The following is a 111,589-nucleotide window of genomic DNA, read 5'->3' as shown; positions in this document are numbered from 1 at the left end:
AGCAGCCCCAAAGAAAGGGGAAAGCAAAGGGGAAAGCGGCAGAGATGGCTGCTGAGCAAGGGCACCTTGCTTTATGAGGGCACACAGTGCAGCTTTGCAGGGCTGGCCAGGGGCTGCTGCTGCTGCTGCTGAGGGGAGAGCCCTGGGGCGGCTGGCACACAGGGAGATTTAACATGCAAGGTGGAAGAGGAATAACCCAGCTGATAGCAGCAACAGGCTGCAGTCAATCCACTGGGGAAACCAGGAAATCTGGTGAGTATATTGGAATTTTTATGTTTATTTCCAATGGGGGCTCGTCAGGTCAATGCCAACCAGTTTTGTTTACTGTAGTTTCAGTTTTATTTAACTTTCTGCCCAGAGAAGCTGTGGCTGCCCCGTCCCTGGCAGTGCTCAAGGCCAGGTGGGACACAGGGGCTTGGAGCAACCTGCTCTAGTGGAAGGTGTCCCTGCCCATGGCAGGGGGTTGGAACTGGATGAGCTTTAAGATCCCTTCCAACCCAAACCATTCTATGAGTCTGTAAGTGATAACCAGCTGATAGTCCTTTTTCTATGTGCTGCTGCTTGTTCCATTGCTGAACAGCGAAGCTGCCTCAAGCAGCATTTAAAGGGGAAGCAAAGAGCACATGCACCAAACTATATATGTCTTACAAAAGGTTTGCTCCCTGCAATGGTGCTTTGCATGATCTGCACCCACCCAGCGCATGGGGTGACATGTTGGTTGTGTAAGTAACCTGGATGTTTAATTTGCCACAACTTTGCTGAGATCCTGAGTCCCCTCTCACTTTTTATTGGTTTATATTTGTATTTACATAGTTCTAGAAATATTATATGCTCATATAAACAGATTTCTGTGTATGTTTATTATACAACTGTATGTTTGTTATACATTTAAAAACCAAACAACTTTGTGTACTTCATGAGAAACACATGCACGGTGGGCCAGGTTTTGTGTTCAGGAGGACTTAACGCACACAAAATCCTTCAGTCTGTGCTGGTGTGGGCTCCATCTGTGTCTAAACCAAGGGCAAAGTGACTCTGACAGCCTGCTGCTCACAGTCTGTCATGCTCTCGACTAACTATGTCAGGAAGACTTCTACCCTGCTTCCTGGTTGTTTGGATTCAGCTTGTCCCACAGACCCGGCTAAGCCATGTATCTTGCAGCCTGCGATGTGTTCTTGCTTTCGTCTGTGAATCAAAGGGGTTACTTATGCCTTGAGATTGCTAAACTGAACCAATAAATGGCACATTTGGACCCTGGATCCATCAAAAATGCAAACGCCACCAAGATACAAGGCAACATGAAAGACAATCAACCTTCTGCGGGCTAGTTGGTGTGGAGGTCCCAGGCTTACTCCTGATCATCTGGGATGGGTACTCTCTTCTTGGTAGGATACAATCAAGGAGATTTAGACAGGACACAGATGTTCTAAGCTCACAACCATATGAAACAAGGTTGAGTGTTTAATGGCCTTCAAAAAAATATATCTTTCACTAGTCAATGTAATACAAATTACATTTTAGAACAATGTCCTTTCACCCCAGCTGAGTTTTAGGGGCTGGCAAACCCAGCTTTGCATTTTATAGCAAAGAGACAACGCTAAATGTGCTACCATTACCTGGGTCAGAATGGCTCTCCTGGCCTCTCCTTTCCCTGCTTTGGCAGCAGGAGCAGTGCTAACCCAGTTCACCCCCAGGCCTTTCTCCTGGGGCGGCATCCCTGCGTTCAGACAAATGTTATCACAGCAGTCGTTCCTTCTTGCAGCCTGTGAAACTGAAGGCACAGAGGGCAAGGAGAGGATTTTCTTGGCTGTGCTCACTCAGGAAACCTGCAAATATTTCTAACAAGCCTCTCCTTGTAAAAGCAGTTTCAGGTCAGGAACTGCAGGGTGAATGGAGGGTGATGGTGAGCGATAACCAGTGTGGGTCTCCCCAGCTACAACAGCTCTGTTTTCCTGCAAGGTATCAAGATAAGTGTGTGTCAGGAGTGACTGTAGCTGCCCAGTGTTGCCTTCAGGGGCAGAATATTTGCATGAGGAGGGTTCATCCAGCCTTCTTCAGTCACTCAGTAATAAAAAGGTTTTCTCACTCTGCTCAGGGAGCTGTAATTAAATAGGCAGAACTGGCTTATCCCTGTTGTGAAACCGAGTAAGTCCAAGAGAGTCTGAATGACTTGTGTAATGTCACATAGTCATCTATGGTACAGTCTGGCCTGGAGTATCCTGAGCACAAGTCCACCACTATCTTCATCCAAAGGTCATCTCTCCGGTCACTCTGCTGCTTAACTGGGAGTTTTGGGCTTCTACGAGAGCCTCGCTGCGTGGAGCACAAACCAAACCAACAGGCCCAGTCAGCAAGGAATGTGTAAATCTCCTTTCTCTGCTAATTCCACTTAGAAATGCAAATTGGAAGTAGCTGTCAGGATGCCTGGAAACAAGAGGTATCACTGCATGTATTCCCAATGCTTATCACAGGCAGAACTTGGCTTCTTGTACAGACCAAATGCGGCCTTTTTCACAAATCATTTGGGAGCGTGCTTGCAGCACTAGCAACAGGAAATGCTTTCGTTTCTTCACCACATGATGCTAGGTGACTTAACATCCTCCTAACGCCTTGTCCTTTTCCAGGATATTCAGCCTTCTGCTATTTTCTTAACATTTTGAATTAGGCAATTAAATTCCTTAGTATCTTGGTGGCATTCGTGGAAATAAATAGAAAAAAGCTTGGCTTCCGCCCAGAGACAAGATATTTGAATGATGGAAAGTATGTGTGTATTTTTGGGGTGGCGTACTTAGATCTCCACAAATTTTTTTAGTTGCTTCCCTGCACTCCTGCACAACCATCCCGTGCCATTCATCTCATTCCCCCATTCCCCACTTGTAAATTCATTTGGGAAGAGTTGACAGCCTTTGGTTTGGCTCCTGCTAGATTTCAAGCTTGCTGCCTAATGTTGTGTGAGACAGGATCTCACAGCAGCACTCTGGGCGGTTGTAAAGAGAAAGGTTTCTGAGGACTGTAGCACACCCCATCTCTCTGCATGAGCAATCACAGCTCCATGCACTGATGTGTGCTCTGAGGTGGCAGGGAAAGTACAAAGTCATTTCCAGACCTCATACAATTCATGTAATGACCTAAGGAGTCACCGATGTAAAGAATACGTATCATTGCATGGGGAGCTAGAATTAATGCATGCTTAGCAATGGCTAAGACATTACCAAGTCATACACAGCCTTGAACTTAATTCTTATCTAGAATATTTAATTATTCTTAATTATATAGAGAGTGTAATGTGAACTGACGTTTCTTTTTCTGCATGTTCTAAGGTTATGTCACAATGAGCTGCAGAATTGGCCAACATCTGTTTTAAAGGAACTGACAGGACTACTATCGGGCTTACCACTTTGAGTAAGCATTTTTCTGATTTTCACACTCTTATTTCCTCTGTTTCAGTGCTGTGCCAATGTTAACTTAGTATCTGCTTAAGCTCTTGATGTGAGATTTCAGCATTATGAAAAAAGAACAGGGATGGGGAACTTGTCAGTGCAAACAGCTAGATCTTTAATGTTGAAATATCTAGTCTGATATGTTCCCAAATGTACTCTATCTTCTAATCTGGGATTTCCGGTAGTCACATTATGTTTAGCTCCAACCTGATTCAGAAACTAAAAGCTCAGACACTGCTGAAATTCTAAGCATTAACATCCTTGTGCCCTGGAGGGCCATTTCCAAGCTTAAAAGCCCAATTCCAGATCTACTGAACTCAAGTGATTTCACTTTAAAAGTGCTTACTCTTTACAACTTCCTGAGAACAATGATAAAAGCCAGGTTAGAAAGTATAACTTTCAACCACATTTGCAAAAGTGCTGGCCACAACTTAAAACAGAGAGCATTTTGATGTGCACAGCCAAAAGCAGCAGCACTCTGCTGGTTTTGTTCCTGAGTCTAAACATTGCAAAATGCAAATCCCAGCAAATGTGTTTCACAAAACTCTGAGCAGCTAAAAACGACAGAGTAGAAGCTAGGGCTGAATGCAGATGCAGGGTATATGGTTCACCCCAGATATGAAACATCAGTAGAAATGCACTTATTTTTCTTCGTTTTTGATTGGGGTTTTTTTTGGGGGGTGCCTAAAATGAAGGTCCCAGTGTCACAGTAATGTATTGGTACAGGGCCTGATGTTCAAGCTAAAGTACCCCCAGCAATTTCTGTGTATTCCAGCTGGGAAGGGCAGATGTGCCTCTGAGTGTTCAGACCATCACTGCGGCTCAGGCTGCCAAGCAGGAAATGTGTATATGCACACATACGTGTGTGTGTGTGCACATGCGTATCCTTTTGGAGCAAAAACCTGAAATTGCCAACACGAGCTAAAACCCCAAGTGATAGTTACCCTTTAAATAAATAAATAACAGGTAAAACTCCAGCTGAGTGGCTGACCCTGGTGGCTTGGCAACAATGAATGGGGTTTTCTGTGCACTGGCCCCAAGTGTTGGGTATCGCTGCAGGATTTCTCTGTTCACTCAGTGATTAGACCTCAATGAATGTCCTCATCATGGGGAATACCCCAGAACCCCATTAAGCGGTTGAGCCAGCCACAGGAAGGGAAGGCTTCCAAAGGAGAAAGTGAAGCAATAGGATGAAGCAGAGTATTCTGCTCAGAGGAGTTATCTGCTTTGCTATGACTTGAGGGTCACATGCTGAGTGGTGAGTGGCTCTGTTTCTCTGGGGCCAGTGAGAGGGCTGTGGGGAAACCATGGGCATTTTGGTGAGCAGGAAAGACTGTGCATTCATTTATCTGCCTGAAATGGAGGAGTTTGGTGCAAACCATTTGGCCAGAGCAACACAGCGTTTGCAGTGGTGCTAGCACCACAGTTTAGATATGGTTTGTACCATCTGCCACAGGGCTGACACATAGTTGTACTTCCACGTGCAGCCAGAAGTGCCACAGGCCTAGAGCAAGCTGCTGGGTGAGATGAGTCCTCACACTTAACCCCTGTCTTTGCAGAGCGATTTGAAGGGCTGTAAAGTGTCAGAGAGGAAGCAAGAAATACCACATACATTTCATTTCAAAACTCTAGCACCCATCACAGATGCAATGCTATTGGCTGCATTTGTGCTTCCTTAGACTTAAAACAAATGGACTCCTTCCAGCATCAGGCAGGAGAAGACTAGAGAAGAAAAGAACATTTGATGGCAGGAGACTGCATTCCCCAGTTCTCTGACTCCATTTAAGTCAGTGGCAAAAATCCCATACACTTAAGTGAAGCCAGGATTTGTCTCCCAGGATTTGAAGGATTTGGATGCCAGTATATCAAGATTTGACACAAAGAGCACCTCTTCCACTAGCAGCTCCCTGAGGTCAACTTGCCATGATCTTCTCCCTTCCCCACTCTCCTAAGGGACGCTAGGTACAATGACAGCCTAAGTCCATAAAAAGGGATTTCTTATCCTATACAGTGCACCAGCTCTACAATTCTGTCTTTAAGGGGCTGTGTTTAAAGTGGGAGCCACTTTCTGCTCCTGCAGAGTTGCAAGTGGGTAAGTGAGGAGCGAGAGCATCCTGCTGACAGCCCAGGAAGGGCTTTTGGGACCCCAGGATCACTGGTTTTAACCTTAGCGCCTTTGCTCATCACCTTCTTTCCTGTGCCCAACTGCCAGGTCATTTCATTCACTCTGACCTTCAAAAATAGCAGATGGAAAAGTAAAAGATATATCTAGGAGGAATAAGCAGTTTTTACTTAAAAAGTGACAAATAGGCAGGGATGTTCCCTCAGCCACCTTGCACTCATTTTTGACAGCTTACAGGGTTTTGATTCTTTCCAATATTAGGTTGAATTTCCACTCAAAGATTAAAAGGCTGAAAGGGCGCCTGTGTACTAACATACATGAGAAAAAGGCCCTGTAACAAAGAAGCACCCCTGAAAGGACTCTGTTTTCAAACCCACTCACATACATAACGTTTTAAGAGCTGTCACCATCAGAGCACATTTTATGGCCAGTTCCTGAAGGAAGTGGTTGTAAAGATGTGGCACGAAGAGCAGAAAATCCAGGTGCTGAGCAGAGAGCTTTTGAACTTACAGCAAATGTGTGTTAGTTTTTTCTAAGCAGAACAACTGCTGTTTGTGACCATCTGAACTTTGAGCTACAAGAAAATGTCTTTGGGGTTCATCAGGCTGATATCCTGTCTCTAACCACAGCCTGTACCAGATACTTCAAAGGCAGAGAATACAAGAAACTCTGTATTGGAATCATCTGCTAGCAGAGGAAATTTCTTCCCAACATCAGACAGTTTGTCACTGATTTATCCCCTCTGACAGGAAAGTTTATGTGCCTCTTAAAAAACAACCCAATTGAATGTAACAGGGATGTAAGTTTATTCGTTAAGCCTAACAATTTTTTGTTTGAAAGATGTTTGATTTCTCTGACCTACCATAATAACCCTTCTACCATTTTCTCGGGAGATTTTTCTAGTGCTGAAGTTAAGAGTTTGATTCTTTTTCCAGCCAGTTTTTATATAGATAACACTGCAAAGTTAATGATGCTCAAGAGCTGAGGCCCTATAGCAGCCATTTTGCAAATGCCAGTGTCATCTTCTCCAAATCCTTCTCCTGGCAAGTGTTTTTAATCCCCGTTTATGGATTCCTTAACCTTCATTTCCTTATTGTTGGGATGATACTGTGTTCTTATTGTTGTACAGTTTCTCTGAAGCCTCTTATGTGTCAAAAGACACAAAACAGATTGAGGATATGAGGCGGGTAGTGAAAAGACAGCAATTTTATTGGTTTGTTTATGTGTCAGATTGCTGACATTGAGCTGGGTTTGTAATAGTTGCTTTCTGGGGCTCGGATACTTTCAAAGACGTCTGTGCTGTGGCTCTGAATATAAACTAGGATGCACTGGGTGTCTGAAATGAAGGTGTAAAGTCCATATTTAGGCTTTATAGTACAAGTAGCATTGCTATGAGAGGTGCTGAATGTCTTTATTTCTTCCTGAAACCCACAATATTTCCTAGCTGGGTAGGTGTAAAACACTGGCCCCACTGAGGTCAATGGCAAACTTCCCACTGTCTTCAGTAATGTATAATCACCCCCAAAATACAGAGTTAGGAGACTAGTTATTGGCAGCTATTTCTCTAAAAGAGCCCTGTTAATACATAGGCCATTATCCAAAATGCCTCTTCGTGTTTATTTCTTTGTGCAAAGCTCCTCTATGCATTTTCCCAACTCCTATAAAGAAACACACAAAAATTCGGCAGCTTGAGTTGCCATCACGGTCTATTTAAAGGTCATCTATTCAGCCTTAGTCACAAACAACACAAGTGAAAGGCCTGCTTTGCTTAAAACAAGGCCTGGCCAGGTGAGCAATTCAGCCAAATAGTAGAAACTTCGTGGTTCTGATGTAGAAACTCATTGGTTGATGTTTGGATCCCAATTTGAGACTTCTAATTTGATTGTTTAGCAGTTGTTGATTGCTTCAACATGTACTACAGGTGATCAGCAATTCTGGAAATCAGGCCATAGATTGCTGAAAATAGTAGGTATGGGGGGTTTTAAGCTGTGGGTCCTAAGGCTCTGCGCCTCATTGAATTTAATCACACCTTGCAGTAAAAAGATACACACAGATTCAACTTTGGCTTGGTTTCTAACAGCTTTGAATTTGCACCATTAATCTTCTGCTTGCCCTTACTCCCATAATGGTTCTTGATCCACATGGTCAGTGAAAACCAAACTGAGGTCTTGCAGCAATTCATTTCCAGTGAAAAATGGAAATGAATTACCCAGGCAGCTGGGTAAAAGAGCGAGCTGTTAGTGTGCTTGCTGAGCCCATCCCTGACCAGACACTGGGAAAACAATGTCAGAACGGCCCTGTTATGAATGCCCTACCTGTGGATAAACTCAGCTGGCAGTCATGCCCTGCTGGACACTAAACAGCCACCCCACAAGAACAACTTCACTTTCACACCATACCTCTCTGAAACAGCCAGTCATGCTCAGACACATCCTTTGGAAAGCAAGCGCTGTTGTTTTCATCGCTTGTGGAATACTTGTTTTAACATATACCAGTGATATCTAGGAGGGAAGTGACATGTTTTCCCAATCAGGGCAAAGAAATGTGTCAAGTAATGCCCTGGGTTTTTTCAGTCTGGCTCTAGCTGCTAAAGGGTCTGCTTCACAATTTGTTAATTCAGCTGAGAGTGTTGGCTGTATCTTTGAAGGGCTGTAGGTGGATGAATTGCTTTTTTTTGCTGTTGCCAGATTAAAGTCTGCTTTCACCTTTTTCCTTGCTTGCGCATAAACACGAGTATCTTTCCATCTATGAAACTGAATTACTGTAGCTGGAAAGTCAATGATTCCAAGAGATTTCCTTAGGCTTCTAATTGCATGAATAAAGAGATTCCTGGGCTCCAAAAGGCTTAAAATGTCTGGATCCTGCTAATAATAACAACCCAAAGGGAATAGTCCAGCTGACTGTATGTAGGCCAGACTTAATCAATTAACACACTGAGATAATGACATACCAGCTTATGAAGCCTCCTAAATGTGCTCACGTGTGAAGACAGCCACTGGCTACAGGAGGTCTGATGGCTTCACAAATGAAATAGCACAGAACTGCCAATATTTAGCTCTGGGATTTCCAGAGAGCCACACGGAGATAGAGAGCAACAGCGGTTTCTGAAGAAACATCTAGCTTTCCATGCTAATACCTGAACCAAAACCATGGCTCAGGGGACATTGATACCAGAAATAAATGGCTTTCAGATGTGGTCCTTTATGGCTCGTGGTTGCAAACTGATGCCTGTTGGAGCTGTTCAGCCAGAGTCAATAGGACCTTTCCTGCACATGTCTCTGCAGAACGGGGTTCTGCGTGCGGAAATGTTGCTTACTTTGGAAGTTTGGGTTGTACACATCTCCACATTGTTCAAGCTCATGTGAGCCAAAGTTTGCATAACAGCTCTTGAAAAAGTGGGCCTCAAAATGTCAAAGGGAGCCCCCTTTCATGTAAAAGATGAAAGCCATGTTGTCTTGGCTGAATTCCAGCATCTATCCTTGTGTGTTCAAGCGGATGATGGAGGTTTTCTTGTGGTGGCTCCTGAACTGGGTGCCCTTTTACAGCCGATAAAGCTCAGTCGATTTGCCTTGATTTTGCTGTGGGCGAAATTGTGTACAAAGGAGTTACAGTAAACTCTTAACTGGTGGCTGCTTGAATGTGTGTGTGAGCCCGTAGTTCACCCATCTGGATGAGGAGGGCAAAAGAGGGGTCCCTTCCTTTTTGACCCTTTTGTCTGATCTGGTTTGATTGCAAGATCTTCCAGGCAGAGATTGTTACCACATGGTTGCACATTGTCTACTGGGATGAGGGACCCTGGTCCCAGTAGTAAATAAAAGCCTTCAACAGTTACTCACACGTGAATAAAATACGACCGGCAGAGTGATCCAAGTCATTTATCAAATAACCCACAGCTCCACCCGCGTACAGCTCCTCCATATGAATCCTGAGGTTAATTAAAAGAATCTAAAGAATGATGGGGTTAGGGTGATTTTGGTTGAGCACTGAAGATTGATGTATCCTCACAAGGTCCCCGTGCTGTTCCTCCAGGCTGGGGGTTTTGCCAGGCCCCGAAAGACCACAGCTAGGTTTCTAGCTCCTCTATGCAGGCTATGCCAAACTACAGGTTTAAATATTCATTGCATTCCTCACATGCCAAGTCATCTAAGTTGGAAAGCAGGAGCCTAAGATTTTGCAAAGCTGCTTTTGCACATAAAGACCATTAAAAATTCATCATGACAGGGAAAAAACAACAACATTGCCAGTAGTAGGGAACTTCGTCTTGACTTGGCTAATGCTTTGTGGGGCTAAGTTAGAGCTAACCCACATTAATCCACTTAAATGGATGGGTGAGCCTGATCCAGTAAAAGCAATAAATCCTCTTTAGAGCTGACCAGACTCCGGTTGCACTATAGGAGAACAGGGCTGAATGGCAAACACTTGGCAGGAGGTAACTGGATGGGGCCTGACTTTCCAATGTGCCAGGTAATCTAACCCACAGCATCCCCTTTCCCCCATATGCGCAGACCGGTTGTGGGTAGGACCACATCCCAAAGCTCTTGGCACCAGAGGTGGAATGATAGACTGCGGGGTGGGGAAACTCCTTGCCAATACAGAGCTGGAAAGGTTGAAGCAGCTCTCCGTCATCGCAGGGAGTGGGTACCCTGTGTTGGCAGTTACTATCCCAGGCAGCTCGAGGTGCAGGGAGCAGAGATGGACGGACAAATGCCTGACCTGCAGTTGGTGAGGCTCTGCCTTGCCTTGGAGGCAGCCTGCAGATGTCAGGAGAGAAGGGCCAGCTGCTGCTGCCTTGCTGCGCATGAGGGACAAACTGGATTGCTGTTAAACTCCACAGAATCCCATCTGAAGCTGAGCTGGCTCTGAAGCAAGCGGATCCACACGCCTGGGAAGTGACTGTTCCTGTCAGAGAGCAATTTTCTCAAGGCTGACCCAAGGCATGGAACAAACTCCAGACTGGGTGAATATCTCTGTTTCCTTATTCCTCTGAGAAACTGGGCCTGAATTTAAAAGCCCGTTTAACACTTTGAAGCCACCCACAGTTCTGTCTTTGCCTCCCACACAAGCTCCAAGGAACTGACTCATTCCCACCGTATTTTCAGCTGCGTGTAGATCCTGCTCGCAGCCCAGGAGGATCCCCGTTCAGCCAAGCGAATCAAGCACACATTGTGACTTGAGTTAGTGGGTCTTGAAAGGGTTTTGCCACACCGACTAACAGTCGACTGTATCTGAAGACATCTGGCCTGCCTTTTAAAGTAGAGTAGGAACCATATTCTTTAGTTAGCTGTATAATTTATGCCTTGTCTGCTGTTCTCTATTCATGATGCTTCCTTATGTTAAATAGCTGTCTGTGAAAATACGTGACGCTGTCATCTGCTGTTAAATGAAAAGAGGTCTGCTCTAGGAGCAGGCATTCACCTCTCCTCTCCCCTTCTCCGTGGCAAACTCATGTTGCTCATCTCCCCATGGGACGCACCTTTGGGTTTCGCAGCGCTTTAGAGAGTGTGAGTGATATGTACAGCTCTCAAGGGTTCATAACTCAGGAAAATCAACAAGCCTTTCTGCAAGGGGAGTCATAGGGTTGTCCCTCTGTCCCCTGCCAATCTGATTAAGTTCAGATGCTCTCTCCAATTTGGACTAAAGTCCTGACATCCCTGGATTTCTAGCTCACTAATTCTTCCACTGCTGAGGAAAACAACTCACTTCTTGCTGACATCATGCTGTCCTCCTGCTATGCCGTATCCACTGTGAGTCTTTAAAGCTTCATGCTATGCCTGAACAATTACACCCACGTTTTGGCTGGGAAACAGAGACAAGTGAAGGCAGTTAGAAGCAGGACATGGGAGCCCTGCCTTCCATTTTCCCATTCTTCACACTGGGCTCATTACTGCTGTCTTTCCCCCTGCCTGGTAGCAAATCCCCAGCAAATACCTGTTGGGGTCACTGCTCTGTGCCTTTTCCCTGCTTCTCTGCAGATGTAACCCAGGTCTGTTAGGGCTCTGCACACTTCTGCATGCTGTGACACCACAGCAATCTCTACAGATAAACATTTGCAGGTTTTTGAGCATAATCCTGCTCACTGTATTGTTACAGAAAAGAGGGGGAGGAAACATCCTTTGCAATACAAAGGAATTGTCAACAACTCAGAGAAGAAGGGGAGAAATGTCCAAAGACATGCTCTGGTTTTGGTTTGTTGCATTTGGTTTCCTTCATGCAACTCACGGGATGTTTGCTCCCCTGTGCACAAATCTGGGGCAAAGGCCTGGCTCTTGTCTGCACTATTAGCTAACGAAGTCAGGAATTTACCTCTGTCACCACCTGGGAATTGAATAATGTAAAACCCAGCTCCTCCATCCTACTGGCACTGGGCTGAGTTCCATCAGCTTCTGAGGAGCTTTTTGGAGTGCAGAGTCCTGACCTGCTCACAGCGGCTAGTATTAGCTGAGACATGAATAAACAATAAAGGAGATAAAGGAGAGGCTGGGTTGAAAGCAACAGCTGTTTCCTATGGACTCCTGAATAAATTCAGGCTCCTCTTGCTGAGGGGCTGGGCTTTTGTCCTTGTGCGAAGGAATGAACAGCTCTGGGAACTGAATTCTGATACAAGAGCAGAGTGGTATTTGTTAGTCACTAAATATAAAGGGTCAGTTCAAAATGTTTCAAGAAGAAAAAAACATCTATTTTAAAATGTATTCATTTCAGGTAGTTCCAAAACTTTAAGCTGCATTAGCTCGCTTCAGCTGGGACTCTAGGAGCAGAATTACAACCCAGGCTTGCATCTGTAGATCATATATGGCAAAGAGCAAAGTCCTTGGCCCGAGATAGCCTTTTGCTGACTCCAGATGTGCTCTCCTGCCATAAAACACTTTGGAGGCCCGATGCTACATTACATAAGCCACACAGTGGTTTTAACATTGATTTCAACAGAAGGAGCGATCCCTTCTCTGTGTAACTAAGCAAAAGGTTTGGCTTGAGCCTGTTGCTAGAATGAATTTCTAAAGCTGGGCTTGTGGGAATGACTCCATTAGCAAAGCACGAGCCTCTGCTCTACCCCCGGGAGCCTCGGAGCTTTAGGCATTTACTCCTGATTTCCACCAGTGGAGCAGAGAGAAGAGCTTGGCCCGCAGAGGTGGATTTTCCTGGTACTTCTCTTGTGTAAGCTCATTCCATTTGTGTGGAAATCTAGCATTTTTCTTTTATAGGGAGACAGAGCCTTCAGTTATCTCAGCAGTACAGCAAGAGGAAATTCGAACATCATGATCCAGGCACCAGATAAATGCAATCTGTCTTAATGCAACAATCTCCTTTTCAGTTCCTACCACCAAGTTCCTATATCTGAAAACCCTTTGCAAACTCTGTTCACTCAGGTTATCTCTTAATTTGCTGGGGGCCTGCCCGCTTTCATTTCCATGTGTAAAACCTGCAACAAATTTGGATTCCGGATTAGCTGATCCCTATCCTCCCCCTCTGCTGCCCAGCTGCAGATGGGTGGCTGCAAACTGCAGCAGTTTGCTTTTGGCAGCGCTGGCACTGTCACCGCAGAGACCTTCCCCACAGAAACAGAGTGTGGAGGTTTTGTAGGGAGCCAGAGCTTGACCAAGCCCCATATTGAATTTTTTCTCCTTTTTTTAAGCAGGGGGTACAATTTGTTTGAACATATAAATCAGCAGATCCTGGTGTATCTCCCTTTCTGTTGTGAGGCTGCAGTGGGAATTGAGGGCAGCTGGGCTAGCGGGCTGTGCTGTGGGCCAGGGCAGCCACAACTGCAATGACTTTGTGGCTTTCTGGGCTTTGCAGGCTACTGGCAAACTGGTCACTCTGGGAGAACAGATCATACCAGCTCTATCTCCTTGGTGAGTCTAGTATTGAATGGTGAAATGGAGCTGCGATTTTATCTGCTACATCCAAGTTGTCTGTATCTTCCTTCTTTTTTAGGGGGAAGGGGTGTCAAATCCCTGGAAAAGTAAAACCTAAGGGCAATCGAGCCTGAAAAATTCTGCTATTTGTATATTTGAAATGAGTAAAACCTTACCTTAGAACAAACCTAAACATACTGAAATCTGAACCTGCTGAATTTCTAATGCTGTTTTAGAAGAGGGCATCTTTGTTTTAAAGTTTAATGTTAGCTGGAACTCAACTAGATCCCTTTAGCATTTCCTTTTTTCTTTCTCTTTTCTATTTTTCACCAAGTCTTGCCCATCTCGACTGCTTTCCTGAGGCTCTTTTTTGTTTATCCTACACAATTTCCTTCCTTCCTTCAAGTCCAGACCCGTTTGCTCCCCTGGGGCTTCCTATGATAGCTAGGCACTAATCATGTACTTCTGCCCCAGAAGCACAGATAGAGGCTTCCTCCCCCCTGCTTCCAGTCAAAGGAGGATGTAAGGCATAATGGTAATCTTAAACAACACTGCTATTCATTGTTTGGGAGATCTGGGAAATATCCTTGAATTCAGCTTGCTAAATTAGCTGCTTCTTGAGTAACCCACAGCTGCTGCGTATCTGTCCCATTACATTTTGCAAAAATGCAGCAGTTCTCATTACATGGGATATTCTCCCAACATATGGACCTTCCATTAGTTTATGTCTCTGTGTAGCTCTGTTGCCATGAATGTATACACAGAAACATTTTCTTTTGTACTTAAAGAAAAAAAAAAAGAAGAAAAAGCAAACCAACAATTCTCGAGACTAGATTAAACACAGGCATTTGCAATTATTCAGATGGAGCAAAGATGTTGGAGTGCCTCAGAATACAGCCTCTGTCAGGAGCCAATACTTAGATTAAAATGTTGCTTCTGGCAGTAAAAGTGTAACTACTAGTGGTTTTAAGGCTTCACCCAGCCTGTTGTGCACATGAGTATCTCCCCTGAAGTTGGCAGGCATTGTCTTGTGCGTTCAGATACTGGAAGTCAGATGGATCCTCGGTGTAAGGTGATGCTTAACCATCTATCTGAGGCTCCTAAGGAGGCAGAGACGTGGGGTTTGGGTTTAGTCTTGTGTGTTTGCTCCTTCGCAGTGATTCACAGAGGAATTTGGTTTGAAAGAAAATGGATTCCTGGTGTTAGTGGATTTACACTCCCTACCCTTTTAATAACTTCTCCACATGAGCGGGGAACTTGAGCAAACCTTGGGGAGAAAGGTTTCTCCCTCTCTTCCCTCTTGTGCACTTTTCTAGGCTTTGCCCCTCAAAGTGGAGCTGTGTCCTTGAGGAAAACCCAAACTTCCATCTTTTCTGTGCTCCTTGTGAAATAGCTGGTTCCAGCAGCGTGTAATCTTTGATGCATCACGTACTTTAAATAAAAATGCAGTGCTAGAACAAGTGAAAATTTTCTTTGGACTGCTTAGAGCACTGTTCAATACCTCTCGTATCCCATCTAGGGCTTATTTCATGGACTTCAAAAGGAGTCCGGCCAGGGGTGAGCACCGGCTCTACTCCACACATTGGGAAAAGTGCCGCAGGTTTGCATGCTGACCGTTGTCACCCCTCACAAAATGAGGGGGGACAGACCACGTCCTCTGAAGGGCAGCTCTGGACTATGCTTGGCTGCATGGTCACCAGCAAGGGCCAGAAAATACGTCTGTGACAGTGGGCTTGACTGTGGCTGTGGTTAGTAAGCTCGCGGTATCCATCTCATCGTCTTCTTTCCTTCCTTCCAACTATCCTGGTCCTCTTTGTTGTCCCTTCTTTTCCTCTCCTATTCAACTTGGTTTTCTTTTCTTGAGTTATATTTTCCTTACTCCATTTCTGTCTTGCTGGAAGTTTGGAGCACTACATCTCTGCCACTCCTTGGGATGTTGCCATGCTTAATCCTGCCTGCTTCAGGGATGTGATTTTGGGGCTTCTGATTAACCACATTCAATTAAAAATATGCAATTCTGTTTTACACCTCTTTCCTGCTTTTATAACTAAACCACAAGCATGCCCCCTCAGACTTACCCATCTAACTACAGATACAGCCTGCTTTACACCTCTATCTGAGCAATGTCCTTAGTGTTCCTGTGCTGCAGGAGGGGAGGATCATCTCCCATAGGAGCTAGAGAGCAATTGGAGACCTGAAACTGTGCAAGGATGTGGCTCTCCTGCAGCCTGCTGCCAGTGCTGAGGGCTGTCATGTACCCCATTTCATGCTGGTGCATGGATCCCAGAGTGTGCAGAGGATCCCCAGGAGTCGGTCAGATGTGTGCAAGGAGCTGTCAAAACCTGGCAAATAGGAGAGGCTGAGGACAGTGCTGTGGCCCCCACAAAGCCATTCAGGTGCTGAATCCTGTGTTATAAGATGTCTCCTCCTCATCAGGATGCACAGGCGGGAACTCTTTGCAAGAGAGGCCCTTCTCATGAAACAGAGGAAGAGGGTTTGGGTTTCCTTTCAGTGGCCTCTAAATCATTTGTCCAGAGCACAGAACTATCTCTTCCTGGAGGTATTTAGACCCATTCCTTTAGAAGTCATCTATGATTGTGTTAGTATTTGTGCATAAATGAATATTAATGGTGAATGTGGTCTGACTACTGGGCCCATTTCCTCCCACAGCTGTTTTTGTGCGAGCCCTGATCCAAAAACATCTTGCACACACATCTTCCAGCCTGGCTCCGCAGGCGAGCTTGATGGAGAACGCTTTGCTGGTGAAGCCTGTTGTGGTTTAGGCATAGACACAGCACATAGCTGCTCAGTGCTGTCAGGGTCTCAGCAGGTCTGCATTCGCCTCACAGCAGGCATTTAGGTACCCAGGGAACTTGTGTTTTAACTGGAAAAAAGCTCATGTGCCAAAGGCCTCCCGTTGCAAAGGGAAGTTGCAGCTGAGCTGAGGTTTGGAGGGGCTGAAAGCTGGAGTTCACTGCTCCAGATGGCAGGGAAGGCCCACCCACAGCTTAGGTGGTGTTTAGGCCTCCAGACTTCAACCTGAGTACCAGCACCCCAAATCAAGTATTGAAACACCTGCAGGACAGCACTTTGATTTGGTTTGGATGTGGTTCTGTGCATTTCTACGTGGATCTCTTTGTGGATTTATCCCAAAGAGATTGCTGGGACTGAGCCTGGGACTCCTGCAGGAAAAGACAGCCCCAGAGACAACAGGTTCTGAGAGCGAATACTTCCAACACCCTATTTTTTAATCATTAAATGAGCATATTCTTACAGATTTCAGTGTATTTAAGCAAGGAAAGGGATTCATTGCATGACTCACATGTCTGAACGAATTGCTGCTCGTATACTTTCTGATGCAAAACCCTCACAACTGGTTGCAAACCATGTGCAATGGGTATGTGTGCTCGGAAACTCTTGTGCAAGTCACTTTGGACTTGGGCACTTGAAAAGGTTGCTTGCACACAATGCACATCCTGATCACTTCTGTTGAGAAGGAGCCTGACTCAAGGGTACGGCAGGCAGCAGAAGGGTTCCCATTCCCCAAAATTAGTCACAAATAATTTGCCCTGTTCTTGGCTTTAATCACATGATCCAATTACAACTTAATCCCCTCAATATGAAATAAATGTTCCCACCTTTGGTAACTTTCTTGGTGTGAAAGCTGCTCACAGCCTCCTGCCTGGCAATTAGTCTGTGTGTTCTGTTCCTGGTGCAGAAGGGGAAGGGGGCTGGAGGAAGGATGTTTGGTGAAACACACACCTTGAAACCCCTTCTTTCGGCCCAAAGTGGGAGCGGAGCAGCCCATAGAGGTGCTGTCACGGATCCAAGCAGGCTGGGGTTAAATGGTTTCCTCAGCTTTTCTTCCTAAATCAATTTGAATATTCTTGGCAAGCTCTGTTACTATGCATGGTGGGCAGCTGTGATTCAAGCAGGGAGTTTTTTTTCCCCTTTCTACTGTCCCAGTCTTCCTGTCTTGTGCAGATGTGATCCTTTCCCTCTGTCTGCCTAACAGCTAATTATTTTACCAGACGAGCCAATAGTCTGAACAAAACAGACCATGCATATTCTTGAAAGCAACAACTGTGTTACAATGTCAGGGGGGATGGGGAATTAAAATCAAAAAAAAGAGAAAAAGGAGTCACTTCCTTCTGACCCACCCCACTCCTTAAGCAAACCTCCAGAAACAGCAAGTGTTCTGATTTATAAGGAACCAACCTACCTCCCAAGTTAGTACCCCCTTTTAACAGCAAGAAACTTGCACCGTGGATTTGGGAAAAGTGGGGAAAAGCCAGCTTGAATATAAAAGACATCCAGCTAACAGCTCTGTAATCAACAGCAACCCAAAAACGTACACACACCCCTCTTACTGCAAGAATGCGAACAAGAGTGCATCCATCAGCTGCTCCCCAGAAACTGCCTGGCTGCGGCTGCCCTCACTGAAATCTCATTCCCAGTCACAATTATGCCTTTCTGATTAAAATCATTAGTCCCTGGGTCTGGAAAGGGCACGAATTCTGGTGTCTGTGTTTGGTGGTTCTGTTTGAGGGGGCTTTTCTGGTGGGGTGGATCTCTGGGCTTTGCAGCCTGCTCCAAAGCCAACAACAGCTCTAAATCGTTGTCTGCCATGCCCCAGGTGTGAGCTGTGAGCTACCAGGGAGCACCACAACTGTGTAATTGTGTTTTATAGCCTACAGGCTCTGTTTTGAGAATGCCTCCAGGATTGGGTTTCATAGGCAGGACAGGCAGAGGAACACTTCCTTTCCAAACCCCACGGAAGCTCAGCACCAGTTGCTTGCTGGAACACCGCTGTGACACAGGGAGAAGCGTGTTGTCCTGCTGATAGCCACTGAGCCACACTTCCTGCCTGTCTTCATCCCACAACAGTGAAGAAGAGCAGGTCAGGGGTGTTTGCTCTGCTCTGAAAAGGCTGGCACATGCCTTGTATTTAAGGGGCCCCGGTTTAAGCAGTGAGGTGCTTGGTGTTTTTATAAGTGGGACAATAGCATACGAATGCTGGGAGGCAGGAGGAGGGCTCTGAAGGAAGGCATGTGCCTCGGGGTGAGGTAGAAGCTGTCTTGTACGTTTTGGAAAGTTAAATTAGAGCCTGGGGGTGCTAATCACTTGGTGGATTCAGCACTTTTAGAATGAGAGTTTTAGAGAGATCTACTACTGCTGGTGCAGAAGCTGCAGGGTCTTTAATCACACTGAGAAATGCCGCTGCTTTTTTGTGACAGGCAGCTCTTTTCCTAGGAGGTAACAGCATGCCCCAACATGGGTAAACCCAAGTGCTCCAAATATATTCTCCTTATTATTCTGCACAAGCAAATCCTTGAATACAAAAAGTGACCCATGCTGCTCTGAAGGCCAGCATCAGGTGCCTTCCTGCATAACCTGGGCCTGCGAATCCTCCTTCATTTTCAGTTGCAGCTCAAAAGTTAAGTTGCTTTTGAGCAACTAAAAACCCTAAAATCAATCTACTCTCCCAAAAGCCTCAACAACCCATACAGCATTCGGAGCATCCATCAGGATGGGGACAGCCCTGTCCATCCCGCACTGCCTCACTCACCTTTCGAGGAACACGTGACTTTGCTGACAGTACTGGAACAAGAGCCAAAAGGATGAATGTACCTCATTCCTCTGTTGCCATTTTAAGCCCGGATAACCATTTCATTAGTTGTTCACCCTCCGGGGCTGTAAATTCTTGTATAATTAGATAATGAGCAATTATCATCGCAGCGTTTTGTTCTCACGTGGTACTAGATGTGGATTCCAGCACTGCCCGTGGTTCAAAGGCTCGTGTTCCAGGTTATTACCCAGTAATGCTACGGGAAGCACTAGCACCCCCTAGACAAGACTTGCTTAGAGGGGACAAAGGACCAGTATTACAGGTGCCAATACAAATCCCACCTGCTCTTAACTTGCCCATGGTAGTTTGAAGTAGTGTGGATACTCACTACAATGGGAAAACCCTAAAATATTCCAAGGAGATTATGTGGTTGAGTGCTTCCCGAAATACTGCCTTTCATGTCCTTAATGCCACCCTTGCCTTGCCTGCTTTGGCAGGGAAAGCCAACATCAGGGCTACACGGAGTGGTTTAGAATAGAAAGTTACTGGACGATATAAAGGTTCAGAGTTGGAGTAGCCCCCAGCAGGGCTGCTGTGCTAAGAAAAGCGCCTGATGCAAGTCAGGACTTACAGGATGTGCTTGTGTTGAGGTCAGCAACTGGCAATTAATTAATTCGTTAAAATACCTGGAGAGGTTTAAAATGGGCACATGGTGAGAACATGCGTGCAAGAGGAGGATCTTGAAACCACTTCAGCTTTAGGGCAAACAAAAAACAGATGGGAGATGGGCGCGGTGATGAAAAGGTGTAGGCATGGGGCCCATATCTGTCATTATTCCTGCAGCTACAATTTAATTACCATTCCCAGGCTTTGGGGAACAGAGATTTAGAGGAAAAAAAAAGAGGTATGGGAAGGAACATAAGTTCTGCGGTTGGAAGATGCCCCTTAGCATCATCCCAAGCCTCTGCTAAGACTTTTAATATGCTTTACTCATCACCCAGAATAGAAACTGTTTCCCTGATCTTCAACGTTAAGGAATTGCTTTCAAAGGAGGGGGGATGTGGAAATTTAATAAAATAAAAATTGAGAAGCAAATCTCCCCTCCCTGAACTTCTGCTCCTTTCAGCAGCACCAGAGCAGAACTCAGCACGAGGCAGGAGAGAAGCCCTTCTCCAGCTGTGAGGGCAATAAGCAGATGTGCACTGCAGTCTTGCTCTGTGCAGTTGTTAGTTGGGACAATGCCCTGCAACAGCAGGTTACAGAAAGGTAAGCTGTGTACCTGGAGGATGTTACTTAAAGCTGATCTTAACGCTGTAAGGCAGTGAAGGTAAGAGGCAAAATTAGCAGCCTGCTCTGAATGGAGCATTTTTTTTCTTGAGGCCTATAAAAGTGGCAGTGACTGGTACCACCAGGACAACAAACCAACCCATTAGAGAAGAACAAGTATCACATGGCAGGGCTCAAATAAAGCAAAATTTTAGTTTAGATTTTAATACTTGCTGAAAAGGTCCAAACTATTCTTTTCCTAACACCGTTCTCCTTGCTAGAACACAGGAAGAGATCTATTTGGATTAAAAAAACAACCCCAACCAACCCAACAACAAAACCCCCAGAACTTGATTTTTTACAGTATTCAAACAGCTAATGAAGCTTGTTTGTGGAAAACAGATGAAGTGCTCACAGGGAAGAATTCACTATTGAAAAAGTTGACTAGCAAACATCGACTGAGCTGGTTTTAGTCCTTTCCACACAAAAGCAAATCAAAGAGGGAGGAGTGAGGAACATGAACTATTACTGAGCAGAGGTAAAGCCCAATTTATTTACCTGTTTTCCCCAAGAATGCACAATGATGGAATAAAGATTTTAGGTTTGGGCTTATATTGTTTTGCTGTCTACCTGTACCCTAAGATGACACATGCTTGACCTAGCCACTGAGACATGCACCCAGAGCCAAACTGCACATACTGATTCACTCCAAGAAAACCAAAACCATTTTCCTACTGGGGCCACGATGCCTGGGGAACACACATACAGAACAGCACATACAGTGAACTGGGGTGAAGACGCTGGGTGAGCTTGTTTCAAAAGCCAGATAAATGCGTCGTGATGAGTGGGCCAGCCACCAATCCCCACAGCAAGTTGAGAATTACATTTCAGGTGCAAGAGCTGCTTCAAACCACTGCATCTTTCTAAATGCTACACATGAACCCCTCATGTAGTTCTTCTATCAGTTAAACTGAAGGAAGCAGGTGAAGCAGCACATGAGGTCACACCACCAAGGAGATTTTTCCTAAATGGAAGATCATTATGTGGCTTCTGAGCTTATCCAGGGATGCTGAAGTCAATGCAAGTTGAGGGCTCTTCCCATTTTGCAGTACTGAGCATAGAGCTTGAACTAGAAAAGATTCTTGTCCAAGGATAAGGATTTTATTTTCTTTTTAAAGAAACCAGGATGGAGGGAGTGGAATCTTGGCAAGAGAATGGAGTAGGGGTGCTTTTCTCACTCTACAACAGCAATCAATAGGGAATGTGTTATTTTGTCATGTCAGATTTCCTCAGCATAAGCAGCCGATGATAGTTTTGTGATGGAAGTTAAGTTAGAGAAAAACTGACAGAACTGTGATTTCCCAAAGGAAACAAAAGCAAACATAATCTACTTTGAAAAAATCTGATTTTATTTTTGTATTGAAAAGACCTGTCAATTTAAATAGATGTTTATTTCCATTCATGGTCTCAACCAGTGTTGTGTGTTAACATTATTCAGAACTGTATAAAAAGCCATTTGTGTTACATCGGTTAACATCCTAGAACACTGGGGGGAGGGAGGGGTTTGAAGCAGCTTAACATTAAAAATAGGATGTTCCCAAAAAACTTACAACTGATGCGGCATCTTCTAGTCTAATTTTATAGGAGCTGAAGCATATTGCAAATACAACTCAAGTTATTTGGTCTTCAAAAACAACTTTAAAACCAGATTGCTTTCATAGCAGTATCGAAGCTGTCAGCTGAGAGAACACACACATACACTCTCGTGTGTGCAAACACACACATGGAGAACCACACTGAGCACAACTGGAACACCCCATTCAGTATCTGAATTACGTGTATGTGTTCTGAATCCATGAGAGCTGCAATTTAAAATGCTAGTTGCCTTTTTTTTTTAATATATACACCGTTTCCATGGAAACCCAAGATTCTGCACAATCAACTGACATTTATTACTCATGGTGCTGTGAAGTTCTCTAGTGAAAGGGCCAAATTCCAAAACCTTTACTCAAACATCCCTAACCAAAGCCAATGAACAGGGGAGAAGATGGTTTAGAAAAGGGGTTTTGCAGGGTCAAGGTCTAGTTTTGAAAAACCACATGACAGATTGTCATTCAAAAGAAGGTTTTGAAGTCATTCTTTGGTTTATTTCCATGATTCTCAACACTGTCCGAAAAGCCCAGAGACAGCCACATGAGAAACCATTGCTCTAAAGCAAAGCCCACAGCATTTGAAAATCATCTTGTGTATTAAATGTTCAGAAGACTACAGGAATTCCGAGTACCCCTTACATTCATGTCCCCGAAAATCTAGTAACCGCTTAAGTGCATGCACTGAGGCACGACCGGCATGCCTATAAATCCATATTGTTCAAGTTAAGAGTAAATATAGCTGCAAAAAACCCCACCCACCTATAATTAAATGGTCGTTACTAGCAATACTATAGCGACTGTCTTGTTATTAAAGACATGCAGACATGGTTTCGGCCCGTTTGGCTCGCTCGGCCAAAGGGAAGCTGTCTGCTCGATTTAGAAAGAAAGCAAATTTTAAGAATCCAAGGGAGTTTAATATTTCCATGTTCCTGGGGTCAAATATTAATGTAAAGACGTAGACAAATGGCAAGGATATGAAAGCATCTCTCGTACATTCCAAGGTTTGGAAGTCAAAAGCAGATCTTAACTTCCTTACGCTTAAGTGTTATGGTAGGCTTGGAAAACCAGTAAGGAGTGATATAACATTTCCATGAAAAGCAAAGTAGAACTAAGTCTAACTGGCATTTGTATGCAAGTATTTTTTGCTATGCTTTATGTAAGGCAGATTTTGTTGCAAAGATAGTTACCAGTCCGCTAGAAGGAAGAAAATACAGGCCCCTATACTCAGAGAAGATGGCTGATAATTACTAGTGACAACTTCTATTTTTCAGAACAACTCAGCTTTAATGTACTTTCTGGAAACAGCATTTTCATCACTGGTTTTCACTTCCTTCCCCATCCCACGTTATGTATCAAAAATCAAGAGCGGACAAAACGAATTGTGGATATTTACCAACCAGCAACATCTCATATCCCAGTGTTATTTTTAACTGGAACAAATATAGGTCATTCTTTATAACCTACTGCCAGTGGTTGTTTATAAATATCTGCTTGCTGCAATAAACACTGGTCATTGAAATATTCATTTGCAGTAACTACTTGGCACTAGGTTAATATACTTGTAAAGTTTAATGGAAGTGCTTCTGATGTACATACAAGCACTTAAAAACAACAGACTTTGAAAACTTAGTTTTGGGGGTTTTTAATATCTATAATTATAATTTTCATAAGCATTTCTGAAAGTATTAGATCACTTCAGAAGTTTAGAGGCTCCTGTCTCAGCATATCTAAGTTTCTCAACAATTACAGAATAGCTAATTTAACATTCTTGCTCCCTATGCTGAGACAACATGGTACCAAAATTTCACTATAAAAAGAGGCATTTTTGGTCAGACTGACCCCCTAGCTGTCCCTTAACAGAAAAGCAACACAGCTCAAACCTGTCTCCTCCCTCCAGAAGACGACATCTAAGGCCACAAATTCACATTTGCCAGAATATCAGGTGTTTCTCTGTTTGTGGCAACTGTGTACATGCCCACTTAGAGAAATACAGTATGAAAGCCCCACCACCACCTTTAAGGACAAACCACCTCAGAAGCCAGTGTAGGCAGCAGTGCGTATGGAACCACATTACATCGAAACAGTGTGTTAAAGCCATTCCATCTAGTTAAAACTAGTTTTTAACAATGTTTCATCAAAATTCCTAATTGCAGGAAAGAAAAAAAAAACCCCAAAAAACCCATGATCTTACTGTAGAGAGAGGCAAAAAGACGCAAAGATAATCACCACAATGATCCAATAGCAAAAAACTCCTGTTTAAAGGTTTTCTTATGCTAAAAAAGGCACACAACCCCTTGTGAACTAGAGACAAAAGCTAGCAGTATTACAGCAATAAACCCAGAAGAAAAAGCCTACCAGAATTACCCAATTGCCTACTGGGAAGGAACAATGAAGTAGACAGGCTGCTCTTGCTCTGTTTTGTTTGCAGGGAAGTGGTCAAATTTAATAGTCAAATTTAGCCACATTAAGAAACATTTAACAAAAGCTACCCCAAGAAACCAGAACAAAACCTGACCTTTGGGTCAAAAGGCCACAGACAGGCCTTTTCCATAGCATGTAGCTGAGTGAGTTCAGAGATTGGCAATGAAAGAAAAAAAACAAAGCTTTAGACATGTGATGGGAACAAGCTTTGGGATCTATCGAACAGTCACACCAAGCTTCTCCAGCACACGCACTCCCTTTTCTTGGTATTCTTGTCGGGTCATCCAGAAGTTGTCTTTGTCTTTCATGATGTCCGCTAGAACCGCACCGCCCAGAAACACCATGTGCTTTCGGCGAGGGGGATCTTCGATCCGGATCTTAAATTTCTAAGAAAAAGAGAAGAAACTGTTGGTAGGATTCCTGAAACAAAGCCTGGCAAAATAGAATCCTGCTTCCCACCAGAACAATGACATGGAAACCGTTTAGTGAGAAAAAGGCAACCAAAAAACTGAAATGCCAGAACAGGCAACGCCGTGTGAGCTTCCTGCTTGTGCAACCCAAGTAAAATAACTACTTTGCACTGGAAACTAGAGACAGCTATTGACACTTTCCCCAAAATGATACTTTCAGTGTATCCACAAAAAGCCCAGGAGTCAGGATACGAAATTAAAGACCGTATTTTTGCATTTCCTGAACCCAGTAAAGATTGAAATGCTTCCTGAGCTTCAGTGGCTACAATTATCATAAGTTACCAGATCAAATCACAGAACATTTTAGGATTACACCAAGTTTTACAAGGGCAGATGGAACAGATTTTAAATTTACAGAATCTACACGAGCCTCACTAATTAATATTCCTTTAAATTCTTTGATGCTAAAGCTGTAACTTCAAGAGCAACAATGAGCACAGTCAAAGCTATGTGTGAAATATTGTCTCAGACTTAAAACATTCTGTACAATTGCGACATTCTGTATAGCTGCAAAGAATCTTTAAAGAACACTGTATTAAGAACCAGGGAAGTTCAATTCGGCTCAACATTATAAACTCCACTCAAAGGAATTTTCTTTGCAAATATCTCCTCCTTGAAAAGCAGACAGCATAACAGTGCAGTGTACGTGTGTGGGGCTGTTGTTTCGGAGAGGAACTCTTCATCAGGGACTGTAGCGATAGGACAAAGGGTAATGGATTTAAACTTAAACCAGGGAGATTCACGTTAGATATAAGGAAGAAGTTCTTTACTGTGAGGGTGGTGAGGCACTGGAACAGGCTGCCCAGAGAAGCTGTGGCTGCCCCATCCCTGGCAGTGTTCACGGTTAGGTTGGACAGAGCCTTGGGTGACATGGTCTAGGGCAAGGCATCCCTGCCCATGGCAGGGGGGTTGGAACTAGACTATTTTAAGGTCCTATCCAACCCAAACCATTCTATGATTTTGTGGTTGTCTCCTTGTCACATTAACCAATAAACAAGGAAAATTTATTCCTCTTGAAGGTGAGAACTCTAGACTCATACTTTTAAGTATTTCACTTATTGCATGAAACTCAAAACTTTCCCAGCCACAAAAAATCATTTTTGCTCAACAATGACTTCAAGGCACAATAATTCATTAGCCCTGTTTAACCTATACTACAAGTTGTGCCCTAGCATTTATCAGCCCGTTTTACATTCAAACTAACCCAAGACTTCAGGAATTACTTGCTACTACCCGGACTAGAAGGTGGCTTTATTGCAAGTATATACACACAAGCCACCCATACGAAACACAGGGGTGTGAAGAACCGAGAGGCAGCAATTTTGCACGGTGCATGGAGTGCCACCCGCAGCTTCTGTCATTTCTGACTGCTTGGTTCCCTCTAGTGGGGACTCGGGATAAGCCTCTGCCCCACACAAAGACAGCAGCGACTCGGTACCTACCGAGAGTTTTTCCACATCTCCTTTCAGCACTCGTTCCAGGTAGAGCTGTTTAAGTTCCCGCTCCAGTCGCGAAGGCAGCCCGGGGTACATGGTGGACCCTCCAGACAGCACAATGTGCTTGTAGAATTCAGACCTGGCCGAAAAAACAGGCATTCTGATGTCTTACAGGACACTCTGTAGTACAAGTAGGTACCTGTACGTACAGGGGAATAAATACAAATCTAGAAAGTGGTCACTACATGAAGACAAACTCTGCATGTTTGGCAGACTTGCTCATGCTTTTCCAGGCATCCCAGAATGCAGCAGTACAAAACATTGTGCTTTCAAGGTATTAACCTTGCTCATTCATACCAAAATAGCCAAGCTTCCAGACAACCCATTAAGCTCCAAGATCCCATCCTGAGCCCCCCTCCCAGTATACACCCTCCCCCAGCAGTTCACATGTTAGTGTCCAAAGCAAAAGATGTTATTTTGTTTGAATGCAGTTCTCTCTTCACACCTGCACCCTGACAGAAGATCTAAGTGTTCTGCTCTTACCTGGTATCAATGTCAGCAGCCTGGATGGTGTTAAACAGCAATTCAGCCACACCAACCCCTTCTACATTGATTAAGTGAGGCTGGAAGAGCGCCTCTGGTGCTTCAAACCGTTCTCCACCGACTTTGATAATCCTGCCATCTGGGAGCTAGTGAAAAGAAAACCAAACACCATTTAGGAGACTACTTTCAGCCACTTGGATGCTAAACAAACCAAGAGGAAATGACCTACATTGTTCCCTAATGTTTTAAAACAGGAAATTGTTGATAATTGTCACCATTGCAAGAAGTCATTCAGTACTACTGAAAGGAGATACAAACTCTTCAATCGTTATGCAATTCACTTAGAGACATCAGAGACCAGATACATTGATACTGAGGTACAAAGCATTTCCTTGCAACGCAGCTCCTAATATTGACTGAAAAGATGATCTTACAGAAGGAGTAATGCTTTCCTGCAAGTTCTTTCTTTCCATGTGTGATCACAGGAAGTTTCCACTAAGAGCAAGTCTATCATTCTTGTCACCAGGTATCATCAGTCTCACATGTGTCACTGCTAGATGGATGAAGCTGAAACAATCTGACATGCTACAGTAAGTCCACTTTCTCTACAAGTTCCTGGACTATAATATTCAAATTTCAAGGATCTAAAATGACAAAAATGAGTACAAAGCCTTAAGGATAATCGGAAAAGAATAAAAGAAGAAACAAAGCTTTTAAAAGTTTTCCCAGAACCAAGTAACCTGATTGTACAGGCTCCTACACCTGGAAAGTGAGCTACTGCCAAGAAAAAGTTAGAAGGAATCAAAACTAAATGCGACCTGAATTTAAACCTATGAAGTTTAGCACAAGAAAAGCTGTCTCAAAATACTCACCGTGTAGGATTCAACTAGTACTGTGGTCTCTAATGCCAGTTTCTGCTCCTGTTCGATGTTGTATCCCACATAACACAGCTTCTCCTTGATCATGCGAACAGTCTCAAAATCAGCAGAATGGTTGAAAGCATACCCTCGCAGCAGGAGGAGCTACAGGGAACAGAACATCAGGTTAGCAGGAAATGAGAGGAAGAGTCCAGACCTCTCCATCAATAGATGGGTACGTTCAAACACCTATCTTTAAAAGTTTACCTCCCCTTTTTAACTGTAAAATTAGTATGAAATCGAATCTGCCAAAGTATATCCATTATTAGCAGCATTACTCCAAGTGGGAAATTTTCTTTGACATTACAACATTCAGTATAACTGCTACAAAGTGAAAGATAACCAAAATAATTCTTAGAGTTAGGGCTTCACTTCAGAACATTCCAATATTCCAGTTTAATCATAACATTTGTCAATCCAGAATGTTGCTTATATTAAAAAGCAAACAAATAGACTATAAACCAGACTGTCTTATTGAGTAATCAGGGAAGAATCACTAAATCATTTTCCACACTATAAGAAAAATTACTTCTGAAAATAGATGTGTAGAACTGATTGAACACAATTTTGTTTTCATTTTATGTATCAAAAGCCAACTTTTGAGTTTTTCCTTCCCAAATATGGTATAAAATCCCTTCCTACAAGACTGACACTAAGAAAATGTGAAGTCTCTGAATGCTATCAATAATATCACGTGATTTAGATGAGGAAATCTAACAGACTGAAGCAATACAGAGAATAAAAGAGTTCTTTATGTAATTAACATTTAAATAAAGGGAGAATGTATAGTGGTTTCTTGGTATCAAGGATTTTAACTTGAACCCATGTACCACAGACACCAGCTTCAACCTTAAACTTTCTTTCCAGCTTACCTTAATGAGGTACCTAGTGATATCCCTCCCAGCGATATCTAACCGTCTGGTGAGATGAGGCAAAGAGAAACCTTCATAAACTGGGCAAATATGAGTTACACCATCTCCAGAGTCCACCACGACACCAGTCAACAAACCTAACAGAACGGGAGGGTAAAGAAAGGTAAAAACTTTCATTAACACCTTCACAAATAGAGCAGGGAGTTTAAGATAGGATTGTTCACTGTCATCTTCACACAACTTCCATTCCCCCAGTCATCATTTTGGCAAAAGTAGTCACAATTTAAAATTCAGTTATTTCCATTCAGCTGGCTTTTAAACTCCAGGTTTTCAGAGTAATAAATGCTTTCATTTAAGTTTTCTAAAAGTATTACCTCTACTTTTTCCTACGTTCTTGTGACTCTACCATTCACAATTGTATCTGCTGTTTGGACATCTTAAATTGCACTCTAATTTAAGAGAATATCTAAGATCATTAAATGCTTGTTGGGGACACAAATTCCTCCTCAGATTCAGCTGTGTATGTGCAACTTTACATTAATTCCTCAAATATGAAGAAACCTAGAGGTATTCAGGGCACAAGCTCACCTTGTTACAATTATTAGGACTTACTGATATTGACTGGTATTCAAAAACCGAAGCAATGCTTTCATAAGCTGGACAATACTTGGACTATACAGCACACACCTAATTTATCTTCCCCACAGAAATAGCATTAGGCTGAATCAGATCCACTTTCATAGACTAAAGAAATTAACTCTGGTGAAAAAAACTTTACCATAAAATCATTTAATTCTAAGGTGTACCAAACTGAGGTATCATATAGAACATATAGAAACAGAAGTTTCTATACTTCACTAACAAAATAAGAAGCAGAATTAAGGGTGAAAGTTGATTAGAAAACAGTTTTATAGTTTCTCACAAGCTGTCTAAAGCAAGAAAATCTGTTTTATGGGGAGAGCTTAAAATAAGAAAGGAACATTTATGGCAAGGTGCATTGGTTTGGCTACTGTACTTTGCTCAAGCTTTGTAAAATAGAAGGCAATCAAATTGGTTATTTGCCTCAAATGAACTGAAGAACACACCTTGGTTCAGGCGTGTGATCAGATCTTCAGGTTTATTGGTGAACAGGAATAACCACTATGCTAACACAAGGTGTCTTGTGATGGGACACATGCAGTAACGTGTCACAAGGGACTATACCTAACTCCAAAAGACTGTTGTGAGGAACTGCTAAAGAATTTCCTAATTAGAACTAGGTTTGGATATATACACCTTTTGCCTTGAAATGGCACATGAGTACAAAGAATTCCAGGTAAAAGCAACAATTAGTTTTAACAGCAGCAACAAAATGTGGTGCACTGAAATGAGGCACATCTCTCGATAATTTTAACCACTACTTTAATCCTTAATGTAATTTAAATTAAGTAGGATGTTTTAAAGGGCTTTTTTATTTTCACAAGCAAATACTCTATTTAGATGCCACTTGTTTTTTATATCTTAGAAGGTCTTCCAACTTTGTTCTAGATTATCATATGTAGGAACACTGTGGACTGCTCTAAGTTGTTTCACATTTTGTTATTCACAAGTAATTAAGCACTATTTGCTAAAATACATGTGCAATTACAGCAGAATTTGAGACCATGTATGTTAGTCAATTAAATACTTCTAAGAAATCAAACCAAAGAAAAACCAAGGAGGGAGCAGGGGGAAGAGGAACAGTAATAGCACAGATCACAGCAAATAAAACTAATATCTAGGTCTGCAAAAGTGGGTTTGATTCAACTAGTTTTAGTGACTTGCATAACAGTACATAACTTGCATAACATCACAGTACCCCATCACTTTTGCTCTTGGGCATAGAAACTATGGTGACATGTTAACTGACAAGGATATTTATGTCCTGCTGTCTCTGCAGTTGGTTTATGAAAACACCACCACCAGAGGTATCTATCAATAGTTCTTCAAAACAAAAAGCAAGCCCCTAAGTCAGAGCTGAGCTTACTTACACCACCATTAAATTAAGCCCAAGACCCATTAATACTGTATTAGCAGTTTGGCTCCACAGCACATTTATAAACCAAACAGATTTTAAGTTATCTTTGCCTACCTTGAGCATACAAAGTAAGAACGGCCTGAATGGCTACATACACCCCAGAAAACTGGTATGTCTCAAACATCACCTGTAACATGAAGGCAAAAATTAATGTCTAAAACAGGCCAAATACTTGAAAGAAATTTCAGAGTTCATACATGTTTGAAAACTGTATTTCTAGAATTCTGTCTTTTTGCTCATCAGAAACACTTTCCAAAGCAGAATCACACAGATTCTATACAAACATCAGAAACCTACTTGCTTTATGGTAGCAAGTAGCACATCCAGTTCTGTATCTTACCTGTTCACACAAGATAAGCCATACGAAACATTCCACATCCCTTTAGCAACGAAAAGTGAATACTTACAAGAAACCCACACACCAATTCCTGCAGCTTTACTAACCCGTTCTCCACAGTGCTTAATGAGCAGGAGGCAGCACTTGTAGACCAGCCAAGTACTTCATTACTGAAGTGTGAGTTGGAAATGAAATGTTTGTTAAAGGCGTAGGCTCTAAATCTAATGAAGTTCAGAGTTCTGTTTTATTTATTCTTCCTATCAAGCCCTACAGGCTTTGAAAAACTGCAGACACTGTCAAGATCAGGCTCCTATCACAGGGGTCTAGAATAAGCCCAGTGTCACAGGTTGTTCTCTGGATTTGGGCCGCCTTCTTCCCTTCTTTAAAGCACGACTGATGACAACTTTCAGGAATCAGGGCAAAATTCACAGCGACTGAAATAGTACAGGTAGGGCTAACGCTGTCACTACATACAGAAAGCCACAGGTTTGCAGGACTCTTCCCGAAACATGAAAAGTAACAGCCTGTCTTGTAGCCTAGGTTCCCCTAACCGCTAAACCAGTTTCAGTGAAGAAACAAGAGTCCAAGATTAAAGGATGTAGAGTTTATAGGATCTTGTCTTCTTTATAAACACAAAAAAGGCCAAGTAAACAAATCAGACTGTACAGCAGTTTTCTCCTCAAAATGCTTTACCAGGAAAAACGGATGAACTCTGATGACTCCAGCACACACTGAAGTTTTGCTTTTGCTATCCTGCAGCCTCCTGAGCACTTCTGCAACTTCTAGGATTAGAAACTGATTAACTCCAAAGTACTCCCACAGCTCAAGAAAAAGATATCTAAACATTTTTAAACAAAAAAGGCTGATGCCTGACAATTTTAGAATTCTGAGCTATTTAAAGAACCTCCTCTGTTAGAACAGTGTGATTGTAAAAGGCTGACCCCTACCAAAAACCTGATCCTTGCAAAGACAAGTTAATTATTTCATAGCTGTATCGAGCACACTGCAAACGCCCTGGGAAGACTGATGCTGCCTGTCTCAGGATATGTGCTGTGAGCACACAGCATGACAGAAGTCCAGCAGAAAGGAACAGAGGGGGCGAGCTGCAGAGCACTCTGCCATGAGAACACCACACTGGGGGGTTTTATAAACCCCCAATGTGAGCTGGGTAATATAAAAGGAAATTCAATACAGTAGTTGAGTGCATGGGCTAAGAACAAGCAAGACATTACAAGACTGGCTGCTGGTTAGTAACTTCCGTGCTGGCCACAGTTTAGCACGCACGCAGTACCTTCAGAAACAAGAAGCAGAAGTGTCTGCCAGAAAACGAACAGTTGAAAGAGCAGCAGCTCACAAAGAGATTCCCTTTGAGTAGTCACTGCCTAAAACCAGCACTATTCCGATGGATGGTGCCTTCAAACAACCAGAGTGCTTACAAAATGAAAAGCTAATTTAAGAAAAATCTAAAATATCATCTTCATACAGCAAAATGAATATTGAAATGGCATTATTTCAATCAAGTTATTGCCTTGATGTGTTCCACTGAACTCTAGAAGCCACTGCAAAACCCTTTATGTAGGCCTTTGCGGGGCTGTTGCTCTTTCTTTCAAGACATCTCTAGATCTGTTCTATTTGACATGAAAAATGCTTTGACATGGGACATATGTTAAAAAGAAATCCTAAGATGTAAACACTGAGCAGGATGTCTCCTGCAAAGATTCTTCTTCTTGTGACGGCAGCTTTTGGATTGCCTACAAAGTGCTGTTCTAATTGGGCACAGAAAGGAAGAACTAAAAATCGGGAAAAAAGATAAGGAATGCTAGGTTGGGATTAGGAGAAGTGACTGTGCCAGAGTATCTCCACAGCTACATGATATACCATCACAGTCTGGCTGCTCCTGAGGGTAATGCAGAATGAGAATGCAGCAGATGGACAGCAAACAGTTAAGATGAGGAGCAACCAGTGTCTTGTACACACCACGAAAGAAACTGCACTTTAAAAATATATATTTTATAACACAGCTGTCATGTGAACACTTGCTGCTGTTACTGTGCAGCTGAGTTTGATGGAGCGATGGGGTGAGAGAGAGAATTACTGGAAGCAGAATGAAGTACAAGCGTATATAATTATGTATCATCTTGATATGGTCCAGATGACTAAGCTTTTCTTTCAAAATGCTACTGCACTGTATCACAAACTGCAGAGATATTATTATATTTACTGCAGGCTTTAGGAAAAAATCTTAATTCAGCCCTCTGCTCCATACTGGGCTAACCTCCCTGAAAAGGAGGAGTCCGTGTCAAAAATGGAAGCGGTATAAATATGTTGCAGTTAAAAACCTAAATATTGCTAGTCCTCATAACGCTGTGATCCATTAAAAATATTAATAGAAGCAACGAGCTTCTGTTAACTCAAATTTGAATTCACAAAAATAGATTCTAGTTCTTCTTAATCCTCTGGATTATGATTAAATATCTACGATCTCTGGAGTGTTTAAAAAGAGCAAATGGAGCAATACAAATGTTTTATCAGAGTTCAGAAGCCATGCAAGATTTTTCAGTTTATGGTATAAAATTACTCAGCACCAGAATAACTAAAATCCAGCCTTTTGTGTTTAGCAGGAAAACAGAAACAAGAAGACTATTGTAGACAGCTGAAAAGCAAAGAAGCCTGGACAGGAAATTCAACCATTCCTGCTACACAGAGGCCAACCAGAATAATCTGCTATGTCTATCACACCACAGCTGACTGACACACAGTAGAAGGTATTACCAACATTGCATTATATATTACCTAAGTATTAGGTCCCTAACATCCACAATTGCTAAGAAATTATGAATTAAGATTGTATGGTTGGATTTCTTCAGGTTTTCCAACTTTGCTTCACTTCACTTGCTCAAGCCATTGAAAGGAAAGATTAGCACAAATACCTCCACTGCTACGCTGCAGAAAGCACTACTGTAGCTATGATGACAAAAGGATTTTAAAAGAAAGGTCAGCAGGTAATGCTAAAGGTAAATTCTTACTAGACTAAGCAACAGATTTGGGAAAAAATATATGTATACACACAAGCTTTCATATTCAAAGTTCCGATGAATGGATCAGGTTTCAGACTTAAGAACCCATTTTTCCTGCAACACATTTTTTAAATTACATTTTTGTTACAATGAATACTTAGATTAACTGAAAATACCTATGATGCTTGAGAAAACAAACAAAAAAATCCCCCAAATCCAGGAAACTAAACTTTTTGACTTTCTATTCTCATCAAACACTACTGCTCTCCAAAACTGAGTCTTTGTTACATGGTCCTAGAGCTAAACAATATACATCTCAACAAGGTTGAGATGGAGCTCAGGTCACCCTGAGGTGACTCAGGGCAGCACTCTGAGATCAAGGATCCAAGAACCAGGCTTTCCTTCTTAGAAGGCTTTCAGTGATAATTCACTGACCTGTGACTAATGCTAGGTATCGGCTGCCATCACACCTTTGTCTCAACTACCTCTAACAACAGTGCTCCACCTGGTAAGCATCATCTTGCTCAAGCCTCAATCTCCTCTGAAGCATTACTGGTTAACAGAAGTCCAAGTTAATTTAAATCAGTCCAGGTTCATTTAAATCAGCTAGTAATCAATGTATCTTGGATACACGGAGATAAAGATGTATTTCCAATTCTGTGTTTTAATGGTGATATAGCTTGAGACAAGAAGCTTGCTTATAGCTTTTGAGTAAGATCAGCTTGTTTGAATTTAATGACAGCAGCCTTCGTGACTACAGCTGAGGCCAAGTTCTGGTTAGGAAACAGAACTGCTTTGCCTCAGATAGTTACGAGGTGTTCCAAGAAGTCAGAATCTCCTAGTGCTGCTTCAATGACAGTGCATACCAGTTTCTACTAGACAGACATACCTCCACGATCTTCTCCCTGTTTTTAGTTGGATTCATGGGAGGTTCTGTGAGTAGTATTTTACAATTTTTTGTGTCAATATTAAGTTTTTCTGGTCCAAACGTGTAATCCCAGAGATGTTTCATATCATCCCAGTTCCGAACTATGCCATTCTCCATCGGATAATTCACTTCCAGCATTGAGCGTAATTCACTTGCTTCATCACCAACCATGAGATCCTGTAAAATTTCAATACAGAAACATGTCAGTGCTTGCAAAGTGCTCTAAACACCAAAGTCCTCAAGAATGACATGAACTGCTCCAGCCTGTGTCCAAGTGTGTTCTTAAAGAATGCCCACATTTTAGAACCATTTTCAGGTAATCTGGAGAGAAGCAGAATATATTTCGTGTAGTATTTAAATTTGGTTGTTACCCATCCCAAACCTTTTCCAAACTAAACTTTATTAATTCCATTTCCCAATTAACCTTAAACATGCCAATAAACCCTGTCACAGCCAGATGCCACAAAGACCTTTATAAGCACAGATCTTTCTCCAAACCTCTTTTACCAAATACTAATTTCTAAGGGCTGAGATGCAAAATAGCACATAAGGGCAGTAGGTGGGATTGGCAGAGTATTTTTCCATGCATGTTGCAAATTTCTGTGCACAATACCAAAAAAGGAATAATGAGTGGTGAATAAGCATACCGAACAGTAGCAAAAGCAAATAAGAGATTAGAAGTTCCACACCAGACATTAAAAGAAACAATGGTTTACATATTGCCTATGTCAGTAGGGTGTGAAGAGACACATCTAAATATAAAATATATCCTCGTCTGTTCCATGCCAAGAGTCCCAAGCCAAAACCCCCAGTAATGCATTCTTACACCAATACAACCAACTAATGCATAGTTTGTATAGTCATTTCACACTGATTAAGCAATCTGTTTATTAGTTATGCAAACCTTGCACATTCAAATTAGTAGCATCATATCATCTCCTTTCCCACGTATTTCCCAGAGGAAGTATGCACAGTAACATCTTCTTTTTGCTCCCTATTATACCGCAGACTTTTCTAAAGAAGCCTTAACTGACTCGCTTGTATTTAGCCCTTAAGAACATACTTCCAGGTACCAATAGCACTGTTTCCATACTAATACTCTATTAATTTAATAGAAAAAACCCCATCTGCTTCACACAAAAATATGCCCCGCAGTTTGCAGTTGCTGTGGCACAGGAAACTTTGAAGTGAGGGTTACTCAACCTGCTGTTCAATGCTAGGGAAAAAAAGATGCACAATGAAAAATCTGGTGCCCGGTTTATAAAGCCTTTTCTTGAAGTAACCTGAACAGTTACTGTTGACTATATAAAAAGTGAATTGAAAATCAAACCATCCCTCTTCCACCCCCTCTCACTGACAATGTGCTTTCTTTGTTTTCCCTTGCAGAGCAAATCACACTTCAGTTCTCGACTGTACAGGAGACAAAAGTCAAGACTCCAACATTTTAAATCAAATGTACTCTAGTGAAACTGTACTATGAAAACTCTACCACGCAGCCACATCACTCCCGAGAATTTAAGATGACAACTCCACCAGTCAGAAGAATCAGAAGCCTTTTTATGCATTGTTCTTTGAGACTTCATGCTGCTGAACAGGACATAGCCCAGGAAAAGCCACTACTCAAACGTGCAATGAAAGCTGCACAAAACTTTCACATCCTTTCAAAACAAAGCTGAAGGCCAGAACAATTGTTCTCAAGAGCATGCTAACAAATACAAGCACTTGGTAGGTGAAAAGGAAGAAAGACAACACAACTGAATTTGCAGAGAGGAACCAGTATCATGACATCCAATGTTTCTGCAACTTTGGTACTCAGTAACATTTGTCTGACTGATATCTGAAGGTTTATTCAAACTCTTGGTTTGTAATGTTAAACAGAGCAATTCCTACTGTTAATGAGGTTGAGCTCCTGTTGATCTTTAAGTGTTATTCTTACATCTTGCAAAACTACAGGTTATGTAGCATTTATAAGCAATACATACAATATTCTCATGAATTAGTTGCTAGTAAACCAAAGCAATGATCAACGTCCAAAATAAGTATGTATTCAAATGTAAAATGTAGGACAAGACAAAACAATGAATAGCATCAAAAAATAACATAACAGCTACCAGGTCCCATCAAGCAAAAATGGTAAACAAACAGCACAGGGGCACCTCACTTACCATCTTTTTGTTATTCTACTTCAACAGGTCAAGAAAGGTGAAGAAAGAAGGTAGAAGCAAGAAAGTCAGAAAAGGCCTAAATGAAATTCTCAAATTATTTTAAGTACACAGTAGAAATAGGCTGAAAAGAGATGCATGTACAGCAGGAAATGATCTGAGTTAGTTTAGTTAGGGCCGGACTAACATTCTCAGGATCTCAGATTAAAACATCTCTTTAAAGGAAGCTACTGCTACAGGTCAATGCCATGTCATGTTTATGCATCTTACATTGTCTACTTCTCATAAATAGGATTCTGTGCATAAATACTCTGTAACGCTGGAGTTTTACCCTGGGCAAGGAGTTTATCTGAACTAGACAAGACTCTGCATGAGGCACTTGACCATAACTAGCTTTGACATGCTAAATTTCAAGTTTGGTTTTAAAAATTCTACTTTAATTACCCAAGAACTGAAAACTGTAACACAAAAGCATTCCCCGATAAGCAGGCTAATCTGTTCATGTATCACGGAGCAAACACCCAAAAAGAATCAAATAAGACATATTTACTTTAATTATGGCATCTTCTCTCAGAATGGAAATAAGCAATCACGAAGCGCAGTAGTAAGAGCAGCGCCTCAAAGCTCTTTTCCTATAGCAAGCTACGGAGGTAGGAAGATAATTAAAGCAGCCAGGAAGCACTATGAGATATTCGAAGTGTATGTGCATAAACATTGTCCAAAATTATACTAAAGCCATTTCCATGATTATTGAGACGTTTTCCTCCTTTCATTAAATTCACTTTGAGTCACCTAAGCTGCCAAAAGCAACAGGATAACTATCAGCACCATTAGGGCAAATCTACTTATTCTGTATGTCAAAAAGAAAGGTCATATTGTTTCTGGCAGCTGCCTTGGGACAAGCAGTCCCAAAGAGGCTGGTCAGAGCCACCTCTTCCTCACTTCAAAACCAGGGAACAACCCTGGGTTTCTGCCTTTGGCAGAAACTGATCAGAACTGCAGGACACAGACCATGGCTCAGGTCTGATCTGTCCCAAACCTAAAAAGGTTATCAACTCTGAAACCAGCTGCAAAGAGTATTAAGTCAGTAAAAGCTAGGAGCAGCATCTATGCTTCTGGTTTTAGAGTTTTCAAGGTTGCAATTTGAAGCAAAATAATCCCACTAATAACTGAACTTTTGAGTTTATGTCCAGAACTGGGGACTCCAAGTAAGAGAAAAAGCTGTATCCCTGCTGCTAGCTGAAACAAGAATCTAGAAGGAAAACATGGACAAAGCAACTTGAAATCAGTTAACTCAATAGATGGCTGATAACCACTGTTTTGATCAGCTTCCAGGATCTTCTCGCAGAGTTTCTGAATTTCACAGGAATGACAGCTTTTCTGTACAGTTTTTAAAAGTCAAACTGACACTCTTCTTGCCAGCTTCAGTTTTAAACTAATCCCGTAAGAACTTGCAGTGAATGGCTAGAATTAAATTTTGGCATAAAACTCACCTGCTAAAATAGATCTATTTATTTATTTTAGGAAATCTGCACAAATCTCAAAGAAAAACAGTACACATGCTTAACAACTCTTCCTACTGCATTATCCTACTGCGATACTACCCAAAGTATCTGCGGCAGGGATTTCTTCTCTTGATACACTACTGCCTTACAAAAGGGTGACAAGCTATTATAGGCAGATGCTATAAAACTTCTAGGAAGAACCTTGACACCATTTATACTTCCTAAACTACACCCATGTGATCCATCCTCAAGCAGAAGACAGGCAAAGCATGAGAAAATACAGTTTACTGGTTCTTTTGCACTGATCTCATAGCAATTACCCACTTCTACTTCCTGTCTTTCCAATGTCACGTGTAATGATATTAAACTATGTTATCAGACAATCAGAAGATAGCAAGACTAGCAGGACAGGCTGTTATCATAACACCTGGAAAGAAAACATAACTTCAACAACCAGATTTCATGCAAGAGAATTTTTCTTGGACTTTAGACTTGTAAATCAGTGCATAACTTCCATAAAACTTTACCAGGACCTCCTTGAAGAAACTGTCGCATGAAGTAGATATCCAAAGAAACACCTCTCCTCAAGTCTTTCGAGAGAAAGGAAGATGTTTTCCCTCTCCTTACAAAAATTCCTATCTACTGTCAAAGGGAAAGTTCTCCATCCTTCAAACAAATTGTCCTGGCTGATACAAGGTAAGTGGCACTGCAATATTAAAAATCAAACCACACAACAAAATAATCCAGTGCAATTTGGAAAGGTCCGATATCTTTTATCCCCTTGACTTCCTCCTATAGCCTTCTGCTGAAACTACTAACGTTACAGGCAGCAGCAGCAACCAGAAAACTGAAGTTCTCCTCATCAGCCAGAGGGTTCTGAAACTAAGGAACAAGACTGGGCAGATTTTATCTTTTTTCCTTTACTAAGCTGCTTCTCAGAAGCAACAAGGAAAGCAAAATTGAAAGCCTGTACATGGTTCTACTTGACCTTCCCTGGCCTAATTGAGGCCGCCTGCAGTTCTGTGTTGCCTCCTGCTTCGCCCTTGCTCTTGAACTGGAGCTTGCACAATTCTTTAGTGAGGCAGTCAAAACTACACCTGACAAAGAAATCACTCTTTTTCAGCTGGATCAGCTCGGTCAAGTGGCCCACCACATGACTGCACAAGGTGAGAACATGGGGCAAGAAGCAAGAAGAAAGGATGCGACCAAAGTAGGGTCAAGACATGTACTGAAGGCTGTTATTGCAGAAGCAACTACTAACATTTGAAGGGTTCCTCTGTAATTACAATATAAAGTGAGAAACAATAGCTCCCCAGACTTCAGAAAAAGATTCTCAAACAGTGGTGCCCTCCCATTCCAATTTGGAATAACATCCCAAGATGAAGTAGCATGAACACAGCCTCTCCATCTCTAACTGTTATAGAGTACCTACATCTATCAACAGCAGAAAGAAAACAAAAACAATAGAAACAATGAAATGCAAACACAACCAAGGTTAAACATCTCATACAAGATCACAGATGATCAACTGCAAGTAGAAAGCAAACAGCATAGAAAAACCTGGAAGCTCCAGCAGCTCTTCAGCATTGTCTCAGAATCCCACAGTACAGCTCAGTGACAAACATCAACCACTTCTGCCTGATTTCTGCCTCTAATCTTGACATCATTTACATATTGGCATTTGAAGCCCCTTTTTGCCCATAGTACCTGCTGCCTCCTCAGCTGAACTATCTGAAAGTCTCCAGTGCTTTAGATTACCCCCCTAATAACTCTGTAGTTCGACAGTAGAGCCCAGTACAGAAATGAATCAAGAGATACTGAAACGGCATAAAGGGGAATTAAGAAAAACACATTTGCAAACACTGCATCAGTCAAAAGCTGCCCCTAAATATTTGTATCTGTCAGAAAGCAATAATGATGAAAAAAAAACATACCTTGATTTCAATGTTTCCCACTTTAGCAGTTGATCTTATAATGGGTCTTCCAACCAAAGCTGGAAAAATGTGCTCCGGAAAATTTGAGCCTGCATAGCCACACTTCACAAACTGAAAAGGAATAAATAGTTTTATTAGCATAAGCATTGCTTTTGTTTACCAACAGAAACCTGGTTTGGGGAAAAAGATTAGAAGTCCAAATTTAGGAGCATGTGTCCAACTGGAAACCAATTGGATTTATACTTTCAAATTGATTTTACACATTTCAGATGAAGGGTACATGTGAAAAAGTGAATTAAAGCATTTTCCAGAATGTTTTCAGACTGTCAGATTTTTGGGAAACAGTATCGAAATGACTACGCTGAGAGGTGTGAAAGAGGTATTTGAATCTGGATTTCCTGCCGCTCCTTAAAAAAGTTCTCTAGCAACCTAAAATCCATCATTTTGTAATGGATCGCCTTGTAATGAGTACCCAATGAGACCAAATTCAATCACCTTTCCAATTAGAGCACACAGTAGCATTAATGAGTTACACATCAGAAAAAACCAAACCCTTGTGAATTCAGGTGTTATGCTGTTACAGGAAGTGTGTAACACTGAGATAGTGTGCAATTCAGATGCATTTCTCTGGAGTTTCATGATTTTCAGGGTTTCTTTTAAGGATAAAGAGTTTGCAGTAAGCACTTTAAAAACCAGTAGCACAACCCAAACCTCAGTTGATGGTAGTTCACACCAAACAGGATACTCTGAAAAAGCGTTTGTTACCCAAATATGTACAAAAGGAAGCTTTGTATCACTGGGTCTCAAGATATACACTGTATATACACTAAGAAAATAGCGAGGATTAACTGAGCATGAATAAAATGTAGTCATTAGAGGAAGATCAGCTGTAAAACAAGAACTTCTTTAGCAGGAAGCACAATTTGAGCTCATGGGGATCTTAGGCTCTTTGGCTCTTGTGCTCTGATGTTCATCTATCACACTCTGATGTTGTGCCTGCAGTTCATACAGAGCAGGCTTCTGTTTTTCTGATGCATATTTTGCATGCTGAGCTGTACCAGCATGCCAGAACAAAATCCTGCAGTCCCAAACTAAACACTGCACGTTTTCAACTGCACAATTACTCAACCATGTAGGTGTAACAGCAGTGGCACGACATCGCGGGGTCGCTCGGGTTGGAGAGAACCTCAGGAGCCATCTCATCCAACCTTGGGCTCAAAGCAGTCAACACTGAATTCAGACCAGCTTGCTTTGGGCTTTGACCAGTTGGATGTTGGAAGCCTCCAAGGGCAGGCAATTCACAGCCTCTTGGGGCCCAGTCCCAAAGCTTAATTATCCACTTCAGGTTGTGTTAAAAGCTACCTGCAAGAATTTCCAAAACCTGAAGACTGCCACTGAAACAATTATCACAGCAAAGAGAACAGCTAATTGCAGCTGAAGGAAACTCTGTCATTACACTGACGCAAACATGGAAAGTCACTTTCTATTGCTCTCAATTATTCGCCTTTACTGCAGTAAAAAGGGCACCTGCTGTGGAAAAGAATTCATAAAGCCAGTTATAGAAAGAGCCAAGAGATATTTTAATTAAAGTTGGGCTAATACAAGAAGAAAGAGATTTTTTTTGCCTTTTGTGACCTTAATTTCCTTCATCCCATCTCCAAAGGCAGAGCTGTTTGGAATACCTGAAGAATGACACTGTGTATACAACTCAATTTGTTCATTCTACTTCAATCCCAGTTCTCCAAAAAGGCAAGTACTTATCAACTCTTTTGCCTATATTAAGGCCAGAAGTATCCAGGAGTTACACAGATCTTATCTGTGGATCCAAGAATGCAGCGCTGCTACAAGAAAGCAGAGTAGCCACAAGCATTTCTGGATTCCACTACCTGAATCCACCAGACGACTTTACCAGAAGTTTTATACCAAAGGGAACATGAGACATTTTGAAGGACTGAGCTGAGTCCAAGTTTTAATATAAATAAAAATAAGCTCCCTTCAAGACTTAGCAAATTCCTGCATTCAGGGCAATCACACGATTTTTGTTGCTACTGTAATATTTAAGTATGCTTGTTATAAATTTCATTGTGCAGGGCCTGGTCAAGCTAGAAAGAAGTTCTATAAAACAGCCCATACAATCTCATCCTCTAACCAAGGGTCAAGTACAACCTGGGCACCTCCAGGTAGCCCATACACCTTCACACCCCTCTATTTGCTTACAGCTTTTCCTCCTTTTCTTCCCCCAGAATGAAGCAACTTCCCTACCAGTCATCACCAACAGTGTTGGTCAACAGAAGATCAGTTACATCTAAATGAATCTTTCCAACTCAAGCTCCTGGAGCACCCATCAAGAAGTTCTGCTACCCACACTGTTAAATCCTGGACCGAGCAAATAATCCCTGAGATTCACATAGCAACCACTGAGATATGCGACCCAAACTACTACTGCACAAAGTCAGTAAGTGTCTCTTGGCCAACCTTAAAAATACCTCTCAAAATCACATACAACTGTGCTGACCTACAAAAATACTATTCTGTGTTCTTACTATTTGAACTGTAATAGTAACTTCCAGCCCCTTTCCGTGTTAAGACCTTGACACACCTTCCTGCAAAGTTAACAATGTTGGCAATTACCAAATCCTGGATTTTAAAAACAGATTGTCATTCCTCCAACCAGCCTCAAACACAATCAGAACCAGATTTAATCTCTGTGAACTACAATGAGCAAGATTAAGCTGGGACATTCACAGTCTGTCCCTACCTCTTTCACCCAGAACAGAGAGCCTAAAAAAAAAAAGGCATTTTTACAAAGCTGGGTAAACTCAGCAGTTGGCAGATGGGGCAGAATTTTAACTCTGTCTCCTCCCCTTCAGGTGTGAAATTTCCACTCCTGGCTACCTGAAAATTTGGTGAAGATAGGAACAAGTCAGCCTTGTACATCAGTTTCCCCACCAACAAGAGCATCCCCACTGCAGTATTCTCTCTGACATCGTATCAAATGTACAGCTGCTGGTTCAGTGGGTCTGTGACGACCTGACATTGGATATTATGGCTCAAGAACCAGACTTGGCCAAACTACCAACAGGTAAATGCACCAAAGAAACACAGATGTATATAATAATAGATGCTGGACAGTGTTAGATTTTTGAAGTGGTACAAGAAACATGAGATATTTCTCCCTCCTGTTCCTTACAGGAGATCCCTCAAAATCTTCTGTTAAACGTTATTAACTGCAGTAGTCTGGAATATAATCAGCTTCTCTTTTCTTGTGTCAGACATTAAATACTGTTCCTGCCATTCTCTATTTGAAACTCGAGTACAATTTATACACCATGCACTTGTTTCTCTTCCATCTCTTATTGTACACAACCCTTGGAACAACTATCATATTCCGTACAATGCTCAGTACACACCATGTCTTGAACAGTACAACCAACACTCAATGAATTTATGCATCTAAGGAAGCCAAGAGTTCATCATCATTCATTTCTGCATGCATTTGCTGTATGTTCAGAATGTGTTAAGAAGAGCTACTCAGCTTGCCTGTGTGCAAGACCACGTATGTAAGAAGTTTTACCATATATAGTTTCTTCTCTATTTCACTGTGGTTTATACTGACTCTTTCACTTCCTACTGAGTCATCAAACAGCAAGAACTTGTATGTATAAGTACTCTTTCAAATTAAAAGAATGAGGAAGCTCACAAACAGGTCACGTGACAAGTTTTAAGATGAATACTAATATTCTTATCAGGTCTCTGAGCTTGATTCTTTCCATTGAACAACACAAACAAAAACCCTAAATACAATTACAGCAATTTTACAGGCCACCAAGTAACTTAACTGCTTGTCCTACACCACGAACAACATCCATCTCTAATGCTTTAGACCTTTGAGGTGCCACTGCCCGCCTCTCTCCTACCCCACGTGTTGCAAGAACTTCCTTCTAGGCACCCCTTCCTCAAAGACTGATTGCAGTCAGAAGTCCTCTTGCAGCAGAACAAGAACAGTAAATTTCAAAGCCAAGCCTAAAGTTAAAATTGCATGTGATTTTTCTAAAGATAGCCTCCATTTTTATGTACTATTCCTGGCACCTGGCAAGAGATTTCATTTCAATCGTGGTTTTAAATCTGACATATCAGAGTGTATCAGAAATCACTGACATAAAGTGTCTCTTCCTTGTCATACAGAAAAAATGATAATAAAAATACTCGTTTGGCAATATAGGACTATTTGATAATCTCAATATGCAGTTGAGGCTCAAAAGATTTACCAGATGAAATTTTCTTCCAGATTAATTATCCCATTCTAGTTTAACTGTCTAAATTCAACCAAATATTTTGAGTTCACCAATTTAACGATTATTTCTTGATGCTTTGCTCTCCCACATAACGAACCCTGTGGCCAGGGTACTTCCATACGCATTGTCCTGCTGAGAGGCCAAACACAAACTGAAGCGGCACAGGCCCCTCCTCTCAGCGCTGCAACAGCACTACAAAGACACCTTCCACTGTTATAGCTATTTATATCCTGCTGGTACAACTCACAGAGAAAATAAAATGTCTCATTCCAATATGAGCCTTCATTCCAAAGCACACACAGATGTGTCACATTGTACAAAATCTGTGCTGCAAACCCAGCTTGGGAAATTGGGGAACAGTTTCCTACCCCATGCCTCGCACCTTCCCAAGACCGGCCATAGCACAACACTGCTGTCACTACTGACACACTAAACATTAACTCAGTGATTTACTGCTGTGTAAAGAACCACACTAAAGGATGAAGCTCTACATTATTTTTCAGACCTGGGCCTGACCATAAGGGTATTAAACAATGAAGAAAAAAAAAAAAAGAAAATCAAACCCAGAAAAAAAACCCAAAACTAATAAACCCCCCACACACCAAAACAGCTTCCACATCACTTTGTAAGAAGAAAACAGTGAATGCCTCCTTTTTCCCTTACATTTTTCTAAATGACAGTGTAAAAAGTGCCCAAAGATTCCAGACCCCAACCCTATTATTTGTTGCTCTAGGAGGAAAAACAAGCCATCAGAACTGCCAAACCCCAGACCTGTCAGACACAATGTTTTTCCTGACTCGTTTCAATCATTTCAGATGCTAACTGAAAAACCCTCTAATTCAGGATGCTGAATCTCCAGCAACAACATCCTTTGTCTCAACTATTCCCTCTTGGGCTTTAAAAAAATATATATCTTTATACCGTTTAGATATAAAAACAAAAATCACTTCCTTTTTTCCCCACCATTCAAGAGATGTTCACATGCTGTCAGCTGTGCTAACTCTCCGTATTTCTTTACCAGGGAAAACCCTAGATTGCTAAACAAAATCACCGAGGGGAAATATCCACCTATAGCATCCTGCACCTTTTTGCTTTGAAATGGGATCTTTATCACTTCCTGTGTGGTGCCTCGAAGCCCGTGTATCACTGACAAAAGGGTGAGTTTCCAGTGGGTGCCTGCATGCTCACGGAGGGCGGAAAAGGTGAAAGGATGGGGAGAAAACCTCTGCGTTTCTCTGGATTAAAAATGCCAATTTTGAGTACGTTACAGATCAGGAAGGTATTAACGACAGGATGACGCTCCATTTTGACCAGTAGCTGCAAAAAAACCCAACCCTAAACCCAAGCATTTCCCTAAGAGCAATAACCCTGCACCCAGAGGACACATCCCATAATGCTCTCATTCAGAATTTCAAGAAAATCGGTATTTTTGGTTAAACGCTCGTGGCTGCAGACACTTGCTCAGGCCACCATGCACAGAAACACCACATTCACGATAAACCAGCAAAATGCCGGGGGGCGGCACAGCGCAACATCCGCGCACCGGGCACGGCACCGAAGCCCCCCGCGGGCGGGTTCCGCTCAGCCGGTTTATAACCGACCGGCACACCGCCCTTCTTCCGCGCCAAGCTCCCCACGCCCATTCATTCCCCGGGCCCGCGCCGACCTCCCGGGCCGGGGCTGGCGGAGAGCGGCGGGCGCGGCCCTCGCCGGCCCCGGGCAGCGCCTTGGCACGGCGTGGTGCGGGGAGAAGCCGGGCGGGCCCGGTAGCGGCAGCAAGGCCGGGCGCGGCCCGCGGGCGTGCCGGCAGGAAGCCGGGCCGGGCCGGGGGGGAGTCGCCCTGCTTCCCCTTTCCCCCGCCGCCACCACCACCACCCCCCCGCCGCGGCGGCAGGGCGGGTCCCGGGTCCGGAGCGACTCACCCCGGTGCCGTTGTCGCACACCACCACCTTCCTGCCCAGCGTGTCCATCCCTGCGCGCCGCCGCCCCGCACCGACACCGACACACGCACACCCGGCCGCTGCCGCCGCCGCCTCCACAACCGCCGGGCCCCCCCCCAGCCCGCGCACCCGCCGGAAGCCGTCAGCGCCCGCCGCCGCCCAATCACCGCCGAGACATCCCCACCCCGCGCCGCCGCCGCCGCCCGCCTCTTCCCGCCCCGCCCGCCCTTGCCATGGCGGCAGCGGCGGCCCCGCGGCCTGTCCCCGGCCGCGCAGGCCGCGGCGTTCCCGGGCCGGAGGTGCAGCGGAATGACCGGGGTTAGCTTGCCGCTTTCCACCGGCACCGGGGCGGTGCCTCGGCGCGGGAGAGGGGGTCACCCAGCTCCGCTCGGCTGCTTGTGACAGGCTGACGGACAGCGCGACGCTTCCTCTGCCGCCGCGGGAGCGCTTGCACCAGGTGTCCGGGGCAGCCGTGGCCGGGAGCCGGGCAAGGGCAGTGTCTGCCCGCCTGCCCCCGCGGTGGGGAGCTGCCCACCCGCGTCTCTCACACCTTCCCCTCCCCAGCAGCCTGCGCCCCAGTGGGCTTTTCTACCAGCTCCCCTTGCACGGAGGGAAATCAGGCAGCTGTTAAAGAACTATTTATCATGAATATTGTGTTACTTCATCGCTCAACATCCCAGAAGAGCTTTTACTCGCCCCAAGAGGTTTTTCCCCAGGTCTGCTTGGCAAACAGTTTGCATTTGTTTGGTGGGTGCCAAATAAAGAATAAGCATCATCTCCTGGCTTGTCTTTGACAGCCCTGTATGGGGTTTGTTGCTTGCCTTGCCCAAATTCCACTGACTTCCACAAGATTCGAGAGCAAACCCCCATTTTTACTTCTGTGCCATGAACTACATCAGTCCAGTGTGAACAATGGCCTGCCACAACTAGGAATAGCAGGAGTGACAGCAGCGTAAGAGTTTTGTACAGTTATATGAGTTACATGTGTATATATGTATCTAGTTATGGTTGTAATGTTTTGTTCTGCCTTGAATTTTACAGACTGCGAGAACAATCAGAAATTTTAAAAATAACAGAATAGGCCATTATATTTGACCTCTTTTTTTTTAAACTTTAATCACATCCAGATCTTGAGAATGAGGAGAAGACGGGGCATTACCTAGAAAGATGAAGAAACTATGCAAACATGCACTAATTCAGTGCCACACAGCTGTAATGGAAGGACATCCTGGTCACTCTGGAGCAGTAGCAGCTTTACCTAGGTATGAATTGCTTTTTAATGCAGATATCTTTAACATTCATATTTTAATCTGTTTTTCAGGACATGATATTTTGATGTTTATACAAGTAAAGGGTTTACATTGTTGGTTGAAGCCAGATGCATAAAGCCTTAAAAGCCTACTCTTTGTCCAGAAAAGAAATAATTAATCTGTCTATCTGAATCACTCAGCTTGTTGAACCCAGGGCACAGGGCTCAGACAGGGGAAATACACCCTCTTTACTGCTCTGCTGTTAGTCTTGCTGGGCAATTCTGATACATCACTTAACCTGCCTGTGTCTTAGCTTCAATAAGCTGGGTATGGTACCATGCCGTATCAGAGAATCATAGAATAGTTAGGGTTGGAAAGGACCTTAAGATCATCTAGTTCCAACCCCCTGCCATGGGCAAGGACACCTCGCACTAAACCATGTCGCCCAAGACTCTGTCCAACCTGGCCTTGAACACAGCCAGCGATGGAGCATTTACCACTTCCTTGGGCAACCCATTCCAGTGCCTCACCACCCTCACTGTAAAGAACTTGTTCCTTATATCTAACCTAAACTTCCCCTGTTTAAGTTTGAACCCATTACCCCTTTTCCTATTGCTACAGTTCCTAATGAAGAGCCCCTCCCCAGCATCCTTATAGACCCGCTTCAGATACTGGAAGGCTGCTATGAGGTCTCCACGCGGCTTTCTCTTCTGCAGGCTGAACAGCCCCATTTTTCTCAGCTTGTCTTCATAATGGAGGTGCTCCAGCCCTCTTATCATCCTTGTGGCCCTTCTTTGGACTCGCTCCAACAGCTCCATGTCCTTTTTATGTTGAGGACACCAGAACTGTACGCAGTACTCCAAGTGAGGTCTCACAAGAGCAGAGTAGAGGGGCAGGATCACCTCGTTTGACCTGCTGGTCACGCTTCTTTTGATGCAGCCCAGGATACGGTTGGCTTTCTGGGCCATATTAATGCTCATGAATAAAGCATCTGTAATCTCTGAATGAGAAAAGTTTCATTTTTGGTTCAAATCATCTCTTGATTTGTCAGCCAGAATGCTTCAGCTATGCCTCCTCATGTACAGTGATGGCAAAATTTAATCTGCTCTGAGCAAACTAGGTTTTAATTTGGCAGACCTGAAGAAAAAAAAAGCAATCTAAAGAGCAAACTGCCTTCACTAGCTTTTCTAGGATTAGATATTCGCTAGATCCTTAGATATGTTTATGATTTTAATTTTACTACATTCATCTACATCTCCTGTAGCTTTTATCACATAGGCCTTTTCCTACCAGAGATTTTGACTATTAAAGAAAACGCTGTATGACTAAGGGTTAGTTGAGAACTGCAGGCAGAAATTACAGTGTAATTAAAGTCACTCAGGACATAGGGAGACTGAGGTCTGCGAAATAAATGGTTAACTTGCTGCTTCTAGCACAGCATATGAGATTACATATGAAAGGGATGCAAGTTCTGTATCGGAAGGAGGCCTTTTAAGGAGGAACTTACATACTGCATAGTATAGTCAGTAAATCCATCGCTGTCCTTGCTAGCAGCTATTGTTGCCAGTTGTTGGATACCCTTAAAAGATTTTGGTGTTTTATCAAAGGTCATGTACAATGTGAGAGAGGAAATACATTGAGGTTTAGATGGAAGTCTATTTTAAGACTTTTTTTACTAGTTTAGTTGAACTGAGATCTTTTTTCTTGTTCTGAAGGAAAGAGCAGTGTCTGTAGGAAGAAGGTTGCAGAGCATGGTAGCAGCATTGTTAGTAACAGGGAGAGAAGTTTTGACATGGTCTGTACATGTCAGTGTCATTTGCTGTGAGCAGGATAACAGGGAATGTCTTCTCCATGCCAGTGTATCCACTGGTGTGTCGGTGGAGAAGCAGACTCTTGTCTGAATGAGTGGTGTTGAGGAACAGCGTTAACACCCCCGAGATCCTGTTGAGTGTCGGTGTTTATGAAGTACCTGAACTGTGCTAATAGTACAGTGTACTTATAAATAAACCATAGCTGCAGATTTAGTTTAACTACACCCAAAGTACAGAGGAATTGGTATTTCTTTTGTACATCAGTGATATGATGCAAAGATATCTTGAAGTGGAAAAGCTTAAAAATCAGTGAATTGGTGGGTGATAACATAGGGTACCATATGCATTTGAATTATCTTCTTTGTGTATCTATTGCACATATTCCATCCTCTGTATATTCTAGTTAGTGCAACTTGCTTAGAAGGTTGTAAAGAAATAAGCAAATAGAGGAAATTTTTTTTTTTTTCTATTTTCAGAGTTATTTTGTATATATACTTCAAAACTTAGTTTTTCTACAGTCAGTTGAAAAGTAACCTTTGCATAATATTGTGTAAATAGAAGATTTCTGTAGTGTCCACTCACTGCTGCTTGTAAAGCCATGGAGGGAACTCCCCACAGTTTCCGAGTAGGAGAAGGTGTGGTGACTTGCTGTGACTTTTGCAAGAAAGCAAGTCTTTGTGGTAGAAGATAATAAAAGTATTATGACTGAGCAGAGTGCTGCAGCTTATCAGATAAAGTACTACAACTGTCTTCTACTGAGTTGAATAGATTTTTATGCACTTGCCAGTTGAGTGCTCCGTGCTTATTGTAATGTGCAGGCACAGAGAAACCGCACGAGCAGGGGCAGGAAATACTCAAGAACAAAAAGGGAAAATGAGTTATTGGGGCAGGTGTACCACAGCTCTGCTCACTACAGCAGAGAAAGGAAGGTCCAGGAGGAGCAGACACACAGCGCAGCAAACAGTGTGTTTCTTTGTCCTGCTTTCACTTCCTACAGGTATATAAGCTTTGCACATGGCAGCCCAGTGCTGGCTGGGGAAACTTTAGTTCCTGTGTTGATGAGGCTGGTTGTTTTGGCAGAGCAGGGGAAAGACATTCTACCTAAGTGTTAGTATTACTCTCTTCATTAATCTGTTTTGTTTCTTATTGAGGCATTTTACCTTTGTCTCAGGATTCTTTCATTATTTTGCGAAAAATAGAAGATTAGAAATATTCACAGAAAGCACCCCTTAGAATTGCCTAAACACTGGGTATCATTTGCTGGGTTTATGAAACAGTGGATACAATAAGGTAGTCCTTCAGGAAGTCCTAATTCTTATAAACAGATCACGGTTTAAAGGACAGATAAGCCCTCATCAGACACACCTCCAACATTGTATGACTACTTCATTAGCATTAAGGGACTCTGACCTTCACTGAATCTTGAATATCTAATTTTCCTGGTTATCAAAATCAACCTCGCTCAGGTGCCAGGAGCAGTGTGGACATGGTAGTCTATGCAGGGTAGTTTTCCTGCTAAGAAAAGGCAAATCTGGTGTCAAACTATCAGATGAGGGTGCTCAGCAGGCCTGGATTCCTGTGAAGGACAAAAGGGTCTGGATCTCCTCCCTATAAGCACCACCCATTCTGAGTCATCCGAGCTGGAAGTACTGGCATCATTGCAAAACATCTTCACACAGATGGAATGATCCAGTGTAGGTTACACCAGGATTCTTGAGTGAGCTATTTGGCTGTTTAATTAAAATATGATGAGGACAGGTTTTTACTGTTGGGGATTTTTCACCATCATGTCTTCACGAGTTGGAGAAAATGTTTACCCTCTTTAGTGTCACAGGGTTACAGAGTATGAACTTGTTTTTGTTGACTCATTTCCAGGTAAACATAAGAACACATTGTAAAGGTCACTTTGGTTTTCTAAATTCAACTCAAATTCGGTTCCCTGTAGCATCATCTATTTATGTTGGCTATAAATAGTTTTATGGCAAAGAAAATCTGCCTTTTCAGCTATGGCTTCTTATTTGAAACACTTTATTTTCCAATGACCCAAGCTGAAGCATTAAATTGTACAGATGAGGTGTGTTGGACATTGGGCACCTCACTCATGGCAACCTCTGGATGCATTGGACCCTGCTCTCCATCCCCCTAAATGTTTTGTCATTGTTTAGGCAAGTGCAGTGGATGCGAAGTATTAGTAAATCTGAATTCTCCAGTTACATCACTGGCAACATTTTGTGGACGCTTTGCAGAGATATAAATGGCAACCAATGGAAATTCAGTTTTAGGAATCTGATTTCCAGAGATTTGGAGTTCTTTTTATACCAGCTGAAGTCAATGAAACCAGTTTCTGAAAACTGGGTTCCAGATATTAAAGCCTGGCAGGCAAAGCTGGGTTATCCAAAATTAGATACCACCTCTGAAAAGACAATTGTGATTACCTCATAGGGGAACTCTGAGACAGAGCCCAGACTAGAATCTAAGTCAGCTGATACCCAGCCTTGTGCATTAACCACAACACTGATTCTTTAATGCTGTGAGCTTGAATACTGACTTGTTAAAAAATAAATGCAGTTTTCAAAACCCATCCACAGCATATGCCAAATAGTGTTTTGATTTCACTCGCTGATGGTAGAATTCTGAGAGTTGAAGTCTATATGCACCTCAAATTATCAAAGAATGTGGCTTCAAATCAGTTCATTCTTTGTTGCTGTGAGGTCAAGCCCCTTCGCTTTTAACGGATTTATTCCTAATACCTGGAAAAGAAAAAGTTCCAGAGAACATGACTCGTGAGTTAACAGTAATTTATGTGTATTCTTTAACTAGTCTGTATTTACTTGCAGCGATGACTTTGTGATAAAGTGTGATCTGAACAAAATGAAGTCACTGGTAATCGAGCTGGCTTGCATTTGTCTACATGTATATGTGACAGTAAGGACAGTGAATTTATGATCAAATGTTATTATCAGCACCCCACTGTGATAGATTGATCTGTAACAGTTATTAGGTACTTAGCAGCTCATGTCTACCTTTCATGGAGATGACATCCTGCAATGTTTCACAGGTGTAAGTGATTCAAGACCCAGAGTACATTTTAGGACGTATGCAGGACTATATGGAGTCTAATTCCACACGAGGATGAGTTATGAGGAGAGCAAATGAAAGGTAGCAGTGAAGTGTGTTGTTTTAATTCATTTGAGGGGAAAAAATATGTTCCGTACATACTAGAAACTAGTAAGCAGTGATTTATCCCATTTCTTCTATGAAGACAGGCTGAGACATCTGGAGTTCTTCAGCCTGGAGAAGAGGAGGCTTCAGGGAGACCTTAAAGCAGCCTTCCAGTTCCTAAAGGGGCTGTCAAGAAAGCTTTTTACTTTTTACTGAGGGACTTTTTACTGAGGCCTGTGGTGACGGACAAAGGGCAATGGTTTTAAACTGGAAAAGGGTAGGTTTAGATTGGACATAAGAAAGATACTACTACTACTGGTGGTGAGACACTGGCACAGGTTGCCCAGAGCAGCTGTGGCTGCCCCATCCCTGGCAGTGTTCAAGGCCAGGTTGGACACAGGGGCTTGGAGCAACCTGCTCTAGTGGAAGGTGTCCCTGCCCATGGCAGGGGGTTGGAACTGGATCATCTTTAAGGTCCTTTCCAACCCAAACCATTCTGTGGTTCTATGATTTTACGTGTTGCGGTGACTGAAGCAAGATGAGGTGCGACCAGAAATTTCAGAGCAGTACAGGCCATAGAAGAAGGACATGTGGGCTTAGTAAATAGGCCATGTGTAAGGATATTGGAGAGATTCAGTCTCCATTGATTCAATCCTGCAAGCATGCAACATGCAAGAGGTGAGGAGATGAAAACATCTGTACCTTGCCTTCCTGCTCTATGGGATGCAGGAAACCTACTCTGCTGCTGTGCTGCAGGGTTTTCCAAGCTCTCCTGTCCGACAACACTGGTCCTGCAACGCTCAGTTTGCTCTGTATAACGCTTTGAAGACCAGGAAGGTTTGACTAAATGAGAAGACATTTCAGAATGAAGTGCAATGTGTTCCATTAAGGAGTTTTTCCAGAAGGCATAAGAATTGTCAATATATATTTCTGTATGGTTTGAATGCGCCTCTCACTTTTCTTTCAAAAAGTTTTCTTTTTTTAACACAGACCAAATGGATCTCTCAGAAATGCTGGACATTTGCAATATCAACTGATTTATGTGCAGAGCAGATGCTCAGCACAATTACTTTTTTACCATGCTCCATTTAGTGGTAACAATTATATGAAAGCAACCCAAGACCTGCTTGACATCATCAAAAATAATGTGCTTTCTTTCTCTTTTTTTTTCTTCCTACTACCATGGCACAAGAGAAGTAGTATGTTCTGTGTTGAATTGAGAAGTAGCGAGTACTGCCCTTGAAATTACCAAGTGCAGGCTTCTGGAAGCTACCCTGGTTAAATGAAGGCTGAGAACTTACTAAGATTGAGAATGAAAATGGGGAAATAGCTCAAATAAGTGGTGCACCACTAGCTTCATATAAGCAAAACCTCTCTTCTTTTGTTATGCTGAAAAATAGCTGAAACTTTCAGTTAGCAGTTTTGCAGAGATGATTATTTGCCCAAATTAAATAAGGCAAAACAAAAGGAAAAGGAAAGGAAATAAAGTTTTGGGGGTTGGTTTTTTTTAATTGCAGGTGAAGATTGGGTGTAGTCAAAGTTTTCTATGAGAATTTTTATGTTTCCTTACAAGGAGGATATTGAGGTCTCAAACTAGATCATAACAAAGGAAAAAGCATTTACTTGGATTCCAGTAGCCAGACTTAAGAAGAGAAAGTCTCAGATGTGAATAAAAGACTGCAACGTTGTAGCCTAATTGATTAGAAGCAAAGAACTGTCAGGCATCAGAAGTGTGCACAGCGTAAGACTGTCCTCTAATTTCTCAATTTTTGGCACTTTTTGGTGCCACTTGTACTTAAAGTTAGTATTAATCTTTGTGGAAAAACATGCAACCTTTCTCCCTTTAATCTTTTTCCCTTTAAGCAACAGTTTACAAATGCAGTAGCACATTTCAGATGTCAGTAATGTATTTTTATCTGGCAGTTGATTAATGTGCATAATAAAATGGATAGGCCTGTCTGTTGAAACACGGAACAGTGAGACACAGCACAGTGCTACTTGAGAAGGAAATGATCTATTTTTTGGATTTTCGTTAGGTCTAATAGCTTTGGATATCCATGGATATATAACTGTTGGTAAGATAGATACAACATAGCACACAGCTTCTCTACTCCCTGTAACTTAGGTTAATATTTGTGTCTGATTATTTTTGAAGAAACATCCTTCCTACATGGAATTAGCTTTACAAGCAAAGGGAGTATTAGAAGCACGCTGCATGCTGGTAATCAGCCACTGAGTGACTAGGGATTTAAGACAGGAGGTGGCAGTCTTGAGTAGCAACTCACTGCTATGTCTGTTCAGTTAAGGTCAGATCCGAACGGGAGACAAGCAGCTGAGATATTGAAGATGGCAACAACTAACTTTGTCCTTTGTGCCAGATAATTAAAAACATAGCTTAGTTATTTGATAATTTTAATGCAGGGTTTATGAGTTTTCCTAGGTTATTTAGTATTTGAATCAATAGGCCTAGAGGGAAAGACTGCAGTACAGTGAGAGAATTTAATCTATCTTATTCTCATCTGGGTTTGTTTCTTCTAACTGGGAATTTCATATTGCAAACAAGAATATCTCTCAATAAAATATTGCACGGGTTTATTCAAATAAGACGTGTGTCTAATTCTGGTCCTCTTTTAAGTATCCTGGAAAGGTGGGTGATCCTTCATCCCCTGACTGTGGTCTACAAGCAGATCATGAGGTACTTCTATCTCCCTCACAAACTACCACAAAATAATGGCAAGGGAACTTACTTTTATTAATAACATCAGATGGAAATGTTCTAATGAACAAATCAGCACAAAACCTTGCAGTTACAGTCTCAGCAGAGAAGGGAACTTGATGACATCATTGTTTTTCCCCTGTGAAAATGCTTAGCTGGAAAAAGACAAAAAAAGACTAAATGAATCACAGCAGCTACATGCGACATCCCACTAATCATTCCGAAGAATGTGAACAGTGCCATTCACTGGGACAATCAAAATGTAACCAAGAGAGCTCTGCAGCATTGCTTATTTCTGTTGGATATTCATAGCAGGAATTTTACTTGTAAATGTTATTGAAAAAGTTGCATATCTATGGATTGTTTTTCCCTACACCCTGCATTTTTAAAATATGTATTCTGGACCAAATCTCACTTTACATATTTTTTTCATTCAGATGCACATGAAAAGTCTTCCTTGAAAAGTTTGCAAAGCAACTGATTCTTCAAATAGAGTAAGTTGCAACTCTGCTTTACGTAGAAAGTATACATGCATGTAAGCCTTGATCCAAAACAGAACTGATTTTCTAAGCTTGTTTTTTGTCACAGCCTATAGTCAAAAAATACAGTCTTTTTTTTTCCCTGTGGCTTGAATCCTTCAGTTAGCCTGGGCATGCACAAATCTGTCTGCTCCACACAGACACAATAGTCTACCTGGATGGATCTGAATGCAAGATCAGGTTTTCTGTAACAGTCCGGTTCTGTTAGGCACAGCAGACATTGTCGTGAACCCTTCTGTTTAATCTTTTTATTAAGCAAACATTTCCCTAAGTTTGCATAAGCAGTCGCCCAGCCGTGGCTTCCACACAGTCCTTTAATAACTAGCAGGGTGTGGTGATTAAATTTCCTCAGAGGCTTTTCTTCCATCTGACTACCAAAGCCTAATTTATTCCTCAGTTAACATCATCTCTTACTTGCTTTGTTTTTTTCACCTCCTTCGTCTGTCGGAGATGATAGATCAGTGAGTTAATAGCTGTCTTTTTAGTGCAAAAAGGGGGTGGAGGATGATTCTTTGAGCCTGATTCCCTAATGAAATTAGGCTTATGTGATCACAGCCTGTCTATTCCGACATTCAGCACTAAGAACATGGAACCCCGTTGGCCATTTCACTTCATATGGAAGAGAGACAGAGGACTGCAGTCTTCCAGCTTCCTAGTAATTTTATGAAAATGGATGGCTGGGAGGAGGAAAGAGATCCAACTAGTACCTTCTAGTAAGGGAAGGCTTGCACTGTGAACTCTTATTAGACAACTGAAAATTCATTCAAGCTCTCCTTTGAGGCACAGATGACTGAGATGCTAGTCTTCACCAGTTGCATTGCTGAGAATTTATTCACATGGGGATAGCTCTCACTTCAGTGGACACTAGTGAAGACAAGGCACAGGCAGTGTTTGTAATTTGGGTTTAAAGAAGTTCTATAGTGAGGCGATAGCGCAGTGTGAACACATAGCGAATATGAGGCTGTGCCTCTTATGTGTAGAAGGGGTACCTGGGTATGGTTGTCATGGTGCTCTGTAAACACCACTGTCTTTAAACATTTCTGTATCCTTCTGAAGGTGGAATGTACTGTACTTGATGCTAAAGAGGTATGAAACACACAATTTTTGAGTGTCTGCGACAGAACAAGGTATTGGTTAATTTTGCGACATTTCAAATGTCAAAATGATGCAATTTAGTGTCGAGATGAGCACCTGTCTTTCTGTGTGTGTTTGTTTTTTAAGTAAGGGCACTGAAACTGTGAAAGAATGTAAAACTTGCTTCATACAGCTGATCAGTATGATCAGTACTCTTGGGTTGAAGGCTGTCTTAACAGTTTTTCTGTGTATTAGTTTAATTTTTACTCTTTCACAGTCATATTTATGGGATTGGAGAATGTATCAAAAGGTATTTTGCTCTATGAAAAAGTGCAATAAACTTGGGCCTTATAATGTCTGTGTTGTTGGAGGAATACAGTTTCCTTTTTTTAAATAGGTGGTTTTGGAGTCTTAAAGACTCTATTTCTGCTTTTTGGTTTTCTTAAGACAACAGTAGCTGCAGCCTTGCCTGGTTTAGAACATGGATAGATGTTTTGTTCCAGATCCAGATGTGCAGAGGAAAGAAACTTTCCATCCACAGCTACATGGGTCCTTCTAGCTGCTCATCCTGGCCTGTCGCAGAGCAGGTTTTGTGAGTTCTTCCTAATTCATATTAAGCACAATTAGGTTGTTAGTTTAAAATCCCAGTCTGAGATATGGCAGCTGCCTTTCCTCACCTGAGTTAGCAATCCTCCCGTAAACTCTTATCTTAGCACATCTGAAGAGTGGCGAGGGACTTCTGTGGTTGTTAATCCTATCCACTGGCATTACTAGATGTAGACGAAATCATCTGCACATAACCCGAAGCCCTGTTGATAATGCACAAGCATATGGCATCACGGGCAAGATTTCTGCCTGCACAAAAGATACATGAATACCACTTGGGGACTTGAGTATCTAAGCTCAGCAAGCAGAAAGAAAACAACTGACTCATATACAAACTCATGCCAGTGAGCAGAATCATATTTTAAATAAGGCCACATGTGAAAATAGCTTCTTACACTGAGAAAAAATGTAGATAGGTGGAAACAGAATATTTGAAGAACTATTTAGTGGTTTGGGGCACAAAGGAGATCTATTCTGAGTGTGGAAAAAAGTCCTCATGAAAGATACACTGGAGTTTTCAGGAAGAAGATGTAGTTGAAGTGTAACTTGGATTGTGAATGGCATGAACAGATATTTAGGGAACCCTACTAACTCTCTGTGTGGTAGGAAGATCTAAGAGAAATGAGCAAGCAGGTTCATGAGCAATGGAACAGTGAAGCCTGGTTTCCAGTGGATTTGTGTCTCATGCAAGTTTTTCCCCTGGTCTGGATGTTTTTTGTGTCTGTCCTAGGTGTCTGTCTGATGTCTGATAAGAATGGGGCTTTTGCTACATCCTTTTCCATGGCCATCCTTTTTCAATGGCACCATTTGGATCTCCTTCCTACCTGGCTGCCTACTTCCACTAAACTTTGTAGTTTGAAACCTGTGATTCACTTTCAAATTCAGTTGAAAAGCAGACACTGGATTCAAAGTTTACTCAAAGAGGAAGTGAAGACAGCAGTTTAGGCACTCATACACAAAATATGATGACAAAGGCCTTTTTTCCTTAGGAAATTGGAACAGTTGGAGAAGGCACTTCCTCTAGATGTGGTGATTTCCAGCACTGGCAAAATCATCTCAAATTAGGGCATGGAAGGGGTAAATGCAAGCAGAACTAAAACCTGCTTTCATGTTGCTGTCTTTGAAGAGGTTTTGTACAGAGCTAGGGTGCAGGTTTACAATATCGTACTCTTGTGATGGATGTTTGGCGTTTATTTGGATCTTGGTTATTCATTAGGTGAAGATATGTATAGTTAGAATCATAGAATCATAGAATAGTTAGGGTTGGAAAGGACCTTAAGATCATCTAGTTCCATCCCCCCTGCCACGGGCAGGGACACCTTGCACTAAACCACGTCACCCAAGACTCCATCCAACCTGGCCTTTAAAACTGCCAGGGATGGAGCATTCACAACTTCCTTGGGCAACCCACTCCAGTGCCTCAGCACCCTCACAGGAAAGAACTTCTTCCTTATAGCTAACCTAAACTTCCCCTGTTTAAGTTTGAACCCATTACCCCTTGTCCTATCACTACAGTCCCTGAGGAAGAGTCCCTCCCCAGCATCCTTATAGGCCCAAAACGATCTTACTCAGTTATGATTGTTCCTGTCCCTGAATATATAATTGGAATTGATATTTTAAAGGGACTGACTTTAAATATTCCTAATGGTTTATACCAATTTGGAATGAAAAATTATATTAGTGCCCGGACAATTATAGTAGCAAAGGTAAAAATGCCTCCTGTGCAGATTCCTGCCACAACTAACTTGGTGACAATGAAACAATAGAAGATTCTGGGAGGGCACGAAGAGATTTCACAGACCATTAAGGATTTATTAGGTGCAGGAGTGTTAAAATCAACTACCACAGCTTGGAATAATCTGGTCTGGCCTGTCAAAAAGAGTGATGGATCATGGAGAATGACCGTAGATTTTAGAGAATTAAATAAACACACCCCACGTCTCACAGCAGCTGTACCAGAATTCCAGATGTTGGTGTAAATCTAGATGTCAGTTGCTTTTTTAAATTATTATTAGTATTTGTTAGGCAGGTGTTACTGATAGGATTCATTTTGTTTAACCTGTTACTCATTCCAAAGCAATGTATTTATATTTTTCTAGAGGGGAGCTACAATGGGTATGAATGAGAAAACAAAATGCACTAACAGGTGCATAAACCAATCTACCTGAACACGTATCTAGATCACTTTTAATAGGCACATTTTGTGAACCAGAACAATTTTCTGTGGTTCTTATCACCATTTCAATCACATTTTCATCCCAGTCGGTCAGAACTCCATTGTTTTGCTAATGCTTTGGTTGACTTAAAAAATAACCCTCCTTTGAGTATTTGAGAACCTGTAGCTGAAATCCATGGTAGTGGCAGGCTGCGCTTTTGTCCTAGGAAAAAAAAAATGCTTAAATGGAAAATGACAGAGGAAACGATCAGAAGAGCTCTTCAGAATAAACAGCTGCATGTTTTTCCCCTCTGCCTCTGAAAACTTCATTTCGCTCCAGGCATGATTTTGAATGAGCTACCTCACTTTTGCTAACGCCAGCTAAAAATGTATTCTATGCACAGTAATGTATACCTTGTATGAGACTTGGAAAGAAAAAAAAGTAGGTTTCATGTAGATTATGTCATAGTATGTAACAAAATACATCTTGACTGCACAAAACAAAATGCTTTATCTAGGTGCTTATCCAAGTGCAAAAGGTTTTCTACCAAATATAAAACAGCTGCTGAGGTAACTAGGGTGGGAGAATCTGCGTAGGTAGGTGTGATAACTGATAACAAGACTTCTTTGCCTCAACTAAATTCTCAGTAAGAACGTACTGGTCACTAGGGCTTGTGTCAGAATAATATTTCAGTTAAACAAGCTATAACTTATGCTCCTAAAAAGTAGTAATGCTTCTACAAGAACTATATGTAGATTAGACTCCAGGATGTGTTGTCTAATAACAGCTCTTATCCAGGGATAAGTTCTTTTTAAATCTGAGGAATTCATTTCTATTCCCTGCTTTTATATCACTTCATATATTACTCTGAGGTAGCAGATTTCTGTATTCAGTTCCTGCCTTCCAAGCCTTACTTTTTCAATTCTAACAAACAGTCAGCTTGAGAGCATGAACCCCACTTTCAACAGTTCTAGTTTATGATACTAAACAACACTGAGGTAGTTAGATTAGGATTTCCCTCTTTAAGGAATTCAGGGTGGTGTCAAACCTGCCAGATGTCTCTTTCACAACATTGTGATACAGGTGCTGTGACTGGTGTGGTCAAATGACTCCTGCCTGCGCCGCACTGGGGTTGTTGTAAACCAGCAGAAGTATCTTGACCATTCACATGGGTGCTTGCGTAAGCTTAGCCAACATCAGAATCAACTCCAGGGACAAGACAAGTAGTCATGGTGGGGTTTCAGGCTCCTTACCATTTTCCTGCATTGAACATAATATCTGCCAGCAGGTTAGAACTGAGCCTTGGGTGTCATCTATGCATTTTCTGGGTACAAGAGTCGTCTTCCAATTTGAGGCCTCCTTTACGTATCATGAAGGTTAAGTGTCCTCTTTAATGTTTATATCAACGCTTTATCTAGTATGTGAATCGAAATGAGTAGTTTGGGGACCTCTTTGTACCTGGCACCATATGCGAACAAAATGGTTCTCATGATTCTGTGAGTGGAAGAGGTCTTTTTATGTGACCCTGCAGCAGACATGGGTATGTGTTCATGGCTGCAGGAGGGACAAATGGTTATGGAAGCTGGAGACTGGGAGGGTACTTACGGGAAGTATCACTACATGCTTACCCTAGCCTGAATAGTCTTTCTTTGGCACTACATACTGGAAGTCTCTGTATCATGGAAAACAAGTTTTAACCACAAAGGCTATGCAGAGTGTGACCCTGCTGCCCGAGAGCATGGACCATGCCCATAGCAGCCAGTGTCTTCCTCTTAACATGATCTGAGTAAGTCACTGCATCTCAGATCACATTTTCCAGTACCACTTTCAGATTTGCTTGGGCAGTATTTTGAATATTGTCAGCTTAGAAATTAACTGATGATCAAGAATATTTCACTGATTTCATTGACGAATATCTAAGAAAATCTGAAAGCTACAGCTCACAAACAGGACAGGTTTTCATTTAATTTTTTTCCTTTCCTCCTCTCCACTGGCCTTTTTTCAGCTTGAAGCTGGCAAAGCCTTGTTTATAAGGACTTTTACTCTCTGGTCTCATGCCCTGAAATACTACCTTATCCTTCCAGATCAATTTGTGGTAGTCATTTAGCAGTACCTCTGCTAGATACAGAGATACTGAAGTTAACAAAAAGCATGTACTTTAACTTCTAGAACCCAAGCTAAAAATGTAGTGCCCAAGCATGGAAAGTCTGTGTTTTTTCCCAAAGAAAATGAATAGAGTGAATTACTGAGACAATAAAATAAGTCCCACAATGGTATTGTACACAGCTTTGCTTTTCTTATTGAAGAGAGCTCAGAAGTAATTGACAAAGTAAAATGAATCACAGCCTAAATTCCAGCCAGCTTCCCTCAGCAAATGGTCAATAGTCAATAAAGAGAAAACAGGCAATTCAGAAAATGATTCGTTCCCTCTATCTCTGATATCCATTTCAGGAGAGAGAACTCATCCCTCAGGAGGAAAGGATGCTCTCTTGTATGTGCAGCTATCATTGCTTAGCTTTCAAATTAATCCCAGTCTAACTAGCCTATCCAACCTGTTTGTGTTACTGGGAACAAATGAAATTGCAGTCAGTATATGCAAAGGCCAAGTTCTGATGAAATAGAAGTAATTCTGCTATAGTTCACCCTGCTCCTCAGAGCAGCAGAGAAGATTTTTTAATTTACCCACTATGAAGAAAGTGCTGATTTGGCTCCGTGGTTCTTGGAAGCCGTCTTTGCTCTGCTATTTCCTGTTATTTTCTCAAGCTGTGTATTTCAGATGTGAACAGGGACCTACTCACAATCTCTTTATGTTTATAGTGGAATGACATGATTCCTTGGACAGATGTAAATGGGTGTTGTTTGCCAGTAAAAAAGGAATGGAAAGCGAAAGCACAGCAGAAAGTTTTCTCATCTTGGTTCTGAGGATTTGATACTTAAGACCCACACACCATGGTTAACAGCCTTACCCAGTGCTGACTTCTCTTGACGTGCTCAGCAGAGGCTGCACACTAAATCTCACTTCCTAAGACCTTCAGCACCTTGCGCGATTGCTGCTCCTTTCATCCTGAGACACACTTTACACAGCCATGCAGTGAGATGGTCCCTGCTCACTGTTGTAACGTTGGCAGCGGCGCCTGCAGCTCCTTTCTCACAGCTCTGCTGCAGTCTGACAGCATGAGGTTGTCTGCAGGCCAGACACTGCTGCAGGACAAGTAACTTTCTGGCTGCATTAACTGATGATTCAATTTAAAGACAAGGCATTGCCACTGTGTTGGTTTGAATGATTGCGGTGCTTCAGTGTTCGTTGACATATGTAATTTATAGGACTTTGTGTGTGTTGGGAGAAGGGAATATATCACTGCAGTGATCTGACACCTCACCTGCGTTGGTGGCCTTATTTCGAACCTTTTTGGATGCCAAACTGAATAAAGAGCTTTCAGAATCTGTGGATGACCTGGCAGGAACTGAATTATTTTCCTCAAAACCATTTGTACTTTTTGTTTTGTGACCTTGGCAGAGCAGTGGTTGGGAAAGTTGTTCACATGCCATCTGCACCTGCTAGCTTTGCCATGCAGCAATAGGTCATTTCCTTTCCAAACATGACTGGCTTCTGATACCAGTGGGAAACTGGCAGCTCTTGTATGAAAGCAGAAGATTCCAGTTTCCTCTTTTGGCTTTTCACTGAGATAGGAAGGGAGTTGTTGTTGTTATGGTCCCAGCACTCTGTCTCAGAGCTCTCTTCCCCACATAACTGCTTTTGCAGTCATTGAAAAACAGCCTGTCAAAGGTATACAGCTTCATATCTTGTAGTGATAATTTTTTCCCAATATCATGGGCTTGATTCTAAACAGAACTGCACAACCTACAGTGAAAATGTTTCCCTTTTCTTTTGTCTCTTGGTCTGTCTTCCTCATTTCTGTGAAAGAATAAGAGAGTGCAGAATAAAGTGGCTATCTGATGGGAGGGCTTCAGAAACAACATAGTGGAATTGAAGTGTACTTTTCTCCCTATTTCTTTGTCATATCAGAAAGATGAGGTGAAGTGGCATTCATTGTTCTTTCAGTTCTCTTCTTCCAGAAATGATGGGAATCTGTCAGATTTCTTCTTTGTAAGGGATGTTTAAGTCAGCAGGTAGGGAACCAGTGGTGTTGGGCAGGATGCAGGCAATCGCCTCATATCCAGCCTGAAGTATCACTTCTGCAGAGAACCGCAAAGGAGCTGTATTGCTGACAGTGAGGGGGTGAATTTTGTTTCCACTCTCAACAGCATAAAGCAGCTGCATTGGCTTTACAAGTGATTCAAGGATTTGCTCTCCCTCAAAGTTAGGGTAAATTGTTTGTTGCACCCAATGTGTGTGTTTATAAATGTGCACTTCTTCCTGTCAGTTACTGGAGATGGAGATAGAATCATCTGGTTTTGTCTGTGCTTTCATGTAGCGTTATTAATGAAACAGGTAATCCTATTTGTCTTAGAATCAAGGCAAGTATCTCTTGTGTTCTGTCCATCTGTTCCAGACACCAACAGCATGCTCATCACCATGGTATTGGAACAGGCTGCTACACAAATAGCAATCAGCAGTTATTAACATAATGTTATTACTTGGTCCATAAAACTAATATTGGCAGAGATAGTAGACATCACACACTGTGAGATGACAGTTCCTCAGCTGATGGACTTTGTTCTGCCAGAATATGATAGTATTTTGTATCAAAATCAGCAAAAGGTTGCATTTTTTTTATTTCATGCAAGTAGCATAAATTACCAATATAATCTATATCAAAATTGTCTCCTTACATCCAGTAATTTACAACCCATTGTAATGTTGTAGAGCAGCATTCTTTAGAAAACAAAGCAGGTTTTTTTACATGCATTAGATCAAATCAAACCACTGAAAGTTCCCTTTTTCCCTCCTTTCTCCCCCAGCTGTTGATACAGACTGATGCAGGAGTGGCTTTCTGCATGCAGAAGGGCTTTTATGTCAAACTTGAACCAGATGAGTTCCGGTTTATTCAGCACGCGATCTCCTTTGGTAGTGCTAGAGGGGTGGCATGTCACTGCAGCCCGCCAGGAAACTGTCACTCTCTGCACACACTAAAGCAGTTGGTTCAATACGTTCTGAAAAGAGTAAAACTCACTCTGCTTTTCTAGCCTCTGGAAGGAACATGGACCTTTCAGACCAACTTTTTGCAGGACTCAGCTTACCAGGGAAGCAGACTGCAGTCCCCAAAACATCCTGAACACCCTGCAAAATTTGGAGATTCCCTGCCTGTCCTTACTCGCCTTCACACATCTCATTTCCATATAGCCAGAAGTCCGACTTCAGTTGTCTCCTTTTTGTTTGGTCACTTTTCCTATGATATAATGTAAAGATTTTTGTCAAGTTGAACAGCCACACTTTTAAAGTCTCTGGTATTTAAATTGCTGGTTAAAATGAATAGATTCCTCTCAGGTGGCTTGTGCCAGTCTGGTTAAATGAATATTCCATCTCTATATAATTTTTCTTCCCTGCTTAATCCAAATACATTCCTTGGAGACCTATTTTGCAAGCTTGTCTACAGATACTTCTCTACAGAACCAAAATGGAGCCTTTTCAGATTGCAGCTTCACAGTTGCAGTTATAAACTATAAAACAAAAGTGAAACCAAGGCATTATAATTCCTAGGTTTTATATACAACTTTTGCTTGCTTTAGATGTCAAATTGCTGCTAAACCAACATTTCTGTGTCCAAAACATTACACTGTCCAAAAAATTGCTGCTATAATGAAAGGGAACATCTTTATCTGAGCTGGTTGTGATTACATCGGTAGGCACAAGCAGATTGCATCAGCCGCTATTAGTCTTTCAGTGAAAATGAAACTTACTGGTCGTGATATTGGTTCAGTCTCTATTTTTATATCAATAGTTTAAAAAGGAAGAGTTAACTACAATAATTATGCTTTAAAATAAACCGATTAAAAATGTAAATGCATTATTAAGAACATAGTTGCCAAATGGGCTATATATATGTAGAGCCCAACTGAAATGGATGGAAAGGCTAATAGGAATCTTGTTATAAAAAGAGAGGGTCGTTCCCTACGGTTCAGCTCTGCCTTGAACGCTTAGCTTTTGACTTGACTGTGGGAAGGAGTCTAAAGTACCAGGTGACTTTCATACATGTCTAGATACAGTTAGGGGCAAAGTGCAGCATTTTTATCCTGTCATTCCCTTTTATCAATCTCAGTTTCTTTCAGGGCCTGCATGGATGTATGCCAGCCTGTCCTGCAGGATATAGTCCAGCGAGTAGGATCAAAAATGTGTTTGAACTTGGCATAATTGCAATGAACATAAAGGTATAGTTGGAACTTACTCGGAACACTCTCTTCCGTCTTGCTGTCATAGGCCAGTATCTTGGTTCTCTGCAGTCAGTTGCTTTGGAGCAACGTTATTCAGAAGAATGAGTCATTTCTGGCTCAGTTTAATGGGTTTGTCGGGACTGAAAAAGCTATAGCTGGACTATAGGCCATACCACAGTTCATTTTATGTAGCTCTTTTTATCATGCCCACCAAAAGAAAATGAAGATGCATCACTTCAGCTTTCATAAGAAAGGTCTGTACAGCTTTCGTAATATCCATGAATAGAAAGTGGTTACAGAGGTCATTAGCTTTCTCTGCTTCTGGGGTTGCAGTGTACATCACAACATTACCTGTTGCCACTGCACTATTTCTCCTTGTCCTTTTACTTTGAGATAGGCTGCATCCTCCTCAGTAATCTTTCAGGTTTATGACATGGATCATAAAATGTGACCACTGAAATAGGGTGAATTATTATTTTGCACAATTTTGATTGACTACTCAAAGCAGGATTTGGGGGATTTTGTAGAACTGGCTGCCTCACAAAATAGCTGCCCTGAGGGGGGTGGTCATTCAGTTTGCCAAGTGTTAGATTGGGCATACCCTAGAAAAAATCAGGTGGACTGTTTTGAATCAATGAGGGAGGCTGGGGTCTCTGATATGTTAATTACATGTTGATGGAAGGCACAGTAGTCCATTGCCCTTTCTGAACTACAATATTAGAACAAAAAGCAATGAAAAATCATCACAGCAGAGGCTGTCACCCTTGTTCCCATGTGTGCTATATTTCTTCCATGGATACCAAATAGGAAAGCAAATGTAGTTCTCCTGATTATTTTTTTTCTTCAAGTGCTGTCTCACATAATAAGCCTCTGTGACTTCCTGCCCCACACCACTTTTCGATGCTCTTGATTTAGATATGATATTAATATGTCTTTTAAACCATGTATTTTAGCAGCTTTCATATTCGGACGTAAAACCCCAGTTATTGAATGAATATTACATGGGGCAATATTGTATTAGATGACAGCCTGATTTGAATAGTTAGTCATGTATTCAAAATGTGACCTTTTTTGGCATGGTACAAAAAGAATCTCATCAGTTAATGAACATAGGCAATGCATGCAGTGTGTAGGGAGTGATTGCATTTAACTATGAATTACTCAATCTTTAAATAGCACTTTTTTTTCTTAAGGTAAAAGGAGCAAATAATTTCAGTACCCTGTCTTGAGTAACAGTCTTTGTAATTATTTTTCACTGTGATAGCCAGTGGAATGTAAATATTGTCTTAATTTCTCAGTGGCACATTTATAGTTCCTGGAATTATGTATCTTCTGGACTCATATATCTTTTATGTATATTATATATATAAATTATATAATTTATCTCTCCTTTTGTTTGATTTTAGGGAGAAAGCAGAGCTGCCATCTCCACTCTGTGGTTGGGCTCAGGAAAAGAATTGCATTGATGGATTAGTGCAACAACCCTCCTAGCCATGGAAGAATGCATCTTACAAGAAAATCCATAGGTGACTAATTGGCCAGATTGGCCATCCCTCACCCACAGTGGTAAGCAGCCTTTGAGATCAGGGAGAAACATATTGGTATACCTGGAGCTCAGTCTAGATCTAAGTTAAGTTAAGCATCTGAATACGGAATTTGAAACTTAACATGGTGTGCCATATGAACAAAAAGAGAAAAAAACAATTTCCACTGTGGATATTTTGGTCTTGAATCCTGCTTTTCTACCACATTTCAGCAGTGTCTGGTAACTTAATACCTTTGCTTTCATGTTTGTTTGGTTTTTAAGTTAGTCAGTCATTACACAATGTCATTTAGAATCAATTTAGCACCCTTCCATTGTGCTGAGTGATTCCAGTGAATAATGATAGCAGGATTAGCCAGCTACTAATTAAATGTTGCTGCCTCTTAGCTTGAAAATGAAACACCTCTTTGGAATTTAAGAGTTTCTGGCTTTATTTAGGCTGTGCGTCTGAATAGGATGTACCAGGTTAGCGTGGACAGTGCAATCTATAAATGAAAAATTAAAACAGCAAAAAAGAAGAGAGTGAGACAAGGGAAACAAATTCACCCAATCATTAAAACTTTGACTTGCATGGAAGATTTTCCACACTTAGCTGAATCCTGAGTGTAATTTCCTAATTTTGCCTTTGTACAATGCAGATAAAGGGTTCATGTCTGTTCTCATTTTCACTCACAGATGTGTCTTCAAATTTTTGCAAGTGATGAGTGGTATAAAATAGGATGTATTGCCTATTTGTTGAAGCCAATAGGTGTACCTGTTCCAATAAAGCAGGAGCTAGGTTCCTTACCATTTGTGGACTAAAGAACCCATTGAATGCTTGCTTCTCATATTGGCTTGACTACTATTGAATTCACTGATTAATGTTTGAAGCAGAATGAAGCCTTTATTAATTTTATTTTTTTCAAAGTCTGCTACCAAAAATCACAATATTTCACAGTTCAAAGACAGTTCTTTGCTTTTTCAAAGACTTTGTTATTGTACCATCCTCCTCACAGGACTGCAGTAGTATTCCCTCCTATGATATAAACGATGCAAATGATACAAATGACACAAATGAGGAGCTTCTGTCTGAAATAATAGGGATGAACTGACATCTGAAGGATTTTAAATAACAGTTATCAATAACAGGTCTGTAAGCTAGCCTCAGTTCTCTCTGTCCTGTGCTAGGATGAAGACGAAGGCATTTGACCCTCTTAACATCCAGATCCAAAGCCTGGGCTTTTTTCCCTTGAGCTCTTGTTACATTTAAAGATTCACGCTGAATAACAATAACAAAAGATGGGTCCCATCTGTTTTTCTGTTGATTGCTAGTTTAATTCAGTGAATGACTACTCAGAGTTTAGTCTGCCAGCCAAGGAAGGTATGCAGTTATCAACATCACTGATAGGATAAACCAATTACATAAGCTTGTTTTCAAATCTCCCCCAATCCCCTAATACTTCACAAGGTAAAACTCTTCAGCTGAAATGCACCTGCTTACAGAAAGATGCAGCACCAAATAGAAGTTTCATTTAGAGCTTTGTGTAGACCAAGTGGTTTTGTTGCCATTTTTAGGGATGAAATATAGCATGAAACTGAAAAGAAAGTACAGACAAGAAAAACAGAGTTGTAAGAAAGCCTTTTGAGAGCTGTCAGAAAAACCTTTGAGTGAGAAGGCTGGGGAGGCTCAAGCACTGAACAGCTCAGTATGTGCTGTGTTTTGGGGTCTAGTTAGTGCTGCATCTTTGAGCTGTAATAGTATTTCTCAAACTGTGCGTCCAGCCATTGCCTTGGCAGGGCTCCAGATTAATCCTGTGTGGGGAGAGCAAAGTGCCTCTGGGGCTTGGCAAAAGTGCTTGTCCTTTCCTCATGAAGATCTGCATTTGTTCTTGGGTAGTGTGGGAGATGGTTCCTCCTTTCTCCCAGCATTTATAGCCACTGTGAAAATAGATGATTCCAGAAGACAGTCTAACACACAACTGCAGCTCCAAATGTCACTGTGGAGGTCTGGGACTCTCTCTTCTGAAGTACAGCTAAATTGTACATGCACATGCAAGCAGTTTCACAAGGCTGCTAATGAATGCCCCAGACCAAGTGAGATGGAGCTTACAAGGGAGAGAACAAAATGCCAAGGGGCAAGAAAGAGTTAAAAACACAAAGAACAGTGAGAAATTCAAAATGTACATGATGGAAAGTGTAAAACAACATCATCAATGCCAGGCCATGAAATAAGGGGAGCATTTTATTGCTGAATAATATGTTGCAGGCCCAAGCCAGTGTGCAACACACAAAGTGTGGAAGATGCTGTGCAAGGCAGGTGTGTAAAAAGGATGAGCAAACAGAGGAGGGCTGGGAACAAAGGAAAACTGAGAAGAAAGTTTTTGAAAAAGAAAGGTTAGAAGAGAGAATAATGGCACAAAAGCTGGTATGGAAAAGAAGGGGGGAGACAGTAGAAGGAAAGATGAAAGAAGGTACAGCCACTGATTTGATTTGCTGGTTTTCATTAGAATTGTATCCTTTTGCCATTTCCAGATGCCATACACAAAATATATGTATGAAAACACAAGCTTTTCAGCTTAACAGGGTGAAACTCCCTTCCAGAACTCTGGCATCAAAACTACCTGCGAAACCCAGTGAAACAACCTTCAGTATTAAATCAACTGTCAGTGTTAAACAACATCCTGTGTCAATCAGGGAGATGCCAGCCCAGCTGGATGAATACATGCCAGAGTGTTTACATGATCACTGGTATGATGAATCAAACTCTAAAGCAAATAGGTACCTAGGCAAAGAGCAGAGGGACCAAATTCCATGGTGCGCTACCCTGCTATCTCTGCTGGGTTGCAAAATGCATGAGTCAGAGGCAGAAGATAGCCCTTGGCAGTATGTGTGGAGAGTACTATGATCCCCACTTAAGCAAGCCCCTGTGTTCTTACTTCCTGATGTTTTCAAGTGTGCTTTCTAGCAGTACTCTGCCCCGATGTCTATGTGGCAGCCAACTAAGGTCTGCATCAGTAAGAAAGGGTTCATTTACTAGAAGGAAACAAGTCCTGCAAGCAGGGTATCAGGCGCTCAGGAGATGGCAACCTCAGAGCCCAACCTCCTGTTGCACAGCTGTGGTCCAGAGCCTGAGCTACCATTCTATAAACAACAATCATGCCAGATTCTCTACTGGCACAGAGCCAGAGAAGCTCAGCATATTAGCTCCAGCTCTGTCTTCTTTATCTCTTGTGGCACTGAAGATTGTGCTTAAAAAGATGCCCAGGATACAACAGATGAAGTAAAGCATACTAAATTCAACAGCAACCTTAAGTAAAAGCCTAAGCTGCTTAATTTATCCTTGGAATCATTTTACCACTGAGCTTTTTTTACCTTTCTTGTGGGTGCTGTCATAAATGTCCTGTGGGAACAGTGGAATTGACATTTCTGGACGTTTTCAAGCATATCACTATTGGGATTGAAATAGATGCAACTGAAGTAGAGGAACTGACAAGATCATCTCTTGGTGTTTCTCCCAACCTTATTTTTTTCTATGATTTTAGCAAATGCATTCAGTTACTGTCCTAAGCTTGCAATGTTACACTGCTTCCACTAGGCTTGTGTAACAAAAGCCCAACTACCAAACCCCTCTGCTTCCTCAATGCAATACAAAATGTGATACTGTCAGTTTTGCAAAACGTTGGGAAATCAAGATCTGAACCATGGCAATCATGTAAAGTAAAAAGTAAAGAAAGACATTAAAGTTAATAGGTAGCCAGCTTATCATAGAATCATAAAATCATGGAATAGGACCTTAAAGCTCCTCTAGTTCCAACCCCCCTGCCACGGGCAGGGACACCTTCCACTAGACCACCCTCACAGTGAAGAATTTCTTCCTGATATCTAATCTAAATCTCCTCTCTTTCAGTTTAAAGCCATTCCCCCTTGTCCTGTCACTATGCACTTGTAAAAGTCCCTCTCCAGCATTCTTGTAGGCCCCTTTAGGGACTGGAAGCTGCTCCAAGGTCTCCCCTGAGCCTTCTCTTCTCCAGGCTGAACAAGACCAGCTCTCTCAGCCTGTCTTCATAGGAGAGGTGCCTCAGCCCTCTGATCATCTTCGTGGCCTCCTCTGGAGTTGCTCGAGCAGGTTCATGTCCCTCTTGTGCTGGGGCCCCAGAGCTGGACGCAGGACTGCACATGGGGTCTCACGAGAGCAGAGGAGAGGGGGAGGATTCCCTCCCTTAACCTGCTGCTCACACTGCTGGGGATGCAGCCCAGGACACGGTTGGTTTCTGGGCTCAAGCGCATGCCTCTGGGACATGTTGAGCTTCTCATCGACCAGCACTTCCAATTCCTTCTCCTCAGGTCTGCTCTCAACCCATTCTCCACCCAGCCTGTGTTTGTGCTTGGGATTGCCCCAACCCAGGTGCATGACCTTGCACTTGGCCTTGCTGAACTTCATGAGGTTGGCTGTCCTGGGTTCACTGGCCCACCTCTGCAGCGGGTGCAGGTCCCTCTGGATGCCATCCCTTACCTCTAGCTTGTCAACTGCACCACACAGCTTGGTGTCATCGGCAAACTTGGATTGAGGGACACTCAATCCAGCTGTCCATGTCACCAACAAAGATGTTAAACAGCACCAGTCCCAATACTGACCCCTGAGGAACACCACTCGTCACTAATTACAGTGTTTTATGTCCTGCTCAGATGATTTTCTACTTCAAATTTGGGTGGCGGTTGCCACAAAAACTCCCATGTGCTCACAACTGGGCCTGGATTCTGAAGAAAGGAGCCAGAACAAGGTGCTAGATTTCCTTCTAGGAGTTTCCTAAAGGAGATTTAGCTCACCAGAGTTGGATGTCTGCTCCCTGAGTCCTGCTATCCCTTCACATCCACCACATGCTCCTGACGCTTCACCCTGCCTATATCTGCTTGGCTTCTGCCTGTGATTGGAACCAACGTGAAACCTCTGGCTCCATTCCCCTCACTATAGGATTCGAAAGCACAGGCCATGTGAGGCAGAACTCAGCTAGAGCTGGACATCAGCTGTTTCCTGGTGATTTACAGACCAGTAAGTACCATTGCGCCATCTGGGTACCTCCCAGATGTAAGAAGCAATATGTAATAGTGGACCAGCTCTTTTAAACACTTCCAAAATCCCATTAATACCATTTCCCTCTCCATACCTGTTTTTCCTGACATCAGACTACACCTGGCTATGGGTTCATGTGTTCTGTACCTCCCAGTGGTACCATAGGTCCATCAGCAACTTACTCCTTCCTTGTCCTTTACTTCCTAAATCAAGAATTAATAAGAAGAATTTCTAACACCATTTTAGGTGGGCTGCCAGCACAGAAGAAATGGACTGGTTATCTTGTCAGAAAAACACCGGTAGCTGACAAGTCCTGCAGAGAGATTAAATACATGGGAGGACTGTGAGCAATACGAGAGAGACCTGCTGCTACTGATAAGCTAAAATCAGTGTTTGTTCCCCTGCACTCCCGGTAGCAAACCAGTCAGCTGGAATGTCTCAGCCCGCCGTTGTGCATTCCTGGTATCTGACCTTCTCCATGTGGCTGTTGTGCATCTCTTACCCTGCGAGCTTCCCACAACACGGATCAGACTCTGAGAAGGGGGAGGGGAAAGGAAGAGCAGAGGAAGGCAGAAGGGGGAATAAATCCTAAATTCTTTCTTTTTTTCTGGTTTTATACATAGTTTAGGGAAAAGGACACTGGCAGGGGACAAATGATATGTGAACATTGCTGTGCTAACATGACAGCTTCATGGGAAGGCAGTACTGGGGCAGAAGCCCGATTCCCCCTACTTTTGGTTCAAGATCCCTTATGCATGGGAAAGAAAAACATTTTCAGGTTAAAAACTGTGGCAGAGTGGTAGAGAGCAGACCTGAAACCTTCCTTTGCCCTATGACCGGGTGGTATGGTTATATAGTTAAAAAATACTGACCATTTCACATGACATAGGGGCAGAAGAGGATGGCAGATGGAACCCTACCCAGCTCACTTCTGCAGGCCGCAATCCACATGGGCAATTCCCTCACAGTCCCACTGACAGCGCCACAGCACAGCAGGCATGCAGGCTCTATACTGCAGTGCAAAACCTGAGCTCACGCAGCTGTAACATTCCTCCTCCATCATTCGTGCTGGTTTTCCTCCTCCTTCTCCCCTTTTACACTTGCCCGCAACCACTGCACCTTGGTGCCATGCCCTGTCCTCCTGTCTCCTCATTGCTCAGAGCCTCCTTTGGCACACGCCTTTTGTGGCCTAGGGAGGACAGAGATGGGAGCAGGGGATGGCAGGTCACCCGAGTGGAGGACCCAGAAGAGTTCAACCTCAAGAACACAAATCAGTGGGTTGGGATTGGGATACTGACCCAGGGTGGCCAGGACTGGGGAGGGTGATTACAGTTGAAGGTAATCTCTGCTCACAGCTTTTGCTGGGCTGCTCTGGTAGAGCACTACAGCCCAAGCCAGAGGAAATTCTGCATCTGATTCCACTAAGAGGATAAAATCAGCCTCTCTTGGCACAGGCAGAATTCAGCCCTGAAGGTATATGAATGTTTCTGTAACTGGCATCTGATATTGCTCCTCGCATTACGCTCCTATTAGCGAGAGACAAGCGAGGCCTCTCTGACTATCCAGTGGTTCGTGGTGTTCAAGACAAGCTGTGCGTACCCACTTAAGGAAGGAGGAGGAACAGGGCAGAATGTGATGCATGGGTTGTAAATCATCACTCCAGCTAGAGAGCAGGCAGGGGTCCTGAGCCTGTTCATCCAGTTAAACGGGTCCATGTGCAGACTCTCAGCTGCAGATAACATCAGTGCAGCAGTCAACCTCAGCCTGCAACATGGGCAGCAGGAAGCCCACCCTGCAGAGCTGAAGAAGACCCACTTTTTACACAGCCCTTACACCCCGCCTGCAGCCGTGGGTCGCTACACCTGCCATGCTGCTGGTGCAGTCACACAGATTAAATATGCTCTTCTCAGACACGGAAGCTATTATTTCTGTGAGATGAAACAGCATCCCACACTCTTATTAACCCGTGCCCTACTTCAGAAGTAAATCTAATTTGTGGTTTTCATAGTTAGCTAGTGCTGGAGTTGGTTTGTCCCTGAGTCTGCTCTGACTTTGCTGCATACATCTATGCAGCACCATAGATGACAGAGCCCTGTTTACTGGGGCCTGTAAGCATTATTCCTCACAACACAATAAGGAATTGGGGTGGTTGGAGCTTTTTGTTTCACTGGGGAAGAGAAGAGTAAAAGCGCAACTGTTACAAATGTCCCTTCATAAAGCAATTTGTGTATTTGGCAGAGAATGACCTGCTGTCTGCTGAGTGATGTTTGTCATCTGGGATATTCCTGCACATCTGGACACCTTCCACAGACTGTCTCAAGAGCTGTGCTGTAAGAGAGAGGAAGGAGAGTTTCAAAGGATTCGCCGGCTTTCTGATGGCAAACATCAAACAGAATGGGTGGTGTTTCACAAACACACCACGTAATGGGGAAAGGGAAGTAGGATCCTCAGCGATGGCCACCACAGCAGCAGTATGTACAGTAATTTATGTGGCAGATTCATCTGTAGATTATGTTACAGAACAAGCAATGCGAGAAAGCAAAGGAAACCCAAAACCTTTTTTAACCAGTGCTCAATATTTTCAGTTATAGTTGGCAGAGTTTATTGACTGTTTAAGGAACTGAACATAACTATATTAAACCCATGAAGATGTGTGGAGTGTGAGTGCCATTTCACAATCTTTGTGGGGGGAAAACATGGGACACAACTGTGCAATTTCAGTTCCTCTGGGGATTCAGCTCTGCTCTGTTGCTGTCCAGTGGAAGACTCCAGTTCACATTGGTTATTTGGGTAGCCCCTGGGTGTACTTACACCCCTGGTGACCTGCAGGTTGGTGGAAAGCAGCGTGTAACAGATTAACATCTGGATGGCTGGGGTGACACTGCCCAGCTTGCAGAGATGGAGCCCTACACACATTCAGTGATCTCACAATCCACTTGCGGATTGTTCCTCCTGTCCTTTGAGCCGGACGGCAGATAAACTTCAGTCAATGTATTATACTGTGCCCTTTGTAATGAAATAACATCAGATAATATGTATTTAGTGGGGATTTAAATTCCCGAGCTGATTATAAGGAGCTGTTAAGACTCATAAGCTTTTAACAGTGCCCTGTGTTGAGTCTCGATGATGTCCAGTGCTGCAGCGATGTGCTCTTCCCGATGGCGTTGGAAAGGCTGGGACTTTGTTAGGAATAAACCTAAGAGCATAAACCAACTAAAAATATCAGCGATACAACTTGATATTCAGCAAGGATCTGAGTGAAAACCAGGCTCCTACATTCTGAATTCTTCCAGCTTTAACAAGCTGTTTGCTCTGAGATCCCAGGTCTGTGAGAATCTCTCCACGCGCTTCCCAGCAGTAAAACGAGCACAGCAGCATTTACTGTGCCCAAAGAACGTTACAGAATGTGACTAATTAATGCTTGTAAAGTGCTTTTGATAAGAGGAAGGCAAAAAAACCAAAGGGATTGTTACTTATTGATGCATGTGGAGAAGAGAGGTCTGAGCTCCTGCGGCTGCCGGCTTCAGCCGCAGATGCCAACCCGCCCCTGTGGTTCCTGGTTTGATTGGAGCCCCTCCATCTTTACCCCTCACCGACGCGAAGGCTGAGCGGTAAAGCAAGCACCCGGGTTGCGCTCCCGCGCCTCCCTCCTCCCCGCAGCCGCAGGTTCCCCCCTTCAGAGGCGAACCGCGACGGGCCCCCACCGCACCCCACAACGAACCCGCCCGACCCCGGCCCTTTGTGAAGCGCTTTAACACGGGATCCCTGCGTGCACCGGCGGGGCCCGGGACCCCCGCGGAGGCAGCGGAACGAAGCAGTCCCGGGGCGCCCGCACCGGGATGGGGAAGGGGTAAAGGGGGGAGTGGGGGGGGGAGGATTTGGGCGCGCCAGCTCGCGCCCCGCCCCGCCCCGCCCGCCGAGGCCACGCCCCCCCCTCCCCTGCCCGCGCGGTGACTCGTCCGAGCTGCCACGTCTTCCCGCCGACGTCACCGCGAGCCGGCTCCCCCCCAGCCAATCCACAGCGCCGGCCGCCGCGTCCAGCCGACGGGGCCGAGGGAAGAAAGGCGGGCCCGCGCGCATGCGCCGCCGCCGCCGCGGGGCACGCCGGGAAAGCGAGTCCAACCCGCGCGGCAGAGCGGCAGCGCCCGCCGCAGGGAGGACTCGGTTTCCCGGCGTGCCCCGGGGCCGCCCCCCGGCCATGTAAGCGCTGCTCGGCGAGAGGCCGCCCCGTTTCCTGGTTGGGCTCGGGCAGCCATTTTGGGCTGAGGAGCGAGCGCGGAGGCCGCGGAGCGGGCAGGGCGCCGGCGGAGGGGCAGGCCGAGCCGAGCGCCGGGCGAAGGCGGCAGCCGTTGGACGTCTGCATCCGCGGAGCGCCCGCCTCGGCGGCGGGAGGTGCCAGGCCGCGACCGTCCCCCCTCAGAGCGTGCTCGCCGTCCCTCGGGCCGCGGGCCCCACGGACATGTCCAGCATGAATCCCGAATAGTGAGTGCGGGACGGGCAGGGCCTCGCCGCGGCTCCGCGCCGGGGGAGGGGGGCGCGATCGGTAGGCCGCGGGGCGGGGGAGGCGGAAAGAGGCGGCCGCCGGGCCTGGCGCAGGGTGTGGGGGGGGGGGTGGGGAGCGGAACGGGACGGAAGGGCCGAGCCTGCGGGTCTGAGGGAGCCGTGCTCCGGGGCTGTGCAGGCGCTGGGCCTGCGGGAGCTGTCCCCGGGGCGTGGGTTACGGGCCCCAGCGGGGCGGGAAGGGGTGGGTTATCTGCACGGCGGGCCGTGGAAAGTTAATGATGCCCCCGCCATCAAGCGGCGCGGTGGGTCCGGTGGTTCCGGCGGTTCCGGCATCCCGCCTCCCTCCCCTGGAGCGCAGTGAGGAAGGGTGCAGCGGACGGCGATTTTCCCGGCTCTGGGCTCTGCGCATCGGGGCCCAGGCTCCAACAAGTGACGGGGGGAAACCAGCGCTTTGTGAAAGCCGATCTTCCTGGCCGGTTCGCTGCTGGCAGCTTAGGAGTCAGAGGTCCACCCTTCACTTTAGCTGCAAGTCATGTGTGTGTCACATGGCTCTTGCAAAACACTTCTTGCCTATGTAGATTTTGCAACGCTGGGACTTGATAATGAAATGCTCTTGGGGTTGTCTTGGACTGAAATAGGGCTTGCCTAGAAAAACCCGGTGATGGCACCGGCCTTTTTTTGGAGGTTTGTTGTACCTCGTATTGTGTTTATGGCCTTTCTCTGTAATTGGCCTGCTCGGGAATAGGGATGCCTGAGCTCTCTGGTCAATAGTTGTCTGTATCCTGGCAACTGGAAGAGCAGAGACTTGCCCACCAGGATGTCAGGGGCCATAAACCTTGTTTTGCTCATGGCTTTTTTTGAGTGAATAAAACAAGAGGGTTGGGATTAGTTTAAAAAGCACTTTCAAAGCTGCTGTGCTCTCAACACTTTATGGATGAAGAGTGGCTTTAGGATTCTTTCAGATGCTGGATTTGCTGGCATCCAGTTTGGGATGATGAAGCCACTGTGCCCTCTAATGTAACTGAAGTGGTTATGGTATTCAAATGCACGTGTGCTATGACATTACAGCTCTAGATAACTGTTGTCTCTGTTCATGGATGATGCTTCCACAACTTCTGTCCTCAAACCATGCTTTGCCACACAGCTGAGGCTACTGACTTGCATGGTCATGCCTTTTGTGCTCAGTGCTTATGGCAGTGTGGTTACAAGCACTCTGGGCCCGTTAAAATCACCTGAAGAGCAAGGAGGAGCAGAAGGCCAAGTAGTCACCTGGTAGTGTGAGGTTGTTGGGGAAGTTAAGAGGTACAGCCAGGAACTCGGGTTACATCTTGGCAAGATGATATAACAGCCTTCCTCGTGTGGCTTTGGAAAACACCAAAACAGTCACTGGAGGTAGTCAGTGGGTGAAAGAACCAACAGATAGTTGGTGCCTCTGTGGTTGTAATGACTCTCAGAGTTAAACTTTATCTTGCAGACTGGTGGGTTTTGTAGTGAAAAACTGCCTGCAAAGTGTTGGGCCGCTCACACTGTGCAGAAACTGGTTGAAAAGGGCTTTTTCCATAGATATTTTTTCCCCTTGGTAAAGCCTCTTGGCTCTCTAGGCTGATGCAGAGAGGAGTTCCCTGAAATGAGGTACTGGATGTTGTTATGAAAATGGGGGAAAACATTTTGAGGAAGGCTCACACTGTGAAGAGTGCTCGTTGCTGGTGGTGAGGGCTGAGACCTTGAAATTGAAATGGAGGAAGAGCTGTAGTTTAAGATTAATTTGTAGTATTAAATTGCTACTTCCTGACAGGATTGTGTCTGCAGGATGAGGATAGGAGAATGGGAAGGGTGTGGTGAGATGGACAGAAATTATCTGTCACTGTAATATGTGTACTTGGATCAATGTTAAAGCAGGAATAAGACTTACAGGATTACAACACTATTCCTTCTGTTACCTGTAACAGAAACACATATGGATGTCCATTTGTCCTTTTTAAAGTGCCTTGTCTATAATGTAACACATTCTCACTTCCTTATCACAGCTTCAGATCAGGCTATAGCCCCAAATCCTCTCTCCTGGACATTCCAGAACTCTGTCAGAGGCCAGTGGGAGAGCTGGTTAAAAATGAAAGACCTTCCTCCTTCAGTTTTCATACTGAAGTTATCAGATTAGCAGCTGCTGGTGCAAGGGTTTGAAGGGGTGTGTGTGTTCTGAGAGCTTCCTTAACTTCCAGGGCTGTGGGGCAGCCTAGTGACGTTGTTGGTGTGCTTTCCTTTGAGTGAAGGAGCTGAAAAGGGGTGGATGAGATATTAGTGCTAGCACATGGAAGCTAAATTCTGGGAACACCTGCCCACCTGGCACTGGGATGTATTCCTTCTGTGTTCCTCCCCCCTTATGGTGTTTAAATGAGGGAAATGTCAATATTGACTCTGTGGTGACTAGATCATGTCAGGTTCGGCATTTCCTACCCCTTGTGCGACTTGCATGTAGTAGGCTGACGAGCATAAACACACTGGTGGGTGAACTAGCTAACAGCCAAGTGGTATCAGCACTTAATCTTGATCACTGTTCTGTAGTGTCTGGATCTTGTTCTAGATACCTCTTTCAAGGAGATAGGAGGAAATGAAGTGTTTTTAAGAGTAAACTTGGGATTTTTGCATTCTTCAGAAGTGTTAGTGAATGCTGGGAGGAGTGGGGGGGGTGTCAGTCTTGTGTGGTGATGTTCAGTAGACAAGAATTGAGTGACAGCTTCTGGGTTGCTGGAATCATCTGAAGTCGTTTGTGTTCTCACCTTTCCGAAGAGCAATCTGCGATGCAGAGTGGCTTTGTCATCTGGATTCTGTTTACTTACACAAGCAGTGTGTAATCAGACAGCCATGCTTCAAAATTTCTTGGGTGGTAGAACAAAGACAGGGGATTTGAGGCTGCTGCGAGTACCTGTTTACAGTAAACGTGCAGCTGACATCAGTGATTAAAGCAGATTCCAGCAATTCCTTGTTGGATATGGATGACTACCTAGTCCTGTCTGCTTTGGCATGAAACCTTCCTGGCATTTAGAAAATCCCCATGTCTCTACCTGTATAAAGGGCAGTATCTCAGGGGCCCACAAATCCCTTGTTCCACACGGCTCTGCCCAGCTCTGTCCTGAATTTAACTTCCTGGTGTTCTGCTGAACTTGCTGACTGCTGCGTGGGAAACGCATGTAGCAGGAAGATGCTGCTTCATGGCTTGAGAATTTGACAGGGCTGCTTTGGAGGTGCCTTTTTTGGCAAGAGGCAATTAAACTTAACACATATATATATTACTTATCTCTTTGGCAAGAGGAACTTACCATATCCTCTTCCGTATGGGGAGGGTTTGAAAGCCTTGCTGTTACTGACAGTATGAACCTACCTGCCTTGCTGCACATGTTCTTCCAGTGTGCTCTCTTACAGGAGCGAGGTAAGACTTGCTTATATAAATGGTGAGAAATAGCTGAATGATAAATCTGAATTCACACTATCTCCAGGTATTGTGGAGAAGATTATGCTGCATAGCTCAGCCTGCTTTGTGAAGGCTCCCTAAACTGGAAGAGCTGATGAGTTAAGCTTTCAAGTTTAAAGAGCAAAATTCAGTGGCTTCAGAAATGGTTGTGTGGCTCTTCAGGAGCAAACGCCAAAACTAACCTGCATGGTTTGTTGGACACATTGCTGTAGTTGAACCTGTTAACACAAATGTTCTCTCAGTGTACTTTAGTCTAGAAATAGATCTCTGCAAATTTTTGGAACTTGTTTTGATTTTTATTTGATTTAAACTGTTGCTGTACCCTGAGAGCTGTCTCTAGCAGCGCACCATGCCTAACAGGCTGCTGGCTTGGTTCTCAAGGCTGCTCTCAAGGCACTTGCTGTATTTTCAAAGGTCTTAAAGCAGCTGTGTCTAGAAAGGAAAGCACTATATCACTGGGATATGGAATGATTTTAACCTCTTTAAAATCAAAATAGAGAGGTTTTACTTAAATTACCTCTGAATTGATGCAGGTCTAAGTGTCAGTCTTGCTTACCTGGCAAAACTGGGTTTTTGTGGCACATCACCCGTATCTAAGGTCAGGGACAGAGCTCACTCGCTAAAGGCCATTTCCAGCTGTACTACAGCCTCATGGGTGCTGGCCCTGGTTTTGGTGGCTTAAGTCATCATGTGAGCCTGTGGCTGTCACTTGCTTCAGGAAATACTGAAGCCGAAAGTGAGGGAAGGTCTTAATAACAAAGACGTCAAACCCAGTATTTAAAGCTTCTGGGTTTTTGATGTGTTAACTCAACAGTAGTGCTGTGTATAAACCATTATTCTTGTTTGCTTCTGAACAGTAAAAGATTTAATAACAGGGTAGATCCAGTTTGGAGCTGCTTAGTGCTAAGAGTAACAGAGGAAGACAAGTTAGTTGATTGCTGGGGGTTGGGGAGACCTGTATTCCCCTTGGAAGCAAGGGGAGGTTCATAAGTGACTCTTTCAAACTCATTGCTGAAGTTTTGCTTTCCTACACTAGAAAGGAATTTTTTTCCCCACTAATTTTAGTGAAGACAACATAGTGGTAATATTCATGTGCTACCATTCTTAAGGGGATTATAACATGCTGCAAGCTCTAATACTTTCAAGCTTGCTGTAAGTAATAATTTAACTTCAGGCCTGCTGAAAATTCTGGTTTTGCAGAGAACTGAACAACCAAAGCTTCCTGCTGAAGGAGGAAGGAGCTGTTTGAAGGCTGAAGCAATTGTGGCTTCAGTTTATGCCTAATCCTGGGGAAGAAGGCATAGGTTTAACAGTGGACTAGGTCTCAGAGCTGTTGTAACTTACTCTGTGTAACCTGGAGACCAAGGTTTCTCTGCTGCTCTTGAACTAAATTATTAGCGGGGTAAGAAGTATTAAATGTGTCTTGCTATGGTTGCTGTTGGGTATTCCATTGCCTCTGTTCCTGGGGGGTGTTGGTGGATGAGAGGCAACAGAGCTGGGTAGCTGAAACTGACTATAACATTGGTCAATACAGTCCCACTTCAGTGATGTTGAGGCTTAAACTATTTTTTTGTGATGCTTAGGCTTAAAACATGGTTTTTGCTTGTGATAAAGCACAGCTGCATCCTGAAGCACTGCCTGGTCACAGCGGTTGTGGTGTGTGCAAGTGGAGCCACAGGAAACACAAAACTCTTCTTTTAAAGCACACAGGGAGGCAGTGCTCTGAACTCCAGGTTGTGAGGAGGGATTTTTGGTGTCTCCTTATGGGCAGGCCCAAGCTTCAAGAAACATGTATTTGGCTGTGATCACCGGTGTGAGAGCACAAGCAGTAATAATGCTTCTGGCCAGTAATGTTTCAGCTATCTTGAAGCTGTTAAGAGTCCATGATTCTGTGATATGTGGATTGTGATGTAGTGTAACTTATCTCCTCTGAACAGTTTAGGTTAACTGTCATTATACTAAAACCATCTTGCCTTGTATTAGTAATGACTTGACAGGTGGAGTAGTGAGTGCTGGGACTGTGAACTGCTACATGTCCTTTGGCTTTGATTTTATTTTTAATAACTCGAGTGCTTTTAGGTTTATACTGTGGGAGGAGCTTGCATTTTAAGGATCACCTTATTAGTTGCTACATTTGCCACTTCTGACTTCTAGCCTTGAGAGAAGTGCTGTGGAAACTGAAGGAGGTTTCAGCTGAGTGTGTTCTTGCAGACAGGGACCAGCCATGATGATGGTTATTTGGGCACTTGAGCAGAGCAGTGACAAGCAGAGCAGCTGACCATCTGCTTGGCTGTACGGATGCAGTTTTCTGGCTCGATTCCTGCCAGCCAGGGTCAGTGCCGATGCTGGGGAATAATAGGTGAGGACAGTTGACTTTGGGCATTTGCATACATATTATCTTCTCAGTTTGGTTAAGGGGGCATAGAAATATGTCTGTTTTAAACTCTTGTGGTTAAACAAGAACAGGGCTTAATCCCAGACACTACAGGGCTGAGGAGTTGTAAACATAGACTGTTTTAGTCTAGTACTTGCAAAGTAAAATAGCTTGTGTAAGTGGTGGCTTGGTGCATTCCCTCTGCTACTTTATCTCTAGTAGTAAACTGCCCCATTAGTCTTATGACTAACACAAAATCTAATGTATGCCAACAATGAAATCTTCACTACTTGTCGAAGTGTAAGTCTAGGTCGGGCATTGATGATACTGTGCTTGTTCCCTCAGTATTGGGAGAACTTAATATTGAGCAAATAAAATGTCACCTCTTCCAGTGTGACTTGAGAATTCCTAATATCACACCTGACATCTTATGGAGAATGAATATATCCTCATCTGACAATGGCTTTGGCTCTATTTTAATTCCTGAAAGGCAAGTGGAGTATGTGGTTGCTGTCAGCTGTTAATAGTCTATGGTGGGAGGTGGATGTTCATTTTGCTTTAGCAGGCCACTAAACTTAGCATTCATAGTTTGTGTATTTAAATTGCGTATTGTGCTGTTGGGTTCAGCTGGAACTTAAGTTTGGGGAACTTAAACTGAGGAAAGAATTGGTTGCTTTTGGCCAGCTATGTGGTATTGGCAAAGCTGGGCAGTGGAATCAAGCCTTTGACTTTAAAGAAGGTGCAGAGATAATGGCTCTGGTGGGCAGCAGGCTGTTACTACCATCTGCGTGTTACTTGAGTCACTCAACCAAGCAGTGAGGCTTGCACTTAATTGCATGATTTTAATCTTAGCTAGAACACAAAGGGCTGAAGCAGGACCATGTTAGTCTTGCTGATAGTCACATAATGGACCCAGAGTAACTTCCTAGGAAAGCACAGTTTGAAGCAAAAATGCTGTGTTCACAGCATTTTCCCTTCCCAAGTAAATTGAGAGTGTCTAGCCAGTTTGTGCTAGAGAAGCTTGGAGTTACAGCTGCCTTCCCCAGTGGTATATTAATTTACCCTTCATAATATACTATAAGGAACTTGGTTCTCAATAGTGTTTGTCATTAAGTGACTTAATCTTGTTTTTCCTTCTGCAGTGACTATTTATTCAAGCTACTTCTGATTGGAGACTCCGGTGTTGGGAAATCTTGCCTTCTACTTAGGTTTGCAGTAAGTGATCATGCTTCAAAACTCTATGTAAAAAAAGCTACCAGGTACTTAGCAAGCACCTCTCTGCTACAAGAACTTCTTGAAAGGACTGATGTCTGTCAGGTTTGGTATTCCAAGGAATAATGAAAATACTGCAGAACCCTCCTGTCTTCTGTTTCTAGGTGATGTATGAGTAATACAGAAAGAAATAGTATCATGAATATGTCTAAGCTTAATTTTCATTTTCCTGTTAGTTGAGAACAAGGTATCTTAATTTAACTTCCATCATTACACTAGTGGTAGAACACTGAAGATGGAAGAACATGAATTCTGGGGTGTGTGCTTTCAGGCATGAAGAGTACAAATGTGTCAGGGCAACACCTTCATCAGTTACTACTTGATCTGAATATTTTCAGCCAGATGAAGTTTGATGTCTTCATTGAAAAGGCCTATCAATTGCTTAGCCAGGGGGAGGACTGATTTAAATAATGCTCTAGGAATAATAAGGCTTTATGCTTCCTTTAGTGAATGAATGTATAATAAATGTTAAAATTGCTGGTGAGCTGCTGTGGCTGAAATTCGATGCAAGAAACTCTAGTTTTGCTGTCAGCACGAAAAGTTGAAATGGATTTGACAGCTCTGAGTAGAAAAAGCTGGAGTCCAGTGAACTCCTTATCTATGTCTATGCCAAAGTGCAGCTTTATGTTGTCATGGGAGGAGAGGAAGGGAGAATGTGGAGCATTAGTCTACAAACTTGAGTCTCCTACTACAAGATGATGGCAGCAGTTTCACAGCTTAAACAATTGCTCTGGGCACCTCTGGAGACAGCCTGTTGTGTTTTGTGTTGTTAATGTGAAATACAGGTCTGGTGTGTACAAATGGCATCACCTAAATTAAAGCTATTCCAGCTGCTGTTTGTGCAGTATTAGGACAGGGAGACACTAAAACCACTAGGAACTCTAGAAGGATGTAACCTGCTCTGCTGACAGGCAGTGGATTGGAAATGACACCAAGGCTTGAGCAGTATTCCCAGATCAGTCTTGCCTGCTTCTCTTGCAGATACTTCTGAATTAATTTTGGCACCATGTGAATAATCCAACTTCCCTGTTTAGATAGCCAGCAGCTTAAGTTTGGGCTTAGTTATCTGGTGTTTCTGCAACTAATTAGCTTTTTCCTTTAGAAATGTGACTTCTGCCCTGACATAAAGAATTACTACAGCATTCACTTACCTGTGGTGTTCTTGCTGTAGGTTAAATGGCATCAGGCTTTTCAAACATACCCTTTTGAGTATTGAAATGTTAAGGAAATAAATGTCATGTCATTCCAAAAGGCTTAGTGCTGCTTACTTGCATGTGTTCCCTCAGGCAGATATATTACCTAAGGTGTCTTCCATTCACAACCAAAGAAATCCCTAGCTTTTGTGATAGCTGTTTGGTTGCATAAAGCCTTTTGTGGTATATTTTACATGAAGCTCTATCCTACTGGTGATTTGGGAATAGGAACTTCCTTCATGCTGGCAAGCTAACAGTCACTAGAAGGTAGCAGAGGCTCATCCAGCACTTCCTATGTGCCTTAAGGCCTGCTGGAGACTCTGCAGTCAAGTCCATGTAAGCTGCTAAACCAGTGCTTTGTTTTCCTTCCTGTATTTACACAGACTGCAGAGCTGAGGACTTAACACAAGTACCTAAGCTGTAACTCTAAACTGCCTTAGCAACCAGCTGTGGCAGCAGAGGATCTGAAATTCAGATGTGGAGTGTGACTGAGGCAAAGCCTCTGACTTGTAGGTAGCTGCTGTGTAATACAGATGAAAAACCATCACAGGAAAATAAAAGTTTGAGGCATCTTAATAACTGTAATGGTTATTCTAAGTAGCTCCTCAATCTGCCAACATGAGCAAAGACTGTTTTTCAAGTACCGTTCAGAAGGACTTAACACTCCACGATTTCCAGAAAAGAAGCTTTTTGACTAGTCTTGGAACATAAATCTTGTGGTTTGAGGTGCTTTTAAGAAACTCTGCAGAATTTCTGTGAAGTGAATATTCTGAAAATACTTTCTACCTTCTGGATTTTGCCATGAAGGATCAGACTGGTTTTGCTGGGGAATTAAGTGCCTTTGTCTGCCTGGTGCCTGCCTGTTGCATAATGAAGTAGGTGACTGTGGAAGAGGTGCAGCTGGCTTGACTTCTGTTCACTCTTTCTCCTAGGATGACACGTACACAGAAAGTTACATCAGCACGATTGGTGTGGACTTCAAAATCAGAACTATAGAACTAGATGGGAAAACAATCAAGCTTCAGATAGTAAGTAGTATTTCTCAACTCCTGGGTACTTTAATCTGTTGCAGCACAGAACTACATTCATAGCTACTGGTAGTTATCTTTGTACTTTAATCATTAGAATAGAAGCAATATCTTCCCTGCTGCAAGAGGCTTGGCAGTTTTTACAAGACAGGATTCCGTGAGCTGTCCTTAAAGAAGGATGCTTATCAAGGCTGACTCCCTGAAAGGCACTAGAGGCTGTGAGCTGAAGGGTAGAATCCTGTGCTGAAGTGCTCTCTTACCAAAACTGGTGTAGTTCTGCAGTGTTTAGCAAGGATTTGTGTTAGTGCAGGAGTATCACAACTCAGTCGTCCAAGATGCCAGAGTTATGCAGCAGCTGTTATAGCAGACTGCAGTGTCCAGTGCTGGAAGCTCTGCTGTTTGTTGACCTGAATGGAAAAACTGACACAGATGCTTGTAACAGGCCTGTCTGCCTTAGCACTGGGCAGTGTTTTCTAGTTATGCTGTTGGCCTTTCACATGGAATTAAGCAGGGGAAAGGACTTGGCAGTTCTTTCCTCTAATCGTGAAGCACTCTAAAAGAGTGGCCGGTGTGATGAAATCTAATATCTATGCAAGGTCACAAAATCCTTGTCAGCCACTGCTTCCAGCTGAAGCAGAGGCTGTCAGGACTGGAAGGCAATGACTCGGGGATTCCAGGCCATGTTGTGGAGCAGGAGTAGAGTTTGCAGCCAGAAGCCTAAGTCTGAGCCTCCAGACTGTTGTGGGTATCCTGAGTCCAGCACAGCCCACTAGGAGTGCTGTCACTACTGAAATCTGGCTGTGAGTCTGGCTGTTGTTAGTATGCAGCCAGACCTGTTCTTGATGTGGCTCCAGGGAGAGAGGTGTTCGGGTGAGTGCTGTTCTGCCCTGGTGGGGGGAGGGGTCAGGCACCCAGTGTGCTTCCTTAACTCTCCCAGCAGGGGAAGGGAACCAGGCTTGAGCTGCATTTCATCCTCTGAAGAGGATGTTGCCTTTAAATCCATTGCTGCAGCTCCTGTACAAAGGAAGTTGAAAGGAGTGGTCATGTTAGAGACCCACATCTCTCTGACCTTATTCCCAGCAGGTTTTCAAGCCTTGGTTCATGTTTGTTCTTCTGACCACTGAACCATGGCTCCTTCATGGGTCAAAACTGCTTAATGTTTTCTTTGGTGAGATCTCAGCTACACTTGCCTGAAACCAAACAAATGAGCACTTCTAGAAAAGTACCTGCTGAAGTGTAATTCTTCTCAGTTCAAGTATCTTGATCTCCTCAAATTCTATTTGATGCACACAGTTTCAGAGCCACTTCTGGAGCTGTGACTTGGAGGTGCTTGTAGTTGGATGGTTGATCAGCTGAGCTGTATTTCTGGAAGCTAATGTGTAACACTGGAACAGGTACATTGCAGTAACTGATCCTGTTATTTGCCTTGTAGTGGGACACGGCAGGACAGGAGAGGTTTCGAACTATCACTTCCAGTTACTATAGAGGTGCTCATGGCATCATAGTTGTGTATGATGTTACAGATCAGGTAAGTGTTAAACCTGTCCCTGGAGAGTTTCTCCTGGTGGAATACACTAGGCTGATAAGTAAGACTGGGAATTTAACAACTCCTGAGGAAACAGTGACCATGTTCTTCAGGCTTTAAGGTTTATCAAGCCAATTGTATGTGTTAGTCTCTGGTTTGGAGCGAAACACAGAAATAAAAGGAGCAATGGGATCTGTGGCCTTACAGCAGTTTTATTTTAGGCTTAAACTAAAACTTGCTGGGCAGGTAATTGATTGTTCTGTGTGAATACTTCTCACCCTGCCGTTGGTCACAGGAAGTCTGAGTTACTGGTGGAAGCTGTTGAAAGATTTCTTAAGGTATTTGAACTTTGATCGGCAGCAAAAACTGGCATTTGAAGCAGAAAATTGTCAGCATGTGTGCAGGGTACAACTGAGCCAGTGTCTTCTGTGAAAGATCTCTGAAGATTTCTCTGAAGCCCCTGTTTGAAGGGCTTTTAGGAAGTGTAGAGTTTCCTGAATTAATAAAAAAAGAACAATTGGGTTCAGTTGTTAACTTGGATTATCAGTGCAGCATGGCAGTTCTGCATTTCTGGAGTCAAAGGTTGTTCCACCACCTCTACAAGAATGTGGTTTGCACCTAATACCTGGTGCTTCGTAAATGCCTGGGATTCTTCTGGTTTCAGCTGTGCTGCGTCTTATCTCTGCTACAGGGGGAGGAGGAAGAGTCCCAGATGGTAGAAGTTGAATAGTCAAGATATGAAGCAGGGAAAAATAATGGGGGGGAGTGCAGGAGGGAGGAAGTGCTGATTGTGTAGGGCTTGGATGGGGGAGCTGCATAGACCCTGTGTTGACTGAGGCCATCAAGGGGAGTACTGTAGCATTAGGGAGCTCTCTTGCGGTTGGGAGTGACGGTGATAAATGAAGTACACTGCTTCATCTTCTTTCCCATCATTGCTGAATAATGCTGAGCTTTCCTCTTGGTTAAGGGTCTTGCTTACTGCTCTCTTATCTCCTAGGAGTCTTTCAATAATGTAAAACAGTGGCTGCAGGAGATAGACCGTTATGCCAGTGAAAACGTCAACAAGTTGTTGGTGGGGAACAAATGTGATCTGACCACAAAGAAAGTAGTAGACTATACAACAGCAAAGGTACGTTGATGTTAATGTGTTTGCTCGGTTGAGCACCTAATCTGGATTGTAACACACTTGAGTAAGTTCTAGTGCAGGGAAGTGTCTTGGTATGCAGATGTCAAGGTACCAGAAATGCCAGCAGCTCACTGACCCCGTGCAGTGCACGTCTTCATCAGGCTGGACTCTGGGAGTGGGGTGGTGGCACTGGAACTTGCAGCTCACCCAGCGGTGCCCCAGGAAACAAGGTGAGGTATGAACCAGTGTATGAGCTCACTGTTCACTGTTTCTTGACTTGCAGGAATTTGCAGATTCTCTTGGAATTCCATTTTTGGAAACCAGTGCAAAGAATGCCACAAATGTAGAACAGTCTTTCATGACCATGGCTGCTGAGATTAAAAAACGAATGGGCCCGGGAGCGACAGCTGGTGGTGCAGAGAAGTCCAATGTTAAAATTCAGAGCACTCCAGTCAAGCAGTCTAGTGGAGGTTGCTGCTAAAACTCGCCTCCCCCCTTTTGTCTCACAACAATGAATTTGCAATCTGAACCCAAGTGAAAAAAAAAATTGCCTGAATTGTACTGTATGTAGCTGCACTACAACAGATTCTTACCGTCTCCACAAAGGTCAGAGATTGTAAATGGTCAATACTGACTTTTTTTATTCCCTTGACTCAAGACAGCTAACTTCATTTTCAGAACTGTTTTAAACCTTTGTGTGCTGGTTTATAAACGTGTAATCCTTGTTGCTTTTCCTGATACCAGACTGTTTCCTGTGGTTGGTTAGGATGTATTTTTGTTTTGATGTTTCTATTGGCATGTTTAGATGTCAGGTTTAGTCTTCTGAAGATGAAGTTTAGCCATTTTGTATCAAACAGCACAACAGTGTCTGTCACTTTCCATGCATACAATTTAGTAAGATATATGTAAGATCTGATTTGCTAGTTCCTTCTTGTAGAATTATAAATGGAAAGATCACACTATCTGATTAATAGTTTCTTCATACTCTGCATATAATTTGTGGCTGCAGAATATTGTAATTTGTTGCACAATATGTAACAAAACTGAAGAAAATGTTTAATAAATATTGTACTTATTGGAAGTAATATCAAACTGTATGGTGATAAATATTGTCTTAATTTGTATGGCTAAGGGGGAAATCAGGCTTGCATTGTGCACAAAACATATCTGTGTGCAGCCATGGCGCTCAGACCTTCTAGTAGCCCAGAGCCCTTCCTTGCAAGTGAAACTAGTGACTGTGGCCCAAAAGACTGAGTGGTCATGGTGCTTAAGGCACATCTGCTGTACCAGAAGCACCCAGCCGATGTTCAGGGAGGCATAATGCACTCTGAATGTACAAGTTCCCTAACTTGGTCTTGGAACTTAATTTATTTCTCAAGGACTCTACTTAGGGAATTCCTGTCAGCTTTGCATCGCAGGGGTAGAGAACAGTATTTCCCTAACATGAATGACTTCAGCGTAACCTTGAGGTGGTATAACTTTCTACCAGTATATTATGTCTTTTCTATATACTGTTGATTCCATCCTCTTCTAATCAGTCCATTTCTGACTTAGTGCAACAGCTTAGCTTCTATTCTGTTACGCATAGAGGCACCAGAAGGATGCAGTGGGACAGGGAGGCCCCACCCCAGACTGTTGCTCAAAGTAGGCGCTATCTGGAACAATTTGGAACTAACCAGCAGCCAAGAGGTTTTGGACAGTGTGTGATTCTTTGTACAGAGCTAATCAAATCATTAGTGCCTGATGTCTAGCTAAAAGCCACAGGAAAGCTAGCCTATAACACTTCCTATACATGTAAAATTGTTCAGCTTTATCTAAACTCCAATGTTCAGCCTATTCTGTAAATAGTCTCATGTTTGAAAGACCATGTAACATTCCCCTAGTAGTAAATACACCCTGTGATAGTAAAAAAAAAAAAAATATAGCCTAGTATGTTGTGAGGTATAAACTAAAACTGGTGCAAATATCCTCTGATTTTTTTTTTTTTTTGGGGAGGGGGGTGACTTTGGCTAACAGCTTTCTTCAACATAGTTGCATAAATCAACAGGCAATTGTAAAACATAAAGTATTGTCATGGTTAAGTTGAACTCTTCCACTTGAGACCTTCACAATAAAGTGATGTGCTTTCTATTAGAGATGTGCTTGTTGGTATAATTCATTATACAATGTGACTTGCTCCTCTTTTGGGAGCAGGAGCAGTAGGAGTAGTGAGTGCTGCCAAGATCAGGGAGTGAATCGGGAGGAGGTGTGTTGAGGGTAAAACATCTTCCCTGCAGAGAAGTGCACAAATGAACTTAAATGTCAAGATGCCTGCTACATACTATCCAAAACAATGTTAATATATACAGTAATAAAAGCATTGCAAAACCAACTTGGGCTACACCAGTTGTTTGGTGGTTATTTTTTGTCCCTAAGTCATTACTGGGTTACTGTGCTGGTGCTGTTAAACGCTAGAGCCTGCAGGGGTCAGGCTGGAGGTGTTTGGAAGAGGGCAGAGCAGACCTAGAAACCTGGGACCAGGACACTGTTGTCTCTTACCTGGGAGCTCCAATGTTAAATGTTTAAGCATTCCTCTGAGTGCCCATATAGGTATGGGACCTGCTGTTGGCAAAGCCAGCGAGACCAGTCTTAGTGTAACCATGTGCTTGAGCCTCTCTGCTGAACTTTAGACTCACAGAATGGTTTGGGTTGGAAGGATTAAAGCCCATCCAGTTCCAAGCCTCTCCTGTGGGCAGGGACACCTTCCACTAGAGCAGGTTGCTCCAAGCCCCTGTGTCCAGCCTGGCCTTGAGCACTGCCAGGGATGGGGCAGCCACAGCTTCTCTGGGCACCCTGTGCCAGCGTCACAGCACAACTTGTGCTGATCTTTGAGTTGTCACCTGCATCTTGGCACTGAGAAACATTGCCCTTTAAGCTGAGGAGTGGAAGATGGGAGAGTATCTAAAAAACCCCCACAAAACTCAGTGAGTTATTTGTAATTTGTAACTGCTTCAGTTTGTGCTTGTGCAGTGCAGAAACTTCATGTTGTTCTGCTCACAAGAATGGGAGGAAATTACATCTGCACCAGAACATGCTGATGACCATTTAGTTGAAAGGTTAATTAAAGACAAGTACCAACTTTCTGTAGTTGGCTGTAACTCTTTGGCCACTTTTCTCATTCTGCTGCTTGAGATGTGTTTCTCTGTTGCAGAAAGGTTTGGTAACCCTTTGTGACTGTTATGTGAGCAGTGATGAACTCCACTAGCTGCAAGAGGGGAAGGGCGCAGCTGCACTCAGGGAACCCAGCACAACACCAACACCACTACTGCAAGTAACAGCAAACAGCAGTTTATGTATAACCTGGTTCTTCCCTGAGTGTGCTCACCTGATTATTACTAAGGTTCATATAACATATTGGCTCTTTGTGTTTATGCCTAAGGAAGCTGGAAGTTAAATAGGCTCTGCTTCAACAGGGAACCAGAGAATAGTTTGGGTTGGAAAGGATCTTAAGATCATCTGGTTCCAACCCCCCCCTGCAATGGGCAGGGACACCTCGCACTCAGACCATGTCACCCAAGGCTCTGTCCAATCTGGCCTTGAACACCGCCAGGGATGGAGCTTTTACCCCTCCTCTGGGCAGCCTGTTCCAGTGCCTCACCACCCTCACAGTAAAGAACTTCTTCCTTATATCTAACCTGAACTTCCCCTGTTTTAGTTTAAACCCATTACCCCTTGTCCTATCGCTACAGTCCTTGATGAAGAGTCTCTCTCCATCAGGGACTATGGTTAAGTATAAACAAGAGTTCAGTTTTCTCCCAAGATGCAGGAGGAGTTGCTATTTCTTGGCTTCTAGCACCTATTTTTGAAGATCACAAATGAAACCATGAGACCACGGCTATTAAAATCACACGGCTTTACTTAGGAGTGAGTTGCACGGCACACGGTGGATTACTCAGTTAAAAACCGGTGTGTTCCTGACGTTCTGCTGACACACGGAACAAGCCATTTCGATTAAAAACACCAGGAAAGCTACATTAAAAAACAAACCCTAAAAGGCCAGCTGCACATTCCTCACTCGCAGAACTATGAACTACACACCCCAGCAGCCAAATAACTGCTGTACAGCTCACCTTTCTCAAGCCACAGTAAAAAACCAACCCGAAATCAGCCCCGGCTGGCTAACTCCCAACACGGTGCTTGTACGTGTTCTGGCATCTCTGCGGGAGGGGAAGGAGGTGCTTTGGTGCTTGCTGCCGTTCTCAGCCATCCCGTGCCTGGCTGACCAAGCCCAGGTCTGATAGAGGCAGCACCTGAAATGAGATGGATTAAGTTTGCTGCTGTGCTTTGGCTGCAATCCAAAAACAAAAGAAAACACCCGTGCTGTACTTCCTTAAATCACCTCCAGAGCTGCTCACTAGTGTAGAGGATATAGCTCTAAATATACCTAATACGGGTATATTTAGCAATTAAAAAAACAAACTACTTGTCACAGAATAAGATAATGGTTTCGCTTGGAAGGGACCTTAAAGCTCATCCAGTTCCAACCCCCCTGTTGCGGGCAGGGATATCTTCCACTAGACCAGGTTGCTCAAAGCCCAACCTGGCCTTGAACACTTCAGCTATTGTTAGTCCCTTAAGTGCTGGAAATAACATTTCCCCTTTGCAACTCCAAATGTTAAGGCGTGCCATGGAGCAGGCTGTGGGGATGTCAACAGTCTGAGCTAATGGGGGTGGCCAAGGTTATCCTGTGGTTCCTAATCTCCTACCTTTGGCTGCTCAGAAGCTGTCAAGAGCCTTCCTGTGCCTCTGGCCCCAGCGCCAGCACCCATGAGCCTTCCATTCTGTACAGACACAGTTTTACAGTGATTCCCAGGGCAGCACACTGTGGGACATGGCAGCACGCAGCTGAGCCTGCCCACAAACACCACGTGCCATTGCCACCCTGCACCCCATACACCAGCACTCCTGCTGTGCCCTCTGGAGACACTTTTTATCTTTGCAGTTTTGTTTGAAAGAAGGTGGTCAAGAAATCGTAGAGTCTTTAAGGTTGGAAAAGACCTTTGAGATCATCCAAGTCCAACTGTTAACCCAACACTGCCAAGTCCAGCACTAAACCATGTCCCCCAAGCACCACACTTATACAGCTTTTGAATACCTCCAGGGATGGTGACTCCACCACTGCCCTGGGCAGCCTGTTCAATGCTTGACAACCCTTTCTGGGAAGAAACTTTTCCCAATACCCAATCTAAACCTCCCCTGGAGCACCCTGAGGCCCTTTCCTCTTATCCTATCACTTTCCATGTGGGAAAATAAGAGACTGACACCCACCTTGCTCCATCCTCCTTTCAGGTAGTTGCAGAGAGCGATAAAGTCCGCCCTGAGCCTCTTTTTCTGCAGGCTAAACCCCCTCCAGCTCCCTCAGCTGTTCCTCACAAGACTCGTGCTCCAGACCCTTCACTGCCCTTCTTTGGACATGCAATCAGTAAACAAAGCCCCTGTTTTACACTGGGATTCACTTGCTTCCCTTTTCCTCCATGACACGGCAAAGCAGAATGGTTCTGAGGAAATAAAAAGCCCCCAAAATACCCCTTCCTGGTCTTCCCTCTGCTGCCCAAGTGATTCCAGCAGAGCAGCTGCCTTGCTGCCATCCCCTGCACCCTGACTGACAGTGACCTGCCCGCTCCCTGTGTCCCTCCAAGGAGCTGCCACCGCTCTCATCGTGCACTTGGGTTTCATCAGCTGGTTCACCAACACCCTGCTCTTCCCTGACACACACGGACAGACGATGGGGCATCCATTTTGAGCTTGCTCTTGCTCTCTGCTCCTTCTAGGCTTTCCAAACATCAGATTGAAAGAATAATAAAGCCTGATGTATAGTGTTTGCTAATGTCCTACACTTCCCTCCCTCTCCCCCCACCACAGAAAGGCTGGTTTGCCCCTCTGCTTACCCACTGAGCAGCCATCTGCTGCACGCCCTTGTCCTCCATCCCATCCTCGCCCTGCATGGGGCCCACGGCAGCTAGAACGGACTCGTACAAGTGCTCTGCGTGGGTTTCCAGCTCTTCTGACTGCTTCGCAATCAAACCCAGCATGTCTTTCAGAACTGGAAAACAGAAATGTATGAATGGAGGTGGTAGTAACATGTCTGTAAGTGCAGTGAGTGTATTCCACTCACCCGGGCAGGCTTTGGAAGGAAATAGTGTGTTAGAAATCAATAAGCTGATCTTCACCCCATCCAAGTTGTGATGCAGAGTTTGGAGGGGATGGGAAGCGACCTGGGAGGCTCCAGGTTAAGAGTGAAGATACAGAAATAGGGTCTCCTAAAGGAGACCTTTGGGACTGTGCAAGAAAGCCCATCCATAGTGCAGCACTTGATCACTAAAGCCCCTTTGGTGACTGCAGATGCAGCCAACCCTTTAGAAACCCCTTGTGCAGGATGCACCAGGTCCCCAGAGCAGCTGCTCCATGCGTGCCATGCCCCGGCCAGGCTGGGATGTCTCCCCACACTGGCTGCTGATGCCTGCTTGGGAAGCACTGAGTGCAAACAGGGTGTGAAAATCACCCCTTCTGCACCTGATAAAAGCACATCCCAGCTGCAGACTGACAGCATCCCACAGCCCGGTGGGAGCTGGCCATGCCATGGTTAAGATAAAACCTAAGGGACCTATGAGAGAGCAAACACATCCATCACCCACGATGGATGGCACAGCGCAAGGCAAGGGTCAAGTGGTGCAGCTGAAAGCACTCCAGAGTTATCACTTCAAACCTCCAAGTCACCTCAGCTCCAAGCCTCCAGACAGCAACAGAGCTGTAAAACCCTTCTTCCCCATACAGCTGCTGAACAGCAAGCTATGCCCACTGCTTCTACACATGCATGGGGCCAGAGATTTTGGGGGGTAGACACCACAGCCAGCATCACCAGCTGTGCCCATGGCCCCTGCTCAGGTGCTCCTCCTCACCTGGTGAATTCGATGCCATGCAGTCGAGGAGAGCTTCTCCCTTCTCCAGCACGCTCTCCGTCAGGCTCCGGTGGTCGGCCACATCCTTCCTGAACTCCTGGGAAGGAAAGGAGAAGAGGAGCGCTGCTTAGAAGGGTGTTTGGAAGAGACATGTACAGCAGGTTGCCCAAGGAGCAGTTTCCTGCGGCAGTTTCCCACATTCAGCTCTGCACGCCCAGTGCATCCCACATCACCCGCCTGGACCATGCCAGCACCGAAGAGGGGGAAGAAAAGCCAGCGGTGACACATACCAAGTAGCGGTGCAGTGATGCCTTCACGCTCTTGGCGTCCGGCAAGGGTGGTACCCAGCTGTCAGTGATGTCCACCACGTTGTACAGCCAGCGGATTAGCTCTTCCAGCTGGCAGCAGAACATCTGCTTAACAAAGCACAACGAAAAGGGTTAATGACGTATTCCTGCAATAAAGGCACAGCAGGGATGGGAATAGGTGAGCCAGCGCTGTTTGGAAAGCACCCGCTCCCTGCTTCTCTCCTGTCCCCCCATCCATACACATAAACATCCCTGAACTTGAGAAACCAAGCGTCAACAGAAAAAAGGCAAAACCCAACTTACACCCCTAAACACACCCCAAACCCACTGTGTGGCATGGACTGAGGGTCACCATGAGATGGCTGCTATGGAGAGGTGTTGGAAGCCGGCAGCACCCAGGCTGAAGGAAGGGGGTTGCCTCCATCACCTCCCATCCAAGGAGACACCCTCCTCCTCCTCCTCTGCGGAGCCACACGGTTAATTTGCAGCCACTTTCCCCCAGGGTTCCTCCCGTTCAATCAAGTGCTTTCATTTATTTTCAAAGCGTCTCGGGGAGGGATTATTTTTGTAGATGCTGCACAGAACCCAGGGGCTCTGCTCCCACCAAAACCAGCCCAGCCCCGCTCCTGCTCCTCGGAGTCAGGGCTTTGCTATAAAGCTGAGCTACTTCCCCCCGGCACCGTGATTTGAAGCGAGAGATACACCCTGATGCTGACAGTAGAAAAGGCCCTTTCAAATCAGCAGAGTTATTCCCATGCAAGAGGAGGGGATGAGTTGCTCTGGTGTTTGCAGCTGTATGCATGATAATAACTACTTTCTAGCCAACAGCCCAGCATGGCTTCCAAATTCAGCCCGGGACTGGGGTGAGGAAGATGATGGAGGGGAAGATGGGGAGCATGGCACCAGTGGTAGGATGGCACTGAACAGCTGGAGCGCTGGGGCAGGCAGCAAAGCCTGGGCTCCACACCAGCCCCAGCTGCAGCTCCGGCCTCTTCCCCAGTGCAGCAGCGCTGCAGGATGGATGGGCTGGGGGAAGCTGATCCCCCAGGAAAAGCGAGATGGGCTCTTGCTCCATCAGAAGGAATTATCTGCTCCAGTGAGCCCCCCCTGCATAAATTACACCCAGCTGCCAGGCACCAAACACCATGCAGAAGGGGAAGCCTTAATTAACTGTGCCATAAACACAGGCACAGTTCATGTGAGAGCTTCCCATAATAAACCTTATTTCTGGTCTCAGCTTACCTTAACGCACTGGGCAAGGGACTCGCTCTGATGGCTCTTCTTGGGATGCCCCTTGACCCATGGTTCATTTAGGTATGTCCCATCCAATGTGTCTCTGAGACCAGCCGGTAGATGAAGCCCCTGCAGAGGATCCCTATGGATGTGGCCACACGATTCAGTGTTTTCCTGGCTGGACTTCCGAGAGCTGCAGGGGCGCCACAGCCCAGCATAACCCTCAAAACTCCCTCTTTCATCCCTGCCACCCACTCCTCCGAAAGGAGCCCACTGGGATGAAAGGGGCCGCCTGCTGTTGCTGTGACATGGAAGTTCACGGTGGTCGTGCCCAGGAGTCCTTATAGTTAAGGAAAGATCAGACAAGAACTGAGCCAGCCTTTCCAGCTCCCGCAGTCTCGGAGGCAGGGAGAGGAATTCTTCATCACTGTCCCACTCCTTCCTCAGGGGGAGCACTGCTGTTGTAGGTAAAAACCTACCAGTGCTTTTTGCCTGCCCTTCGTACTTTGGGAAGGGGCTCCCTCTGGTGCACCAGCTTCTCTCATCCGCAGCAGGGCGGCCGGATGAGCCCGTCCCAGCTGACTCCGTCGTTCCATCCTTAGCAAAGCCTCTTGAAGGATGAGAGGAAGCACTTCTTGTGGAGGATGCTTTTGCAATAGGTAAAGGTTCATAGGATGAGCGGCCTCTTTTTCCAGGCCTCGGGGTGGAGAACCTCTCTGCAGAGGCCATGAACCCCCAACGTCCATTTTCTCTGCCTCCCTGAGCCTGCCCACCTCGGCCGTAGATGCTGGTGGACCTCGACGTGCCTTCAGGGGAAAGAGAAAAGCTGTCCAAACCTATTCCTGAGTCATGGAAGAAAGGGTCTGGCACCTTCCCCAGCTTGTATCTTGGCTTCAGCGGATAAGCATAATCCAGCAAGTCCTCATACTCCTTATTGGGGTTCCAGTGGGGTGAACGACGGTCTGGAGACGGGGGTAATGAATCCGGTATGGCACATGCCCAGTAATCAGCTTGATAGGATGACATCCCTCTGATGCGCTCCACGGTGCTGCGGTAGTCAAGCAGAGCATTGAAGGGTTTCCGCACCCGCAGTGCCCTGCCTTGTGCTGGTCCCCCCTGGCGGCACAGGTCCTGGGTGGTGGCGGTGGTGGCAGGGGAAGGCACATCCATGCTGGCCGGCAAGCTCCGGGACAGCTCCTCGGAGAGGCCGTTCTCTTCCACAGACAAAGTGGAGCAGCTCGATGCGGAGCGGCTCTGCAGGGTGGGCTTGGGGCTTGGCGGGCTCTGGGGCTGCAGGAGCTCCAGCGTGGAGGAAAGTGGGGATTGAGCTCCCAGCCTTCGGCTTTGCCGGCCAGCGCAGGCATCGTGGTAGCTATCAGCAAGGATGCTCTCCTCTGCAGAGCTGGGAGGGCTGGACCCCGGCTCCCAACAGCCCGATGCCTTCACCTGCTCCAGGATGGGGGGAAAAAGGAGAGAAGAGATGTATAAAATGAAGCACAGCATCCAGACAAAAGGCTCCTTTTTGCTAGGTATGGAGATGAAAGCCCAGTCCTGGACCTGCCATGAGGAGAGGCTGGAAGGGGAACTCTGTTCCATCTACAGGAAGGTATGCAGCTGCCTGAAGCCTGCAGTGAGGCTTGTTTTTAAGGAAAGGCATCCCGAGGGCTTGGGAAGCTGCACAAGTCATTTGGCAGCAAGAGGCACTTATTTAAGGAGCCCTGTTCTGAGTGACTTTCCAGCTCTGCAGCAGCAATATGGGAATGGAGGCAACGGCTTTGGTGTTGGAGCCCAAGCCCTTCCCCACCAGGAAGCTGGGGTGGGCACACTGTGGCTGGAGGAGAGGGAAAGCCCCTACCAAGACAGACCAGACAAACAAGTCCCCACCTCGCCTGGGACCTCCTCGTGATGCAGCAACACCCGGATGTACAACCCACTCACCTGCGGCTCCTCTGAGGACAGGAACCGGCGTCTAACGTGACGAGGCACATCACCACCGTCAGTGCCTCCATAGATCAATGTCTCTATCTCCAAGAGGCTTGCTCTTGCTCTGGGAAGTCTGGATGAGGATGCTGAAGTCACTTCTTGGAGATAGCTTGAGCCTCCCTGGGTAACACCAGTGGCCAAGCGACCGTGTCCGCTCACTGCCACGCTGTCCATCCCTTGCAGGCACAGCTTGGTCTGCTCTGCCCCTACAACCCGGCGCAGGCTGTGTGCAAGCTCCGGGTAGTCCGTCTCCACCTCTGCACAGTCCCACCTACCGCTGCTCTCGGCCTTCCCGCTCAGTGAGGCTTCGGAAAGCGATTTTCCCACATCCACAGCCATTGGGACAGGATGATGCCAAGCCTCAGGCTCTCTGAAACACAAAACAGACGGTAGCACCACTCGCTGCACCCCCTTGTCTCCATGCCAAGTAAAAAAACCGGGTATGTCTAATAATGAAGAGATAAAGCATTTACTGAGTCAGACCCTAAAAAGCCGCATCTTGGCCATCAAGTGGGACAGAGAAAAGAGCAAACCTTTGTGTCTGAGCAGCATTTTCTGGTTTTGAGGACATGACACACAGGGAAAATCTAATTAAAGTTCTGGCTGCACTGAGAACAAACCTGTGCTTCATACCTCGCTGGCACAGTGCGACTGTCTCCTGAATTAATGGCCAATCTCACCAACAGTTTGTACCCCATGAGATAACTGGGCCCAAATGAGACATTAAGTAGGGCGTGAAGCACTTATTAGCGTGGCTGAGCCCTGAAGGCTGTTGGGATGGAAAGTTGAGGGGTTTTTAAGAGATAAACTCAAAGCCTTGAAATGGAAACCACCCAGAAGTGAGAAGTATATATAAAAAATAAGAGGGGGAGGCAGGAGGCTGCAAAACCCAAACTTGGCACTTTGCAGCTTTCTAGCTCAGTTCATGAAATTAACTCTTTGTGCAATTAATTAATGGAAACACTTACTCTACCAGCGACACATTTTCAAGCACGCTGTATGGCCAAGCCCATCGCATCTTGCTGCAAAACCTTCTAACATGAGATATGATTCTCAAAGCTGAGCCCCGGGTGCTCTATGATGCTCCACCAGAGATGCTCCACCACCACCTCTCACTGGACTCAAGTGAGGAGCTGCAGCAGGACAACTGATGAGCCAAACCAAGGAGACCCAAGAGATCTCGTTTTGTGAACACCAGGCCGAGCCGAGCACCTCTGCTCGTGTTCTCCAGGCCAGCAGGACTCAAAACCACTCTCAACATAAATAATGCCTTGTGGGCTCCCTGCAGAGCATCAAAATCGGCACTGCCAAAATCCCCTCCCCACGCACGGGCTCTGCGCTGCTCAGTCACAACCTCAGAGCCCTGGCAATACCAAAGCCTCTTCCAGCAACTCCAACCAAACCAGGCTGCTGGCACTAGGAAAACTTTGGCAGAGTGGTTTTGCTGGTACTCACGCAGCTAGTGCCGGGGCACTGATGGAGAGGCAGCAAGGGGAGCATCAACAGCAAACTCAAATAAAGACGAAGGGAAAAGAGTATTCCCAAACAACACTTGGAAGAGGGAAAGAGGTTGATACTCACGCCCTCCATTAGCTTTTGTGTCGTGATCTCATTTTATGATCCACCCCTCTGGATAGATGGGGGTTTTCTCATGGGCAGAGCCCGTGCACGGAACAAAGAGCAGCCGGGACACGCCGGGTCTCCAGGGGAGCCCGAATCCCGGCACCACAGCTGCCTTCCCCTCCCCGAGAGCCGCAGCTATATTCAGCATGGCAGCAGCTGCGGAGAGGGCAGATAAAGCCTGAGCTCTCTCAGCCCTCCATGCAAGCCTCTGCTGATACCTGGATTCAACCACTCTGTCACTTAAGTCACTATTGAACAACCCTACACACATCACATTATCCTAGAATCAATAGTATTGCTCTTTTCCCCCCAAAGAGGTTGTATATCCAAACAAAAAGGCGTACTGACTGCAATAAATATAACTGATAATCCCACCCCTGCTAAATTACCTACATATTATACAACAGTGTATCATTAAAATACATGTAAGCATATATATCTTGTTCAACAGAAGGTAGATTTCAGAAAGATTATCCCAAAGCACTCAGAAACCCAGGAGTGTTTCCTACACAGTATACGTATGATTTCTTCACATATCCATCATATAGACTGTTAAGGCCAGAGGTCTCCCGAGCCCCTGCAGGCAGCCCCTGTCACCTACCAGCCTTCACTGCCTCCTGCTTGGTCCCTCTGAATTACTTTCGTTTAGACAGTCAGACAAGCAAATATTAGCAAATCAAAGGCCAAATCCAACTTACAGGTGATTTAAATGCCCAGAAAATCCCGAGATATATTTGTTTAACTGCTTTGAAAGCCAGGCCCTTGGCCGCAAGGACAAACAATGCTCACTGGTTGGATACCTCCTCTTCCAACTCAAACCTAATGAGCAAAATGCCACCAGGGTGATAAATCCTAAGGTACCACATATTAAATTCCAGGATCCATTTCAGAGCCTAAGAGCCTGCTTTAAATTCACCATTTTGGGTGCTTTCCCCTGTGACAAGCAAGTGATTCAGCAGAGAACATCACTAATTACCATGACATGATCAGGCATCTCAGCAGCTCTAATCCCTCCTTGCATGTACCTGGCAGCGCCGTACACCCCAAAATGACCCAGTAAATATAAATCTTAACAGAGAGGAGGGCGCTGGGCATCAGTAGCTTAGGACATAAATGCCTTGACAGTCAGTTCTGTTGTTGGGTAGTGATTTAAAAAGATGTAGAAAAGAAAGAAAAGCTTAACAAGGCATCGAATTAGAGTTTAAAGTTCCAAACTGAATGTGCAGTAATTAACAATCAGTCTCAGCACATTTTTATCTTTAAGATGATGCCATGTTAAATTCAAACATCATTACTCCCATCAGATGTAGTGGCTCAAGCCATGTGTCAGCCCAGTAAAAACAGCTATAAAAAACAGATATAAGCTTAACCTCAAATCTGAAAAGCGTGTGTGAAGCAACATTAAAAGACATTACAGGTCAGAACTCAACTGTTATTTCTGTAACTGTTTGCAGGAGCGCAAAGGTTGAACTAATCTGAACTTTCAGGGCTATTTGTTGATCTTATGGAGGCAGCATGCAGTGATACACACTTCTACGAGGCCATCAGTCATTAAAAAAAGAGCAAGTGCTGCTTCACAGGTTCATTAAATCTTCAGAAGCTAATTGGAAGCTAAAGAGAAACCAGGAAACCTGCCAACACACACAAGCAAGAGCAAATCTGCTCATTTCAGAACAAGACTATTCAAAGGGATGCCAGAGATTTTGCTGCATTTTCCAAAGTCTCTAACTCAGGCAGATAATTTCAATTAATTTCAGAGGGAAGCAGACATCCAACCACACTTGGATGCAAACTGGATGGGGAAGCCACACACATCCCATACACAGAACCACCAGGCAAAAAGTCATATTTAAAACCAAAACGAAAACACTAATGCCACGAAGTGCTTCTCGCAACCACACAAGCACCCAGAAAACAAGGTTTCTCACCATTCTCCCCCAAACCCACTAAATCTCAGAGGTCAGTGGCAGTGCCGCGTTGAGATTAACCCTCATGCCGGGAAGAAGCAAACCCAAATCCTCGGGCAGGACAGACACGGCTCTGAAGAGGGACGTGCGACCACAGCCTTGGGCACAGCGGAGACTTTCCACTGCCCTTAAACCCACAGGAACCCAGCCAGAAATCCCGGCTACACCCAAGCCCTCCATTGTCTCACCAGCGCCGGGGCGGCACAGAAACACAACCCGCGACTGGGTGCACAGATAAGAGATGAAGACAGTGGCTGTTTCATTCATTCCAATGGGGGAAGGTCCACCGGGATCTCTCCAGGAAAGCGATCCCTCCACTCTTCCACGTCAGCAGAAGCCGCCTGCCAAAGAGCTGCACAACACCCACTGGACAACACAGGCTCTGTCCCAGCCAGAGACCTCCCACTGCCCGCGGGCATCATCCCGTGGCTGGTGGACTCCACCAAGGGCAGGGTCCGCTGAAAGAGAGCTTCTGTCTCCAACCAGCTGGGTTTTGTTGTAGTTTAGGGGGGTTTTGGTCTGTTTTGGGGGAAAAATCACACCGTTCTTGCCTTTCAGGCCTGCGGGATGTGAGTTTTGCTATTTTTGCTCATTTTCTTACACGCTTTCTGCCCGAACAGCCCTTCCAAAGCTGAAAATTCGCATATTAACCACAACAATTAAGACATAAACGCAACAAGCGGAGGAGGCACCGCACCCTGCGGGTGTCCTGAACTGCTGGTGGTACCGATACAACGCGCTACGGGTAACGGGGACGAGCTTCCGAAGGGCAAGCCGCCCGCTCTGCCCCCTCCCGCACACCGGGACCCCGGGCGGCCCCGGCAGCACCCGGAGCTGGGCCCGTTCCCCCCCGCCCGTCCCCGGGGACCGCCGCCACCGCCGCGCCCCGGCCCGCACCTACCGAGCGGCGGTCCCCGCCGCCCCGCCTACCGCACGCGTCTCAGCCAATGGGAGCGCGGGGCGCTACGTCGACCAGGGCGCCCCTGAGGCCCGGCAGCCAATGGGAGCGCAGCGTGGCCCCGCGGCGCGGCCGTGATTGACCCGGCGCTGGGCGGGGAGCGGCCCCCGTGGCTCCGGCCCCGCTCCCGGCCCCGCTCCGCGCCCTCTTCCGGCCCCGGAGCGCATGATCCGCCTGGCACCGGGGGCTTGAGGAGTCCCGCGGACCGGCTGCTGGTGCCGGAGCAGCGTCACCTCCAGTGCCCTTGAGGAGCTGCAGCGGCTTCGGGGTGTCTCCTTCATCCTGCGTACTGACCTTCCCTAGCCGTGCACTGACAGCCTCGGCCCCGCTCCAGGCGCTGCTCCTGGGGTGGGAAACCACCTATAATAAATGGTGTTGCATGGGCAGTGGCTGTACGTGTAATGGGAAGTGGATTTTAGCATCCCACAAGGGCAAATCCCTTCAGGCCGGTCCGAGGGCTTCCTTCTGTGGAGCAGAGGGGTCTGGCTCAGGACAAGGCTGTGAGCACGTCCAGGGGCTGCCCATAGGGTGCCGGTCGTGCCTGGCATGTCAGAGCAGACTTTAAGTTGAATGTGCACTAATTAATGATCGACCTCAGTACCTCTATTTTTAAGAAGATGCCACATTAAATTCAAAGTGATGTTGAACATCGTTACCTCTGTTAGGCTGGAGGTCTGCCCAGCCTTCTGGGTAGATCCTTACACCATGGTTTGAAACAGGCTGCTCTGGGGGCTGTACCTGGCCAGACCCTTCTTCGGTGGATCCTATGGAAAATACAAACCTTTCCCCTTGTTTCTGTCCATCGGCTGATTCTGGCTTTTGTCTGCATCGCCTGCTCCTGGAGCTTATTTCTTAGATAATGCTGAGGTTTCCTAGAAGTCGGTTAGCTGATAAAGCATTTTAGGAACGACATTGCTGCCAGCTTTAGGCCATGAAGGACTGAAGAGACCTCTCAGGTTCGCTCAGCACTCTGGTGGCAGGGTGAGGGTATCCAACTCCCTTGCTACTGCTGTGGTCCACTGGCCACACTGCTCACCCCTGCAGCATGCTCCAGCTCTGCCACCCTGTGTATTACGGTCCAGATTCCCAGCTGCTGTGACACGGGTTTACTCTACTGACCTCAATGGAACCGGGCCTATTTACCATCCGGGAGGACCTTGTTTTTTCTCTTTAAAGAAACAGAGTGGGAATCTCTCTTTTCAGGGCTGCTTCAAAAAGCAGAGCTGTAATGCCACTGTATAACATGGCACGGCGCTCTCAGCAGAACTCACAGCCAAGAAAAGCCCACATCATCGCTGTTCCTGCGTAACAGTTCTATATTTGGGGTTCCTTTGATGAATGCTACAGCAGCTCTTCCGGAGGGCTGCACATCCCCCTGCTTCGGATGCGCGCTTCTGAGAGTTGGCTTTTTGTTGGAATTCACACAGGCAAAGCCCCTGTGAAAGAAAAGTCCTTTAAAATGTTGTTTATTGCTTATTCTCCAGGGAGCCGGTTGCCTGCCAGCAGAGGCCGCGCTGATTTCAGGCGAGCCGAAAGGCTGAAGCAAGCACGGATAGGTCATGATTCATACCCGGGCTCGGCTGTTTTTAGCTGGTTTAAGTTACTCGCAAGCTGCCAGGCATTGTTCTGGGAGCTGAATAGCGCTCGGCTGCGGTCTCAGCCCCGGCAGGAAAGGTTTGTGTCCTGTTCCGCCTCCCATCAAACGAGTGCCAGGATGTCTGCGAGAACAGCCAGAGCGACGCAGAATCTTTCCCCCCTCCTTGAGCTCACGCTGAGATGGTGTCAATAAACAAGGGGGAATAAACTGGTGATCTAAAGGAGAAATTAGTTAAAACACTCAGGGAAACTATACTGGTTTTCTTCTGCTGACATCTGGCAGCCTTTGTTAGGAACTCTGCTGAAGAGACACTGGCTTATTTGATCTATAACACAGGGTCAAACGCAGGTGAAGTCACTGCAGGCTGGCAAAGACTAACATGGATATATTCTTGCTAATTTGAGGCCTCAGGATTCTTTCAGACCTGTGTTTTTTAGCAAGAAGGTTCTCCAGCAAAGACAAATGACTTCACCGCATCTGTGGATGCAGTAATTCAGCAGTAATTCAGCATTAATCACCACACCTATGATGTTAAGTAGAGCTTGCATACAATGATCAGATTTGAAAGTGCATTTCTACTACATGAGAAGCTGGGATAGGAAGAATCCATTTTCTTCAAAGACTTCTACCTTCTTGGTGGGAATATCCATGTTTTTGTACAGAACCAGATCCATCAGGAGCACCAGCTGTATGTATCCAGAATTCTAATATGCCCATGACCAACGTTTAGCTGTTATCCAGAACTTTTGGCACATCAGTTTGTAATTTCTTTCTACCTTGAATGGTCTCACACTACAAGCCAGACAGTTCATACTCTGCAATGAAACCTGAAGCCTGGACATTCACCATATGCTCTTGAATAGCATCTACACTATCTTTGGCATCAGATTTCAGTCTCACAATGCAAATGTTTGGGATGGATGAGATGTCAGCAAATGCAGGACCTGCCCTATTTGTTCCCAAAGCATTGCTAGCAGTATCAATAGAGTACTGCAGGGAAAAGAAAACCTGGTTGTGATCACTTTGCCATCTTTTGGCCGGCAGTATGGCATTATATGTGGGGAGGATTTGCCTGCGTTTGGAAAACTGTTCCATTTCTAATGCTGTGCCTCAGGCAGCCAGAGAGTTACTATTACATGTAACCTGTTAGTACACCTGCCTCTCTTCAAGTGTTATCATCCAACCGGGAAGGAGCTGCCACAAGCTGCCTTTGCTTCTGTTGGCTACATAAAATTGTTGACATTATTCATCTCCTGTGTTAAAGTTGCTCAGGCACTGATCTATAAAGCTACCCATGTTGCAACCCGACAGCAGTGCATTCCAACTCCTTAAGGACAGCCTGGCTGGCAAACTCGCACGACTCGCTCACCCGTGGCTCTGGGCAGGAGCCATCCTTGTACAAACTGCTCAGGACCTTGTTTGCTGTGCACTCGCTCTGCCTAACCCCTCTCTGAAAGGTGGTTGCAGGGAGAGGTCCTTCTCAAGGCTAACAACCCTTTCCTTTTCCCCACAAGTTGGGATTTCCACATCTGGGACTGTTCCCCTTGTTCTCCTCTTGATTCTCACTTTTTGGGCCACATTTCTTTGACGCTCAACACCTAAATCTGGTCTAAAACTCCAACGTGGGCTTGGCTGTAATTAGACAAAACTGTTATGGTAGTCCAGGATGCATTCCTGTTCACACACCCTGGTATAGTATCTGCCTTATTCATAGAACAGGCATTGACTCATGCTTCTGACCGCCCATAACTTCCTGATCCTGCTCCTTAATCTACTGTTTCCCGCCAGTATTAGTGCAGTTAATTACTCTCCTTTAGATTAATTTCCATGTTTCCCAGACCCTCTCTCAATTCTTTTATTGCTTTGAATTTCAGCCCTGCAGTTTTCCATGTTCCCAGGCCTTCTCCTGCAGGTGGGACCTCCAGATTTTCTCTGTGCCAGCATTTGTATCACTAATTAGCTAATTATGGTCCTGGACCTACAGAAGGCCCCTGAGGAATCCAGTCCTTCAGCTGGACAGTCACTGTAGAAGTGTCTAAATAAGCAGGTTCAAACTCAGCCATGTTGCTTTAGTTTCTTCATAAAGTTATGAAAAGACCCATTGAAAGCCTACAAACTTACCTCACTTTGGTAGATCATCATAGCTACTGCTGTGCTGTTAGGTAGCTGCTAGTTTTTCTTCCTGATTTTGGAGAAGTAATTGAAAATGAGACTGAAGCACACCCAAGGCAGCTGAACAAATGAAACATGTAAGGGCAGGATTAATGAAGAACAGAGGAAAAACTAGAGTGACATCTATTATAGTGCCAACATTGAAGCGCAGAGCAATGAACTCCAGTGCCAGCAGCTGGGCAACTTCGGTGCTTTATCACTTGGCTGCTCGGCTGCACAGAGCGGAAGGATTTAGCCCAAGAAAAAGGTCAACTAGACATTGCACTTCTCCTTTCTGGCCACACGATGTACCCATCACACCACAAACAGCCTGGCTGGACTGCCAGCAGCGAGAGACCCAGCCACAAAGCCAAGTGTTTGAAGTTTGAAGGACAAAGCATCTCCTTCCTCTATCCAGGCCCTCTAAACCATCCCATAGCTGCAGATCAGGGCTAGGTGCCCTGGTGCAGGGGGGGAAGAAGGAGATGGAGTTCGTGTGGTCCAGACACTTCACCTTTCCTCTTGTCGGATGAAGGTGACACATTGCTGTGAAAGCAATAGGAGCCAGATGGTCAAGAGGTGGTGGCAGGTTTTGATCAATGTGAATTATAATGGGAAATGAATAATTGGAATTATTTTTGCTTTTTAAATGTGAGATTTTACTGTGCTTTCAGTGGGGAATGCGAGGGACTTATTTTTCACTCTATCTGCTGGAATGTCTTGGCCCTTTGTCATTTATTTGTATGTTGTCTTGAGCAAAACCCGAAGCTTTTTCCAAACCAGAGCTGGGACCTGCAGGAGCCGGTCGTCAGCGATGAGATTTGTAAAAGCAATATTGAGGTTGGTATGAATGAGAATCTGTTTATGTAAACATCAGAAAAAAGAGCAGGGCAGGGGGTTAAGGACGGCTTGTATTCATAACAAATGACACCATTCCCAGCAAAAAAATTGAGACTACATTGTTTTTGTCAAGCCCAGAAGGTCTGCACGCTGATAAGACCATAGTACGCACAACTCATTCGTGAAAGACCCTCCATATCACATCTCCCATTCCTTCTCCTGGCAGCCTAGCAGGCAGAGAGGCTGCAGCCAAGGATCACCACAAAACAACTGTCAATTCTTAAAGATTATTAAAGAACTGTCCCAAAATTGAGAGGTTTAGTAAAGACTTGACAGCCATCATCCCTTGTTGTGTATGTTGCATGCGAGTGATTGGAGCCATACCACTTGAACAACCATGTTTCATTGCTTGTGAGTGTGAGCGAATGAAATCTATAAGAGAAAAGTGCAGGCCAGTAAAATCAGCTTAAAAGGTAAATAAATACCATATTCCCCTTCTCTTGGATCTAATATTGGGTTTGACCACACTGGTTTTCTACCCCAGCAAGAATGGTACTGCTTTGTCCTTTTGTCTTCAGGATGTTCAGTGAGTCAAATTACTTGAGCTGATTAAAGATGCAGTACCAGGGAAGCTTAATCTTAATGATTTGGTTGCTGTTGGTTGGAACCCACTCAGTTGTGAATGTTGGTAGGCCTCCCTCAAACTCTAGTAGCTGTAGGCATCACCATCTGATTATACTCTAGCACAATACGATGAAGAGAATCCAGATCTGCCTGATTGTGTACATGCTTTGGTGACACAGTGATTACGGTAATTTACATGGCATTGCTGATCACTGTCCTGCAGAGACAGCGATGTCCTGTTACCCAAGCCTGTGGAGTGGCTTTGCGTTGCGTCTCTGGTCCTAGGTTTCAGAGGCAGTTTGTAATTTGGCTGGTCCCTGGCATATATTTTGGCAAACCCAGCCCTTACAGTCATGAGGATAACTTTCAAAATGTGGAAATAAATTCCAGCTGCCACGCTGCTTGCCCAGTTTAAAACCACACGTATCTTCCATAGCATGATAGCTTGACTCTACCACCCAACATGCAAGAACTTGCAAGAACAGCAAGTTAACCATAAGCTTGTCAAGCTATTTTCATGCATGTCACAGCTCCCAAGACACCTGAGAGGTACAACCCATTTGTACATTTGCTTGAATGCTCATAGTGGGGAGATAGGAGAGATGTGATTTTCCACAAGCTAACATCAATCCACATGTTTTAAAGATGACCTGTTAGCACAGCTGTACCACACAACCTGTTTGACTCGCATCATTCATTTCACAGCAGAACAAAGTGGTGTTGTCTTCCCTTTAACTAATTCACAAAGCACTTCCCTGTAATTATATCTATCTTAATCAGACAAACTGGGGATTAAAAAAAAAATAAAAGGACTAATCAAAAAGGACTAATCTGCTCCTTGGCTGTAATTGGATTTCCTCAGCAAATATTAAGTTACAACAATAGCAGCAGCTTTTGTTATGTATTTGTTTTTAAACATTTTTCTTCATGTGAACTAGACAAATGTGTATTGTCTACCCAGACATTTTAAAAGGAAGAAATGAGGAGCACGCGGCCAGATTGGTAAGACGGTGGTAGAAAAACAACAAAGTCATTGAACTTTAATTAGAACTTCTTTCAACTTTTCTCTCTCTTGAAATATTGTAAGAAACTTTACCTATTTATCTATAGTGATGCCTAGCAAGCTGTAATAATGTCTGGCTTGAATCAGCTGGGACTCAGTCTAGGTCTTGACTCAGTTCTCATTAAAGACAAGCAGCCATTCCGTGTTTTTCCACAGGTCTCATAAAGCTTCATGGGTTTCAAATGGCAAGGTACTACAGCTCCAACAATCACCACTTACCTGCTTGGTTCAGGCAGCAGCCATCTCTGTATCCAAAGCTGACAGAGGCTAAGGTTCAAGAGGACATGTCTGCCAACTCACTGGTCTAGCGTTCCTCCAGATATCTCCTCAGGGTTTCAGCTAGGAAGTGAGAAGACAAAGACATGACCATGGGTTGAGGTAGGCTTTTTGGAAGCCACCACATTGATGGCTTCATAAAATGTACATACCAAGACATAATACCAGTCACAATTTGTAAGTCATACATGGTCAGGTCCTTCAAATTATACTTCTTTCTTCTGGTGCTTGCAGTTCTTGCGCATTTTGAACTCATTAGTTCTGAGACCAGAATTTCATGCTTGAAATTAACCACACTGCACTTACAGAGATTTTCTTCAGGATTTGTGATGTCCTGCTTTGTGCATCTCAGGATAAAATCTATCCTATGGAGACCTGTGAGCTTTTAATGGGAAAAGCTGTATCAAACCCACTTTGATGGCAAACCCAGGCCCTCTATCCGGGAACCAGCACACTGCACACTCTGTGTGTCAAATGCAAAATTACCCTGAACTTACCACTCCAGTTGCCTATTGCAAAGGATTTGCTAGATGGCTTCTCCCCCTCCTCAATCCTCCTCCAGG

At 44.2% G+C, this 111,589-nt stretch overlaps 3 protein-coding genes and 1 long non-coding RNA gene across 12 annotated transcripts; 2 read left to right on the top strand and 2 right to left on the bottom strand.

Annotated features, from left to right (window-relative positions):
- Positions 1 to 21,638: 21,638 nt before the first annotated feature.
- Positions 21,639 to 46,870, bottom strand: ACTR2 (actin related protein 2). The gene is made up of 9 exons (XM_030491122.2): positions 46,718 to 46,870; positions 40,501 to 40,611; positions 34,861 to 35,076; positions 30,672 to 30,744; positions 28,562 to 28,698; positions 27,645 to 27,794; positions 26,773 to 26,918; positions 26,236 to 26,368; positions 21,639 to 24,709 (listed from the first exon to the last, which is right to left on the bottom strand). Exons 1-9 carry the CDS (start codon positions 46,763 to 46,765, stop codon positions 24,539 to 24,541), a joined length of 1,185 nt encoding a protein of 394 aa, XP_030346982.1. The 5' UTR covers positions 46,766 to 46,870; the 3' UTR covers positions 21,639 to 24,538.
- Positions 46,871 to 46,930: 60 nt separating this feature from the next.
- Positions 46,931 to 75,633, top strand: LOC115610084. 5 transcript variants are annotated; one of them, XR_003992110.1, is made up of 6 exons: positions 46,948 to 47,192; positions 47,863 to 47,997; positions 56,112 to 56,168; positions 66,271 to 66,379; positions 67,789 to 67,948; positions 75,214 to 75,633. It is a non-coding gene; the product is annotated as an uncharacterized LOC115610084 (long non-coding RNA). The 5 variants fall into 5 exon arrangements; XR_003992109.1 differs by lacking the exon at positions 66,271 to 66,379 and having other exon boundaries at positions 46,931 to 47,192; XR_003992107.1 differs by lacking the exon at positions 75,214 to 75,633 and having other exon boundaries at positions 67,789 to 68,794.
- A 1,545-nt stretch (positions 75,634 to 77,178) lies between these two features.
- Positions 77,179 to 91,836, top strand: RAB1A (RAB1A, member RAS oncogene family). 2 transcript variants are annotated; one of them, XM_030491120.1, is made up of 6 exons: positions 77,179 to 77,457; positions 84,464 to 84,536; positions 86,719 to 86,814; positions 88,247 to 88,342; positions 89,337 to 89,468; positions 89,749 to 91,836. In XM_030491120.1, the coding sequence occupies exons 1-6, from the start codon at positions 77,435 to 77,437 to the stop codon at positions 89,944 to 89,946; spliced, it is 618 nt and encodes a 205-aa protein (XP_030346980.1). In that variant the 5' UTR covers positions 77,179 to 77,434; the 3' UTR covers positions 89,947 to 91,836. The 2 variants fall into 2 exon arrangements, with proteins under 2 accessions (XP_030346980.1, XP_030346981.1); XM_030491121.1 differs by lacking the exon at positions 88,247 to 88,342 and having other exon boundaries at positions 77,203 to 77,457.
- Positions 91,837 to 93,340: 1,504 nt separating this feature from the next.
- CEP68 (centrosomal protein 68) lies at positions 93,341 to 104,472 on the bottom strand. 4 transcript variants are annotated; one of them, XM_030490660.1, is made up of 8 exons: positions 100,896 to 101,492; positions 99,883 to 100,297; positions 97,954 to 99,390; positions 96,694 to 96,816; positions 96,404 to 96,500; positions 95,393 to 95,547; positions 94,211 to 94,285; positions 93,341 to 93,754 (listed from the first exon to the last, which is right to left on the bottom strand). In XM_030490660.1, the coding sequence occupies exons 1-8, from the start codon at positions 100,943 to 100,945 to the stop codon at positions 93,704 to 93,706; spliced, it is 2,403 nt and encodes an 800-aa protein (XP_030346520.1). In that variant the 5' UTR covers positions 100,946 to 101,492; the 3' UTR covers positions 93,341 to 93,703. The 4 variants fall into 4 exon arrangements, with proteins under 4 accessions (XP_030346520.1, XP_030346522.1, XP_030346523.1 ...); XM_030490662.1 differs by lacking the exons at positions 94,211 to 94,285; positions 100,896 to 101,492 and adding an exon at positions 104,419 to 104,472; XM_030490663.1 differs by lacking the exons at positions 94,211 to 94,285; positions 100,896 to 101,492 and adding an exon at positions 103,706 to 104,423.
- Positions 104,473 to 111,589: the final 7,117 nt, after the last annotated feature.

Source organism: Strigops habroptila, chromosome 6 (genome assembly GCF_004027225.2).
Source record: "Strigops habroptila isolate Jane chromosome 6, bStrHab1.2.pri, whole genome shotgun sequence".
In the NCBI taxonomy this organism is placed as follows: Eukaryota; Metazoa; Chordata; class Aves; order Psittaciformes; family Psittacidae; genus Strigops; species Strigops habroptila.
Note: the sequence above shows the minus strand (reverse complement) of the source record. Positions and strands in the feature narration are given on the sequence as shown.

Excerpts from the sequence above, each read along its gene's own strand:
- ACTR2 (XM_030491122.2), bottom strand. The coding sequence starts at position 46,765 with ATGGACACGCTGGGCAGGAAGGTGGTGGTGTGCGACAACGGCACCGGG. Across the intron at positions 28,699-30,671 it reads TCTTACTTTGTATGCTCAAG|GTTTGTTGACTGGTGTCGTG; the intron begins GTAGGCAAAGAT and ends CCGTTCTGTTAG. Across the intron at positions 26,369-26,772 it reads GCTGCTGACATTGATACCAG|GTCTGAATTCTACAAGCACA; the intron begins GTAAGAGCAGAA and ends TTTTTCGGCCAG.
- RAB1A (XM_030491120.1), top strand. The coding sequence starts at position 77,435 with ATGTCCAGCATGAATCCCGAATA. Across the intron at positions 86,815-88,246 it reads AAACAATCAAGCTTCAGATA|TGGGACACGGCAGGACAGGA; the intron begins GTAAGTAGTATT and ends TTTGCCTTGTAG. Across the intron at positions 88,343-89,336 it reads TGTATGATGTTACAGATCAG|GAGTCTTTCAATAATGTAAA; the intron begins GTAAGTGTTAAA and ends CTTATCTCCTAG.
- CEP68 (XM_030490660.1), bottom strand. The coding sequence starts at position 100,945 with ATGCGATGGGCTTGGCCATACAGCGTGCTTGAAAATGTGTCGCTGGTA. Across the intron at positions 96,501-96,693 it reads CATCACTGCACCGCTACTTG|GAGTTCAGGAAGGATGTGGC; the intron begins GTATGTGTCACC and ends TTTCCTTCCCAG. Across the intron at positions 94,286-95,392 it reads AGCAGATGGCTGCTCAGTGG|AATGGAAGGCTCATGGGTGC; the intron begins GTAAGCAGAGGG and ends GTGTCTGTACAG.